The sequence below is a fragment of the Cibotium barometz genome, chromosome 30 (assembly GCF_041138505.1).
Source record: "Cibotium barometz isolate CiBa-2024 chromosome 30, ASM4113850v1, whole genome shotgun sequence".
Taxonomy (NCBI): Eukaryota; Viridiplantae; Streptophyta; class Polypodiopsida; order Cyatheales; family Cibotiaceae; genus Cibotium; species Cibotium barometz.
The window spans coordinates 51,730,028-51,874,206 of record NC_141075.1 but is presented as its reverse complement, the minus strand read 5'-3'; the positions used below and the strand labels follow the sequence as shown (position 1 = coordinate 51,874,206).

At 46.0% G+C, this 144,179-nt stretch overlaps 1 protein-coding gene across 2 annotated transcripts; it reads left to right on the top strand.

Moving 5' to 3' along the window:
• Positions 1-25,103: 25,103 nt before the first annotated feature.
• Positions 25,104-134,356, top strand: LOC147621627 (receptor homology region, transmembrane domain- and RING domain-containing protein 2-like). Of its 2 annotated transcripts, none has more exons than XM_086824418.1 (5): positions 25,104-25,332; positions 65,515-65,742; positions 111,779-112,171; positions 133,734-133,955; positions 134,056-134,356. In XM_086824418.1, the coding sequence occupies exons 1-5, from the start codon at positions 25,119-25,121 to the stop codon at positions 134,067-134,069; spliced, it is 1,071 nt and encodes a 356-aa protein (XP_086680544.1). In that variant the 5' UTR covers positions 25,104-25,118; the 3' UTR covers positions 134,070-134,356. The 2 variants fall into 2 exon arrangements, with proteins under 2 accessions (XP_086680544.1, XP_086680543.1); XM_086824417.1 differs by having other exon boundaries at positions 134,053-134,356.
• The last annotated feature ends 9,823 nt before the right edge of the window (positions 134,357-144,179 follow it).

The following is a 144,179-nucleotide window of genomic DNA, read 5'->3' as shown; positions in this document are numbered from 1 at the left end:
AGGATTAAGTGCAAAAATGGAGGGTAGACTAATTGATGCGACGACTTTCAAACTGAAGCCTCCACAAAGACAATGAATATGTTTGCGATGTAAGTATAACTTTGCATAATGCAATGTAAATGACCTAATGTCTTACTAACTTTAAATTCTTGTAGTTTGATGGTGGAGAACAAGCTACCACAAGATGTTCTCAAGGAAATTTGGTTTGTGGATAGCTTGTGGTATGCATATGTGCCCTCTAGGGTTCACAATCATGTCGTGATGGAGAAATTTTTTGGGCCCATCAACCTGGCACAGCATGTGCTTACCTTCTTTCTTCCTATCTTGCACAGGTAATACTATGAAGACAATCTCTTTACATAATACTTTTTCTTGTAAGTGTATGTGTGACTGAAACAAGTTCCTTTTGCAAAAACCATTGGGTTCTTGTGGCAACTTTCAATGGCCACAAGGTCTGTATCCCAGGTTTGCCAAGAGGGAAAAGTGCTATATTGTTTTTCGATTCCTTGTCCATGTGACCATGATGTGTATTAGTAAGTTTCTCAACAAGATCTTTTTTTCCCTTATGTACAATATTTTATAATAATATACATATAATGACATGTTTCATAGCAGTGTTACGGCATCTTAGTCGGCATTGCTCTAGTCTCACTATGAAGTATGAGTTGGAGAACCCAGAATTGCACTGTGTAAATCATGTGGTGAAGGTATATAGACTTATAATCTTGTGTAAGCATTTACATGTACTGTTGTATAGATATTCATATAAGGTAATTCCTTCAACATTGTAGGTACCCCGTCAACCTAATGAGGTGGACTTTGGCTTTTATGAAATGGCCACAATGTGGTTTTTGATAGAAGGAGCAATAATTGGTAGGTGGAAGTAACATTGGGTAAGTTGCATTTATGTTGAGTTTATGTTTTTAATGTACTTTGGCTTGGTAGAAATGCTTAACCTAATTGTTCTTTTCTTTTTTGTTTTTAATAGTTGAAATCAAATTGGTATACTCATGAAGATGTTGAAAAGATCAAGAACCACCTATTATCTTGGTGTCATGTCACGTTATGCAAAGTATCTTCTTAATATCATGTGTCATGCGACAACATAGAAAATCCCATTTTGTATCAATGATCTTGTATCTCAATTTACATTTTGTATTTGATGATATGTATCTTGTCACATTTTGTATCTCAATTTACATTTTGTATTGATGATAAGTATCTTGTCACATTTTGTATCTCAATTTACATTTTGTATTTTGTATTGATGCTATGTATCTTGTCACATTTGTAGCTCAGTTTGTAATCTTGTCACATTTTGTATCTCAATTAAAATTTTGTATTGATGATATGTCTTGTCACATTTTGTATCTCAATTTATATTTTGTATCGATGATATGTATCTTATCACATTTTGTATCTACGTTTGTAATCTTGTCACATTTTGTATCTCAATTTAAGTTTCGTATTGATGATATGTATCTTGTCACATTTTGTATCGATGATATGTATCTTCTCACATTTTGTATCTCAGTTTGTAATCTTGTCACATTTTGGATCTCAATTTAAGTGTCCGAATTGATGATATGTATCTCAATTCAAGAGCGCGGCCTTCTAAGATGTGAACCACTCTCTCTATGGAGAGCATTAGATCAGAATTCTCCAAAATACATGTCGCATCACATGGGTTTGGTCCTTGCTCATGAGGATAGATAGCCCAAAATCTAAAATATTGTCTACAAAATCTGAAATCTTGGCTACACAGGTTGTTGTCACATGGGTATGGTTCCTACTCATGAGGGTAGACAGCCCAAAATCTAAAATCTTGGCTACATAGGTCGTTATCACATGGGTATGGTTCCTGCTCTCATGAGGGTAGACAGCCCAAAATCTAAAATCTTGGCTACATAGGTCGTTATCACATGGGTTTGGTAGATAGCCCAAAATCTGAAATCTTGACTACACTGTTGAAAACATGGATCAAGCTCTCCTAAATATCTTCCTAATAATAACAAGACATTTATCTAATCATATACTAATCCTACAACTAATAACAACACTAATCTAAGGTGGATAAAAATGAGCAAGACTCATTGTGATGAGTGTGTGCTAATTAAGTTTAGACTCAAGTTTAGTTAGGTTACATGATGGAAACATGTACTCATAAAAAGACTTGAGATGCTATGCTTGTATTCCATTGCTTGAAAAGTCCTCCTTCTATATGAGGAGATTACAACTTAGCTTTTCTCTTGCATGTGGGATAATTCTCACTTGGTGATGTGGCCTCTCACACTCACTCCATATTTTCCTTGTGCTCTTTGCACCACATTTCTCAACACCCCCCCTTGGTACCAAATCTTTGGGCTACTTAAGGTGGTTGGATGTCGATTACAAAGTCTTGTTTGACTTTTTACTTTCTACATTCCCCTGTGTGCTATAAGCAACTTTGGCTCATGTGCTACTTTGGCACTTCCTCCCCTTAATGCTACTTTGGCTCTTAGGTGAGGGATGAATTTCGAGCTTGGGTACGTCATCGGTCCCAGAGGCTAGTTATTACGAGCACTTTTTGTAGGAAGTAGGATTTTTTACCAACACATTTTTTGTAAGAGATGAGTGGTGAGGGCAGCTTCTTTTTTTCTCACCATTGATGTTGATTCAATGCTTTTTGTTTATGCACATGCACACTCGCACACTCATTTGGTTGCGGTGTTTTTACAAAGACGCTTTTTTTTTCTTCAATTTCAGAATTCCTCTTGTGTGCTCATATTGGCCGCTTACACATGCTTAACAGATGCTTGATGTTGATTTTTTTTAATGTCGTTACTACAGAAGCCCATGGAGATCCGCGTAATGCGCAAAAAGGAGTGCATTTTATGTTGGGCTTTACAAAGCGTGTGAACACCTCCTGTAGAGGGTTCATTTACATCACACATTAGTAAATTTAAATTTCTATTTTTTTTTAAGAACCTTATCTACTGTGTTGATGCAGGTCAATGCTCATTTTGCTACTGCGTCTTCTTCCTCCATGCTCATTGCACTAGCTCTTCTTATGTCCAGTCATTGTAGAACGTGTCGTGCTCTTCTGTCTCAGCCGCTACTTCTCTGTCACTGCCAATAGTGCTTCCTTATTTTATTAGGAAGCCGACTGCACAATGTTTATGCAGAAGGAGTCACCTCCTCTTGTTATGGGCTTGTGAGCTTACTACAGATGCGATCACGTTTTTTTTCTCTTTCTTTCTCTGCTGCAACAACTTTGTGAAGGGGTTGAGATGTCCACTCTATAGCTCTTCTTCTTCTCCAAGCTGATGATCGGAGCACCGCTCTGTTTACAGATGATGCCCAAGATTTGTTACTTTTCTACTTCTTGTACTTCAAAGGCTCAAGCTTTCTTCTTTATACATAGTCCATTGAGTTTCTTTGGGATAATCTAGAGCAATCATGATGGCATGCTAGCTGTGATGGGTGAAGAATTGATGGTCTTGTATTTAATTTGTTAAATGCGTACACTACTGGCCGACTTCTATTTTTTACTTGGCTTTGCTTATCTCACATGATCTAGTTGTAGATCTTGAAGCTCTTCTCTTTGTTGGGAATGCACTATAGTTCTAATGAAGCCTAATGGAGCATGGAAAGAGAAGAGAAACAAACCTAAAGAAATTCTAAGTTATTGCTAATCACCTCCTAAACCCTAATTAAATGCTAATGGTCTCAACCTAAGCTAAGAGAGCTAGACCTAAGCTTCGATACCATGTTGAAAACATGGATCAAGCTCTCCTAAACAGCTTCCTAATAACAAGACATTTATCTAATCATATACTAATCCTACAACTAATGACAACACTAATCTAAGGTGGATAAAAATGAACAAGACTCATTGTGATGAGTGTGTGCTAATTAAGTTTAGACTCAAGTTCAGTTAGGTTACATGATGGAAACATGTACTCATAAAAAGACTTGAGATGTTGTGCTTGTATTCCATTGCTTGAAAAGTCCTCCTTTTATATGAGGAGATTACAACTTAGCTTTTCTCTTGCATGTGGGATAATTCTCACTTGGTGATGTGGCTTCTCACACTCACTCCATATTTTCCTTGTGCTCTTTGGCACCACATTTCTCAACACACACAGGTCATTATCACATGGATTTGGTTCCTGCTCATGAGGGTAAATTTTGAAATCGTGGCTTTATCACATGGGTTTGGTCCCTGTTGCAACTGTAAATCTAGAATGGGCTGATGGATGAAGAAACTCAGGGGACTCTTACAGCAGTTGGCTCTCATAGGCTACATATAGAGAACATCTTTATGCTTTGTGAAAATCACAGGGAACATCTTTATACTTTGTGTAAGCTGTACTAATCTGCAAGTTGTGCGTTGGTGGGAAGCCCTATGAAATCCATGGAGCAAGCTGCATTTGCATAGAAACCAATGCAGCACATAATGCTGCTAGTTCCCCTATTATCCAGCAGCCAAAGCATGTTAGTCTCTTCACCATAGAGCCCCTTCAAACGATCATAGATCATACGCATATAATAGCCCAATGCACCTCGTGGTGGGCAGTGGAGAACTTGAAGTGGATCACCACCGACCTCTTCCAGTTCCATCTTCTAAAGGGAAATTGATTATCAACACATACAACAAAGCTTTCTCTTTCTTCTTACTTTTAACCTTGTAATAGAGAGTAGGTTTTTGGTCTTACTCTCAGCCTTCTTAGAAGACAAGGGGTATAAGAAAGTTCAGGGATCCCAAAGACGATCCCCTTGTAAGATTCATTTTCGTGATTGTTAATTTATGCTTTTATATTATTTTCTTGTTTTTCGATGGCCATTAGGGAAAAGCGGAGCTCATTTTGGGGCCTTTATCCAAAAGGAAAAATTGCTCTCCACCAAATCAGAGAAAGGCCAATGTAACGTTGGGAAAATTACGAAAATAAAGTAAAATTCACCAAAAAAAAAGAAATAGGAATCATATTTTATTGAATATACAACTGTTTGCATTCAATGAAGAGATCCTTTTCTATCTTGACAGGATTATTCTATTGTGAGTGCAGATATATCATCAAAGATACAAAAAAAAAAGTTTCCTTCTAAACTGGTTTTGTCGCTTTTGAACAACGTCTTCCTCTAGCTTCTTCAATTTTCTACACTCTACCATCTCTTGTCTCTCATGCTCTCAAGAATGGCAATAGAAAACCATCATCGAGCTTGTGCAAAATGCTATGTAGAGCCAAATGTAGAGGATCAAAGAAGGGAGGTGAGTTTTTTGCCCCATCTACCCACTTCTTCTATTAACTTTATTGAGATTGCCAATAGAATTTTTACAACTGTGTGTTGGCAAAAGCTTATTGTATTGAAAGGGAGTTGGATTTTGATGCAACCAAACATGAGAAAGAAGCAAAGATCAAAGAATCAGTTTTTGCAACATGGAAAGGTAGGGTGAAGGATTTTATAACTGTAGAAGGGAAGAAAAATGTTAGGGAGATTTTACTCCAGCATGTGTACATGCACAAAGAACTTCTGTTTCATGATTATCCCGACTATCTTCAACAACATAGACAAAACTGTAAGTGTTTTTTGTAAACCTTAATGTTTTTTTTATACACCTTAATGTTTTTTGTAAACCTTAAGTGTTTTTTTACCACAGAATTTAATTGTTGCAGATATTTATCCATCATCCTATCAAGAATGGAAGCCTGTAGAGTGCATTTTGGGACTATTCGATGTTCTACATGGTAGCATTGGAGAGTTACAATACCAAAATAGATCTCCACCCAGTTATCCCAATCAGGTATTTTCTTTTACGATCATTTCTACCAATTTCTAGACAAAGGAAACACCTATGGTGCCTTGAGAAGGCTAGATCTTCTAGAATAGCATAGTATGGATTGGCCCATTCCCCATGCCATTATTACAGCGACTTATAGAGCTAAACTCTTCTCGAAAGTGTAGTATTCTCTACGGCCAGGCATTGCAACTAGAATTGTCAAAATAAATATTTGCATGCCCATTACAATTTTTGTGGACTTGTTCAGCAAATATAATGTGAAGGTATGTAGAACAATGCTCAGCTACAAAGCCAATGCTACTGCAGATAATTTTGACCTTCTGGATGATGGCTGGGACATGGTCTCCTCTTCAAAAATTTCCCCTATCTCTAGATTAGATGCCATGCTTTCCTTCTCTTTAATCTACTCACCTAGAGCTCTCCTTTTTTTGGCACAAGCACCTCTTCTCTTGGTGCTCTGTGAGCATGGTCTAGGAGAGAACTTACAGTTTTAGCCCTAAAATTGTCCACAAACTCTGCATTGTAAACTCTGTTCATCGATAGTTACCTTTGATCCCATATTGATCAGTGTACAATGTCATTATAAAAGAATGGGTGTCTGAACTTACAATGTCTGTTCTTTCAAAATAATAATAAGTGTCCAACATTTTGCATGTATCAAGGTCCTTCACCCATAGGAGTACCCATCTTTCTATTGTGGAGTCTGGACATGCATTAAAAAGCATAAGAAATCAGTTACATCATATTGAAAACCAGCATGTGTAACTTGATCCTCTATCTTCCTTGGAGCATGAGTCTATGCCAAGAGTTGAGCCTTTGACCTCCTCTCCCACTGTGCCGAAAGAGCAGCCCTTGCTTGAGGATCAGCCTGTGCCTTTGGCCATGGATCAACCTCTCCCCGAGGATCAACCTTTGCCTATGCCCATGGATCAGCCTCTCCCAAAGGATAAGCCTCTCCTATCATCTACACAAGTTAAGTCACAATCTGATGAGCTTGTCCCCTCACCTACTCTCATGTAACTACTTTTGTAATGATGAGCTTGTCCCATCACCTACTCTCATGTAACTACTTTTGTAATGATGAGCTTGTCCCATCACCTACTCTCATGTAACTACTTTTGTAATGATGTGTAAACAAACCTATAATTGTTGATCTTGGCAAATTTTGACAATCATATTTGGGATATCTTTGCATTGTGTCTTGTTCTCCCTTCGATGCAGTACCTATTGTGATGTTTTAGTTGTATGTATGACAAACTCAGATATTAAGAGGGAAGGGCAGCACTTACAGGCATGAAAAGAGGTTTAACAGAGTCTGGAAGATTGACATTGGGGGGAATGTGATCAAGAGCATTGAACAATATCTTTAAGGATCTACAACAAAGAGGTGTACTTAATAACAATTCCAAAATAACCTTACCAAAATATAACAAAACTTGTAGAAGGGAAACATATAGACTAAGCTCTTGATGGGTCCCATATTATAAGGAGTTGAAGAAAGAGCATTCATGATCCTGGACATCAATGCATACAAAGCTCCAATGCCCACTACAAGAAAGACATGAATTAGCCAATCTTCAAGTAGACATGGTAAAAAGATCAACATGATAGGCAGCATTCACTTACTCTGAGTGATAGGGAAAAAGGATGGTATTGACCGTATGAAAGTTGCAGTGTGTAAACCATTTGGTTAAGCTTGTTATTGGCTCTCTCAAATTTATTGCAGCCTGAGAGAAGTGGGGGTCCATGTCCAAACTATATACCATTGGTTTGAGATCTAGAGGTAACTTGGATCTCATCATGCTATCAAAAAAGGTTTGGTCATAGTAGGCTTTCAAAAATTCATTGCCAACAGTATAACAAATAGTTAAGAACTTACCATAAACAAGCAAAAATAATTGAGTCTAAAACCTCTGCATATTTGTTCCTCAAGATCCTTGTGCATTCTTTTGACAAAAGAATCTCTCTGTCAGCATAAACCTCCTCTATTTTGATAATAACTCTAGACCCCAAGTCTAGCAGATCTCTGCAAGTTCTTCACGTCTTGAATGGCCACAGCATGGGATAGAGCCTAGGGAAGCAGCATCCTTTTGGCTTTCTAGTGACTGCTCTCATAGGCAGCCTTTGCCATTGTGTCTCTATTATGTGTTACCTCCTGAATCTTGATTCCTTCATCTTTTTGCTTCCTTTGCTGGTGGTACCATGAGCCTCATCTTCACATCTACCCAGTTAGTAGGATGAAGGAGCTGGTCATATCTCCAATGTACCCTCTTGAGGGTCTCCATATCTTTGACTGTACGATTGTACTCCTGTGGTGGGCATGGGTGGCAACCAGCATAGTGTCCTAGAAGAACTCATCTTCTATTGCTTCCTGGAGTGTGTAGATAGCATACCTCTTCCACCTCTTTCCCAATGACCAATTATCACAAACCTCTTTCATCATCACAATCCTCTGGAAGGGTGCCTTGGGGATAGCAAACCCAATAGCCTTTTGTGTCTTTCTTATTTCTCTCAGAACTATCACTCTCTAGGTGAATCTCCTTGTCTATGCTTGCTGAAGGATGTGTATGGAATTTCCTTTTCTCAGGGCTCTAGACTTGGATGGTGCTGGTGCCCTTCCGTGTGGCAACCCTTGCAATAGGAGGACCATGTCCCTCTACCCTAGCTGTTTGCTTAGTCCTTGCCATTCAACAGAAAATGGCTCATACCTGCTAGAGCAAATACATACAAGTTTTGGTATTTAACGCGTTGAAGAATGCGATATGCCTAGATAACTTAATTCTAGTTGCCCAAATCGCATTCTGTGGCGGTGTCTTTTTGGAAACACACCAAAGAATGTGATTTGAGTGATTGAAAGACCTTGCAAGTGCTATGTCCTATTCTTTAGCGCTTTTTCATATGTGCATCCTACACCAAACCTAAAAACCAATTGTGCATTCCATCAAACTCTATGCAATGTGTGGCCCCTAATATTGTGTTCTCTGATAGCCTATGCAACCATTCTAATGCACCCAAGAACACCATGACTATCACCAGATCTTGCAAAAACTTGAGGAGGAGCTTACCTGTGTCTCCCTTAATAGACAGATTGAGGTGGATGTCCAGTGTGGTGAGCTCGTTATCCAACTGTGCTGTGATGTAAGAAGATGGTGAATGAGTAGGAGTGGTGGAAGAGCAGCAAAAGGTGTGAGAAAGAATGACCTACATGGGAGAATAACGACGTTTGTTCAATTTGAAATCATGATGATGTAAACGCAAATCGAGGTAGAAAAAGTGGGCGACACTTGCAAGCATTAAATGCACTTTCTATCTGCCGTTGAACTCAAGAAAGATGCCTCATTTGCATGTGCCTTGTTTCCTCAACACTTTTGCATGTGGCTAGTTTCCCCGACACTAGCTAGTTCCCCCACACTCCCTATTGGCTACTATCAAGCAGGCACCCTGTCACTAGTTCAAGGAGCACTTGCAACAAGTAGGTACCCTCTCATAGCTCTAGCTAGCATCCAGCAAGCAAACACCCTATAACCCTGTCACCAATTCAAGGAGCACTTGTAACAATCAGGCACCCTATCACAGTTCTAGCTAGCATCTAGCAAATCAAGCACCCTATCACCCTGTCACCAATTCAAGGAGCACTTGCCAAGCCTGACAATCTTGACATCACCAATAGGGATGGAAAACCAAGAAGGTATGAAACCTCAGCCTTCCTCGCGACTAGTGGGGGTGGTGTCAGTCAAGGTTATAGCTTGTTGTACCTTGGTGTATTAAAAACTGAAACAGTTAGCATTTTTATATGAAGAAGCAACCAAAGAAAGCAATTTGAGGCCCTGGGCCTTCCTCAAGCAACTATATCGCATTGTTTGGCCGCATTGTTTGGCTTCTTTCCTGCAAAAGCGCAATACAACACCATTTAGGATTTTGGGCAATCCTCCCAGTCCTCACATGGCGTTCTTTGGCTCTTTCTGAACAAACTTGTTTTCCCTTATGTTACTGTTGATTTTTTTGCCTACTCAGATCCTAGAGAGAGAAAAAGGCCTCTCAAAAGATCTATAAGCTTTGCTCATGAGGCACTGAAGCAAGAGACTGCTCCAGGTAAGTTGTAACTACTACTACACCTCAAACTAAATTGTCAAGATTCCTAAAAGTATTGTAGCTTATACAAATCAGATACTCTTGTAGAAAAAAGACAAAAGCTCAGGGGAAAGGGAAAAGAGAGAGACCCTGCACAGCCTATGAAAAGGTCCCTCAAACTTGAGGGCACAACACTTGAGGAAGGTAGATCTTGTCATGTTCTTCTTATATTATGTCTCCTTCTCTGTTTATTTAGCTTCTAAAAAGTGGGGATCTATTTCTACCAAAGAAGAAATCATGTGACATGATGCTATTTGAGTTCCTTCATAGAAGCAATGCCCATGAAGATTATCACATATTCTATGAGATGTTCAACAAGGAACTAGACTTTGCAAAAATACTCGATCAACACAAAGACTTCTTGGCTGAGGAGATCAAATTGTTCCAAGGTCTGATAGAGCAAGGAAGGGTTTGTGTTAAGGACAAAGCTTACATCCACATCAAGGATATATTGATAGATCGGAGATACAAGAATGCAGTCAACAAAAGGTATGAACAATTGCCACATACTACCAAGGCAAAGTGTTCCATGCACCCCAGAAAGTGCAGGCTCCTTGATGAAAGTTTGGCTTCTGCAATCTACCTTTGGTATGTGCATGGAGCACCAGAAGAGCTCTCATAGCAATCAAAAGAGGAGGAGTATCTTAAGGAAGTGAGAGAAGAACGGGAATTAGGTGAGGTCAAAAGTCAAGATGAAGAAGCTGAGGAAAAGGATGTAGAGGAAGACATCAACATTGAGAAGGAGAAGGAAGAAGGAGAAGGAGAAGGAAGAAGTTGCTGCTATGGACCTTATTGCTTTAAGGTCATAGACATTGAGACAGCATTTGATGATCAAGCTCTAGACATTGACAACTCTAATCGTGATGTTCCACTGCTCCCAAATTTTAGGATTGGAGATGTGGAGTATGTTTTGCTATATGATATACAATGTATATTGAATTTGAGGGAGGACTATGCACTTGCAATGATTTCCCAATCTTGCACTCTGGATTCTCGGTTCATTGATGAGGATGATCCCTACATCTCTCTAGAGGACAACTTTAACTCACAAGAGTCATTGGCTTTCTATTTTGAGAAGGCCACCAAGTTTGAGAAGAGTTAAGAGATGGATGATGCAACATTTAAGCAAGTGCAAAAGAATCTCAAATATGACATGCTTGGCAAGGACATAAAGACTAAGGAACCAGCAGAGGACTCTTCTGAAAGAAGCATTTTTCTATGGTCAGACAAGCAATTGGAAGTAGATGAGAATATGAAGGTTTGTCTTTTTATATTTGAAGTGTCAGCTCAGTGTCAGGTTGTCATCACTGCTCTGCGTGAAAGGTACTCCATGTCCACCAGGCGGCAAATGGGGAGGTAGTTTAGCGTGATCCTCATTGCGTGTGGCACGTGATAGTATGTCTCCCATATGAAGGGTTGGCCAAGAATGGCTACCGCCAACAGCAGGTCGGCTGCTCGCCCATGAGATCAAACATGATTGGGTGAGCAGCGGCAAGTGGCAAGTGGTAGTTGTTGCCCGCGGGTTCGGGGTGGGTGGTCACGCCGCCATTGCTTATGCTTCGCATATGGGCAAAGGAAGTGGACGTTGAGGCAATCAGTGACATAGGTAAGTGGCTCCTCTTGGAGTTGTCGAACTCCATGCAGTCCAGGGAATCACACTAGTTTAGGGGGTTGAACGGAGGGTCAACTTCCTTGTGCTCAGATGGGGGTAGCGGCAAGCGACAGGATCTCCCCTTCTTCAAGTGGTTGGGTGGAGGGTTACTGAGCCAGCAATGGGGGTGGAGGGGCTGCTGATGATGAGGGTCGTGTGGTAAGGCCGGCGTCGAGCAGTTGTGGTGGTTTGGCGGAGGTGGAGGGTCTATCCCGGAATGCGGTGTGCATTCCTAAGTGAAGGGATAATAAAGGGGGTGATGAGGGTGGAGTGGGAAAATGAAGGGGGGGTGAAGAAGAGTGTGCATGAAAAAGAGGGAGGGTCGAGGTGCCTGAGGGGGGTGGTGAGGGTGGGGGTTGGTTATGGGGAGGTGCAGATGATGAGGGGAGGTGCAGATGATGAGCTAGGTGGGGGTGAAGGTGGGGGTTGGTTATGGGGAGGTGCAGATGATGAGCTAGGTGATGAAGGTGGGGGTGGAGGTGGGGGTGAAGAAGCTCTTAGGGGTGGAGGTGGCAAGCTACCCTACCCATCATGGTCATTGTCATTGTCGTTGTCATCCGAGGCAGGGCCAGCTTCAGCAGCAGCCTGAGGGCCGTGATCATGGAAAAATTTGATAGCAACGGTAGCCTCAGCTTAAGTGTACTCCTAGGGGAAAGGCTACATGCGTATCGTCAAATTGGCAAATGCCAGTGGGGCTGCCATAACTTCAATCTGCATGAAGCATCTGTGGTACAGGATAAGCAATCCACCCGCGGAGTATGGTGGTAGAGGATCATGCAAAAGAGAAATGTAAGCCATTGACCACATGCCATCCAATGGTACGTAAGTACTCCAGCGCCCCTTGGGAGATCTGAGAGGGGTACGGGTAAGGGCAGACACCATTGGGGATAGCTAAATCGAGTAGGTCGACAGGTTGGGCAGTGTCAAAGGGAAACCCATAGTGGAGGAGGAGGCTCCAACCTCTGTCAAGGGATCGCTAGGAGAGGGTGCATGGGGAGCTCAAAAAAATCATGTGGGTGCTAGAATGAAAGGAGGTCCTAGAAGAAAAAGTGTGGGATAAGAGTAAGTGTGTCGATAGGGAGTTTGGTGAGGGCATAGGTGTATTGTTGGTGGGAGAGCGACTCGTCGATGTAGAGGTTATATTGCAAAAGGTTGAGTCGAATGCTGCAGAACTAAAGATCGACCAACTGGTATGGGGTTTGTGAGGGAAAAGCCAAAATGGGGAGCTTAGTTGCTATGTCCATTAAGGCCTCCACATTCCGCTCTAATGTGCTGGAGGAGGGAGTCGAGGGAGTGAATGGAGGCTGGGCTACCCGAGCCTCAACATCTTCAAGCTGCTCTTGCAATGTGCGGATGGTAGCCTCGGTGAGTGCCTGATGCTTTGCAAAGTTTGCGGGCAAGAGCATCCTTTGTAGCCTATGCCAGAGTTTGTCAATCCTAATGTAAGCCTTCGATGACAATGAGCTCGTGATGTGCTCTTTAGGCTGTTGCATGGGCTTGGGTGACTTGCTGGCTAGAGCTCAGTGATGCGTGCAATGGTAGTGCTCAACTGCTCTATTTTGCTGATCAAACTTCTTCCTAGAACTCCATAAACTAGAGGTTCATATGGTATAAGTCCTCAGACATAGTGCGCTCCTGGGTCTTAGCTAACAGCATCTCATGATGGGACATATGGGACACCTCTTGTTGTTTGTAAATACAGTCGGTCATCTAGGTGATGAGCTCACGTGCCATATGTGTGAGGAGCCAAGGGCCAAATTTGGAACATTGCCGTGGGCCGTGTGTATACTCTCGGCACAAGCTTGGCTAGAACTAAAACTGCCTGAGCACGCCCAACAGGGAGTATTGATTGTATTTTGTGTATCACTAGGAGAAGAAGGGCCAGCCTATGAATATGATGGCATTTCGTTGAAGTGTTCAAGAGGGGGTGTTTCGAAGAGGCTCCTGTTCCTCCGTGGCCTTCTTGGTGGCTTCTGCAGTTACTGCAAACTCTTCTTGAGTTGGTCTTGGGCTAGAAGATGGTGGAGCCTGCTCTGTAATAACTGTTGGCTCGTGGTGTGGCCTCTTTGCTGGTGGTGGATTAGGAGAAGTGGATGGAGAGGGTAATAAGGTCACTTTGGCATCTGGGCTGCTCAACTAGATTACACACGGCAACTCCTCCCATCCAACTTCACAGTAGAGTATTCTGGTGAGTAAGGTAGCAGTCAGCCAACTTTTCTTGGGGGTTCAAACAAACTGCATACAATTCTGCCCAGTTGACCATTTGTTCCTTGGTGGACCCGAGCCAAAGTAGACATACTGCAGCGCGGCGGCGGCCGAATCGGTCTATTCACCTGGTGGTAAGTAGATATTGTAAGGCTTGTGTGGGCATAACCACGTCATTGTGTGCTATATTCCCCCACTTAACTCTGTCCTTGTTGGGGCAGACCTCTCGTGAGCTTTGATGTGTTGTTGAGGCGAACGTATGGCTGATCCATAGGTGGTAGTGACAAGGCATCCCTGACGAGCTCAACACTGAGCTGCACTTGTTGGTGTATTTGGTCCTCGATATCTATTACTCTGCCAGTGTGCTGTGATTGGCATTGTAGGTCTATGTGAAGTATAGGGCATTGTGGAGGTCTGGCCCCCAAGGCTCCAAGGTTGGCAACCTACCCAACCCTAGCTGTTCTCCAGCTTCTGCACCACCGTGGGGTCTGCAGCAGCAATAGCTCTAAACCATGGGCCTGTGTAGTAAAAGATCTTATGCTCCACCTTATGATTGTTTTTCATAAGGGAATGGACGGGATGCCCATTGACCTACTTCATCAAGGCCTTGCCTAAGTGGGAGAGTTGGGTTGGGTGCTTTGCATATTCTTCGAAGCGGCCACCCGCAAGTCTCTTCCTCTGGATAGAAGTGTGACAAAAAACTTCATGGGAGGAGTCGGAGGCTTCTAACATTTTGCTAGCTAGCTGGTGAGTGTAAGAGCTTAGGAGAAAAAATTGTAAGAGTTCGGCTAAGGTGAGAGAGGTAAAAGTGAGAAAAGAGAGAGGGACCCATATTTATAGCACTGGGAGAAGGGCACGGCTGTGGCAAGTCCAAGGATCAGATGTGGCACTGGTGGCAAGAAATGGCCGTGGCAAGTAAGACGAACGGTCGTGGCATCCAGAAAGGCAGAGCGAACAGGCGTGGGAACTTCAACAAACGACCGTCGGGAACATGAATGAACAGGCACGTCTTCGAATTGGGTAAGCAAACGAGCGTGGCTTCTCTTCTCTCTCTCTCTCTCTCTTTTTTGTTGTACACCCTGAAGCAAGTTTTGTACATAGCACCCCGTTGTGGGTTTTGTACATAGCACCCCGTTGTGGGTTTTGTACTGACCGCATGCCTAGTTTGCTAAGGTGAGGAGTCCATTCCAGTTGGGTGACAACAAGGTGGTAGGGGTGACTTCCTTAAGGGATTTCGAGGAGGGTGGTAAGGAAGTACCTGAGGCTGAAGGAGTGGACGGTAGCTTCGTAGTACTTTTGAGCCTCACAATGTGAGCGGTGGGGGGGCCAAAGGTATATCTGTAAGGAACTTTGCCAGCACAGCAGCATGGGGGTTGTAGTGTCACCTTGGACTTTCTGCTTTCCTTTGTCTTGGGCAATCTTTACTACGGATGTTGCCTTGGGTACCCATTGAAGTGTAGGAGACTACGAAGTGACACAAGGTGAAGGTTTATGTTGGGGAGGTTGGGGATCCATATGTTAGGATTGCCTTCATAGAAATGTTGGGCATGGAGAAGAGGTTTTGGGATCCACTGCATGGTTGATTTCGCGAGTTGAGGGTTGGAGCTCCTTAGAGAGTGCTTGGGTTTGCGTTGGTCCTATACCATGAAAGCTTGAGGTTGGTGAATGGGTGGCTGACATTGGGGACGAGGCGCTTTGTGTGCCTATGGACGAGAGGGATAGTGGGATCTTTTGGGGATCCACAATTGAGATGTGCCCTCATAGTAGCCTTGTCCTATGAGAAGTTTCTTAGGCACCCAGTGGTGAGAGAACAGACCCTGTGGAGTTGTGTTAATATGGTTAGCAATGTTAGTGTGGTTAGTGGTGTGACTTGGTGGGGCAGCAGCTTGTGATTTGGCAATGTGAGAGTGAGTTGATGTTGTGTGTGGTGGTGGTGTGGGTGTGAGAGGCATTGATGTGGTTGACATGATGAGAGGCCTCTTTTTTGGGGGGACGAACTGATAAGGGTTAGGTGACGGGATGATTGTGGGTGGTGGAATGGGGAGTGCTTGGCACGGGGGAGCAGCGAAAACTGGCTCTTCGTCCATCATTAGAACAATGACTTGGCCAGAAGAAAATTGTAGGGTCATCGTCCATGCATCCCAATCAATGTTGCATCGGTTATGTCCCATCCACCCCCTACCCCCAAAAGGATTTCTTTCACGCATTGTTCCTGCAAGCATCACATAAAACTTCCCTTCCAAGGGATTATTTCCAATGTGGAATAAAAGTGTGGCTGTGCCTATGCAATGAACATGCTGTGAGGTAATTGTTGTGACAGTTGGCATGGGTTTCTTTTAGTGTGGCTTCCCCAAGGGAACGCCAAGTTTCATATGGCATTAAATTATAACTAGCCCCTATATCAACAAGAGCTAATTTTTGGACAAAGCTTGTCAAGGTGGTCATTCCTAACCACACCTAAGCTGGCTTCACCTCCCAATCTTCTTCTTCTAAGTCGACCACTTGGGCCATGTTGACCATGATATGTCTTTGCCTAAGCTTGGCTTGGCTTGCTTTGGCCTCTTCTTATGCAATTTTTTTCATATCCTCTTGGTCCTTCTTTTGTTGTTTTTTTTTATCATGGATGACTTTTAAGGTGGCCTCTATGAGAGGTCTATAGTAACGTTTAAGTTTACTACCATTAAGGTAACCAGCCATCTCAATACCATCAAGTGTTTTAATGTGCACTGCACCTTGTGGTGTTATCTTAGAGACTAAGAAAGGTCTTAAGCCTCTGAGCTTGAGCTTTTTCTTGTGTGTTTTGGTATTGAATAAGAGGACCATATCTTCCTCATTCATCTGTTTATCCTTGAGCTAGTCATCAAACCATTGTTTGCGCTTTAACTTCTCTACAATCATGTTGTAGACTGTAAAAAGGCGTGTTTCATCGAGCTTTTCAAGCTCGAATAGGCGACAGCTCATGGCATTTTTGGTGAGTTTTTCGTGCACTGCTACATGTAGACTAGGGACTAAGAACTTCATGGGCATGACCGCTTCAGTACCGTAGGTTAAACTAAAAGGGATAGCATTGGTTTGCTGCCTTGTATGAAGTTCGATAAGCCCAAAGTGCAGCTGGCAACTTCTATTCCCAATCGTTGTGGCTAGCCTCCATGGTTTTGGTCAGAATGGCATACATCATTTTATTTGTGCTTTCAGCTTGGCCATTCTCTTGTGTGGGTAATATGGGGAGGACTTTTTGTGGGTGACAAGGAACTCTTGTAAGAGTAATTTAATTACCTCGTTGATGAAATGTGTCCCCTTGTCACTGACAAGCTTGATAGGGCAACCAAAGCATGTAATCACTGACACATAAAGAAATTTAGTCGTTGATCGATGCAGGTTACGTGAGGTTCTACCCACTTGGTGCAATAATTTGTGGCAGTAATTATATATTGGGGTTGAGTGTATTTGGCTGTCGGATTGATAGGTCCAACAAAATCTATGCCCCATTTCTCAAATGGTTGTAAAGACATGATGGGGTTCAAGGGCATGTGATCCTTGAAACAAGGAATTGTTGCACGCTGGCATTCATCATATCGTTTGACATACTCAATAGCGTCAGCCATTAGGGTGGGCCACCATAACCTAGCTGTGAGAACCTTGTGGAATAGTGATATCTACTGCAAAGTGCCCCTCAGCACACAGGCAGAGTGAGCATGTTTAAGGAGGAAGACATACTCATCTTCCCAAACACAACGTCGTAGGATTTTATCTTTGCCCTACTTGTAAAGTTGGCCCGCCGATAAGCTAGTAAGGGAATGCTTTTCTGATTAAACGACAAGTACGATCCTTGTTGAGGAGAGGATTAACCGGTAAGCCATTGGCTAAAAAGTGAGCCACTTCTTCGCCCCATTCAGGAATCAAGCAAAGCTGGAATAGGGCGGCATCTAGTAGATCATCATCTACTCCCACTACCTGTTCACCGTTGGGGATCCTTGACATGTGGTCTGCATGAATATACTGAGAGCCTTTCCTTACCATAACAGTGAAGTCAAACTCAAGCAAAATAAGCAGCCACCTGTTGATTCTACCTATCATATACAATAGGGCTTATTTACCAGGTACAAAAGGGCTTGATGGCCTACGAAGAAAACAAACTTGGTTGCCAAAAGATAATGGTGAAACTTCTTAACTCTGTAAACCATCGCGAATCCCTCTCTCTTGGTTGTGGTGTAATTCCTCTCAACTTCGTTGAGTTAGCGGCTGGCAAAACTAATGGGGAAGTCCATCTTGTGTTCGCCTAGTTGGACCAGCACGCATCCTATATAGCAAATGCGAAAGCATCAATGTAGACATGGAATATGAGATCCCAGTTGGGGGATCTGAGGATTGGAGTGCTTGTGCCAAGGATTTTTTGAGTGTGGCACCGTAAGCTTGTTGGCATTCTTCAGTCCACTCAAAAATAATGAGGAGTCCGTACGGGGGTTGAGCAATATCAACATACATGAAAATGAATTACCGATAAAAACCAACATGTCCCATGAAGCGCTAGACACATTTGAAGTTTTTGGATGGGGGCAGCTTGAGAATGAGCCGCACTTTGCTATCATCAGTTGAAATTCCCTGCTTGGAGACAATGTGTCCCAGGATCACACCTTTCTAGCACTTTGCATAGACATGCAAGTGCTTCTTCCAAGAGGAATTGATACAAAGGTCATCCATGAAGACCTCAAGGAATTTTCAAAGATATTCCTTATAAGCCATACACATGAGGTGTTGTAAGGTTCGGGGGGCATTGGTCAACCCAAAGGGCATGACTCCGTATGTAGATATACCCCACTCAGTGGCAAAGGCCATTTTGTGCTAGTCCTTGGGATCAATCAGCACCTAGTTATATCTTGAAAATCTGTCAAGGAAGCTATAAGCTTCCTTTCTCACTACTCTTTCTTGCACATGTTCGGTGAATGGTAGGGGATAGTGGTCCCTAATGGTGGTGGCATTGACCTTTTTGAGGTCAACACACACTCTGACTTTTTTGTTGTTTTTGGGCACTATCACGATTGGTGATACCCACTCCGTATGCTCAATTTCATAGATGAATCCGGCATCAATAAGTCTTAGAGTACTTAGGGTTCATAGGATAAGCTGGTTGTTTGACTAGACTGGCTCCATTGGTGATACCCACTCCGTATGCTCAATTTCATAGATGAATCCGGCATCAATAAGTCTTAGAGTACTTAGGGTTCATAGGATAAGCTGGTTGTTTGACTAGACTGGCTCCATCAACCATTGGAATGGTGTGCTGGACCACTTCTGGAGGTACACCCTTCATATCCATGTACTTCCAAATGAAGCAGTCCTAGAATTTAGTCAGGAGAGTGATGAACTCGGTCTCTTCTTCCTTAGATAGGTCTTCACTAATGAATACGGGCCTCGGGTCTTCACCCGGGCTTGCTAAATTTACTTCCTTGATCTTAGCTAGACCGTCATATGAGGTCCCAGGTTGCCCACTATCAGACCTCGGAGCGAAATCATATTGGACAAATCGGTCAACCAGCTGGAAGGTCTTAAAGTGCTTAGGCATGTGTCTTATTTTTTTTGCTTTAGCACTTTCCTCATCAATTAGCCTTTTGGCTTCTTTTTCACAGCGAGTGCTAACTTTTTATTGCGTGCCTTGCGTGCAGAGCGAAAAAAGCTTTTCTAGGATTGGTTTAGTTTTGGTGGGTTATGCTGGCTGTGGGATGGTAGTGTGGACCAAAAGAGAGCTATTGGCAAACTCCTTTTGCCACATTTCATTGAAATGTTCATGCGCTTCCAGAGCACCCACATATTTCAACCAATGGGTTTTCAAGTTGTCTGGAAAGATGTATCATTATGACCCAGGGAATCCCTCAGGCCTGTGAGCTCTATGGGAACATGTACTCCCTGATGGCTTTGCTCTAATAGCCTGTTCAAGCTCTTGGGTGGTAACATCAGGCAAGTATGTTGAACTGAGCATGTATAATGATGTAATATCTTACCCATCTGCCATAGAAAACCTTGTGCGAGTCCTCTGCAAATGGTTTGCCACTCAAGGAGTGTACCTTCCACGTGCATAGATTGATCTTGAAGGTAAGATATTTTCTTCGAATATAAATGTGGTCAGTGTCCAAGTAATGGATCATCTTCAATTCTCTCACAAAGGGTCTGCCGAGGATGTAGCCATAAGAAACTGGCTGACATCCTTTGATGCACCTTCATGGATTTATCAGGAATGTGTTCCCTTGAAGTTGTCATCAACTTCAAAGCACTCCTGCAACATTGTTCAAAGGAGGTATGGTCTAAGGCAAACAAGGAGTTCTGCTGGGGAATATCGTGAGTCCCTCCAGAAATCTCCCAATTAATCTCTCATCAGAGAACTTATCCCTGGCACTGCATCGTGAGGAGACCCACCTGCTTTGGTATGATGTCTCAGGCCGTTGGAAAGATGGACCTGGTTCTTAGTCCGGTAAGGTTTCTAGAGCTCCACGCGGTATTTACCGATGGGTTCGATCTTACTTGCGAAGTGGTGTCTTGAGAGCTTACTTCGTCGAAGAGGGTTATTTTGCACCAACCTACCCGAGCGTAGGTGCATGGAAATATGAAAGTGCTGTGCAAAACCCTCTAAGAAAAGAGATATATATATATATATATATATATTGCAAAAGGAATGGCCGTATGCTTATGAGCGAACGGGCATACGCTTTGAGAATGTTCACTGCCAAATTAGCACGGGTGTTCGCTTCGAATCAGAAGAGAACAGGCGTTCAAAGTTCAGTGCTGTGTGGAAAGGCCGTTTGCTTCTCAAGGGAAGAGGAACAAGCATTCACTTATAGATTAGCATGGACATGCACTTCATAGTTGAAGGATGGAACGGGCGTTTGCTTCAGATCAGAAGAGAATGGGCATTCAAAATTTTATCCAGAATGGAACGGGCGTGGCAAGTAAACCACAAACGTTCGCTTCCAAAAGTGCAAGAACGGACGTTCGCTCAAGAGGACAAGAGGGAATGGGTGTTCGAAGTTGGGTGTATATTGGAATGGGTGTGGAAATGAAGCCATGGGCATTCGCTTCAAAAAATTGAATGGAATGAGCATTCACTTCGGAACGGAAGAAAATGGGCATGATCTGGGATCAGAGGAGTGATGCGGGCGTGGCAGTTGGCAAATGTGCGCTGGAAACGGGTGTTCGCTTCTCAGGGGAGAAGGAAAAGATGTGGCAAGTTTAGGAACAGACATGACACTTCTGGAACGGGCGTGGCATAGTCATACTGGTGGGAATTTTCAAAATTGATTGGGGCATAATGGCTGCAAGTCTGACAGCCTCCCTAGATATTCTCTGTCAGTATAATATGTTGAAATGAGTGATGCTATAGTGCCAAGTCACCTAGCCAAGTTATCCCACATGAGCTATCATAGCTTTGTTGTACTTTCCTCATATAAAAGGACATTTGAAGCATTGGAATACAAGCAGAACATCTCAAGTCTTTTTATGAGTATAAGTTTCCATCTTGTAACCTAATTGAACTTGAGTCTAAACTTAATTAGCACACACTCATCACCATGAGTATTGTTCATTTTTATCCACCATAGATTAGTGTTGTCATTAGTGTAGGATTAGATTAGGATTAGGATATAATTAGATAGTTGATTATCATTAGGAAGCTTGATCCATGAATTTCATCATGGTATCAGAGCCTAGGTCCAGCTCTCCATTAGCTTAGTTTTAGCCTTCTCAGCTTGATTTCAATCTCATTAACCCTAATTATTATCATTAAGCCTCTAATCCATATCTTATCTCTTCTTCACCATTTGTGGCCAAGCTTTGAGTTGATCATTCTCCTCACTCAAGGAACCATTGCGAGAGATATTTTAGGCATACATTGGCCTCATATAGCTCTCCAATCTCACCATTGCAATTAGGTGAAAATGCACGTAGCTGTCTAAAAATGCACGTAGCTCTCCAATCTCTCCATTGCAATTAGGCGAAAATGCACGTAGCTATCCGAAAATGTTGACGCCATCTAGATTGGTTTTCTTCTCCATTCATGTCGCCTACTCCAAATTGAGTCAAGAACTCTTAGGGAAAGATTAGACATAGCCTAAGCTACCCACAGTCCAAATCTGGGCTCGAATTGACCACGGGTTAAGCCAAATCAAGCAAAAAACCAGTCGAAGGAAAAAGCATAAATCCGCTTGTTTTGTGGGTTTTTTGGTTGGATTTTCCTTGTATTCCTTATCTTCTCATCAAGGGAAAAGAGATCCAGAAAAAATCCCCCTCAATGCTTGCTCCCTCATGCTCAATTTAATGCTCCATCTTTCAGCTCTGTTAATCATAGTGATTAACACTTAATCACTATCATTAGCAGCCATTTAGCAGAAATTGAGCTCAATCAAGGCTAAAATTGAAAAATTAGAGTGATATTCCGCCGTGGGAAATTCTTTGATTAGTGCTAGCATCAAGGATGCCAAGTTAGCATGGCAGGAACTTAACAAGAATTTCGGCACCGACTCAAAGATCTCAAAGATCAACCTTCTCAATGCAGCTCTACAAGCTCGACAAGAAGGAGACAGAGACCATGGCACAACACATCAGTAAATTCAAAGCTATCAAACAACAACTTAGTGCATTAAAGAAAGTCATTGAGGAAGTTGAATCTATTGCTGTATTGATAAAAAGTGTTGAGACAAAGAACCTTATGAATCAATTGTTGCTACACTAAAAAATGTGCCCAACACAAAACTTCAAGATGTAGAATCATCTGTACTTGAACAAGAATCTGATAAAGAATCATTCAAATCACATTCAAGTGAGCAAGCAATGTATACAAAGGGTGGGAGATTTCAAAGGACAAATCAATCAACATCTCAACTTCCAAGATGCTATCATTGTGGAAAACTTGGTCATACCAAGAATGAATGTCACAAATAAAGATAAACCAAAGTTTGTTTGTGACTATTGTGGAAAAATTGGTCACCTAGAAGAAGATTGCTATCAAAAAAAGAAGCAGGCAAACTACATTGAGGCCAAAGCTTTCCCAGTTGAAGACGTGTTCTTCTAGAGAAAGAACCATTGTACTTTTCACCCCTCTTGTCTCTACAAAAAGTGTGATGCAATTAGCCTTTGAGGCCATATGATGTACTCAAGCTGAAATTCATAGCCAAAGTAGCTATAATGCCAAAGTAGCATAAAGGCCAAAGTAGCCTAGCACAAGGGGAGAGAGAGGAAGAGTGAAAGCCTAAAAATTGTACCCAATCTAGCATCAAGGGGGGGGTGTTGAAATGAGTGATGCTAGAGTGCCAAGTCACCTAGCCAAGTTATCCCACATGAGCTATCATAGCTTTGTTGTACTTTCCTCATATAAAAGGAGGACATTTGAAGCATTGGAATACAAGCACAATAGCTCAAGTCTTTTTATGAGTACAAGTTTCCATCTTGTAACCTAACTGAACTTGAGTCTAAACTTAATTAGCACACACTTATTACCATGAGTATTGTTCATTTTTATCCATCGTAGATTAGTGTAGGATTAGATCAGGATTAGGATCTAATTAGATAGTTGATTGTTATTAGGGAGCTTGATCCATGAATTTCATCATAATATCCCTCTAGATTGAATGCCCTTCTTACAAACCAAAGCTCGTGGGGCCTATTTCAACTCGTAGAGTGCCTTCCATAACTTGCAAACTTTGGAATCTTGAACCATAAACCCATGTGGCTGTTCACCTACTCCTCGAGGTTCTTTAACTTGTGCAAAACATTTGGCATCCAATTGTGTCTTGTACTTTTCCAAAAAGTACTGTTAGTTAGTACTAGAGGATTGATGCTTACTTTGTGAGTATTGGTCTCTTACGCAGCCCTTTAGATGTAAATTTGTATGTCTTTTGTGAGCAACAGAAGTATGTGGTCATTGTTCTTATCTATGTAGATGACCTCATCTTGATAGGGGAGGGATTCATGGTCTTGTACTAGCTCTGCACAATAAGGTTCATGATTCAATAGCTATGGAGATATGTTAAACCATGGTTAGCACGCTATCTTCCATGCTCATTGACGATGGCACAACGAGCATCTAAATCCCTTCATCTTCCAAGCTTGGACAAGGTTGACAACATGTGGTACATGATTGCTAACTGCATCCCTTGTTGTTGTTGGTGGTGGCAGGTGAAACATCAACACCAATGACGGTGTCCCAAAGCTCATAGGAGCAAAGAATAGCCTTAAGATTAAACTTTCAGAGAGGATAATCGGTGCCGTTAAGCTTTCAATTAACACTAAATGATGATAGGCGGAGTCTTGCAGAAGATGCCATTTCTCTATGGGACTTCTAGACATCAATTAGAAAAGAAGTTTTGTCCTAAGCCGAGACTGTGATACCATGCAAGAGAATACAACATGTGGTGTATACAAGAGAACACTCACAAGAAGACAAGACAAAACTTTAAAACTCAAATTACAACATAACAGAGATAGAGAAGAATACAATAGATGGCAAATCCCCACACCCGTGTGCTCATGTAAGAGAATACTCACAAGAAGACAGTACAAAACTTTAAAACTCAAATTACACAATAACAGAGATAGAGAAGAATTCAATAGATGGCAAATCCCCACACCCGTGTGCTCATGTGAAGGGAGCTTCGATGGCTAATATGGAACTGCTAAGATGGAGGTTATATGCAAGTAAAATCTAGGGAGTAAACTCAAAATGAAGGAGGCTAATGAACTATGTGGAGAAGAGGCTAGCTATGTATCTATATAGGCCTATATAAACTGCGAGGCCCTGACATGACCATGTAGGTTCGCGGTCATAGTCTGTGTGCCATTGCCCACGATGTATACTCGCCCCATAAAGATAAATTAAAAATTGCATAGTATTTTTCCCAACTCCATGGCAATCCAGGCTTATCTTGGGTTCCATTCGGTCCCTCAGGGGACAAGGTGTCCAAAAGTAAAGTTTACCTATTTCAATGCGTGGACCATTATGAAATTACGGTCCATTGTAGCATGTAGTCTATTTGGCAATGTGCCAAATATAATTCAACTTGCTCTAAACCATCTGGCCTCATAGGTCACCTCCTCGTGTGAATACGGGGATGTCGAGTGCCCAGGGTGCTTAACCATGGCTACTCTTCATAATAGGGCTGTATAAACATGCTACAAACGATCGACACATGGAGCATAGTTGGTGCCCCTATCCACGAAGACTGATTAATTAGTTAATGCCCGATAGGAGTATTAATTAATTAATGGAGAAAAGTGAAGAGTTAGTTTTGACCGAAGGCCAATAGTAAAATAAAGAATGGGATGGACTACAAAGCATGGTGAAGACTACTAATTCAAGTAGTGAAGATGCCGAACGCAAGGGAGAACGAGGCAGGGGGAGAGCGAGGAGGAGGAGAGGGGGTCGCGTGGGCGGGGCTAGTGAGGCGAAGGGAGGTGATGCTGAGCTTGGTGGGCCTAACCATTGTCATCTTCACCCTTCTGGGCCGTGTCAATGCTACGCTCCTTCTCATAACTCCCTCCAACGATTCCATGGCCTTCCCTGACGTGGAAGCCAACTTCGGTAAGCTCTTCACCATTTGTTCAATCTAATCTGCATAATAGGCCATCTGCTGTGAAAAGTTAGGGTAAAGGGGGAAAATGGGGGAAATGTGGAGAAATTAACTGGGAGAAGTTCCAAATCGGAGAATCTGATCGTTTGTAAGGACAATTTTAGTTTTGGGAGAAAGGGAAAAATTGAGAGCGAGAGAGAGAGAGAGGCTTTGCCAGATCGGGCATGCCTTGCAGAAGGGCACGAGCAGCAAGAGACGCACAGTAGAGAAGGGCACGAACTGTCAGCTTCGGCCAAGAACAAGTCGGGTAGCGACACGTACGTATATATATACGTATATGTTCCTGGATTCATCTAGGTATATATATGTGTGTGTGTGTGTGTGTGTGTATTATATATGTGTGTGTGTGTGTGTGTGTGTATATGTGTGTGTGTATATATATATATTATATAGTGAATTAGGCTGCAACCATATGCGTATGAAATGTATGGATTTGTTTGGAATATGTTCTTGGATTCATCTAGGAATAACATTGGTTCGTCCTAGATAGATAGATTCCAATGAGGAAGCCTCGACGAAGGAATTTCGGTAGGGCAGGTGCTTTGATTGTAACCTGTGTATGTCACAACCGAGTGTTAGTGACCAGATATGTGACTTCTTGTAGTTGCTTATTACTTTCCTGAACAATCATTGATCTTGCCTATTGTTTACCTAGAGTAACTTGAAATTATGTATGTGATCCAACACATGTCTTGGATGTAGTGCACAAGATATGGAGAGTGGTTTTATTATCATTCTTGAGAGAGTGTTTCCTGTTTTAGACTTATGAGTTTGACCCATGAGGGAAGCATGGCTTGACTTTTGTCGAGAAAATTACACTGGCGAGGGTGCTACGTGACCATGGATAACTTTATTATTGTTAGCATGGTGAGGATGGGCCGTAATGCCAGGTGTTTTTTCCTTGAGGTGCACTAGGTTTATTGGTGATTATGCTGGTAATTATAGAATGTGTAGATTTTTGGTTCTGTAGAATAGATATCCCCTTTCGAGATTGGATGATAAAGGATAGATCTAAGTCCTGGTTTATCTTATGGAGTTGGATAGGTACTAGGCTTTAGTATTAGAGTGGTTAATCGAGGGGGACATGTTATGTAGATATGTGACATACACAGCATGACAATACGATCTATACTTGATTTTCCAAATGCCTTTGGCTCGTGTATGTCCTCTATCTTGAGAATCACAAGAGAGAGAAAGAAATGAAATGAAATGAAATGTCATATTAACGTCTTCAAAAGGCCCGATGACCTATGAGACAAAAGTTAGAATCAAAGGATATATATATATATATATATATATATATATAGAGAGAGAGAGAGAGAGAGAGAGAGAGAGAGAGAGAGAGAGAGAGAGATTACACAACTTGAATGGTACTCATATGAAAGAATGAAGGACCCAAGTACTTGCTTTTATAGGCATCAAGGCCTTTGTCTTTTGACCCTAAATAAGAGAGTGTTCACACCTAGTGTGTTCACACCACAAAAGACACTAGACTCCAGACTAACTTTGAAATATCCAACAAACTCCCCTATAGAGTTATGGTGGAGTTGCGTGCATTTTCTTCAATAGTCCTGCACACCAACACAAGTAGACACAAGACGTGTTCCCGGCTTAAGTCCCAGAGGCCAGAGGCCAGTAAGCTTGGCTCAGAGGCCACTAAGGGTGGCACAAAAGACTCAGAGGCTCAACAAGCGTGGCTTAGAGGCTTAACAAGCATGGTCTCGGTGAAAGACTTAGAGGTCAGGTCCTGCCTCGGGTGACAAAGACAGCCTGCATTGGCATAGTAAAACAACCTCCTCTCACCTAAAGCAAGGGCAAAAAGGGTATGATGGAGAGGAGCCTTTTATGGAAATAAGGTGTTACATAATCCAAAAAAGGATCCAAAAGATAAATAACTCAGATTTTGGGGGACTACCCATGAGTTATTTTGGGGGACTACCTGGGCATAGAACCCTTGACTCATACAAAATAGGGAACTTAGAAGTAGAGGAAGAAACCCCCCTCGATGCCGATGACGCTCCTTTTCGGCGTCGTTTCTAAGTAATGGATGCTTGGGGCATCCTGTAGGCTCATGGACTAGGGCAGAGCACCCGGAAGTGGATGTGCTCGATGAAGTAGTAAACGTTGATGATGAATGAAACCGATCCTGTCAAGTGGGAGTAGACTCTGTTGGACACCCACACGCGTAATAGCACAACTTAAATATCACAATTTGAAATGGACAACTTAATAACAAATGAAAATTGAAATGAAATGAAATGTTGATAGATGGACACCAGCACTGGGGCCGGAACTGTAACACGCGGAAGCTCTGGGTAGTCTTCTTTCAGCCCTAAACACTCTTGGAAAACCTTATGATGCAAAAACGCACCATCTGATGCAAAAACGCAGGTAGAGAGACAGTAGAGAGAGAGTGAGAATTGCTGGAAATTTAGTATATACTATGGTACAAAAAGGGTACATGTCTGCAGCCCTTGGCTGCCTTCTTGAAAAGGTGATAAGACACCAAAATTCAGTCCCAAACTAGGACTCCTATTGACTCAAACCCCTAGTGGGCTGAATGAATACAATATGGAGCACTTGGCCCTATTTATATGGGTCTTTGGACACTTTTTATGCTGGCCGACTGCTGGTCGGCCAGTTCCATGTCCATACCAATATTCAGCGCTGCCCGACTGGATATACTCTGCCCGACTGGATCTGCTGCTTGTTTATGATGCGCCTGCTGCCCACACTCTGCTGACGTCAGCCAACAGCTCTTCTGGCAGCCAGCATCCTCTGTCCTGCAGCCGACAGCCATCTGATCCATGCTTTGCTCCAAGTCTTGCTCCATGTCCACCTCAGATGCTACACCTGAAGCTCCTACATTCTGGTTCTACCTATCTTCTACTGGTTCATGGTCTTTATCTGTTTGCCTCTTCTGGATCTAGCCCTGAGAATGTCCATGGCATCTGTGATGCACATGACATCCCCCTCTGCTAAACTTGATGACGGGAATCCAACTTGCTCTTGGATGACTGTCATCATCCCAATCCTGTCCCGAAGTCCCTCTGTCATCATCCATCCCTGGCAAAACCTTTTTCTCTGAAAATCCGGTCTGTTCTCCAAACCACTCTGTCTCTAATGAAGATCTATGCATATAGTCTTCCTCTAGTCCACAATCCATTCCTGCCTTGACTCTGAACACGGTCTTGGTCTTCTTTCCTAGGAACTGAGTCTGGCACTCTCACATCACCCTTGGAGGATCAACCTCCCTTGGGACCGTTACCTGAGAACCTATCTGGCTCACGGAACTGCCATCCCCATCTGGCACTGTGGAACACCACCAACAAACCTCCTGGGAGTTCTTCCCGCTTCTGTGCTCCTCGCCTTGGGCTTCGAATCCGTGTACTTTCCTGTACCTTGGACCTGTACACCATCATCTGGGACTGAATCAGTGTTTAGCTTTGCTGAGCCTGATGCTCTGATACCAATGTAACACGCGGAAGCTCTGGGTAGTCTTCTTTCAGCCCTAAACACTCTTGGAAAACCTTATGATGCAAAAACGCACCATTTGATGCAAAAACGCAGGTAGAGAGAGAGTAGAGAGAGAGAGTGAGAATTGCTGGAAATTCAGTATATACTATGGTACAAAAAGGGTACATGTCTGCAGCCCTTGGCTGCCTTCTTGAAAAGGTGATAACACACCAAAATTCAGTCCCAAACTAGGACTCCTACTGACTCAAACCCCTAGTGGGCTGAATGAATACAATATGGAGGACTTGGCCCTATTTATATGGGTCTTTGGACACTTTTTATGCTGGCCGACTGCTGGTCGGCCAGTTCCATGTCCATACCAATATTCAGCTCCCGTACTAACGCCTGGCTCTCCCGATCTCGGCACCTTTGGACCGTGGTTCTCCAAAAGCTTGGACTACCCGGCACCGAACGGGTGTTAGCGGTAGAGAGAATCCTTTATCAGATTTACAACAAAGTTCTTTACTTAAATCTGAATTCACTTACTTGTAGCTCGCAAATGAAAGACAGATACCCGAGGTGGTTCTCCAAAAGCTTGGACTACCCGGCACCTTTGGACCGTGGTTCTCCAAAAGCTTGGACTACCCGGCACCGAACGGGTGTTAGCGGTAGAGAGAATCCTTTATCAGATTTACAACAAAGTTCTTTACTTAAATCTGAATTCACTTACTTGTAGCTCGCAAATGAAAGACAGATACCCGAGGTGTTTGTGTGCAGCTACTAGAAGTGGACACCAGGGCGCAGCAGCCTGTCGACGACGAGGAGGAGCTGCTGCCTGTGTAGAAGGTGTAGCCACCTAGGAGGTGCAGAGCCACCTGCAGCCACCTATGGAAGGAAGGTGCAACCCCACGCAGCTGCCTGTAGAGGGTGAAACAACTGCCTGTTGAAGAGGAGACAGCCACCTTTTGTAGAGAAGTGGCAGCCGCCTGAAAGGGAGGAGGAGCACAGCCTGCTGGAGAGTATGCGCAGCCTGCTGCTGTGGGAGACACTGCCACCTGGAGAGTGCAGAAGAAAACCTAGCTGCAGCTGCGTGTGGGGTGGCGTAGCTGTCTGCAGGGTTAGAGGGCAGCCTGCCGGAGAGCAAGTGCAGCCACCTGCTGGCCGGCTCCCCAAGGTTGCATGGGGGCGGCCAGTTTCATGGTGTGGTGTGGGTAGGTGGCCATGCACCCACCCCCACACACTTAAGGGGCTAAGTGTGGCTCCCCACCTTGGCCCATATGTGGGTGCCCATAATGGGTGCCCACTTAAAAATGAATGTGAACTTACCACCTTATAAAATGAAAGGTTAGAAATAAAGCTATTAAACCAACAAGTGCAATACACTTACCACCTGTTCACACGCAACAAAACTCGTCAGAAGACAGAGCAAACTTCACGACTCACTGGCAGGCGTCCCGCTCATGGAACAAGTACAAAACATCTGTCGGGCACAGAAATGGCGCGACATAAAACATAAATCCTGGTCTTCCTATGGAGTGACAGTCCCATAGGTAAAACACAGTTCCAGGCACGAGCCTCCCTATGGAGTGACAGTCCCATAGGCAAGACACCGCACAAATACTGGCCCTTCCATGGCGTGACAATCCCATGGATAGAACACAGTCTAGGTCATACACGGGTGGCACCAGTCTGGCTCCGGTCCATACGACACCATCCTGCTAACACATGTGGCACCAGTCTGGCTCTCGTTCATGTTAAGCAAAAATACTGGCCTCTTCACATGAGACACCGGCGTGGCCTCAAGTGAACGAGACACAAAACTAGAGATGGACCAAATGGTTGGCCAATTGGTGACATCCCCCAGGGCTTCTAAAGAGTTGTCCTCAACTGAAAAGCCTCAAGATATGCCTGCAACAGCAAGCCTGTATGACACTTCATTGATCTTTTGGATCACCTTGAGGAGTCCATAATAGCGAGGAGAAAGCTTAGGATATGATCCTTCTCGTCTTGGCCTCTTCCGAAGCCTAGCCTTCTCAAATTTCAGCAAAACCCAATCACCTTCTTTGACTTGCATGTCCCTTCTATGCTTGTCAGCAGCCATTTTATGCTTATCTTGTGACCTTGCAATGGCTGTCCAACTGAGTAAAAGCTACATCCAAGTCACGAATATATTCATCAGCTGCAAAAATCTCATCCTTGTTGCCATATATATATATAGGCAGTGATGTGTGTGAACACATTTAGGACCGCCGGGGCACTTTTTCCCTCTTTAGGAGGTTTTTTCCCTCGGCTTGTATATACGCCCATCCTTCTAGGGCTAACTTATCTTTTGTACATTGACACAATCTAATACACTTTGTGTTGTGTGCATTCTTGCTTCTTCTTCTCCAAGCTTTGTGTGCTTTCCTGCAACCCTAATTCCAACAATTGGTATCAGAGCAGGCATCGGCTCCCAGGGCTACACCGCCAGCACTCTCCGACTCACGTTCTCGGATTGAGGTGAGCTTTTACGAGGGCTTCTAGGTCCCTATACTCTGCAAATAAGCCCGTAGGGCTTAGCGTTCTCAGAAATCGCATCTGAGGTCGTTTCGGGCTCCGTTTTTGCATTTCAAGTTCTGCACTGGTGTTTTCGTCATTTTCTGCAGAAATTTCGACAGTGCAGTTTTCTGCAAAACAGCATACGTATTCTATTGTGGACCGTGCTACATAGCACGAGTTGTTCTCTGTTCAGTCTTTGCTTCATTACAGGTAGCTTTTGCATCAGTTTCAGTCAGTGGCCATGGCTGATAACAGCAATGATGTATTTCGCATGTTATCTGCTGATGACAAATTGGATGGAGACAGCAACTACCCACTTTGGGCATACATGATGCAGCATGTTTTGGTTGCAAAAGGAGTGTGAAACATTGTGCAGGGTATGGATGTACGTCCAGGTTCTGTGGATGTAGGATCTGTTTGAGGATGTTGCAGGTTCTAGCAGCTCTACTGTTGCTGCTGTTTTACCCACTGCTGAACAAGCTCGTTGGGATGGTAAAGATGCGCAGGCTCATGCCTTGATTGCACTTTCTGTCAAACGTAACATCACCCCACATATTCATTCAGCTAAAACAGCAAAACAGGCTTGGGATATTCTAGCTGGTTTGTATGCAGGTCGTAACGAGGCAAAAATGGTTTACCTGCGTAAAGAGCTAGAATTGAAGATTATGCAAGAAGATGATGACATGAATGTTTTTCTTGCTGAAATTAAAGATCTCAAAGAACAGTTGATTTTTGTAGGTGAGATTATTCCTGATCATTCTCTTGTGCAGACTGTTCTTGATGCTTTACCTGAGACATATCAGACTTTTGCTTCCACGTGGAGACTTCTTAATGAGGACAGACCTGATGCTGTCAAGTATGATACTTTAGTCAACAAGCTCTTGCAAGAAGCGCAGTCCAGGCAAAACAGGGCCAGGCAGCGTGCAGTTGATCAAGCATTTATTGCTGCCCAGCAACAGAGAAGAAGTGGTAAGGCAGCCCCTTCCACTGTTTCTTCTCCTATTAGTAGGTCTGCAACTTCTTCTCCTTCCACACGTAGCAACAATAAGTCTGAGAAGACTCTTGATAAAGGCAAGAAAAAGACCAGGTGCAACTATTGTAAGGCAAATGATCATGTCATTAAGAATTGCCCTAAGCTAAAGGCTAAAGAGGCAAAGAAGAAAGAGTCAAATGCAGCCACAATAGCGGATGCTTCTACAAATGCAGATTCTGCAAATGTTGTGCAGGATACAGAATGGGCATTTAGCGTGTATTGCCAGTATGACCCATCTGTACATGATGCATGTTTGGCAGTTTCTGTTGACTCTAATGTATGGTATTTTGACAGTGGTGCTACAAAGCACATTACCTCGCATCGTGATATGTTCACTTCTCTTGAGGTTGTCCCTAATGGGAATACTGTCACATGTGCCAATAATGCTTCTTACCCAGTGAAGGGCGTTGGTAAAATTATGCTTACTGCTGCAAATGGCAGCACTTTCACACTTTCAGATGCTTTGTATGTGCCAGGGATAAAGAAGAATCTATTGTCTGTCTCTGCGCTTGCTAGACTTGGACTTGTAGTCAAATTTGTGGATGACAGATGTACTGTTCATGATTTGACTTCTGGTGATACGATTATTATATCTGGCACCTTGTTTCGTGGGCTGTATAGGCTCAATTCTTATGACAAGTGTGTGGAAGATTCAGCAAATGCAGTTTCTGATGAAAAGGCAGTTTCAGATGCAAAACTATGGCATGCTCGTTTTGGTCATCGGAACTTTGCTAGTTTGCTACGTTTGCAGAAATTTGATATGGTTGCTTCATTGTCCCCTCTTGAGGCACCATTGAAACATGTTTGTGAAGGCTGTATTTTGGGCGTTCTGCGTTTCCAAAGGATGGTTCTGTGCGGGCCACTTGCAAATTGCAGCTTGTACATAGTGATGTATGTGGGCATATGCAAACTCCGTCATTTGGTAAACACTTGTACTTCGTGACTTTCATTGATGATTACTCAAGGCATGCATGGGTATATCCATTGAAGGCAAAGTCCGAAGTGTTTTTGTGCTTCAAACAGTTTATGCTTATGGTTGAAAATGTATCCACTTGTACTGTGGGCACCCTCCGTTCTGATCGAGGGGGGGAGTACATGTCTTAAGAGTTTGATGCATTTCTGGCTAGTTGTGGGATAAAACACCAATGTACAGTGCCGTATACCCCTCAGCAAAATGGTGTTGCTGAGAGGAAGAACAGGTCAGTTATGGAGATGGCACGATGTATGGTCAAGAGCCAAGCTTTGCCACATGCGTTTTGGCTTGAGGCTATCATGTGTGCTGCATATGTACTCAACAGGTGTCCCACTAAGGCCTTGCAGTCTATTACTCCATACGAAGCTTGGCATGGCAGGAAGCCTTCTATTGGTCACTTGCGTGTCTTTGGTTGCTTGGCCTATGCTTTAGTGCCTATGCAACAACGTAGAAAATTAGATGATAAGGCTGTCAAATGCATTTTTGTTGGCTACAGTGCTGAGAGCAAGGGTTACAGATTGTATCATCCGCAGTCTAAGTGTATCTTGATTAGTCGAGATCTTGTTTTTGTGGAAGATGCTGTGCAGCCTTTGTTATCATGTACCAAAGAGACAGGTGTGAGCTCACGGGATGTATTTGATACATTGTTGCCTCTGTTTACAGGTGGGAATTCAAATGTAAGTCCTAATGAGGCAAATATTCAGCCTATGCAGATTTCAAACGACATCATAGATCAGCCTATTTTTGATGCAGATTTACAGGATGTAATTTCTGAGGATAGGGCTGAAAATGAGCAGGCTAGAGGTATGCCTAAATGGCTGGTGCAAACCTTGCGTGATAGTAAAATTGATGCACCTATATCTAGTCGTACTCGTTCAGGTTTTCAGCATGCCTCTTATGCATCAGATTGTTATGCTTTGGCTGTGTCTAGTATGTGTGAAGAGGAAGAACCTCTTTCATTTGATGAGGCACAAAAATCAGAAAATTGGTTGGCTGCAATGCAAAGTGAATATGATGCTATAGTGAAGAATGGTACATGGTCTTTGTGTGATTTGCCTATTGGTAAAAAGGCCATTGGATGTAAGTGGGTTTTTAAGTTAAAACGAAAGCCAGATGGCAGTGTTGATCGCTATAAGGCTAGACTTGTTGCAAAGGGTTATGCTCAAGAAAAGGGCATTGATTTTGATGAGACCTTTGCTCCCACTTGTCGTATGACTACCATTCGTAGCATTTGTGCATTGGCAGCTCATAATGGTTGGAATGTACATGAGCTGGATATAAAGACTGCGTTCTTGAATGGAGATTTGCATGAAGAGGTGTATGTATCGCAGCCTCGTGGTTTTGTTCAAAGAGGGCAGGAAAACAAAGTGTGCAGGTTGAAAAAGGCTTTATATGGTTTAAAGCAAGCTCCACGAGCTTGGTATGAAAAGATACATGCATATTTGACTGCACATGGGTTTCAGAATAGTCCAACAGAAAGCACTTTGTATGTTAAACGTGTGGATGGTGTACATCTAATCATCTCTCTATGTCGATGACATGCTGCTCACAGGACCAAATGAGAGTCATATTGCTGATTTTAAGGTTGATTTGAATGCCTCTTTTGAGATGTCAGATTTGGGACATTTGCATCATTATTTGGTATACAATTTAAGGGTGGGGATATATTTCATGCGCTCCCCCTTGTCGTGTAGCGGGGGAGTGCATGAAACACTTTCCACCTGGAGCCCCCTCATGCCAGCTCAGCCCCTGTGCAGATGCTGATCTTTGAAAGCTGGCCGCTTCCATCTCAATGGTTTCTCTATTTTTCGAGTAATCCAAAACATTCTTCGTTTAATATTTCTAAATTCGAGGCGCATACCACAGTATTCTTGATTCTAGACTCCATAGAGTACCCTAACCGTATCATTAGTACGTCAATGAGCTAATTAATCAACCAAATAACAGAAAGATAATTAAAGACCGCCACATTATCGATTGCTTGCATTAGTCTAATACAATCGCAGAATGATCATTATTAGATGCAACAGTATAAACAACTTGCATTAGTAGTACTCGTACTTGATCCAGAATGCAAATTATTAGTATTGAAACGCTCCATAATGACAATCATCACAATGCATGAGGGACTTAATTGAGGGCGTCAGCATCACAATTAATAATAACGATTTTTTAAAGACCACACAATGGATTGATCACTGTATTTGTGCAATTTTCTTGCATCATCCAAAATATACAATAAGAGATATCTGGTTGTCTTCAAATGATGATTAGTGATAATCTCTCTCTCTCTCTCTCTCTCTCTCTCTCTCTTTGATCAAGCAACAGAAAGTGGGCAGAGGGGAGAAAGGTCCCAGGAGTTCCACATAGCAGCCTCTTGTTGGCTTTGGGCATCTGAGTTATTGTTATTATCACCATTAGAGCCCAGATTGGAGAAGGTTATTATGGAAGATATGGGACTAAGCTCCACCAATTATTTCACGCATGTAGAGGGAGTGATTGCTGGGACGTAACAACACAAAACATGACAGAAAAGCAAGCTCTCAACCATCTGCTCGAGGTACATATGGTGAACCCGATTCTTCGAGAACAAAGAGGGATCCCACTGGAACTTGCTGAATATCCCAGCTAGTATATTGTTGATATATCTTGTTTTCAGGCACGTCTAGGAAACTCATAACGTACCCATCCTCTTCACAATGTAGACCATGAGGTATGCTCTCATCTCTCTTATAACGTGTAACAAACTCACAACATAATGTGCATATGCTGAACAAATTCCTCATACTCCATACTATTCTTAACAAGCCTATATTCTCTATGTCATGTCGTTTTACATTGACTTGTTCTTAACAATCCTACATGGGAAACTAGAACAATAGGGATACATTGACTTGTTCTAAACAATCCTTCATGGGCCCCACCACCATAATAAGGGCACACTTTCCTAGGCTCTCTAGGAGATACTCTCCACTTTGCCTCCATATGTTCAATCACTTTATCCACAATTTTCTTACCATCCTTCTTGGAAGGTCTACTTTTAAATTGGTTCAAGAGTATTGAACCATTGTCACACATTCACAATCGGCATAATACACAATCGCCAAGGTGCTTTTTGTAAGAAAGACTTTTCGATCAACATGCATCAATGCTATACATGGTTCAAAAAAGTTCATATCCATTAAAAGGAAGCTACTTGAAAAAAAAGTTCATATCCATTAAAAGGAAGCTACTTGAAAAAAAAGCACTAGCATAAGCATAATGAAGAACAAAATTAAGCCCAAGTGTTTTATGTCACTAGCTACAATGATCACTCTGCATTCCCATCCAAAGCTTTGGCATCCAAAGTTGCTTGCATGGAGCGTTTTTTGGTAGCTGCGGACCGTGGAAAAGGAAGAGCACTATTTTTTGTATATGCTTTTCTCCCAAGAGGACGCTCAATGAATGGTCTTGCTCGTTGTATAGAATTTCCAAAACCATCTTGTACAATCTGAAAATTCTCAGCAGGATGCAATGCTCCATGCTCGTCCCTTGCTTGCACCTCTTGCATTTGAAGCAATAACCTTTGCATTAAGGCATCAAAATGTGCTTGTAAGCTTGGTTTTCCTTCCACCATGTGTACAATGCGCTCATAGCAATCTGTCGCATTAGGCTTCTTCGCATTTGGCTCTTGAGTACCTTGTTGAGAATGTAGACCATTCTCAATGCTATGAGTCTCCTCCATGACAGAAATACAATTTGAGCCAATACATGTGTCATGGCCATTGTCATACAACTCCAAACACTTACCAATGATAGTATTTAAATTAAAACCCTTTAGTAGCATGACCTTTACTTGGTGCTTACACATATTGCCCATCCACAATTACAACAATCCCAATCACAATCGGCATTATACACAATGTAATGGATCTTGGCGCCTGAGGATTGACTTTTTACCTTTGCCATAACCCTTGTGCCTTCATTAAAAAATAGTACATCTCCATCTGGGATGCTCTGAGCTCTTTTCAGTGAATGCTCAATCAATCTTTTTATGGCTTTATTTATGACAAAGCCACCCTTCTTTGCCTCAACTATATACGAAAAATACGATAAACATGCCGTCATAAGTTTGTGCAAAAGCCAATCAATTCTACGTCCCCATATGTACTTCTTGCCACATAAGAAACGAGACTTTAAAGTAGCATGATATGACTCGATAGCTCCATTTGTATCTTGATTTGCACGCGGAAGCATCCTCAAGCTTCTTGCCCACATCTCTACAAAAAGATAAGGCCCAGGTGAGTACTAATGCATAAAAAGTACATTAGGTTCCAATGATGTATTAAAGCTTCAATCAAACTTTTGATGAGGCACAAAAATCAGAAAATTGGTTGGCTGCAATGCAAAGTGAATATGATATTTGACTGCACATGGATTTCAGAATAGTCCAACAGAAAGCACTTTGTATGTTAAACGTGTGGATGGTGTACATCTAATCATTGCTCTCTATGTCGATGACATGCTGCTCACAGGACCAAATGAGAGTCATATTGCTGATTTTAAGGCTGATTTGAATGCCTCTTTTGAGATGTCAGATTTGGGGCATTTGCATCATTATTTGGGGATACAATTTAAGCAGTGTGATGGAGGTATTGCTTTGTGTCAGACAAAGTATATTGAGACATTGTTGCGGAGATTTGGCCTTGAAGACTGCAAGCCTATTGCTACTCCAATGGAGACAGGTTTGAAGTTGAGTCTTCATGATGCTGGAGATCACTTTGATGTCACACTCTATTAGACAGCTGTTGGTTGCCTCATTTATGTATGCATTACGAGGTCGGACATTCCGTTTGCAGTCTCACAGGTGAGCAGGTTTATGCATAGCCCAGGGTCTCAGCATTGGAAGGCAGTTAAACGCATCTTTCGCTACTTGAGTGGCACCATACATCTTGGGTTGTTTTATCCCAAGGGGGGATCGTTGCCGCCAGATTTACATGCTTTTTCGGACTCAGATTGGGCTGGTTGCTATGACACAAGAGTGTCCACAAGTGGTTTTTGTTTCATGCTCGGTAGCTCATGCATATCTTGGTTGAGCAAGAAGCAACCTACTGTGGCCACTTCTAGTTGTGAAGCTGAGTACAGGGCAGCTTTCACAGCTACGGTTGAGTGTGTGGCTCAGACGGCTTATGGCTGACTTGGGTGTTGGACAGGAGTCTGCCACCTTTATCTTCACTGACAGTCAGAGCGCATTGGCAGTTGCGAGAAACCCAGTTTTTCATGCTCGCACAAAGCACATTGAGGTGCATTATCACTATGTCAGGGAGAGACTCTCAGCAGGAGAGATCAGCTTGGCCTATGTGCCAACACAAGACAACCTCGCCGATCTTTTCACAAAGGCGCTTCCTCGTGAGAAGTTCGAAGCTTTCCGCAAAGCTTTGGGCTTGCTCCTCTTTGTGGACTGATCTACTTCGGGCATGGCACTCCCCTATACATGAGTGCCAGCTCTCGTTCACACCATCACTCCCAGGGGGGGATTTGTTGCCATATATATATATATATATAGGCAGTGATGTGTGAACACATTTAGGACCGCCGGGGCACTTTTTTCCTCTTTAGGAGGTTTTTTCCCCCGGCTTGTATATACGCCCATCCTTCTAGGGCTAACTTATCTTTTGTACATTGACACAATCTAATACACTTTGTGTTGTGTGCATTCTTGCTTCTTCTTCTCCAAGCTTTGTGTGCTTTCCTGCAACTCTAATTCCAACAATCCTTTGTACGAAGGATGGGTGGCAATACCATTCTGCCATAAATAATCTCAAACGGGGCCTTTCCCGTGGTGGAGGCATGGATCGTATTATTGTAGGTAAACTCAACAAGTGGAAGATACTTCTCCCATGGAGTCTTTTGATCTGCCACATAACACTTCAACAAATCCAACACGGCTAAATTTGCAGCTTCACTTTGGCCATCCGTTTGGGGATGATAAGCTGATGAAAACTCAAGTTTAGTGCCCATATTATCAAATAAAGCCCTCCAAAAGAGGCTCGTAGTCCTGGGATCTCTATCCCCAACAATGGATTTAGGCATACCATGATGTTTGAAAATGTTAGCAAGAAAAAGCTTTACCATATGATCAACTTTAATGGTTTTCTTGACGGGCAAGAAATGAGCTTGCTTGCTAAACCTGTCCACAATGGTCCAAATAGCATCATTCCCATGCTGGGATCGAGGCAAATCCATAATAAAATCCATAGTAATACTTTCCCAAGGTTGCGAAGGAATAGGCAATGGCTGAAGCAAACTTGGAGGTTTTTGCCTGTCAAATTTCACCTTTTGGCAAGTAATACATGCACGTACATAAGCCTCAATGTCTTTACGCATGCTTGGCCAAAAGAAATATCTCTCAATCATGCGTGTAGTGGGCATGATACCTCTATGACCAGCATAAGGTGGAGCGTGACATTCTTCCATAACCTTTGGACGCAAATCCTTCACCACACATAGGCAATTATCCTTCATAAGATAGCCCTCGTTGATAACATAAGAGGCATGTGAATGACCAGCCATCAAATCAGTCCATATATGGCAAAAATCAGCATCCAAATGATACAAATTTCGCATAGCAGATAAGTCTCCATGAGAGGCCACTGAGACTGCAGCCACATAAGGCCTCTTGGATAACGCATCTGCCACCACATTTTTCTTTCCGGAGTATGTACAATCTGAAAATGAAACATAGAAAGAAAATTTGCCATTCTCATCTGTTTCTCTGAAAGCTTTGTTTGAGATAGAAAATATCTCAAGCTTTGATGATCTGTCTTGACTACAAATTCAGCCCCAAGAAGATAATGTTTCCATATCTTTAAAGAATGAATTACAGCCAAGAGCTCTTTCTCATAGTTATCCATATGAAGCTCAGCATCATGCAAATGACGGCTTTCGTATGCAACTGCATGCCCTTCTTGATTTAGGACAGCACCTATACAATTGCCACAAGCATCACATTCTACTACGAATGACCTTTGCAAGTCAGGAATAATCAATACAGGTCCACATATGATAGCATGCTTGAGCTGCAAGAAAGCATCCTGTTCTTTTGAAGTCCATTTGAAAGTGGTTTTCTTCTTTGTGAGATCATGTAGAGGGGTGGCTATCATAGCAAAATGCCTTATGAAACGCCTATAATATGAACATAATCCCAGAAAACTACGTACTTGATGTACGTTTTGCAATTCCGAATGGTCTCTTACTCCATCCTTGGATACAATGTGACCCAAATAATGTATCTCTGAACATTTACCTGCGTCATGATCTCTTGTTGTGCGGCACTCACACGGTATGCGGGTTTGTTAGGTGGAGAACTACCTGGCACAAGATCTATGCGATGATCTTCGGGCCTTTGGGGAGGTAATTCACCTGGCAATGCATCAGCAAAACAGTGGTTGAATGAATGAAGAAAATTCAGCCTATCATAAGTCATAGCATCCACATTTTGATGACTTGGTTCAATGCTATCACGAACAAAAACCAAGTACGCAGAAAGACTCTTTTTCATTGCTTTATTAATTTGGATGTGAGATACAAGTGGGATGGAATCCCCTTCTTTGCTAGCATCAATGAAATGCATGCGGCCTCTATGCATAAAAGAAATCATGTTGGTCTTGTACTCTTTGCGGGGCTCAAGCCTATGATGCCATGGCTTGCCCAACAATACATCATATCCATTTAGTGGTGCAACTAAGAAATGTTCATTATCAAGGTAGCCCTGGATATGTATGCGCAACTTCTCTATCAATGGGGTAACCTGCACCTCTTTATCAACAAAAGCAGCTTCGGCTTCAATCTGAGGTCCCATGTTCTCAACCTCAATACCCAAGGCAGCTGTCGTTTGTATAGAGATGAAGTTATCGGTTGCACAGTCAAACATGAATAAGGCGGGCTGATCCTTGATTTAACCCCAAGCCTTGCATACCATCTACTCTTTTGCATCATGATTTGTGTTTCCCTGCACATCCGGAACTGCATGTACATTAGCCTTGGTTTGCTTGTCCTCGTGCTTTGGTTTGCGGTCAGGGCATTGTCGAAACATGTGCTCTTTGCTGCCACAAGAAAAACATTTTCCCTCCTTGGCATATTGCTCTCTTTGCTCCGGGGTCAAGCCAAATTTGTTCTTCTTTGGGCCTTGATCTTTAGATGAGGTATTTTCAGCTCTACCTCCCTTGTGGGTCTCCCGGAAGTTCTTTTTAGGTGGCTGTCCACCTTTTTGCAGATTTGGGACAGCCTTGTCTTTCCCCTTTGAACCGCCTTGATCTTGCTTAATTTTGAGCACCAATTGCTCCGTAGCAAGAGCAGAGGCTGTAAGCTGTTGCAAAGTATGTTTCGGGTGCAATTCAATGCTCGAACGATAAGCTGGTTGCAATCCGGAGCGAAACTTCCTCTTTCTTTCATCCTCAGTGATTTGCATAAAAGGAGTTACCTCGAGCAACACTTTCCAAAACTTGTTGACATACTGTTGCACACTTTCATTATCTCTTTGCTCAAGTCTATCCCACTTTTGGGTGAGAGTTTGCTCCGCATTTGGTGGCAAAAACTGAGCATAGAATCTGTCCTTAAACTCCTTCCAGGTGCAAATGAGGTCCTTGGTGATCTTTTCAGTGATCCACCAATGAGCATCGGTCCCCTTCAAAAACATGCTAGCATGGCGTACTTTAGACTTCTTAGTGAAGTCCTCATCGCTAAAAGCAATGTCAAACTGTGCCACAAATGCTAACACTTTGGAAGCATCATGCTCTCCATGAAAAACATCAAACTTAACGGACTTGTCACCTGCTTTAAATTCCTTGAGCTTTCTGGCATGAGGCTCTTAGTCCTCTCTTTTTCTTTTCCCCTTATCCAACGGGGCAGCCCTATCTGCATGGGCTCCATGGGCCATCTTGGAAGTTTCATGAAGCACGGTGGCATGTGCTCCACGAACTTGAGAATCAGATGCATGTGACTTTCCTGCATAAGGCAATGTCTCTCCATGAGACAACTCAGAAGGCAAAGCTCTTTTAGTGGCAGACCTGTCACCCCTACCATGGGATACATGTCTTGAATGCATGTGACCATTATGCCCTCCAACTAGCAGACATATATCTGTCAGGCTTTGTATCTTGTGGAGAAGATGCATGACGAGAGGTGTCTGTCACCTCTTCCTTTTGCATAAAAGACCTCAACCTTTGAGATGCGGGATCTCCATGCTTCAAGCGAGGTGGATTTCTGAATTTCAGCTCTCCATCTTCCCCCTCTTTGATGTCACCTTTGCGGAGGAGGTAAGAAAGTGCCAACTCCCTTGGCTTCTTGCCCACTTCCCGTGCCATGGACTCAAAAGTCACATCTACCATTGCATCGGCTTTCCTTGCTTCAATGGCACTTTGCACATGGGGATCTTCATGCAAAAATTTCAGCTCTTGCTCTTGTGCCTACAAAAGCTTTCTCATATGCTCCATTTCAGCTCTAATTGCATCAGGCTCTTCTTCTTGCATGACTGTCTTTCCTCGAGACAGTTGTCCCTTTGAATCACTATCATTTACCCTTTCAAGGGGCTTGTGCCTTCCTCGTAGAGCATCAGAACCACGCGAGGCACTGGATGGGCCCCTCGAATTAGGCACTTCCAAAGGGTTGCCTTGGCTGTCCATTGTGTTAAGTGTGCTAGAAGCGGGGTGTCCAATACACAGGTTCGTTTCCCCACTAAGAAGAGGGAAACAACCGTGCTCTGATACCAATGAAACCAATCCCGTCAAGTGGGAGTAGACTCCGTTGGACACCCACACGCGTAATAGCACAACTTAAATATCACAATTTGAAATGGACAACTTAATAACAACTGAAAATTGAAATGAAATGAAATGTTGATAGATGGACACCAGCATTGGGGCCGGAACGGGCCGACCCCCCCCTCAATATATGATATATTATTGGGAGTAGTTAACAAATACAATGCTCCATGAGTTCAAAGAACCAGATGATGTCCATGTACAACTGAGATGAATACAGTACCAAACAAGAGGCTCGAAGTAGATGTTCGAAGGAGAGCGACCACTTGAGTGGTCCAGTCTCTACGGTCCTGTGCCTTCACTGGTGTTCTAGTGTCATGTACATCATAGATGCCATGGACATTCTTAGGGCTAGATCCAGAAGAGGCAGCCAGATAAAGAGTAGAACCAGGTAGAACCAGGATGATAGAGCACAGAGCACCTTTGGCAGTGAAGACTAGAGACAGGCGTGGAGAGCAATCTGAAGACCAGATGGCTGTCGGCTGCAGGAAAAGGTGTTGTTGGCTGCACACAAGGCTGTCGGCTGCACACTGAAGAGGTTGGCTGAACCAGAGGACAAGGGCAGCAGCAGCAGGCGCATCAAGATCCAGGAGTAAATCCAGTCGGGGCTGAGTTAAATAGCATTTATGCATTTAATACTGGCCGACCAGCAGTCGGCCAGTTTCCCATGGATTTCCAAGGCTATAAATAGGCCCAAGTGCTCATAGATTCATTCATTCACTCCCTCTAGGGGTGTGAGTCATTAGGGGTCCCATAGGGGACAGATTTTGGTGTGTTACCACCTTTTATGTAAGGCAGCCCATGGCTGCAGATTTAGGTACCTTTTTATACCATAGAATATACTGAATTTCCAGCACCTCTCTCTCTCTCTCTCTCTCTCTCTCTCTCTCTCTCTCTCTACTCTCTCTCTATATCTGCGTTTTTGCATCAGCATGGTTTCCCAGAGTGTTTAGGGCTGAAAGAAGACTCCCAGAGCTTCTGCGTGTTACATTGGTATCAGAGCATCAGGCTGAGCAAAGCTAAACACTGATTCGGTCCCAAATGATGGTGTATAGGTCCAAGGTACAGGAAAGTACACGGATTCGAAGCCCAAGGCGAGGAGCACAGAAGCGGGAAGAACTCCCAGGAGGTTTGTTGGTGGTGTTCCACAGTGCCAGAGGGGATGGCAGTTCCGTGAGCCAGATAGGTTCTCAGGTAACGGTCCCAAGGGAGGTTGATCCTCCAAGGGTGATGTGAGTGCCAGACTCAGTTCCAGGAAAGAAGACCAAGACGGTGTTCAGAGTCAGGGCAGGAATGGATTGTGGACTAGAGGAAAACCAGATGCATAGATCTTCATCAGAGACAGAGTGGTTTGGAGAACAGGCCGGGTTTTCAGAGAAAAAGGGTTGCCAGGGATGGATGATGACAGAGGGACTTCAGGATAGGATTGGGATGATGACAGTCATCCAAGAGCAGGTTGGAATCCCGTCATCAAGTTTAGCAGAGGGGGATGTCATGTGCATCATAGATGCCATGGACATTCTCACGGCTAGATCCAGAAGACGCAGCCAGATAAAGAGTAGAACCAGGTAGAACCAGGATGATAGAGCACAGAGCACCTTTGGCAGTGAAGACTAGAGACAGGCGTGGAGAGCAAACTGAAGACCAGATGGCTGTCGGCTGCAGGAAAAGGTGTTGCTGGCTGCACACAAGGCTGTCGGCTGCACACTGAAGAGGTTGGCTGAACCAGAGGACAAGGGCAGCAGTAGGCGCATCAAGATCCAGGAGTAAATCCAGTCGGGGCTGAGTTAAATAGCATTTATGCATTTAATACTGGCCGACCAGCAGTCGGCCAGTTTCCCATGGATTTCCAAGGCTATAAATAGGCCCAAGTGCTCATAGATTCATTCATTCACTCCCTCTAGGGGTGTGAGTCATTAGGGGTCCCATAGGGGACAGATTTTGGTGTGTTACCACCTTTTATGTAAGGCAGCCCATGGCTGCAGATTTAGGTACCTTTTTGTACCATAGAATATACTGAGTTTCCAGCACCTCTCTCTCTCTCTCTCTCTCTCTCTCTCTCTCTACTCTCTCTATATCTGCGTTTTTGCATCAGCATGGTTTCCCAGAGTGTTTAGGGCTGAAAGAAGACTCCCAGAGCTTCCGCGTGTTACATCTAGGACCACGCACAAACAGGCGCTCCCGTACTAACGCTTGGCTCTCCCGATCTCGGCACCTTTGGACTGTGGTTCTCCAAAAGCTTGGACTACCCGGCACTGAACGAGTGTTAGCAGTAGAGAGAATCCTTTATCAGATTCACAACAAAGTTCTTTACTTAAATCTGAATTCACTTACTTGTAGCTCGCAAATGGAAGACAGATACCCAAGGTGTCTGTGTGCAGCTACTAGAAGTGGACACCAGGGCGTAGCAGCCTGTCGAGGAGGAGGAGGAGCTGCCTGTGTAGAAGGTGTAGCCACCTAGGAGGTGCAGAGCCGTTTGTAGCCACCTATGGAAGGAAGGTGCAACCCCATGCAGCCGCCTGTACAGGGTGAAACAACCGCCTGTTGAAGAGGAGACAGCCGCCTTTTGTAGAGAAGGGGCAGCCGCCTGAAAGGGAGGAGGAGCACAGCCTGTTGTGGGAGACACTGCCACCTGGAGAGTGCAGAAGAAAACCTAGCTGTAGTCGCCTGTGGGGTGGCGCAGTCGTCTGCAGGGTTAGAGGACAGCCTGCTGGAGAGCAAGTGCAGCCACCTTGTAGAAGGCACAACCGCCTGTATGGAGAAGGGATACCTGGCTGCAGCCGCCTGTGGGGAGGAGGCACAGCCGCCTGTAGCAGAGGTGCAGTCGCTTGTATGGGAGGAGGAGAAGTCGCCTGCAGGAGAGGAGGAGGAGCAGTCGCCTGTATGGGAGGAGGAGCAGCCGCCTGCAGGAGAGGAGGAGGAGGTGCAACCTGAGGAGCAGTAACCGCCTGGCTGCAGTAGCCGCCTGGTGATGCAGCCGCCTGAGAAGAATAGAAGCGCAGCAGCCTGATGTGCAGCCGCCTGAGAAGAGCAGTAGCGCAGCCTGAGAGCAATTCGTGCCAGGGATGATTTGCCGGCTGTATATCTTTACGGGTGGGGTGGTCGCTTCCTTTTGTAGAGATTGGAGGGGAAGTAAACGACCACAGCTGGCCGGCTCCCCAAGGTTGCATGGGGGCAGCCAGTTTCATGGTGTGGTGTGGGTAGGTGGCCATGCACCCACCCCACACACTTAAGGGGCTAAGTGTGGCTCCCCACCTTGGCCCATATGTGGGTGCCCATAATGGGTGCCCACTTAAAAATGAATGTGAACTTACCACCTTATAAAATGAAAGGTTAGAAATAAAGCTATTAAACCAACAAGTGCAATACACTTACCACCTGTTCACACGCAACAAAACTCGTCAGAAGACAGAGCAAACTTCACGACTCACTGGCAGGCGTCCCTACTCAGTAAGTGGCACGTCAAACAGGCAAACACAAAATCACAAGTCATGCGAAAACAGTTTCAAACATTCAAAACATGAGTGCATGTGCAGATAGTATCATGGACATATCTCCCGTTCATAGAAATGGCGCGACATAAAACATAAATCTTGGTCTTCCTATGGAGTGACAGTCCCATAGGCAAAACACAGTTCCAGGCACGAGCCTCCCTATGGAGTGACAGTCCCATAGGCAAGACACGGCACAAATACTGGCCCTTCCATGGCACGACAATCCCATGGATAGAACACAGTCCAGGTCATACACGGGTGGCACCTGTCTGGCTCCCGTCCATGTTAAGCAAAAATACTGGCCTCTTCACATGAGACACCGGCCTGGCCTTAAGTGAATGAGACACAAAACTGGAGATGGACCAAATGTTCGGCCAATTGGTGACAATGCACATCTCATCAATGAAGTAGCCAATGCATACCACATCTCATCAATGAAGTGGCCAATGCAAACCACATATGCCCTGACATAGGCATCGATGCTGACTTTGGAAGATCCAATAAAGCATCTAGCTCCAACGGGTGCCAATGACTGGGTGTAGGATGTCATACATCAGGTTAGGGGCAAGATATCTCCCAATCTGTGCTAGATCAATCTGGGGTCTGTCCTCTCTGCTATGCCTCCTTTGAAAGAGTGCACAGAGCGGAAGCAAATAAGCACTAGAGTGTGTTGAGTAGAGAGTGCAAGAGAGAGAGAGAGATATGGAGCAAATATGCTGAATATACTGAAGCAATACAGTCCCAAGCAAAGAGACAGAAGTAGTCTCATAAGTGAGGGAGCAAAAGATAGACTAGGCAAGATCAAAAAGTGGAGGCCAGCCACTGAAGTTGCCGCTTGCGCACTAGCGCTTGCCTGCGCGTGCACACGTACCAGGCCCGTCTGAGCGTACAGATGACCGGTTGTGCTGCTTGCGTATCAATCGGCCTGCGCTCCACTTGACTGTGCGAAAGCAGTCGCCTGCCTGCGTACAGATACCCGCAAACAACCGGTCTGCGTGTAGCTACGTGTGATGAGATTCTTCACGCACAGAACTGCGCAATAACCATACAAGCGCTACTTCTCTCTCTCTCTCTCTCTCTCTCTCTCTCTCTCTCTCTCTCTCTCTCTCTCTCACCATGATGTAACTTTTGGTCTCATAGGTCATTATGGCCTTTTGAAGACGTTAATATAACATTTCATTTCATTTCATTTCATTTCTCTCTCTCTTGCATCCAGCCGATTGGCTTTTTCTTTTTTCTCTCTTCAAACTGTTCAAACAATTGCAACAACACAGTCCTTCTTGCTAAGAAAACCAACCCAACTAGACCACAATCTCCATCATCACGGGCTCCTACGATGAAAAAGCAACATACTTGATCTGAAAAAACAGCAGTATGCACAGAAAAAACAGCAAGCTTCTCGAACTCATACCTTTTCTTTGACCTCATCTTCTCTACCTACCGACTTGCTCGTTCACGAGGCTTGCTTTGATGCCACTGTCAAATCCCCATAGGATCTCCTCGTAGAACTCTCCTGGTACATGACTCAAAACCTGCAAATAGCCCAAACAAACAAGACGGGGGTGCAGGCCAGGGGCCTGATTCACCTCCCAACCATGACAGCCGTGGGCAAGCCCACAAGACTTGGCTGTCTCCACCAAGCCACGAGTTGAGCTAACTAGATGGACGTACCGACCAATCTCTACCTCGTGACGTCCCATACCGCCACGAAGCTACCCTCGTAGGCCTCGAGACTGCTGCCGGCTTCGGCTGCATGAAGCAGGTGCACGTTTGCACTAGATCTAGGCTCCTGACCATAGAGCTCTCACAAAGTCATGCGAGACTCTATATGACTAATGACTAACCTTGGCCATCCTTTTATAGGCTCTTGGCCGATCATCGGGCGTGCACATGTGGGCGCCCGCCCGTCCATACTTGGGTGCCCGCCCGTTAGTCTATCCCTAACTCAGCTCTCCAATCAGCCTGCCTAGCTCCAAGCTTTCCCAAACCTCGAAGCTAGTCTTTTTTTTTTTCCGAGAAAAGATCCTTTCATTAGTTATAGAAAAAACGCCCGTAGGGCTACAAAAGATCTCTCCTGCTCATAAGAGAAACAGAGCAGTGAATACAGCATGGCAGCCCGGGAGACTCTCCCTAGGTGCTGCAAAATACAAACATCAGTACAAAGGACTGAGAGGCTAAATCATACAATAGGGGGGGGGAAGAGCCAAACAGGTGGCCTGTAGTGCCAACGGGGGGATCCCGTGTGTAAGGTGTAGAAGGGGCCACAACGCCAAGTGGTGTGAAAGGCCTGGCGCCGCAAGATCGCCTCATTCGAGTCTCCCCGGATGCGGTCGTACTGTCCTCGCAGGGTGTGGATCAACTCCTGCCAAATCCCACGTACAGTCTCTGCTGGTGGCTCCAATCTCCCCTCAAAGGCCGTAAAGCACCGGGCCCTCCAGGTGAACCAGATGGTGAGGAGCTCCCATCGTAAATCCCGCTCCTGTGTCCAGTTGGTGGACGAGAAATCCGGTGCTGGAACCAGGCGAGGCTGGCCCCTAATAAATTTGATGGCCTGACTGCCCTGCTCCATCTCATAGCCCATAGCAGGCCCTGACGAGGTCGACCAAGCAGCGGCGCCCCACGTAAACATACCCTCTGGAGAGAGGGGAGCCAGAATACGCAGCATCCGCAGCCAAATCTGTTGCGCCTGAGGGCAATCCCAAAGGCAGTGTCTCTGTGTCTCCATAGGGTGGCCGCATCGGACGCAGGCCGTCGGAAGACCGCTGTAAACAAGCCAAGTGCCACCTGCTGAGCCCCTGTGGGGGCGACCAGCCACTGAAAAGTCGAGATCCTGCGGGCCTGTCGACTAGCCCAGAGCCGAGCCCAAAAATCCTCCAGGAACTCCTGTGAGAGTCCCTGTAGCCACCAATGCCCCGCTGCCGCTGGAGAGACCGTCCTCCTCGCCGTCAAAATATGCCGCCCCAGCCGAACAGTATACTGGAAAAAGGTAATCTCTGTGGCCTCAAGGGATGCATAAGGATCGTGCCACTCATACTCCCCGGGGTCCCACTGTAGCCGGGCCAAGGGGCGCGCTGCATATGCCCATATGCGCCAATCCGGGAGCACATCAGCAGGATCGGGGTCTATATGCCACTTCCGAGAAGCGGCGGCCACTACCCGAATCCTCTGAAAGGTGCACTCTGCAACCAAAGGCGACTCCACCTCCACTCGCTGGAGTCTGCCCTCATCCTGAATCTCATAGTAGAGGCAACTGCGATCCTCAGCGCAAGCTCTGACAGCAATCAAGATCTCCAACTGTGTAAAGGCTCCCATCCACCGTGGGGTCACTGGCTCGAGAGGCATGAACCACTCCTCTGTGAGTGCCTCCTGAATATCATCTCTCATAATCAACCCCCCTCTGAAGTGACTCAGCCTCTCCACCTGGATCTCCTCTGGGAGACTGCAGAAGGCCTGCCAGTCTCCAAAACTACGAGCTGGGCCTGCCGCTAAAGGCCCCCAGGCTAAACGAGGCCGAGAACCCAGCATATGACCCTGCTCTGTGCGAACCGCTGGGCTCCAGATGAGCGGCTGTATGGCCCGCTCCTCAACACAAGAAGGAGGTCGCTGAGAGAGCCCCGGTCTCAGCAGCTCCCAAGCTCTCAGGATACTCAAAGCAAATCTGTCCTCCCATCCTCTATTGAGGCCTGTCCTCCTCATCTCTATGAAGATCCAGCGAATCTCTGGTGCCCAAGTGCCCCCTGCTGGGGGCGCCCGAGCCTGCAGCCGCTGCAAGAGGAGCTCTTTCCAAGGCTCACCGCCTGGAAGCAACCCCCGAACAATAAGCTTCCCCAATAAGGCTCTGCTCTGATCGACTGGATCTATAATGCCCAAACCTCCCTGAGCCAGCGGAAGTGTAATAACTGCCCATGCAACCTTTGCCCGAGCTGGCTGACCGTCCCGCCCAGACCACAGAAAGTTCCTGATCAGCCTCTGTACCTGGCTGATGCAAGAGCTCGAGAAGATCCAGCAAGACGTAATGTACCACATGGTCGCTAACAGCACCTGATTTGCCACCACCACCCTCCCAGCCAAGGATAGTCGAGCTGTACTCCAATACAAAAGCTTCTTCCGAATACTCAGAAGAAGCAGGGCAATCTGCTGCTCAGGTGACAAATCTAGGCCAATCTGGCATCCCAAATACCGCACTGCTGTGCCTGGAGGAATCCATCTAAAACCGGGGTCCGGGCTCCATGCCGGAGTGGGAGCACTACTGATCCAAAAGGCCACTGTCTTGCGCCAATTGATCAATGCTCCCGAAGCTGCACTAAAAACCTGGAGCGACTGCTCTGCCCGAAGAAGATTGGCCTCTTGGCCATGCAAAAATAAGCCCGTGTCGTCTGCAAACTCAGCATCAAGCAAGTCCTCCCCCCAGACTGGGAGCTGAAGTCCTCTCAAACCAACCTCCTCTGCCGTCAAATACATGCTCATAGCCTCCGCAAAGAAGAGAAAAAGAAAGGGGGCGAGGGGACACCCCTGACGGACTGATCTGGTCAGCTCAAAACTCGGCCCCCGTCCTCCTGCAATCAACACCTGGCTGCGAGCTGTGGAATACAGAGCCGCCACCCCTCTGATCCATCCTGGCTCAAAGCCCAAGTGAAGCATAGTGCCCTCTAAGAAACCCCAATCAACTCTATCGTATGCCTTCTCAAAATCGAGAAGCATCACGACCAAGTCCTCGCCAAGAAATCTAGCTCTGGCTGTCGCCTCCCAGAAAGTAAAGATGTTGTCAAGGATACTGCGCTCCTTGACAAATCTTGTCTGAGTAGCATGAATCAACTCCCCCAGGAAGGGCTGTATCCTCAAACTCAAGGCCTTTGCTAAGACCTTGTAGACAGTATTGAGGATCGTAATAGGCCTCCAATGCCGAATATCATCTGATACTTCCTCCCCCTTGGGGATAAGATAGATCAAGCCCTCTGAAAAGCTCTGCGGCATCACCCCAGTGTCCAAAACATGCTGAAAGCCCTTGCAGAGGCGTGGCCCCAAAAGGTCCCAATAGCGCATAAAAAAGGCCGGCGTCAGTCCGTCCTCCCCTGGGCAACTATGTCGCGGCAGGACCCTCAAGGCCTCGGCAAGCTCAATCTCTGAAAGAGGCGCACCAAGAACTGAACGCATACGATCTGTGACCCTCCTCTGCACATGGGCCCACACAGTCTGTCTGCAAGCATCTCTGTCCTCAGTGGCTGGCTCCGCTGAAAGCAGGTCTCTATAAAATGCAGTGGCAATGGCTCTGATCTCCCCGGGCTCAGTAGCTACCGAACCATCCGGTCTACCAAGCTGACAGACTCCTGCCCGAGCATGGCGGGGTCCAGTGATCTCAAAAAACTCACCAGTCACTCTATCACCAAGCTACGTCCACTGAGAGGCCTGACGACGATAGTAAAACTCATGTCTCTGCTCCTCTGCCTCTCTAACCTCCTGGCGTGCCTGGCTCAGCTCGGACACCAACCACTCACATGCCGGCTGCTGCTCCTGGAGGCGCTGTAACGAGGCAAGGCTGCGTCTCAGCCGATGCTCCCTCTCGCGAATCTCTCCCAGCCGTGTCAAAGCTGCAGCGTGCAGAAAAGAGCTAAGCTCGATGAGTCCCTGGGCACACTGGCCTGCTGCATCTTGGTCAGAGCACTGACTATCATGCCAGATCCTCTCAATGTCCTCAGCGAGACTGGGATCTGTAAGTACCCTCTCTGGGATCCTCAACTGCAAGCTGGGCTCCTGTGTCCTCTCCTCCCATGTCAGGATAACTGGCGCATGATCTGAAAATGAGGTGCCAGCGAGAATGCCGACGGAGCCCCCTCGCTCCCCTAACCAGTCGCCCACATAAAAGCGATCAATCCGTGATAGATTAGTCCCTCCCTGTCGACGATCCGACGGAGAGAAACTAAGACTGTCCTGAGAACGGGAGAAGGCCCCATGCTGCCATGCATGAGTGATCCTCAGTGTCATGCAAAACCAGTCCCAAGCTGCAAGCTCCGTGCCGTGCACTGTAACATGACTGCCTCCCACCCTATCGGCCGGGTCCTCAAGCATGTTGAAGTCTCCCCCGACACACCAATGTGCGGCCTCTGGCAATGCATCCGTAACCTGGGTCCAGAACTCTGCTCTGGCACTAGCATGATTAGGCGCATAGACGTTGAGCACGCCCAATAGCTCATCATGCATCCTCAGAATGACATACTGTGCTCTACCAGGCACAATGATCCCTCGATCCACAATGGCCTGCCGCCATACATCTGCAATGACCATGCAAACTCCTCCCTGTCCACCCAAAGGACCAAACCCTGCAGACCAAAAGGTATCCCATCTACCAGGCATCACCGAACCATATCTCCGGATACTGCTCTCACCCAAGTGGTGCTCTTGCATCATCAAAATATCAATGCTGCCACCAACCAGGCATCTCTGAAGCTCCTGCCTCAAGCAACCTCGATAGCGTATAAAATGTGCTCCGCCCAGGCCCTGTACATTCCATGAGATGATCCTCATGGATGACCTGCTGAGGTAGATGCTGTCTTAGCCGTGCGGCGGGCCTTCGCAAGGGCCTGGATGGAGAGTAGTCCCCATCCCAGTGGTTGCGAATCTGCCCACCCGGTGTACTGCAAGAATCCCGGATCAGGCGCCAGTGGCTGTGGCCCATGGCGACTGCCTCCCGCTCTGACAGAGCAACCTCGTGTATACATACATATCTAGGGTCGCGTGCTAAGTCTGCCACTATACGCACGACCAAATGACGAATCCCTGAGGCATCCACACTCCCGGGATCCAAGAAAAAATGAGCCAACTCCCAGAGCCGGCCTATCACATCTGTCACCTCCAGGTCGCTCACATGATGAGAAAACTCAACTGCCTGAGTCTTCAAAGTGCTAATAGCGAGCTCTAGAGTCCACTCCCGGTCGCAAGGGCCACAGAGAGGGAACGAGAAGGCCACTGCTGAATCAAGTGCCTCCTCCCCGCGGGCCGGAGGTATCACTACATGAACGTGGATGGGTGCTGGCTCATGGGAGCCCTCTGCTCCAAAAAGCCGAGTGAAGGCGTAACCGAAAGCCTCCGATCGCTGTCTAACACCGAGGCGACTGAGCCGACTGCGGATAGATGATATCCGTGAAGCCCGGATCGGCATGGCAGGTCTCCTCTGTGGTGCTCGAGCGAGGTCGGTGCTCAGCGCCCTCCGGACTGCGGGCGAGCGCCAGGGGACTGCCAGGGTCTCCCGGGAAGGCGAGGCGGGTGGGGGGGGGGAGGAGGGGGGGCGAGGGGGGCGGAGAGGGAGCCGCTGCCGAGACCGGAGCGGGGGCGGGAGGAGGTGAAGGTGGAAGCGAGGCAGTGGGAGGGGATGGGGGTGGGGGTGGGGGTGGGGGGGGTGAAGGAGGGGGTGCTGGCATCTCCTGGTCCTCAGTCGCTGCAGGGGTCTCCTCCTGGAGGGGAGCAAAGTTGTTCCTCACGGGAACCCAGTGAGGCTGAGACTGTGGCTGCTGCTGCAGCGGTCTCTGTGCGTGCTGCTGTGACTGTCTCCCTCGGCGGCGCCCCTGTCCAGGCTGCCACTCCGAGGTCTCTGTGGCCTGAGCAGGTGTCCCGGAGGCAGCCTGCCGTGCCGCATCTGTGGGCGGGCCATCAGGGGCCTGTTGCTGTGGTGAGGGTCGAGGTCTCCTGCGAGGGCAGGCCTTGGCCAGATGGCCGACCTGCCTGCATATGAAGCACTGGTTCGGGAGCCCCGAGAACTCCACTCTCTGATCAATCCATCCCCCCCCTATCCTAGGTAGCTGAATGACCTTAGGAAGGGAGGAGATGTCAGACACCAAAACTCTGATGGAGGGTAGCCCAGCTGCTCTGGCCACCACTGAAGCTGCTGTGGGGCCAGTCTCGAGTACCGAGCCCACCAATGCTCCTAGCCGAGAGAGAAGCGGAAGATACTCCCGGCGGAGTCCAGGGAAGCAAACTGTAACATGAAAAAGGCGCTCTCCCTGCTCAGCCGCTGCTGGATCAAAGCCATGCTGCCAAGGTCTGAAGAAAGCCCGAGCACCCCTGATGTCAAGGGGACTCATGGCAAGGACCTTGGCCACACTCTGGGCGGTCTCGAACTCGATCTGATAATGTCTCCAGCCCAGAAGCTGTACGTCCAGGATCTTGCCCACATCTGCAAGAAGGCGGGCCTGGAGAAGATCCCGGATCTCCCCTCTGCTGGGGCGAGTGCCGACTATACGACAGATGGTGGAATGGGCCTGAAGGCGTTCCACCTCTGCGGTGAGGCTCGCTTCCTCTTCCGGCGAAAGAGAAAGCCTGATGGGGGTGTCCTCGGGGGCGGGCGAGGGGGCTGCGGATGAGTCCCTGTGAGGCGAGGCGGGAGGAGTCTCCATCAGAGTCTGAAGCTCAGGCGTAGGCGAGGCGAAAGCGGAAATCTTGCAAGAAACGGGCTGCACACAGAGAGGCGGAAGACCGGAGGAAAAAAGAAAAGCAAAACCCCCTGGGGGGCGGAAGTCAGCACGAAAAGGGAGGGGGGGTAAAAATGGCGAAGGAGAAGCCCGGGGGGAGGGGGGGGGGCGGTAGCTGCGCGAATGAGGGGCGGGGAGGAGAATGCTGGCGGAGGGGGGGTCGGGGCGATGCAGAGGTGAGATGGGCGCGAGGAGGCGAGGAGGGAGGGGGCGAGGGGGTGAGGAGGGTGCGCAGCAGCGAGGGAGGGGGGGGCGCAGCAGCGAAGCAGGCGAAGGGGTGGAAGAGAGAAGGGCGGCGGGCAGAGCAACGAGGGAGGGGGGGGCAGGAACTACAGCAGGCGGGGGGGGGCAAGAGCAAGCGCAATTGCGGGGGGGCGCTGGTGTGCAGGACGCGCAGGCAGGGACGGGGTGTAGCTTCAGTGAGCGTGTCGAGGTCGTCCTAGTACTACCTCGAAGCTAGTCTTGTGTGCGTGTAGCACACGGTAGATACACAGTGTGCACATGACAAGCCACCCCTGCCCCCACCACCAGGTCCCTGCCCCACCACCTCCACCTTCTTCACAAAGGGCATGGTCCTCAAGGCCATTCGCAGACTACGCAATGGGCGAGGCCAAGATCATGAGGGACTCGCTGCCGAGTACATCTCGCATGCCCATGATACCCTAGCGCCCCTACTAGCCTACATGTTCAATAGAGCCCTTTGTGCAGGATTTCCACCCTCTTGGTCCACCAACACCATCACCCCCATCCTCAAGGCCGGAGATCCACTTGATCCTAATAACTACAGGACGATCATGATTGGCCACACATTGGCCAAACTCTATGGATCAATGCTAGAGGCGGAGCTCATTCATTTGCAGAGAGCCAGAGATGTAGAGCCTCGAGACAGGCTAGCTTTAAAAGGAGCTACTCTACCCTTGACCACATCTTCACCCTCCGTGCCATCATCGAGGCGGGTAGAGCACGACACCAAAGGACTTACTGCTACTTTGTGGATTTCCGCAAAGCTTTTGATACTGTACCCCGAGGCCGCCTCTTACACCGTCTACAAGAGATCGGAGTCCCATCTTACAGGGTTTGGAGCATCATCTCCCTCTATGAGTCCGTCACTAGACGAGTGAGAGCCCCAGGAGGTACATCACAGGAGATTTCCAGCACTATTGGGGTGTATCACTCACTCTTTTTGGCCTCTACATTGATGAGATCTCGAGCTTCATTGATGGATCAGGCGGGGCTGGTCCCACACTGGTGGGCATATTGATCCCCATACTACTTTATGCAGATGACAGCGTCCTCCTCTCAGACTCAGCCGAAGGGCTTCAGAGACACTTGGATGCCTTACATGACTTTTGCACTTAGCGGGACCTCTCTGTTAACCTTGGTAAAACCAAGGTAATGGTTTTCAATACCTGACTTTTGCACTCAGCGGGACCTCTCTGTTAACCTTTGTAAAACCAAGGTAATGGTCTTCAATACCTCTTGCCCCATCACATCCAGATTGAGCTTCACATATAGACGGGATCCTGTGGAGATTGTCTCATTCTATGTCTACCTTGGTGTCACTTTCACTGGCCCACGCTTTACCATGCTTCCCGCAACACATGCCAGAGTGACGCGGGGATATGCAGCCTTGAGCTTACTTGAGCGGTAGTGCTTCCAGGCACATATCCAGGAGCCTAGGACGAAGGGCTGGCTTTTTGACACCCTCGTCACACCAGCTTTCATGTATGGAGCAGCTTTCTGGGGGCTAGATTTATCTGATGAGGATTGGCAACGAGTTGAGAGGCCCCAGGTCATGATGTTCTCCCGTATGATCTGCAGCAAACCATCAATCCCACACTAGATTATCTAGGCAGAGTTTGCTGCAGTCCTGATGGTAGTGGAGGCACTCTTCCAGACAGTCACATACCTCCATCACATCAGTCACATGGATCCCCATAGGTACCCGAGGCTTGCCCTGGAGTTCTCCAGACAGCTAGCACTTGAGGGGCACTCTGGAGTATGGTATGCACTAGTTTCCACTTGGTTCTCAGTATATGGGCTCTGCATGGACCGCCTACCCCCCCTTCAGTACAGTTTGGACTCCCCTTTTCTCTGGCTGTCTCACGAGGATACCAACCGGGTTATCCGGTTAGATCTTCTTAGCCTCTACACACATTGCACATGGATCACACGCCCGGAGCTCCCCATGAAGATGCACTTTTACAGAGACCACTTCTCCACACTCGCTGAGGATGGATTCATCCAGCAGTCGGGCTACTTGAGTGTTCACATGTCCCATGCCATGCGGAGTGCGATTGGTCATATATAGGTTTCTTCCCACCGCCTCAGAGTGAAGACAGGTAGAGCTGAGCACATCTTCAGAGCCGGGAAGCTCATACGGACACCCAGAGAGGAGAGGATCTGCCGACTATGCCACACAGAGGTTGAGATGGAGGAGCATTACATATGCGGCTGCCCAGTGTACTATGAGATCCGCGGGAGGTTTCATTGTCTGTTTCGTGAGGGATTCGGTCCACTTTCCAAGATCATTGACTTCCAGGACTAGCGTTGCCTGGGCCTCTTCCTACTTGAGCTCTGCAGACACAGGGACACCTTCTTGAGATACAGGCCCCAGCCACCCCGCCCCCTTCCTCGACAGCCAACCATCACCAGTTTCTTCTGGACCCAGGAGGTGGAGGACACCGACATAGTGGATCTTGTGGACCCTTCACGAGCTGCTCGGACCTACCTCGCCCGAGAGGAGTTACCTTGGACCGAGCCTCTGCACTCCAGCGTGCCCGACACCCTCGATCCCCTCGTCGGCCACGATCACCTCATTAGCTCCAGATCCAGTACATGCTCCATCGCGATCGAGCTACCTTTCCACGTGACATAGCTGAGGGAGACCTCTCGGCCATACTCGTCAGCCCCATGCTTGACATTTTGGGGAGTGGTATACCATCTAGTCAGAGCTGATGTTGCTCCCATGTTTTTATGTTCTTAGTATTCCATGAGGAGTTTCCATGGACAATTTTTGTAACACGCGGAAGTTCTGATAGTCTTCTTTCAGCCCTAAACACCACTTAGAACATGTTGATGCAAAAACGTAGACATAAGGGAGAGTATATAGAGAGAGAGCTGGAAATTCAGTATATTCATATGGTACAAAAAGGCACCCTAACTATCCACACAATGATCTGGCATCGAGTACCATACCAGATACACAGAATCACTGACATCATCCCAGAGGGAGACTCACAGTGCGGACTGGCACTGTTTCATGTGCAGGACAGTGCACACCTGACCTTGGACTCATGTGCAGGACAATACACACTTGACCTTGGACGACTGGGATGGAACCCTGGCTGACTCGTCCTGGACTGGGCTCACATGGGACCAGTTTGCCATCCCAGGTCCTGCACCTTTTGTATAGATATGTCTATGTGGCATCCAAGTGCGGGAAGCACGTGACATCCCCTTCTGCTTAACTAGACGGAAGCTGCATAGCCTCCAAATAATCCGTTAATAATATCGGATAGTCCTTGAAAAACTCTTTGTCAAGCCATACCGCTTCGTGGGTCCCTCGGTCCCGAAACTTCGTGAGAAACTGTCTTTGCCTTCGGCCTGAGCCATGCTTGAAATGGTGCAAAAGGATCTGTTCTGGAACCATAACTTCTGCTTCATCAACAATATCTGGTTTCGCCTCGTCTTTAACTTCTAAAGGGATTGGACTTGCATATGGCTTTAACCAACTGACGTGAAACACATCGTGCATAGTCTAACTCGGAGGTAGCTTTAATTGCATGGAAACCTCATTGATCTTTTTCTGGATGGAAAAGGGTCCGAAGCTCCTGAAAGACAACTTTGGGCATCGCTTGCCCACCTGCTTCAACCTTTGCTTCATAAGCCAACCTGTCTTTTACTGACTCTAAAATCTCTTGGTACGACTCCGTCACTCTGTTCGCTTCAGGTACTGAAGACGAGGTCCTGGTCAAAAATGAGTGGAAAGGTCTTCCAAACGCTTCCTCATATGGAGTCCTGCCAATAGCTGAAGAAAAAGAATCATTCAAAACAGCTTGAACTAAAGGTAAATATGATTCCCACTTACCTTGCTGATCGTTGACATAACACTTTAGCACATCAAAGGCCAATTAGTTGTATATATTGGTTGTATATCTCCGTCTGGCCGTCCGTCTGTGGGTGGAATGCACTGGAAAAATTCAATTTAGTACCAAAGTTATCAAACAATGCCCTCCAAAAATGACTGGTAAACTTGGCATCTCGGTCTAACACTATGGTCCTAGGAATCCCGCCAATCGGGTACCAATGCCGAATGAACAACTGGGCAACATCCTCGGTGGTCACATTGGCCGTGCAAGATATAAGCATAACAAATTTGCTAAATCTATCAACTATAGTTAAGCACTGAGTATTACGCTTACTCGGACTGGGAGGCAGATTCGTGACAAAGTCCATTGAAATATCTTGAAAAGGTCCCTCAGGAATTGGCAAGGGCTATTACAACGCTATCTTCTTTCCACGAGGAGCTTTCACCTTTTGACAAATATCATAGCGTTGAACATATGTAAACACATCTCGCCTCATCTTTGACCAATAATATTGCCGTTCCAATTTCTCCAGAGTCAAATTCAAGCCCCTATGACCACCAGTAATGGCGTCATGGGCATCATGGAGAAGAGCTGCCCTGAATGACTTCATGACACACAGTCGGCCTTTGTAGAAAAGCCAACCATTGCGTATCAGAAAGTGGCATGGTCCTGTGGCATCCAATGCATGTTCCCACTGTGTACCGAATTCCTCGGAATCCGCGTACGTGTGCTTCATGTCATCTAGTCCCGTACCAACAAGGTCGAGTCTAGTGGTTTGAATCGAAGTCACTTGTCCCTTCCTGCTCAAAGCATCGGCCACTGGATTGGCCTTTCCCGGAAGGTACTCAATCATACCACCGAATTGCTGGAATATCTGGCTCCAACGGTGTTGTCGGTCACTCCACTGTGCACTTGGCATTGTCTGAATCCAGCGTAATGCCTGATGGTCAGTGCGAACCTCAAAGTCATGGCCATACAGAAAATGTTTCGAATGTTTCAAGGTCTGTATAACTGCTAAGAGTTCACGATCGTAGACTAAGTAATTTTTCTGTGCGGGCAGTAACTTACGAGACATGTAAGCTACTGGATGACCATTCTGTTGTAACACACCGCCAATTGCGATGTTACTCGCATCGGTGATCACTTGAAATGGTTCGTCCCACGAGGCAAGTGCTAAACAAGGCGCTTCTGATAAAGCCACCTTGAGGTTCTTGAATGCCTCCAATGCTCGTGGAGTCATTCGAATCCGTTGCCTTCTTGTCTTCACACCCTTAAGCGGATCGGTGAGATCTGCCGAGAGGTCAGAAAACCTGTCTATGTGGGTGGAGTATGCCTGGCATATACCCACAAAGGATCTGATGTTATAGGCTGTCTGAGGTACTTCCCAATTGACAATCTCGGCCACTTTAGCCGGATCAAGTTGAATGCCTTCGGCACTAATTATGTATCCCAAGTAATGCACCTGGAACAGATAAAATTCCGACTTCTTTTCATTGACGTAGAGCTCATTGCTTTCCAGCAACTTAAGGACTTTCTCCACATCAATGTCATGCTGCTCAACCGTAGCTGAAAATACCAGGCTGTCGTCTAGAAATATGAACACACACTTTCCAATCAACTCCCGGAAAACACGCATCATCATGCGGTTAAATGTAGCTGGGGCGTTTGTCAAACCAAATGGCATGACCACAAATTCATAGTGGGCCCATTCCGTACGGAAGGTTGTCTTGGAGATGTCTCCCTCCACAATCCTCACCTGGTGGTACCCACTCTTTAAATCAAGTTTTGAGAACACCTTTGCTCCATTCAGCCTCTCAAGAATATAATCTATTCTAGGCATTGGGAATCTACTCTTGATAGTCAGCTTATTGAGTGTACGATAATCGACACACAATCGATTCCATTGCCTTGGAAAGGCGATGAAACTTGCTCGGGGGTTCCGAGCCTGGGAGGAGGTCAATCTTGTGGTCCTCCGGTCTGGACGGGGGGAGCTGGGGAGGGAGATTATCCCGAAGAAAAATCTTCTGGAACTTTTCATGGAGAGCCAAGTACTTCTCGGAAGCACTGGCCACCGTTTGGGCTGTCTGGATGCATATCATTGCACAATGTGCGCCTTTCCTGAGTGCTGGCTTAGCCTGCAAGTGGCTTATGAGCGGAAAGTTCGGAATTCTTGGTTCACACTTAATGGTCACTTGGGCGACACATTCTGATTGATCTGGAACATGTGCTTGTCCCACTTGACACCAGGAAGAAACTTGTGAAACCACTGAATGCCCAACATTATGTCTGCTTGTACAAGAGGGGCAACCATAAAATCACGCACAAATTCTATGTCCTAAATTACTAATTTAGCACCTAGTGCTTCATATTTGACGCTCGTTGTCATGCCTGTGCTAAAACCCTCAACCTGTTTCTCCACCCAAGTCAGGACAAAACGGGCACGCCTAGTGGCCTGTTCCGTGACCACATTCTCCGTGCTGTTGCTGTCAAACAAGACAACGACTCTCTAGCCACCTATGTAGCCAAAGGACTTGAGCAATTCGTTGCGCTCATACTCCTGGTCATGGGCGTCCTTCTACTTATCTTCGAGTTCTCGGCTAATAATTGCTCCAACTGAAGCACTGGGATTTGAAGAACTAGGGGCAGCCACTGGGGTCTGTGTGGGAGGTGGGCTCACCACGAAAGCTGTGGAGGCAGCGGCGGCGGTCTTTGGAGTCTTCTTAGGACACTCCCGAGAAGTTTGTATGACAAAAGAAACATCTACCCTCCTTCTTGTACTGAGAAAGCTCCTCAGCACTCAACTTGCCACCTGTCTTGCCTGCCTCCGCTTTCTGGTTTGGAGTAGCTTAGACGCATTGTTCGAGTTCTTGGAGCCAGAGGCTCCCGTGCTCTGTCCTGGGGAAGACCCCGTTTGGTTTTGGCCTTCTTCCCCCGAGCCGGTAGCCGGCTGGGAAGTCTTGGGTTTGCCACCATTATGCTTCATTTCTGCACTCCGCGCAAACGAGAGTGCGTCTTCGAAGATGGCTGGCCTAAACATACGCACCTCCCACTGGATTTGCGTGTCAAGGCCATACAAAAATTGCCCTTTCTTGTCCGAATCAGATAAGCCTAATTGCAAACATAAAGTCGAAATTCTATTGGCAAACTGAAGGACTGGTTGCGCGTTCTGACGCGCTCCCCTGAACTCGTCTTCAAGTCACTCAAGGTAGTGGGGCGGTAGAAACCGTTGCTTAAGGTCGCGGACAAACTGGTCCCACACATAAGCTGCCATACCTAATCTGGTGTGGGCATGAGCCCACTGAGTCTACCAAGGAATGGCCTCACCTTCCAAGTACCAATGTAACACGTGGAAATTGCCCTTTCTTGTCCGAATCTGATACCAATGTAACACGCGGAAGCTGTGATAGTCTTCTTTTAGCCCTAAACACCACTTAGAACATGCTAAAGCAAAATGCTAAAGCAAAAACGCAGACAGAAGGGAGAGTAGAGAGAGAGAGCCACCTCTCTCTACCATGTCCCCAAGCAGCCGCCTCTGCCCCATCCACTTGAACCTCGTCCCCCACACTCTTCCTTCTTTCACCTCAGCATGGTGAGAGATGCTATTGACAGGATGCAGACTGGGAGAGCACAGGATCATGATGGACTCCTCATCGAGTATTTCTCCCATGCTAGAGACACGCTAGCCCCTTTACTGGTTCACATGTTTAACAAGGCTTTATGTGAAGCAGGGCTGCCCCTTGTCTCCTACTCTATTTGGTCTATACATTGACGATAGTTCACATGTTTAACAGGGCTTCACCCCGATAGTTCACATGTTTAACATGGCTCGCTAGAGAGGCAATGCTCACAGATACAGTTTCAGGAGCCGAGGACGAAGCTTTGGCTATTTGATACTCTAGTTACACCTGCACTACTGTATGGTGCCCCCATTTGGGGTCCTAGCTTATACCATAGGAGGAGACAGAGGAGAGAGCCGGCCGAGACAGATACAGAGGAGGTATATGATGGGTGGAAGCCGATGGAGAGGCCCCTAGTGGCGATGATCTCACGCATGATTTGGAGTAAACCATCAGTGCCACATGAGATTGTGCGGGCAGAGATGGGGCTGCACCGATAGTGACAGAGGCTCTATTCCAGACAGTGACATACTGGCATAGGCTATGGGAGCTTCCACTTGATAGATACCCCTGGCTAGCCCTGGAGTCCTTGAGACAGTTGACACTTGTGGGAGATACAGAGTGGTGGTATGCACAGGTAGGCACTTGGTTTGGCATGCACGGTATGCAGATGGAGGCACTCCCCCCCCCTTCCAGTACAGCATAGAGGCCCCGACATTTGCTCTCAGCCGCACAGAGCGGAACAGGGTTATCAGGAAGGACATTGTCAGACCTGGATACTCAAGAGGACATGGAGTTCACCTAGTCGTCCACTTGGGACAGATGGCCTTCTACAGAGATCACCTCCTATGCCTAATAGAGGATGGGTTCATCATCCGTCCACGCTACATGGACATACACCTATCCTTTGGGGTGAGATGTGCGATCGGCCAGATCCGCACCTCATCCCACCAACTGAGAGTGGAGACTGCCAGATATGGGCCTAGGGCAGCCGCACCAGAGGACAGGATATGCCAGCTCTATCACACAAAGCCCGAGACAGAGGACCATTACATATGCTGATGCCCCCTACGAGATTCGGGGGAGGTTCCACTGCCTCTTCCGAGCTGGGTTCGGACCACTTTCCAGGATCATGGACTTCTCGGATCAGAGATGCCTGGGACTTTTTCTTCTAGAGCTCCGTAGACACAGGGAGTCCTTAGTGAGATCTAGATCAGTTGTACTTGCTCGAGGACCAGCACACAGAGCTCTCACTGACTTCTTCCATACCAGCACTCCGAGGGCCGATCCACCCATCATACCCAGACCACAGGCTAGTGTACGAGCTCGGCCGAGAGGTGTGACACTCGACAGAGCCACTGAGTTATGCAGGGCTCGACGCCCCAGACCCCATGGCCCTCGCCCACGGCCACGCCACCACAGGAAGATCCGGGCCATCATCTCCCATCATCGTAGGACCTTCTCGCGCTAGCTCAGTTTTACCACCTTGAGCACCACCATGTCACAGCGGCCCATGAGGGATGTATTAGGGTGATATGAGAGCTCTCTGCTCATGTACCTAGATCAGATTTTAAAGGGGCGCGTAGCAACGGGTGCGCAGCGCGAAAAGCCACCGGTGCACAGAAAGAAAGTTTTATTAAATGTCTACAAAAGACCCAACGGGTTTGTGAGACCAAAAGTGATACAATAGTGTCCATGTAATCTCATCATGGTACAAAAGAAATTACAGAGGAGAGCTACGAGTTGAGAATGCCAAATCCGAGAAATATGATACAAAATGGGACCATCATCATCATACAGCCTAAGGAGCTAACCTCGGGGTAGGAGAGAGAGAGGGCATCTACTAAAAAAGACCCAATGGGCCCATGAGACCAAAGTGATACAATAATGTTCATGGTATATCTCATCATGGAATAGAAAATAAAATAGAACAAATCAAAACTATCTCATTGGAGTGATACAAAAATGTCCATGGAAATCTCATCATGGAATACAAGAAACATGAAACATCAAAGGACCATCAGCCCCCAGTAAATGGTATACCACTCTCCAACATAGTTCATAACATACGTTTAGCAAACGCATACGCATTTGGGTATGTAAGACTGTTTCGAGTATGTTTCCGGCCCGGGCCAAGTAACATACGTGACCAATATAATACCTTATAGAAAGGACGAGATTTAGACAAATAGATACAAATATACATTGTAAACTCAAGCTCTCCAAGTTCCATTATAAAAACTTACAAAGTTACAACTTACAAGTCACATAAATGCTCATTGCATGGACCGATTTTCGATTAAAAAAAACGTAGTAACTTTCAAAAAATGTAAAACCTTAGAAAAACATAAAAAAAAAGCACGAAGCACGAGTTTCAAACGCGTATGTTGCAAATGTTTGCTTCATGCAGCAAATGCGAATGTTATGAACTATGCTCTCCAATATATCAAGCATGGGGCTAATGACTATGGTCGGTTCCCTATCACATATAAATTTGATGTACAACCATGCATGATGCATCAATGAAGCTATCCATTGCATATCCTATAACTGCATTCAAGGTTTTATCTCTTGGGATGATTTGAACCTTTGTATTGTGTAAAGCTACTGGCTTAATCTGAATAATCTTTAACACATTGTTTTCGATGCTGATTTTAGTTCTTTGGCAGCACGCAGAATCTCTGGTGCTGGTATCGTAGGATTACTGTCTGCAGCAAACCCATCAAATGCTTGTGTACCTCCTCAAGTGGCTGTTGCCAAACAGACCAATCTTCCTGCTTTTCTTCTCATAGAACGTGGTGATTGCACATTTGTGACAAAGGTGCAGCATGCCCAAGCTGCAGGCTATGCAGCCGCAATCGTCTATAACAACGAGGATGACCATGATTTAGTCATAAGTAAGTATTTCCAAGCTCAAGTATGCCTTGTACTTGTTCTTCCTTTCTCAGCTTTTTAATCTCCCTTTCCACATTTGATGTGCGTATCTTCACTTTGGTCCAAGAAACCCAGCATGGAGGCTCCAGTGGTTGAAGAGTGTTCAGAAGTTATGGTAGCTAGGCCGAGAAGACCAAACCCTTCATGCTTCACAGACTATCTTTTGGAACCATTATTGAATGCTTTCTTGAAAGCAACAATAACAGCTCATTGCTGTTGGGTCCATTGTCTTCTATAAGCACCCTGAGGTTTACCAAACGGTGAATGGTGCAGTGTATATTTGAAAGCCTGTTTGCTTGTCTGTTTCATCTGCCCATGTATTAATTTGTTGGGTGGTTGCCCAATTGGTTCTACCCCTTTGAGTGGAGATGCTGTGTCCAGTTTGTTGTCCACTTAGCCGGCTTTCCTTGTTGCATTGCAATGTCCCGTGTCCACCAGTTGGTCGTTCTTCCCCCCCCGCCCCCGGGGGTAGTAGTTATTTTTCTTTCTGCGCGTGCATCATGTGTGCCTGTCGGAAGGCGATTTTTCGTGGGTGCTCAAGCCACATGGAGTTCCATAGGTGGGAGTACCAGCAGCGACTTGAACCCAGGACCTCTCGTGTTGATTATGATGTTTGGATAGCTAGAAGTGTTGCTTAGGCATGATGTTTATGCATGACAAGCACACTAAACATTGTGAGCTACACTGGTGTGAACTGATTAATACTAATGACTCAAAAGATTAACATAAGGAGGGCAAGATGATGATACGCTTGGATCTCCATTGATTAGAGGCCTTTAAATAGGCATGAGTACATGCCTTTAGCTCAAAGCATTGCCACCTAATAGTGGATTAATGAATTTGGGCTCTCTTTATGCTGATTGGAATCCTCCTAGCCCTACTTGAGCTAGGCGACTTGTTCTAGTTAGATTCTAGGGCTTTTGACTTCTTATATTGCTCAGTTACAATACCTAGGTTCACTCTAAGGCTTTAGGCTTTACAACATTAGGCTTAAATGGATTCTGAATTGTGAAGTTCTTTCCAAAATTTGCCCTAAACACAACTGAAAACACGGTTAGTACTAAACTAAATCATGGTTAGTACAAACACCCCTAGTGGGAGCGGGTGTCTGGAGGAGTCTCTCTCGAGAACTATGAAGCTCTAGTAGTAGTCTGCCAAGCTGTCGCTGGTCCGAGGCCTCCATCGACTGATGTAGTGAAGAGTGCTCCTCAAACAATCCTGCATATCTATCTTTGACCCCTTGGTGGGCTCTACATCTACATACAAAGTGATCCTCAGTCTCGACCTCCTCGTGGCACGTAGCTGTCCAATAGCAACGCGAGAGCGGTGTGGCATGTATACATCCATATACCGCGGTCGGTGTATAAACCCATCCCCTGAGATGCTCATAAAGTGGTCTCTGTAATACAGCATCTTTAGTGGTAGTGGGCTCTCTGGTGCTGTCCATGTCTCTTGTATGTAGCGCTGCCATATGTCCTGTCTCATCACTCTGTTCCTCTCATTGAGAGAGAGGTAACCTCGTGGAGCAGACTGATCATACTGAAAAGGTGGCAACCGCTCAATGTCTATCCCATGATGTGAGAACCACTGTAGCATCTGTGCATACCAAGATCCAGTGTGTCCAGCCTCAGCCAGCTGTCTGGATGCCTCAAAAGCTCGGCGGGATAATCTCTCCGTGGGCATCTCCCTCATCCTGTATATAAAGGAGATTGTCTGGAACAACGCCTCCACTGCCATAGGTGGTGCAGCAAACTCAGCTCGAACAATGTCGTGCGGGACGGATGGTTTGCTGTGTATCATCCTCGAGAGCATCAAGATCTGTGGTCTCTCCAGCTGTACCCATGTGGAGGCTGCAAGCCCTGGTGCCCAAACCGCTGCTGAATACATCAAGGCTGGTGTCACTAATGTATCAAAGAGCCACCCCTTCGTGCGGGGTTCCTGAAAATGTACCTGATGACATTGACGCTCAAGGCCAGCAAGAGCTGCATACCCCCAGGTCACTTTGTCTCGGACTGCCTGAGCCATGGAGAAGCGTCCAGCTGAGCTAGTAAATGTGATGCCAAGGTAAACATAAGAGCTCACCACCTCGACCCGCCCTCCTGCTAATGTGAGAGTAGTGTGGCTCCTGACTGCGGGTGAGGTGTGGAAGATCATAACCTTGGTTTTCCCAAGGTTCACTGTGAGACCGTGCTGTGCGCAGAAGTCATCAAGAGCCACAAGGTGTCTTTGAAGCCCAACCTGCGTGTCGGATACCAAGATGATGTCATCAGCATAAAGCATAACATGGACAGTAATACCTGATAGCTCAACCCCAGAGCCTCCTCCTTGTGTGATGTAGTCGACCACCTCATCAATATAGAGCCCAAAGAGCGTGGGGGAGAGTGGGCACCCCTGCTTCACACCAATGGTGCTAGCAACTGTGTGTCGGACAAGCCTCCTGGGCATCGGACTCTCCCAAAGACCTGCTCATATAGCCTGTATATGCCCCACATCATGTCTGAGGGTATGCCTAGTGTCTGTAGTCGTCGAAAGAGGCGCTCTATGGGCACGGTATCAAATGCCTTGCGGAAATCCACAAAGCAACAATAGAGCCGTTGCCTCCGTGCCTTGGCCTGATCAATCAGGCACCTCAATGTAAAAATGTGGTCGATGGTCGAGAAGGCTCGTCGGAAGCCTGCCTGGCCTGCTGCTCTCAATCCCCCATCCTTTGCATGAGTGCTCAGCTCTGCCTCCAAAACGGCCCCGTATAGTTTGGCCAATATATGGCCAATCATGGTCCTGTAGTTCCCGGGGTCTAGTACATCTCCTGCTTTATGGATCGGCACAATAGTGTGCATCGTCCACTCAGCCGGAAACCCCTCTGACAGAGCTCTGTTGAAGAGATGAGCAAGAAATGGTGCCAATGTATCAATAGCATAGATGAGATGCTCTCCCTGTAATCCTGTATGATCTGTCGCCCGTCCATGTTGGAGTCGACATATGGCCCTCCTAACCATAGGTGGGGTGAAGAAGGTGGAGACTGTGGGGCATGGCTCTGTGGGCTGTGGTATACGGGGCTGTGAAGGCACATCATAGAGTCTCTTTGCATATGTCTGCCAAGTCTGAGGATTGGTAATATGTGTGGGAGGACGGGGCTCTCTGAGTCTCCTCCAAGCAGCAGCAGCTCACCCACATAGCCCACACAGGCATCGCATACAACTTTCTACTTCACTCATGACTTGGTAGACATATACGAGCATCATGTATATGACGGGCTGTTTCAGATGGATCCCCTGTGACCTCTAGACACACTCACCACCCAGCTGTCATCTCTTCGACATACGGCCGCCACCCACAACCTCCCCCATCATACACACATTGCACACACAGATAGATCTAGGAGCATGCCCTAGAATCGGTGGTATGATGATGAGTGGAGAGGCTATATAGACACCTCCGTTGCCCAGAGAGCACTGGGGACCATTACATAGAGACAGGCGAGCCCATAGATGAGGATCCTCACACATCGTAAGAGGCGTGCTTATGAGGAGGCACAATATTGGGATATATACCACCTACTCATGAGCAGAGATGGAGCCACTGCATGGCGCAGGATGAGAGAGCCTCGCCCTTGTACCCCGATTGAGGATCCACACACATGGCTCACATATGCAAAGAGCCTCTACCCTCAGCAGCTGCCCATACCACAGCCACAGGAATCCCGCCCTACCACCTCTACTTTCTTTACCGCCTCGATGGTAGAGAGAGCTATCCGCCGGTTATAGCATGGGAGATCGGCTGACCACACAGGTATACAGAGTGAGCATCTTAATTATGCAGCTGACACACTAGGACCCTTTGTTGCTCACCTCTTTAATAGGGCACTAGTGGAGGGCCTACCAGCTGAGTGGACTATGCACACCATCGTGCCTCTCCACAAAGCGGGAGACATGCTAGATCCCAGCAACTACAGGACTTTCATGATTGGTCATACATTGGCCAAACTTTATGGCGCAGTGCTCAAGGCAGAGTTGAGCTCATATGCAGAGAAGGAGGGACTGCGAGCACCAAGGCAGGCTAGATTCCGACGAGCTTTCTCCACTATTGACCATATATTCACTCTGAGATGTTTGATTGACCAAGCTAGGGCGCGGGAGAAGAGATTATACTGCTGCTTTGTGGATTTCCGCAAAGCATTTGACACGGTGCCACGAGAGAGACTCTTCCAGTGCCTACAGTCATTGGGGATCCCATCAGAGATGGTTTGGGGCATCTATGCTTTATATGAGTAGGTCTTCGGGCGCATACGATGCCCCGGGGGGCTATCTGATGTTATTGCTAGCACCATAGGTGTGAGGCAAGGATGCCCACTCTCTCCTACACTATTCGGGCTATACATCGATGAGGTGGCTGACTTCATTGGTCACGGCGGTGGGGACGGGGTAGACATCTCAGGTACCACAGTCCACATTATGCTATATGTAGATGATATTATTCTGGTCCTTGAGTCGTGGATGGGACTACAGCACCATCTCCATGCACTCGATGACTTCTGCACATAGAGGGGGCTTACAGTGAACCTTGGGAAAACCAAGTCCATGATTTTCCACACCTCAGGGCCGGTTCGACGACAGGCCATATTCACACTAGCAGGAGGACAGGTAGAGGTGGTAGACTCATATGTGTACCTGGGGATTACATTTACGACTCCGCCAGGAAGATTTACTATGGCACAGGCAGCCAGGGATAGACTCACACGAGGGTATGTAGCTATGGCCATGCTAGAGAGATAGTGTCACCAGGGACACTTCTAGGAGCCCCGCACGAAGGGGTGGTTGTTCGACACACTAGTCATCTCTGCTTTGATGTATGCTGCAGCAGTATGGGCACCTGGGGCTCGCCACCTCCACATGGTCTCAGATAGAGAGGCCTCAGATTCTCATGCTCTCACGGATGATCCGCTGCAAACCCACCGTCCCACATGACATTGTCCGGAGGGAGTTTGCTGCACCTCCTATGCTAGTAGAGGCCCTCTTCCAGACGATCTGCTTCATACAGAGGATCAGAGATATGCCATGAGATCGACTCTCACATAGAGCTTTTGAGGTGTCCAAGTAGCTCGCAGAGATTGGAGATAGGAGATCATGGTATTCACAGATGATACAGTGGCTCACTCAACATAGTCTTGACATAGATCACCTGCCACCTTTCCAGTATGATTTACATGCACCACACATCCAGCTCTCTGACAGTGAGAGGAACAGAGTCCTTCGGCAGGATGATTTATGGCAACGATACACTCAAGAGACTTGGATTACACCCAGTTAGCCTCTACCGTCGAAGATGCTATACTACAGAGATCAGTTTATGCGTATCTGAGCGGATGGATTCATACAAAGACCTGGATACATGGATGTGTACATGCCTCACAGTGCCCGAGTGGTGATTGGCCAGCTTAGAGTGTCATCACACCAGCTTGAGATTGAGGCAGGTAGGGCAGCACGGATTCAGAGCAGAGAGGATATGCAGACTATGGAGGAGATTGAGAGTGAGGAACATTATGTATGTAGATGCAGAGCATATAGTGTCGTTAAAGAGATACACCACCATCTTCAATGGACATCCCTCACTCCGCCAGATCATGGAGTCCGCAGACCAGCGCAGATTTGGCCAGTTTTTGCTAGAGACACAGTGCCACAGAGAGACACTGCTACGGACTCATACCATAGGGAGAGGTGGGCGACAGCTCCAGCTCACTGATTTCTTCCAGAGATCTATCCCAGTGCCTATCCTGACACAGGAGGGGGTTACACTTCAGCTCGTTTTGCGGACCTCTGAGCCAGACGGAGACCGAGAGCACCAGGCTACCAGACTCCCAGACTACATCAGAGGGAGATACGGGCTCGACATCAGCACCATATTCAGGAGCGGCTAGCTCACTTACACTCACACCCGGAGATCATGCTCTGAGGTATTTTTGCCTCGCCATCGTCTATGTATCACATATTACACCCCCATTATGGTACTGGTTGGAGCTAGACAGATCTGCATTGCATTCTTGTATACCCTGCGCATATAGGTTTCATACTGAGCCTCTAGCACATAGTCACAAGGAACAGGGGACGGGGACGGGGACGGGACGGGGGACGGCCATAATTAGGGAACGGTGACGGGGGAGGGAACGACACTCAAAAAATATTTTTTTTATAAAGTTTTTCTACTCTACACTTATTCTACTTTGGAAGTACACCAAAATGAGCACAAATTTACATAAAATGGTAAGCTTTTGAGTCATATTAACACCGGATGGTGGCCGATTGTGGCCAGATAGCATGAGACGATTCTGGAGAAGGTTGGCACACTGCCAACCAGGCTACATGCATATGCGGTGAGTTATTACACACCTACTGCATATGGGCTGTAAATTTTGGATCCGTTGCGGTGCGCAGTTTCACACCAGCCTACTTGGGGGAAGGTGCGGAGGGGGGCGTGAGTCCCTCTCTGAAGGGCCGTTTACGCTAAAGCCTAAACTCCATGCTTGTAGCCTTGTAGCTTTGTTCTTATATAGATATTAGATAGGCCAGAGAGAGGCAAGGGCAAGTGAGAGAGAGAGAGAGGCAAGGGCCAAGCCTCAAGGGCCAAGGGCCAAGGCCCCAAGGCTCAAGCCTAAAGGCCAAACCTCAAGGCACGAGAGAGGCAAGGCCCAAGGCCCAAGGCCCAAGCCTCGAAGGCTCAAGGCCTCCCCAAACGGCCAAGACAAACGGCTAGAAACAGGCAAAAGAAACCACAGAATGGCTCCCTGTCGTCCCCCCACAGTGCCGTCCCCCACAGCCGTCCCCGTTCCTACTGCCGTCCCCTTCACTGTCCCTTGTGAGGGCCGCCTCCAGGGGGACGTCCAACCGTCCCCTGCCGTCCCCGTTCTTGAACCATCCCGACTCGGCGTCCCTCCGTTCCAGCAGCCCGTCCCTTCTGTCCCATGTGACTATGCTCTAGCAGTAGTGCTCCATCCATCACCCCCCCCCACTAGCTCAGTACTTTCATAGTTTATTTCATGTTAATTTTGTCCTTTTTTTTTGGACATCCAGAAGGCATTGACAAATGTACATTGATTTGTCTCATAGGTCGAGTTCGGCCTCTAGTAGACGTTAATATAGCTTGCTTTCTTTCTTTTTTCTCTGTCTCTCTCGGAGATCCGGCGGGCTGGACTGAAAGTGAAGAGGTGCACAAGTGGGGAGAGCCGCCCTCTATTCTCTCTCTCTCTCTCCACAGGCTAGTGGGCGGTGTCAGACGCACACAGGCGAAAGTTCCTCTTTCTTCTGGCTTGTGGGCTGTTCGGGAGTGCTACTTTTGGTCCCTTGTGAGAGGAAGGATTTGCAGCCTAAGAGCAGAAATAGGAGCAATTCTAATGTGTTTTTGGAAAGGTTCATGGGCTGTTTTATGGCAATGTGCATGGGCCAATTGGGTGTGTTTTCAGGGCCTGGTGGATGTACCTTCCTGGCAGATGAGAGGTGAAGAACAATGTGGTGTTTTTAGCACAGGGCTGTGTGAAGCCTCTTTGCTGAGAGGACGAGAGGACTGGTAGTTTGGACATGCATATGTATAAGCCATGTTTGGCCATGATGTACTCAGTTGAACTCTTCTTTGAATGTGAGTAAAGAAATACCGAAAGGGGCACGAAGCTTTGGGACCAACAGGTGTCGTTGTTTCCTTGTAGGAGTGCTCTAGCTCCCTTTTGTTTGTTTATTTTATTGATTTACAGCCGTGTTAGGGCGACAATTTGTCCACCGCACTTTGGTTTCTACGAAAGGTTGGTTTCAAGGGGTTGATTTGTGGAGTCACACATCTACCACCTTTGTGTGAACCTCTTGGAAATCGTCTTTGTCCGAATTGAGTAAAATAACCTTGTGGATATCCAATTTGATTCAGACATTGGATTACGATACTAGCTAGGTATAAATCTCTTGTGGGTCATCTTCGTGGTGAGCTCGGCATCAGTTATCTTGTGCCTTGACATCGACCTTGGCCTGATGTCGACTTCGACACTTCGGTTTGATATTGTATTCATTTGTGTATTGGTCGTGGCTTGGAAATGCCCGTGGATTGTTCGCGAAATAAATTCTTGAAGAGGGGGCGAGGAACGTGGTGTACTGTGAGAAACCCCTACTCCGATCTTTCTCTCCCCCTTCTCTCTCTCAGCGCGCTGCAGACCTCCGAGCTAGACGGAGACCGAGAGCACCAGGCTACCAGACTCCCAGACTACATCAGAGGGAGATCACAGAGATACGGGCTCGACATCAGCACCATATCGAGGAGCGGCTAGCTCACTTACACTCACACCCGGAGATCATGCTCCGACGTATTTTTGCCTCGCCATCGCCTATGTATCACATATTACACCCCCATTATGGTACTGGTTGGAGCTAGACAGATCTGCATTGCATTCTTGTATACCGTACGCATATAGGTTGCATACTGAGCCTCTAGCAGTAGTGCTCCATCCATCCATCACCCCCCCCACTAGCTCAGTACTTTCATAGTTTATTTCATGTTCATTTTGTCCTTTTTTTTCTGGACATCCAGAAGACATTGACAGTTGTACATTGATTTGTCTCATAGGTCGAGTTCGGCCTCTAGTAGACGTTAATACAGCTTTCTTTCTTTCTTTCTTTCTTTCTTTCTTTCTCTATCTTTATCTCACGTACACGTGGTTGTATCTATCATTGCACGCTCCGTTGGGCTAACTCTGGTATCAAAGCAGGATTTCTCTTGAAGAAATCTTTTTTGGGGTGATAGAACCTTGTCGAGAGTTGAGGGAGACCAAGGGCCTCAAGAAGGGAACAAATACGAAGCCAATACAGAACTTCTGGAAGGGAACCAAGGTCGTCAATCCGTCTCTCATGAGACCATAGTCATGATATCAACGGAATATCGAGATTTTCAAAAGTTTCAAAAGTATCTGCAAGATGAAGAGTTCCTAGCTTGGAGAGCCAAGAACAAACAAGAGTACAGGAGAGCTCAAATGTTCGAAGATTTTATGAAAGACCCTACTACCGAAGCCGAAGGTGTGGAAGCCGCCAAAGCATACTTACGAGGAAAAGGGATTTCCTTTAGAGAAGAATCGAGAGCCACTGGATCTATCACTCATAGAGGATAGAGAGAAGCTACCCCCAGACTCGCTTTATCAGATGCAGCCTCTTGTGGCGGAGCAAAAGAGAAGGCGGCAAAGGAGCCTTCGATTGGCAAGGCAGACTTCAAGCTAGGAGAGAAAAGCGTAAAGTTTGATACCTTTTGTGAAAAAGCGGGACACTCAAAAAGCTCTATCCTTCATCAAATAGTTTGACGCCGCCTTTGGAGGCGAGGACTTCTTTGAAAAGTCCAAACTCTGCACAGTCCGTATGCATTTGAAAGATGCCGCCTTGAATGGGTGGCTAAAGGTGGTCCAAGAAAGGACCAAACCTACTTCATGAGCTGATTTCAAAACCATGTTCAACAAAAAGTTCCTTCCCGCTACCTTTGAGGGAGATGTACATAAGGAATGGGATGAGATAAAACAAAAAGCGGGAGAAAACGTGGCAACATATCTTAATAAATTTTCAGCCTTGTCATTGAAGTTTACCTCATATACTCCTATCCCACCATTGATGGAAATGCGAAATTTTGTAAATGGATTGCAACCAAAGCTTTATCAAGCAGTCTATATGATGGGACCTAAAACCTTGGAGGAAGCCCGAGATAAAGCCTTGCAAGCCGAAGCCTTATATATGCCTTGGATGGTAGGCAAAGCAAAGAATGAGAATCGAGACTCGTCCCAAAAGAAGAAGTTTAAAGGGGGATCTCAAGCAAGGAATGAGCCATGGGAAAAGAAGAACAAAATTGAGGATAAATCCCCATTGTACCAAAAGAACCTATCCCGCAAGTAACTCGAGGACTATGTCAAAGAAGGTAAATGTTTCCAATGTGGATATGGCTGCCTAATGTCTTGATAAATTTAACCAAGAAGCCAAATCGCCCCAAAGTAATGCATTATGTAAAGAACTTCAACATCAAGATGATACTCCACTAGAGAAGAGGCAACTCTTCAAAGCTTGGGAAAGTGGCAAACCAACCAGTACTTATCCACTTCGATAGTGAAGCTACCCACCACTACATCCACTACATCCATCCACGAGTGGTTGAAGCCATGAACCTCCCTACGGATAGGTTCGGAACTCCTTTTAGGTGCCGCTTGTGAAGGAATGTCAGCCGAGGTGACTCCTATTTTGGAAAAGCTCCGTTTACAAATTGGAGACTATGTGGATCATGAGAACTTTGTGGTTGGCAAAGTTGGACATTATGATGTGATTTTGGGTATGCCTTGGCATAAGAAGATAGATCCGGCCATTGAGTGGGTTGGAAATAAGATTAGGTTTCCTTTTAAAGACAAGAATGTAACTTTTGATGTAGGAGTTGAGGGGAATTCCATTCCACTCATTAGTCATGTACAAGTTCCTAAAGCAATAAAGCAATCTATTTCCTCGTACTTGATATATGTAAGAGATCCAAAGGAATTTGAGGGTAATGAGTCACTCTCAACTCTTGATCATGAAAGGAAAGATTTCTTAAAGAAGTATGAGAATTGTTTTGCAGATACTCTTCCGGGAGAGCTACCTCCAAAGTGACCGGAAGATCATAAGATTGACATCATGCCAGGAAGTTCACAACCTAATAGACCTCCTTATTGAGTGAGTCAAGCTCAACAAGAGGAGATTATGAAGCAAGTTACAGAGCTTTTGGAAAAGGGTTTGATTCGACCTGGCTCATCATCTTTTTGCTTCCTAGTCTTATTGGTTCAAAAAAAGAATGGTTCTTGGCGTATGTGTATTGATTAAAGGGCTGTTAATAAGATCACTGTAAAGAACAGGTTTTCTATTCCTAGGATTTTTATTTTTATTTTCCATGAAAAGATCCTTTCATTAGTTATAAACAAAAAAAATCCCAATGGGCTACAAACCCTCTCCTGCTCATAGGAAGGCAGAGCAGAGATCCAATCAAGGCAGCTAGGGAGACTCCCCAGGTGCAAAAAAGTACAAATAACTGAGAGGCTATATCATACAATAGGAGGGGGGGAAAATCCAAACAGGTGGCCTGTAGTGCCAGCGGGGGGTACCCGCGTGTAGAGTATAGAAAGGGCCGTTGTGCCAAGTGGTGTGGAAGGCCTGGCGTCGCAAGATCGCTGGATCCGAGTCGCCCCGGATGCGATCATACTGGCCTCGCAGGGTGTGAATCAACTCCTGCCAGATAGCCCGAACAGTCTTTGCTAGTGGCTCCAGTCTCCCCTCAAAGGCCATGAAACAACGGGCTCTCCAGGTGAACCATATGGTTGTTGGGTGTTGGACTCACACACTCACACACACAAACCTGCACATTAGGGTTAGGTGCAGGGTAGAGAAGCTCACACAAAGAAATGAGTATTATATGTTAAAGAGTGTCCTTTCACACTTGATGTCCAAGGGGAAAAACCACATGGGAAAAAGTGCCCTTGGTTAAGCCCTGTTCACACATAGCACTACCATAAGTGAGCACATGCCTACAAATCCCCCCTGTAGTGGAAGTGTGAACCTGTACAAGGTAGCGGATCACTCTCTGTATGAGAGTAAGCCCAAAGCTTTGCGGAAAGCTTCAAACTTTTCTCGAGGTAAAGCCTTTGTGAATAGATTTGCAACATTATCCTGTGTAGGGCAATAAGATAAACTGATTTCCCCTGCATGTAGCTTCTCTCTGACATAGTGATAATGAATCTCTATGTGCTTGGTACGTGCATGAAATACTGGATTTCGTGCCACGGCCATAGCACTCTGGCTATCAGTGAGAATGGTGGTGGGTGTCTGCTGACACTCACGAAGATCAGCCAATAGTCTCCTCAACCATACACAATCTACTGTAGCTGTAAAGACTGCCCTGTACTCAGCCTCACAAGTAGATGTAGCAACAGTGGGTTGCTTTTTACTCAACCAAGATATGCATGAGTTGCCAAGAAAAAAACAATTCCCACTGGTGGATTGCCTGGTATCATAATCATCAGCCCAATCTGAATCACTGTATGCATAAAGCTGCAAGCTGCCCCCCCTGGGATAGAACAAACCAAGATCCAGGGTACCCTTAAGATATCGAAAAATGCATTTGACTGCTTGCCAATGCTTTGTGCCTGGGCTGTGCATGAATTTGCTCAACAAAGATACCCCAAAAGATATGTCTAGCCTCGTGTTACACAAGTAAATGAGGCATCCCACTGCCTGGCTGTAAATGCCGGCCTCAAAAGGCTCTCCAATATCATGCATAGTAAGCCGTACACCTGGTTCTACCGGAGTAGAAATGGGCTTACATTTATCCATGTGAAACCTTTTTAGCAAACTTTTTATGTACTTAGTTTGCTGCATAACAATGCCATCATCTGTATGCATAAACTGTATGCCGAGATAGTAGTGTAAAGGCCCCAAATCTGACATATCAAATTCAGCTTTCAAATCAGCTTTGAAATCTGAAATTTGTGCTTTGCTTGTACCTGTAATGAGCATGTCATCTACATACAAGATGACTATGAGAATATCGGCATCGGTTTTCTTCACATACAATGTGCTTTTAGCTGGACTATTCTCATAACCTTGGCTGGTTAGATGAGCATGTATCTTATCATACCAAGCTCTTGGAGCTTGCTTTAACCCATACAATGCTTTGTGCAACCTGCATACTTTATGTTCCTCACCAGGAACTACAAAACCAATGGGCTGATTTACATATACTTCCTCCTGTAAATCCCCATTTAAGAATGCAGTTTTGATATCCAATTGATGCACTTTCCATCCTTTATGGACAGCCAATGCAATCACTGATCTTATTGTGGTCATTCTCGAAGTAGGAGCAAAAGTCTCTTCATAATCTATTCCCTTTTTCTGGGAGTAGCCTTTAGCCACAAGTCTTGCTTTGTACCTGTCAGTAGTACCATCAGACTTTCTTTTGACTTTGTACACCCACTTTGTTCCAATTACATGCTTGCCTTTAGGCAATTCCACAAGATCCCATGTATTATTCTTCATGATAGAAGAAATTTCAGCTTGCATAGCTTGCAACCAATGCTTATTCTCATGTGCTTCTTCATAAGAAGAAGGCTCTTCTGAATCAAAGAGACCACCCATTGCGAATGCAGACTCCCCACGATGTACATTCAAAGCATGGCTGGAACTAGCCTTTGTTCTACCTGTGAGTGGAGCTGCAAGTTTGCTTTCTTGCAAAGTTTTCAGCAACCATCTTGGCACTGACTTGGCTGTGTCTATGGCTGTTTGCTCTTCCTTGATAAGATCTTCCACTTCTTCCATAGAAGGGGGCTGAATGGCTGGCTGGTCCACATGTTCTACATGTGGATTTTCTTGTGTAGGGGCTGGCTGATCTGAATCCCCCCTACTTGCAATGGGTAAAAGTCCATCAAACATGTCCTGTATGCCTGTATCATTGCTTTTATACAAGCTGACCATAGGCTGTTCTGAATTTTCAGCAAATACCACATCTCTACTCACAAAAATCCTTCGTGTAGTTGGATTATAAAGACGGTATCCTTTGCTTTCATTGCTGTAGCCCACAAAAATGCATTTAATTGCTTTGTCATTAAGCTTTGTTCGGAGTTGTTCTGGCACATGTGCATACGCCAAACACCCAAATGTACGCATATAATCCACTGTTGGCTTTCGGCTATACCAAGCCTCAAATGGTGTTATGGTTTTCAAAGCTTTTGTTGGACACCTGTTCAACACATGAGTTGCACACATTATAGCTTCCATCCAAAATTTGTGAGGCAACTTTTGTGCTTTCACCATGCATCTTGCCATTTCCATGAGAGATCTATTTTTCCTATCAGCTACACCATTCTGCTGCGGTGTATAAGGCACAGTACATTGGTGTTTGATGCCTTTTTGAAGCATATAATCCTTGAATGCATTTGACATGTATTCTCCACCTCTATCTGAGCGGAGTGTTTGGACTTTACATGCACACATATTTTCAGCCATTGCTACAAAGTGTCGAAAGCATGTAAACACATCTTCTTTCGTTTTCAAAGGGTAAGCCCAAGCAAATCTGGAGTAGTCATCAATTAATGTGACAAAGTAAAGATGCCCCCCTATGGATGGTGTCCGCATTGGACCACATACATCACTATGTATGAGCTGTAATTTCTTTCAGCTCTAACAGCTCCATCTTTGGGGAATGGTTTCCGTTGCATCTTTCCCAAAATACACCCCTCACATACATGTCTTGGCGGAGACTCAAGAGGCGGCATATTATCAACCATATGATGCTTCTGCAAAAGCATCAAACTCTGAATATTTACATGCCCAAAACGAGCATGCCATAGCTCTGCATCATGCATAGCAGGAGTGTGGGCAGCCACTGTATTTGCATCATAAGTGCGCTTGTCATAGCTGTCCAGCTTATACAAGCCTTTGTATCGTGTTCCAGAAGTGACTATTTCATAACCCTTTGATGGGTCTTTTACCAAACACATCCCATCTTCAAATTCAACCTTTAAACCTTGGTCGTTTATGGCTGAGACGGAGAGCAGATTTTTCTTTATTCCTGGAACATACAATACATTTTTCATACATATATTGGCACCATTGGTTGCAATAAGTATGACATTACCAATTCCCTTTACTGGATATGTGGTATGATCTGCACATGATACAGTGCGGCCGTTTGAAGCATAAACCAAGTGCTGAAATACATCTTTGCATGAAGTGATGTGGCTCGAAGCACCACTATCAAAATACCATGATGCATTCTGTCTGTCAGATGCAATGCAAGACATATCAGTGTCCGAAGCACTTGGTGTGTCACTAGTGCATGTGACCAAAAAAGTGTACTCTTCCTGGATTACATTAGCTGATTGCTGTGCTTTGTCATCCGAAGAGTCTGCTCTACTGCATTGCCTGCTTCTTTCTTTTTCTCTTTTGCAATCCGCTTCCTACATTCATTGATGTAGTGTCCAGGCTTATGGCAGTAGTGACATTTGCCCTTCTTTTTAGGCTTGTTTGCATCCCCTTTGTCAGACTTTTCACCACTAGAAGAGGGCTGTCCATGACCAGCCTTGCTAGACTGTTGTCCCCCATGCTTAAAGCTCTTTGCTTTACCCTTATCCTTGGCTGTAAATGCCTTTTCTCCACCACGGTTGCTCGATAAGTTTGCTCTTGTTTGCTCTTCCTGCAAGAGTAAACCCACGAGCTCTTCAAAAGTGACGGGATCACCACCTCCTCTCATTGAGAGGTTGAGAGAGGTGTGAAAGCCCAAGTAGGAAGGCGGTAAAGAATGAAGAGTGTTGGTGACCATCTGTCTGTCTGGGATAACCTCATCAATGTTGAGCAATTGTTCCTGCAAATCTTTCACTTTGGTGAGATGATCTGCCATGGAGTCACCCTCATCCATAGAAAGAAGATCCAATTGCCTCTTCAAGTAGGCAACTCTTGCCTCGTTGCGTACTTGATACATTGCTTCCAATGTGTCCCATGCAAGCTTCGATGTCTTGCATGAACGAATGTGCGGAATAATAGTCCTTTTCACTGAAAGGGCTATCAATGACATGGCCTGTGCATCTCTAGAGTCCCATCTCTTGTGCTCTTGTTTGGGAGCAGGATCTACATCAGAAGCTCTTTGAGCACCTCCCCTTTGAGGCGTGGCTGGCTGAATGGTATGTGGGCGTGTGTTATCACCACACACGATGCCCCAAAGCCCTTTGGCTACCAGCAAATTACGGATCATGAAACTCCAGAGGGAGTAGTTAGATCCATCCAGCTTGTCCTCCTGGGTGAGCATACCAAATACATCTGTAGCATTCTGTGCCATGTCAACAAAATATAACTGCAAGCAAACCAAGCACCAATGTGCACTGCCAGGCAACCAAATGTCCTGTGCAAATGTATGCCTGCAAACCAAAGCAAGTGTAAACCTGCACCAAATTGTCCAATTACACACAATGTGTATACATACGCGACAAATCGCAGCTGTAATGCCCAATTACATGCTCCAATCAGAAAATCCCCAATTTTTATGCACTCCAATCGCTTCAATGTGCATCTAATTGGCCAATTTTCAGACAAGCCCCAAATTTCTGCAAATGTAAGAGGTTCAATTTGCCAATTTTGACCTCAATTTTGAAAACCCCCAAATTTCTGCAAATGAGAGAGGTTCAATTTGCTGATTTTGACCTCAATTTTGAAAACCCCCAAATTTTTGCATATTAGAGAGGTTCAATTTGCTGATTTTGACCTCAATTTCAAAAACCCCCAAATTTCATCTGCAATTTTCCTTTCAATCTGACTTGCACAGCAGTGTCTGCAAAATCTGCATATGGCCTGCACTGGAATGGCTGCAGATTTTGTATTTGGGTTTGATAAAAAATTTTGACAGAGAAATACCTTCAGGCAAGGGCAACAGGCTTGGAGCAGACAAATTGAAAAAGAACTTGGGCAATGGACCAAGTCGTTGCAGGTGGCCAGTCGTTGTAGGTGGAGACGTTGGAGGGAGTCGTTGCAGGTGGAGAAGGCGGATGGCTGTGGGCAGCCGACGGGGAGCTGGGGCTGAAGCTTACGAAGCTGATGGGCGTTGGTGTCGGGCGAGCCAGAAGCGGACTGCTGAGCGCTGGAGTTGGCTAGGCGAGCAAGCGTGCTGGAGTCGGCTAGGCGAGCTGGAGTCGCTAGCAATGGCGGACCAGCAGAGGCACTTTAGCTGCAGGTGTGGAAGAGGCGCACGCAATTGCCAAGCCAGGCGCAGGCGAGGTGGCGCTGGAGGCCCGGCGGCAGCGGAACGGACAACGTGCGGGCTCTGGGCGGAATGGAGTCGACGGAGGCAGTCTGGCCGGAGCGTAAGGTCGAAGGGTGCACACGACAGTCGACGGTCGGACCAGCCGACGGGGACGGAACGGGTCGACGGTGGGCGACGGCTACACGAAGGCCGAGCAGAACGGACACGGACGGAAACACAGCGGCGACGGAATTCGACGGACGGAACCACAATGGCGACGGAATTTTGCAGGAATTTTTCCAGCAGCAGAATATCAGGGCCAGCTCCCAGCTCTGATACCAAATGTTGGGTGTTGGACTTACACACTCACACACACAAACTTGCACATTAGGGTTAGGTGCAGGGTTGAGAAGCTCACACAAAGAAATGAGAGAGAGAGAGAGAGAGCCAAAAGTGTGGTATCCACAAAATGCAAGTCAACCCTTGCATGTGTGCCACATCCATATAATATAGAAGTACAAAATATTATATGTTAAGAGTGTCCTTTCACACTTGATGTCCAAAGGGAAAAACCACATGGGAAAAAGTGCCCTTGGTTAAGCCCTGTTCACACATAGCACTACCATAAGTGAGCATATGCCTACAATGGTGAGGCTGCTGAGGAGCTCCCATCGTAAATCCCTCTCCTGTGTCCAGTCGACTGTCGAGAAATCCGGTGAAGGAACAAGGCGAGGCTGGCTCCCAATGAATCTGATGGCATGGCTGGCCTGCTCCGTCTCATATCCCAGAGCTAGCCCTGACGAAGTCGACCAAGCAGCGGCTCCCCACGTATACATTCCCTCTAGAGAGAGGGGGGCCAAAATGCGTAGAATCCTCAGCCAAATCTGCTGCGCCTGTGGACAGTCCCATAGGCAATGTCGTTGTGTCTCCAATGGGTGGCCGCATCGGACGCAGGCCGGTGGAAGGCCACTGTAGACAAGCCAGGTGCCAACTGTTGAGCCCTTGTGGGCAACCAGCCACTGGAAAGCCGAGATCCTGCGTGCCTGTCTGCTAGCCCAGAGCCTGGTCCAAAAATCCTCCAGGAACTCCTGTGAGAGTCCCTGTAGCCGCCAATGCTCCGATGCAGCTGGAGAGACCGTCCTCCTCGCAGTCAAAATATGCCTCCCCAACCGAACAGTGTACTGGAAAAAGGTGATCTCTGTGGCCTCAGGGAACGCATAAGGATCATGCCACTCGTACTCGCTAGGGTCCCACTGGAGCCGGGCCAAGGGACGCGCAGCATATGCCCATATGCACCAATCAGAGTCCACATCTACAGGGTTTGGATCAATATGCCACCTCCGAGAAGCGGCGGCCACTACCCGTATCCTCTGAAAGATGCACTCTGCAACCAAAGGCGACTCCGCCTCCACTCTCCGAAGTCTGTCCTCATCCTGTATCTCATAGTACAGGCATCTACCATCCTCAGTGCAAGCTCTGACAGCAATCAAGATCTCCAACTGTGTAAAGGCTCCCATCCACCGTGGGGCCGCTGGCTCAAAAGGCGTGAACCACACCTCAGTGAGAGCCTCCTGAATGTCATCCCTCATAATCAGCCCCCCTCTGAAATGACTCAGCCTGTCCGCCTGGATCTCCTCCGGGAGACTGCAAAAGACCTGCCAATCTCCAAAACTGCGTGCTGGGCCTGCCGCCAATGGTCCCCAGGCTAGACGAGGCCGAGAACCCAGCATATGACCCTGCTCTGTGCGTACCGCGGGGCTCCAGATGAGCGGCTGTCTGGCCTTCTCCTCCTCACAAGTGGGAGGTCTCTGAGAAAGCCCCGGTCTCAGCAACTCCCAAGCTCGCAGGATACTCAAGGCAAATCTGTCCTCCCATCCTCTTCTGAGGCCTGTCCTCCTCATCTCTGTGAAGATCCACCGTATCTCTGGTGCCCAAGTGCCCCCTGTTGGGGGAGCTCTAGCCTGCAGCCGCTGAAAAAGAAGCTCCTTCCAAGGCTCAGCGCCTAGAAGCAGCCCCCAAACAATAAACTTCCCCAACAAGGCTCTACTCTGATCAGCTGGATCGATAATGCCCAAGCCCCCCTGGGCCAGCGGAAGAGTAATAACTGCCCAAGCAACCTTAGCCCGGGCCGGCTGACCATCCCGCCTAGACCAAAGAAAGTTCCTAATCAGCCTCTGTCCGTGGCTGATGCAAGAGCTCGAGAAAATCCAACAAGACGTGATATACCACATAGTCGCTAAAAGCACCTGATTTGTCACCACCACCCTCCCAGCCAAGGAAAGCCGAGCTGTACTCCAATATAAAAGCTTCTTCCGAATGCTCAGAAGAAGCGGGGCGATCTGCTGCTCAGGTGACAAATCAAGTCCAATCTGGCATCCCAGATACCGCACTGCTGTGCCAGGAGGAATCCATCTAAAACCCGGGTCTGGGGTCCATGCCGGAGCGGAGACGCTACTGATCCAAAAAAACACTGTCTTGCGCCAATTGATCAATGCTCCTGAAGCCACACCAAAAACCTGTAGAGATTGCTCTGCCCTCTGTAGATTGGCCTCCTGGCCATGCAAAAACAATCCCGTGTCATCAGCAAACTCAGAATCAATCAAGTCCTCACCCTGGACTGGAAGTTGGAGTCCTCTCAAACCAACCTCCTCTGCTGTCAGATACATGCTCATAGCCTCTGCAAAGAAAAGAAAAAGGAACGGAGCGAGAGGGCATCCTTGACGGACTGATCTGGTCAGCTCAAAACTCGGCCCCTATCCTCCTGCCATCAACACCTGGCTACGAGCTGTGGAATATAGAGCCGCCACCCCTCGACTCCAGTCTGGCTCAAAACCTAGGCAAAGCATAGTGCCCTCCAGAAAACCCAGTCGACTCTATCGTACGCCTTCTCAAAATCGAGAAGCAGAACGACCAAGTCCTCGCCGAGAAATCTAGCTCGGGCCATCGCCTCCCAGAAGGTGAAAATGTTGTCAAGGATACTGCGCTTCTTGACAAATCCTGTCTGGGTAGCATGAATCAAATCCCCAAGGAAGGGCTGGATCCTCAAACTCAAGGCCATGGCTAGGACCTTGTAGACAGTATTGAGGATCGTAATAGGCCTCCACTGCCGAATATCATCTGACACTCCCTCCCCCTTGGGGATAAGAAAGATCAAGCCCTCTGAAAAACTCTGTGGCATCACCCTAGTGTCCAAAACATGCTGAAAACCCCTGCGGAGGCCTGGCCCCGAAAGGTCCCAATAGCGCATAAAAAAGGCAAGCGTCAATCCATCCTCCCTAGGGCAACTATGACGCGGGAGGGCCCTCAAAGCCTCACCAAGCTCATCCTCTGAAAGGGGCTCACCCAAAGCTGTGCGCATACGATCTGTGACCCTCCTCTGCACATGGGCCCACCCAGTCTGTCTACAAGCATCACGTCCCTCCGTGGCTGGCTCCGCTGAAAGCAGGTCTCTGTAGAACTCAGTGGCAATAGCTCTAATCTCCTCGGGCTCAGTGGCTAACGATCCGTCCTGCCTCCTGAGCTGGCGTACTTCTGCTCGAGCATGGCGGGGTCCGGTGATCTCAAAAAACCCCCCAGTCACTCTATCACCAAGCTGAGTCCACTAAGAGGCCTGACGATGATAGTAAAACTCATGTCTCTGCTCCTCTGCCTCTCTAACTTCCTGGCGTGCCTGGCTCAGCTGGGACGCCACCCACTCACATGTAGGCTGCTGCTCTTGAAGGCGTTGGAGCGAAGCAAGGCTACGTCTCAAGCAACGCTCCCGCTCTCGTGTCTCTCCCAGCCGTGTCAAGGCTGTAGCGTGCAAAAAAGAGCTGAGCTCGATGAGCCCCTAGGCACACTGGCCTGCTGCATCCAGGTCAGAGCTCTCGCTATCCTGCCATATCCTCTCAATGTCCTCAAAAAGATTGGGGTCTGTAAGTATCCTCTCTGGGATCCTCAACTGCAAGCTGGTCTCCCGTGTCCTCTCCTCAAGAGTCAAAATAACTTGCGCATGGCCTGAGAAAGAGGTGCCAGTGAGAATGCCAACGGAGCCACCACGCTCCCCGAACCTTTCGCCCACATAGAAGCGATCAATCCGTGATACATTAGTCCCTCCCGGCCGGCGATCCGATCGAGAAAAACTAAGACTGTCCTGAGAATGGGAGAGAGCCTCATGTTGCCATGCATCGGTGATCCGCAGTGTCATACAAAATCGCTCCCAAGCTGCAAGCTCCGTGCCGTGCACTGTAACATGACTGCTTCCCACCCTATCGGCCGGGTCCTCAAGCATGTTGAAGTCTCCCCCAACACACCAATGTGCGGCCTCGGGCAATGCATCTGTAACAAGGGTCCAAAACTCTGCTCTGGCACTAGCATGATTGGGCGCATAGCCGCAAAGCGGGAAGGAGAAGGCCACCGCTAAATCAAGTGCCTCCTCCCCTCTGGCCGGAAGTATCACCACATGAAAGGAGTGTGCAGGAGAGTGATTAGCATCCAAGTGCTGGCTCATGGGGGCCCTCCGCTCCAAATAGGCATGTAAAGGAGTAGTCGAAAGCCTCCGAGCGCTGTCTAGTGTCGAGACTACTCAGCCGACTGCGGATAGAGGATATCCGTGAAGCACGAATCGGCATGGTGGGTCTCCTCTGCGGTACACGAGCAAGGTCGGTGCTCAGTGCCCGCCGGACTGCAGGTGAGCGCCAGGGCACTGCCAGTGCCTCCCGGGGAGCTGAGACGAGCGGAGGGGGAGAAGGGGGTGGGGAAGGAGACGCTGAAAATGCGGGAGCGGGAACGGGAGGAGGCGTGGGTGGAAGCGAGGCGGGAGGGGGGGTGGAGGTGAAGGGGGGGGCGCTGGCATCTCCTGATCCTCAGTCTGTGCTGGGCTCTCCTCCTGAAGGGGAGAAAAGCTGTTCCTCATTGGAACCCAATGATGCTGAGGCTGTGTCTGCTATTGCGTTGGTCTCTGGGCATGCCGCTGTGGCTGTCTCCCTCTACGGTGCCCCTGTCCAGGCTGCCAATTAGAGGTCTTTGTGGGCTGAGCAGGTGTCCCGGAGGCTGCCTGTCGAGCCGCATCTGTGGACGGGCCATCGGAGGTCTGCTGCTACGGTGAAGGTCGGAGTCTCCTGTGAAGGCAGGCCTTGAGGTGGTCGACCTGCTTGCATATAAAACACTGGTTCAAGAGCCCGGAAAACTCCTCTCTCTTATCGATCCATCCCCCCCCTATCCTAGGTAGCTGAATGACCTTCGGAAGGGAGGAGATGTCAGGAACCAAAACTCTGACTGAAGGAAGGCCAGCTGCTCTAGCCACCACTAAAGCTGCTGTGGGGCCAGTCTCAAGCATCGAGCCCACCAATGATCATATCCTGGAAAGGAGCGGAAGGTACTCGCGGCGAAGTCCAGGAAAGCAAACTGTGACATGGAATAGGTGCTCTCCCTGCTCGGCCGCTGCTGGGTCGAAACCATGCTGCCAATGTCTGGAAGAAAGCCCGAGCGCCCCTGATGTCAAGGGGACTCATGGCTAGGACCTGGGCCACGCTCTGGGGCTGTCTCGAACTCAATGTGGTAGTGTCCACGGCCCAGTAACTGAACGTCCAGGATCTTGCCCACATCTGCAAGAAGGCGGGCCTGGAGAAGATCTTGGATCTCCCCTCTGCTAGGGCGGGTGCCAACTATACGGCAGATGGTGGAATGTACCTGGAGGCGTTCCACCTCTGCGGCGAGGCTCGCTTCCTCTTCTGGCGAAAGAGAAAGCTTGATGGGGGTATCCTCAGGGGCGGGTGAGGAGGGGGTTGCGGAAGAGTCCTCTGAGGTGAGGCGGGAGGGGCCTCCATCAGAGTCTGAAATGAGTCGAGGGCGAAGCGGAGATGGAGGGTCCTGCAAGAACCAAGCTGTACTACGAAAACGGGGGGAAGCACGGAGCGGGGAGGGAAAGACTGAAAGCGAGGGGGGGAGGGGCGGATGACAGAGGAGAGAGAAGGGGGGGGGAGGCGAGGGGAAGCGGGGAGGGAGCGGGAGCGGGCAGCGGAAGGGCGCGAAAGGGGGGGGGGGGGGGGGCAAAAAGGGGGGAGAAGGGTGTGAAAGGGGGGCGGGGGGGGGCGCGAAAAGAAGAGGGGGCAGGTGGGCAAGGCGGACGTGGAGGGGGGGGGGGGCGAGCAGGCGGGGACGAAGGAGAGGGCGAAGGGAGAGGGCGAAGGCAGGCAAACGGGGGGCGAGGGACGAAGGCGATGGCGAAGGCGGGCAGCAGGCTCGAGCGGGGGGGGGGGGGGGGGGGGGGGGGGGGGGGAGCTTCAGCGAGCAGATTTCCGGATTCTATTCCTAGGATTGATGATATCCTGGATAGATTGGATGGAGCCACTATTTTCAGTAGGATTGACTTGAAGAGTGGATACTATCAAGTCAGGATTGTCCCAGAGGATATTCACAAGACTGCATTCAGGACTTCTTTTGGACTCTTTGAGTATTTGGTGATGCCTTTTGGTCGTACCAATGCTCCCGCTACCTTCAACCGAATGATGTAAAGAAATATTTCGAGCACATAGAAATTGTGGAGCTACTTTCTTTGATGACATTATTGTGCATTCAAAGAATGAAGAAGAGCCATATCGAAAGCACTTGGATATGGTATTTTAGGAATTGTGGAAGCACAAGTTGTATGTGAATGGCAAGAAGAGTGAGTTCTTATTGTTAGAGATTCACTACTTGGGCCATATAGTGTCCAAGGAAGGGGTCAGATGGACCCAGAAAAGGTCAAGGCTATGTGGAATGGCCAGAGTTGACTAGTGTGCATGCAGTTCGAAGTTTCCTTGGCTTATGCTCTTATTACAGGAAGTTCATCAAGTAGTTTGCTGTGGTAGCAAGTTCAGTACATGATGTGGGATTTTGTGGACCAAAGCTGAAAGAATCTTTGAAGCACTGAAATTTTATGCTAGCAAAGGACCAGTATTGATTATTCCAGATTTGTCGAAGCCATTCGTGCTAGAGTGTAGATTGCATTGGAGCAGTCTTGAACAAAGAAGGCCATGCCATGGCCTATGAGAGTCGAAGACTCCAAGGAGCCGAAAAGACCGCACCCACTTACGAGAAAGAATTGAGAGCTATCATTCATGCCTTGAAGATTTGGAAGCACTATCTTATGGGTGTTGAGTTTGTTATCAAGACCGATCATCAAAGTCTTAGGTATTTTATGTCTCAACCTAAGATATTAGAAAAGCATATAAGATGGGCTAGCTATTTGGCCCAATTTCATTTTCAGATTACGCATACTTATGGGAAAGATAACAAAGTAGTAGATGCTCTATCTCGAAGTCCCATGACTCATGCAATTTCCATGGGATATCATTTGGACTTCACTATGATGAAAGATCTTTATTCTATAGATGAAGATTTCAAGGACATTTGGGATAGGTTGTAGAATGGAGACTTGGTGACTTCTTATGTCATCAGGGAAGGATTTCTTATGATGCAAACCCGTTTATAGGCATGACCAAGGATTTGAGACCAAAAGTAATGGAAGAATGCCATGCCCCATCTTAAATGGGACATAGAAGTATCATGACAACAACTGAGGCTTTGGAAAGTTATTTCTTATGTCATCAGGGAAGGATTTCTTATGATGCAAACCCGTTTATAGGCATGACCAAGGATTTGAGACCAAAAGTAATGGAAGAATGCCATGCCCCATCTTAAATGGGACATAGAAGTATCATGACAACAACTCAGGCTTTGGAAAGTTATTTCTTTTGGCCTAGCATGAGAAGGGATATTGAGCAATATGTTTGAGAATGTTTGGTTTGTCAGAAGGTCAAGTTTGATCAACAAAAACCTGTGAGATTGTTACAACCTTTGTCAATTCCTAATATTCCATGGAAAAGTATTGCTATGGACTTCATGTTCGGATTGCCAAAGTCAAGATTTGGGAATGATGGAATATGGACTATTATTGACAGGTTTAGTAAGCAAGCCCACTTCTTTTGAGTCCTAATATTCCTTGGAAAAGTATTGCTATGGACTTCATGTTCGGATTGCCAAAGTCAAGATTTGGGAATGATGGAATATGGACTATTATTGACAGGTTTAGTAAGCAAGCCCACTTCATTCGAGTGTAGAAGACCATCCGTGCAGATCATATGGCAAGATTGTTTATTCAGCAGATCTTTAAGCATCATGGATTACCCAAATCCATTGTAGGGGATAGAGATCCTCGGACTACCAGCTTCTTTTGGAGAGCACTTTTTGATAACATGGAGACAAAGCTGAATTTTTCTTCGGCTTATCATCCTCAAACACATGGGCAAAGTGAGATTACCAACCTCACTATTTTGGAATGCTTTGCTTTTGTCTTTGTCCTTCTTCACTATTATTTCTTTCTCAAATCTCTCAATTCGTAAGTTCAGATTTTTTTTTTGACCTTATGAATGTATATATATATATATATATATATATATATATATATATATATATATATATATATATATATAAAGTGTTATGCTCTTGAAGCAAAGGATCAATGGGAGAAGTACTTGCCATTGGTTGAGTTTGCTTATAACAACATTGTTCACTATTCGAGAGGCAAAGCTCCTTTTGAGATTATTTATGGCAAACCATTGTTGTTTCCTATTTTAAAGACCAAGGAAGAGATCTTGAACGCGGACGAGTTTGTTCGAGATTTGGATACGGCCTTTGCAGAGGTTCGGAAGGCTATTGAGACATCTCAAGCCAAGCAAAAGAAAGCTACAAACAAGCATAGGAAGGAAGGTTACTTTTGAAGAAGGGGATTGGGTGTTATTGCGATTTGAAAAAGCAAGACTTAGAAAGTCAAAGGCTAAGGAGCTCAAGGAACCCAGATATGCTCTCTTTATTGTATATATTTATATTGAAATGGAATTGATCATTATCTTGCTTATGTAATGGTCTTGAGTGGACATGCTCTAGGTTGGGTGGCAGCGATGCCAGAAAACCCAAGGAGCAAGCTTTGTATATGGGAGACAATGATGCCAGAAGACCCGTTGGACGGCAACGATGCCAGATATATTGGACATTCGCAGTCGGGCGGTCATTGCAACTAGATGGCCCAGATGATTGTATTGGATTTCGTAGTCGCGCAGTCATTTCGACTAGATGGCTGAGAGGACTGTATTGGATTTGGCCCAAATGATTGTATTGGATTTCGCAGTCAAGCAATCATTGCGACCAGATGGCCCAGATGATCGTATTGGATATCATAGTCGAGTGGTCGATGCGACCAGATGGCCCAGATGACTATTCATGAACTCTCGGGTGGTCCTAGAGATGAGAGGCCTTGGGAAGACTGAGCCGTCCTAGTGACCAGATGACTCAGCACGGTTTCGATGAAACTAGACAGGACAATTCATGAAAAGGAGGATCATTACTTGTACATTGCATACTGATATATTTCTGAATTTCTTTGACTTTGTGTGCTGTTTTTGATGCGTGGACAATGCTTGGATCAATGGCATGTGATAGTCTACTGGGCTCTAGTACCTAGAATACCCAGTAGATGCGAATGATGCATACTTGTTTGTTGACTAGCTTGTGTCTAGTTTTTGTAGAAGGTGAGTATGCATTTATTATATCTAACCCCTGTTACAGGTGATTATGAACATGTACCATCAAGAACAAGGACATCGGTCAAAGAAAGGCATAAAATGAGGAAAGACCAAATGCACAAGAGCACTGGATGGGGCTAGTACCAGGATCATGTGCATATCACAGTTGAGGACAACTGTGATGTAAGAGGGAGGGAATGTAACCATTTGGTCCTCCATGCTCTTTTCACATGATAGAACTCATGCCCGGACAAATAACACTACCAAGAAGCGTCCCTTCAAACTGAGAGACTATGGTCTCACTACGGAGAAGAAAAAGCAATATATGAGCGAGGGAAAATTCTTTACTTGTGGTAGCACTCACCATATTGCAAATGCATGTCCAAACAAGAAGAAGTATGATAATGTAAATGCATTAAAGCTCAATGTGCATATGGTTCTTGATGTGCAGGGTAACACTTCACATGATAGCAAAGACAGGGTTGTATGTAAAGCTTGGGGACAGCTCAAGGATCAGTCCGCTTTGTTCATGTTTGATGATTGTGCATTTGAGAATTTCATATTCACACAGATGGTAGTTGCTTTGGGTATTGACGTCGAGGACATGGGTCCTCAAATTGAAGCAGGGGCTGCCTTTGTTGGTAGAGAAGTGCAAGTCATGCCTATTTTTGGTAAGTTGGGCATACACATTCAAGGCTATGTGGATCATGAGGTTTGTCTTGTGGCGTCTTTGAATGGCTGTGATATATTGCTTTGAAAGCCATAACATACACATATTGATCTGTGCAAGACTTACAAGACCAACAGGATCACCTTCATGCATAAAGGCCGAGAGCATGTAATTGATGCTGGTGAAGAGGGTGATATCATTTCGCTTGTATCTCATGTACAAATTAAGAAAGTAATCTAAAAGAGTGTTTTTGTGTACTTGATTTTTGTATGAGATCATGTTGAGGAAAATAATGTACTTGTAAACACTCTTAGTAATGTTAGGCTAAAATTTTTGCAAAAGCACAATGATTGTTTTGCTGATGAGTTACCAAATGAGTTGCCACCTGTACGACCGGAAGATCATCGCATTGATCTTGTGCCGGGTAGCTCACCACCTAATAGGCTAGTCTATCGTGTAAGTGCATCCTAAAAGGAGGAGATCATGAAGCAGGTGAATGACCTTCTTGAGAAGGGTTTGGTTCAGCCAAGCTCTTCCCCATATTATTCACTCGTCCTCTTGGTTCAAAAGAAGGATGGATCCTTTTGTATGTGTGTGGATTAGAGAGCTTTGAATAAGCTTACCATCAAAAATCGGTTTCCGATTCCACGCATAGACGACATCCTAGACAAGTTGGATGGATCGGCATGCTCTAGCCGAATTGATCTCAAGAGTGGGTATCATCAAGTGCGTGTAGTACCTGAGAATGTACACAAAACTGCTTTCAGGACAGTATTTGGGCTTTATGAGTATCTTGTTATGCCTTTTGGTCTTACGAATGCTGCGGCTACATTCAATAGAATGATGGATCGCATATTCCATGGATACAGAAAATTTACAGGTGTCTTCTTTGATGACATCCTAGTGTTCTCGAAGACCGAAGAAGAGCATAGAGCTCATTTGGCCATTGTTTTTGAAGAACTCCGTATGCATAAACTCTTCAATGCAAAGAAGAGTGAGTTCTTCTTGTCAGAGATACATTATCTTGGGCATATTGTGTCCAAAGATGGAGTGCGGATGGATCCTGCAAAAATTGATGCAATTCGGAATTGGCCCGAATTGAGTTTGGTGCATGAAATCCATAGTTTTCTTGGATTATGCTCTTACTACCGCAAGTTCATTTGGCACTTTGCATGGATTGCTTCTCCTTTGCATGATTTGACAAAGAAGAAGGCCACATTCAAATGGACTAATGTAGAGAGGGATGCATAATTCAAATTGAAAGATGCAACTACTCATCGTCTAGTGTTGATTATTTCGGATTTGCAAAAGCCTTTGTGTGTGGAATGTGATGCATCTGGAAATTGCATAGGAGTCGTCCTTAATCAAGAGGGATATGCCGTGGCTTATGAGAGCCGTAGATTGCATGATGTAGAGCTATCTCTTGGCATTTATGAGAAAGAGCTCTTGGCTGTAATTCATGCACTTACTATATAGAAACATTACCTTCTTGGGGCTATTTCACTGTGAAGACAGATCACCAGAGTTTGAGGTATTTTCTTACCCAAACTAAGTTGTCAGAGAAGCATATGAGGATGGCCAATTTCCTCTCTATGTTTCATTTTCAGATCTTGCACACCCCATGAAAGAAGAATGTAGTGGCCGATGCATTGTCACGGAAGCCGTATGTAGCAGCTATCTCGGTCGCCTCTCATGGGGACTTGCCTGCCATCCGTGATTTGTATCATACGGATACTGATTTTGCCGCTAGTTGGGCTGATTTGATGGCTGGTCATGCACATCTCGCATATGTGATCAAAGAGAGTTATCTCAGGACAGATAATTGCCTATATGTGGTATCTGACATGAGGCAAAAGGTTTTGGATGAGTGCCATGCTCCACCATATGCTGGTCATAGACGCATAATGCCTACTATGCACATGATTGAGCGGTATTTCTTTTGGCCATGTATGCGGAAGGACATAGAGGCACATGTACGTGCATGTATCACTGGCAAAAGGGTAAATTTGATAGGCAAAAGGCACCAGGTTTGCTTCAGCCATTGTCTATTCCCTTGCAGCCATGGGAAAGTATTACAATGGATTTCATTATGGACTTGCCACGGACCCACCAGGATAATGATGCAATTTGGACAATTGTGGACAGGTGTAGAAGCGAGCTCACTTCTTGCCGGTCAAAAGACCGTCAAAGCTGAGCATATGGTTAAAATTATATCCTGCACAAGTGTTCAAGCATCATGGAATGCCGAAGTCCATTGTGGGGGATAGAGATCCCAGGACTACAAGTCTCTTTTGGCGGGCCTTATTTGATAATATGGGCACCAAATTAGACTTCTCATCAGCTTATCACCTTCAAACGGATGGGCAAAGTGAGGCTGTAAATTCAGCCATGTTGAATCTCTTGAAATGCTATGTGGCGGATCAAAAGTCTTCTTGGGAGAAATACTTACCGCTTGTGAAATTTGCATACAACAACACGGTGCATGCATCTATGGGAAAGGCCCCGTTTGAGAGTGTTTATGGTAAGGTGGTTTTGCAACCCATCCTTCGCACAAAGGATGAGATAGTTGCAGCTGATGAGTATGTAAGAGACTTGGATATTACTTTTTCTTAGGTGTGGACAGCCATTGCAAGGTCACAAGACAAGCATAAAAAGGCTGTTGACAAGCATAGAAGGCAATTGGATGTTAAAGAGAATGATTGGGTATTGCTGAAATTTAAGAAAGCAAGACTTGCAAACAGGCATGGCAAAGAGGGTGCATATCTTAAGCTTGCAACGAGGTACTATGAACCTTTTCGAGTAATCGAGAAGATCAATGAAGTGGCTTTTAGATTGGCATTACCTAGTCATTGGCACATACACAATGCTTTTCATGTGAGTCTCCTTCGCAAGTATGTAGGGCCGGAAGTGGATTAGCTTGAGGAGATCTTGCAGCCAGAGCAGATTGTGTATCACAAGGAACGCAAGCTTGCTTCTGCAGGCAAATTTGTGAGGTGTTACCTTGTGAAGTTTAAGAACTATCTTCCCATTGATGCTAAATGGGTAGATGAAGAGTTCTTCAGAGATTGCCCGCATGTGCTTTAGACATATTTGGATGCTTTTTAGTTGCGGACAACTATTTAGAAGCCGGGGGAATGTCACCATTTGGCCACCCAATCGGTCCACCCGTGCTTTCTTATCATGTATGTACATTGGACTGGTGTCCGGGTATTGATGCCACTCATGTGATACTGTGGACTTGGCTTTCTGTTGGGACTTGTGCCTGTGTGTACATGCACGGAAATACCTGGTGGATTGGTGTTCCATTGGGTCTGGTACTTCGTGTACTTGCCTGGAGCACGTCTATTTTGGTAGTCTCATGAACGGGGATTGTCCATACGAATGTTGCATTGCATAGCATCTTTGTTGCTGTTTTCTTGCTTGCTTGACCAATGTGTAGTTCCGGGTAAGGGGACACCCATCCGCGAATCGTGCGTGTGAAACTGTCTGTTGACATGGTTATGTGGCATGTGAAGGGTGGTAAGTATTGGTCATAAACCTAGCCTTAGGAGTTAGCACTAATTTATAAGTGAGTGTGTACACACTTCATTAAGTTTTGGGCGACCAAAACTCACTTATAAATTATGACCAGCCCGGTGTTCACACACACTGATGTCCCGAGGTGGACATAACCCAATGTCCACCGCCCAGATCTTATCCCCTTTGTACAAAGGGAGTAACTAGCCATGTGGTTCACTCTAGCTTGCTCCACAAAGCACCTGCCTGCCACCTACACTGGACAACTCACCAACTCACTCCTCCTCTCTCTAGAGATTGGTGTGAGGCAGCTCAAGAACACAAGAAGGCCACTATAGCTCGCCGACTCACCACCTTCAGAACACTCACAAGCACAAGGGGCACCACCAGCTTCTCTAGCTGGAAAGAAAATCAGCAACAACAGACCACACCTTTCCTCATATCCTTACTCCTTTACCCTCATCCATTCACCACTATCACACACCACAGGCTCAAATTGGAAAAACAAGACACCTCTATTGCTTAATCTGCAATTCAATCAGCGGAGTACAGAGGGAAACTTACAATTGTCCAAACACAAACACAGAAAATAGTGATAGAAGCTTGTCAGCTCCAGCCTGACCACATCAGCAGGCGAGCAATCACACAAAGACAAGATGACAACTGCCACCACTTCCGTTATTAAACACATCACACACTCCCTCTCATAGCTCACACAGCCTCACCGACCTTGCTCTTGTATGCAGTCCAAGCCACATCAAACTTCACCTCAACTCTGCAGAATTACCAGAGAGTCTCTGTAGCTGCCAGTCTCTGCTACTAGGAGGTCTCCTTTCACAAGGCCACCTTCTTACAAGGCCTGCGCCTCTCAAGCGCCTCCACTGCTTATAGGCGGCAACCTCACGCTAAACAGCCACGGTTGACAACTTGCCTGTCTCTCGCTCTTCACAAGGTGGCCCACTGGCCCTTTACACCCCTTTACACCTGCGGGCTGCACTCCAGCGCTCCTCTTCTCTAGCTCCCTCTCTCTTCAGCAAGGCGGTCCACTGGTCCCCAGCGCCTCTGCACTTCATTCGCTCCAGGCCTTCATCTCACAAGGCGGCTCCTTCGCTTGCCTCTCCCTTGGTTCGATCACCTCGGCGCTTCCAGCTTCGTGTGACCTCCAGCACCAACTCTGCCCTCTCACAAGGCGGCGCCTTACCTCTCCCTTTGCAGCAACTCCACCAGGCGTCCCTTCTAACTCCGACGAAGCGGCCAACTCTTCTAACCGCTAGCCTCTGGCTCCCCTCGCCTCTGTTCTGCAGCGTCTCACACACCAGCTCTTCTCACCTACGGCTGCGTAGCCTTCTCTTCGATCATCTCCAGTCCCTTCATGATTCCCAGCAGCCGGCCCTGCCCAAGGCGGCCTTCTTTTGTCTTCCGCACCTGCAGCTGCCACTAGCGCCTTCGCCACACTTTGAAACTGGCTCTTCGCACTACTCCACGCTGGCTCTTTCTCTTTCTCTGCGTCTGCAGAGCACCCCTACTCCCTTAGCACAATCACTCTCCGTCTGTAGCTCTCCAATGCCTTCAAGTACCACCTGGTTCGCCTGCCCACGCCTCTGCAAGGGCGACTTCTTTTTTTATTTGGCGACCCCCCCTTCTCTACCTTCGAAGCGGCCCCTTCTCTCCAGCCTTCTAGACATTGAGGTGGCGGCCCATAAAGACTTCCAAGTGGCCATTTGTTTTATTGGCCACTTAGACTATGTATTTTTTTTAAAAAAAAAAAAGCTTCATAATAACCACACCCCTTTACATCATCATTCGTCTCAACTTCACGTGTAGTACTCATAACCTTCCAGAACTGATAAGAGCTGCCCATAGCTTTAAATCATCGGCATCATCATTACCAAGACAGCCATTCCAAACCTGAAAGATTCTCAAAACTCAAGCATAAAAGCAATTTATATTTTGCTGGCGTCCTTTGTAAATTTCAATAATTACAGTCTGAATTGAGCTCTCTCCACATAAACCAGCATATCTACATTATTTCCACCAGAGGCTCATCAAAACCCATCACTGACATCCTCATGCTCTTCCACCTCTTATTTACACACATCCTAGACACCTTCTTGGCAATTAGAAAGCTCATACAAATAAAAACTTCAAGTCTCCAGCAGCTGTTCCGAAGAAAAATGCATTCACTAACTCACTCCAAAGCCATTCCGTCTGTACACTTGCCAGGGCATTCAGGGCAAAGTTTTATTTCACACCACGCATCCCATATGTACACGGACTCAAAACATCTTTACAGAAAAACACCTGACATACTTTGCCCAACCCCCAGCCTGCTGAATCATTCATGATCAGCAGTAAAAAGCATTTCAAGACCTAAATCCATATCTAAAAACTGCCTTTCATCTGGAATCACATCTTCAGACACTGCATCCTGCACAATCACCATCAAGCGTGCATAATACTTCTTCAGCCTGTATCCATTTACCCTGGAAGCATGTAAAGTCCCATCTAAATCTGCCATTTGCAAATCCTTGCATCACCAAGAAGGGTCCTTCCCATTTAATTTGGAACTTCTTATGAAAGGCATTATCCAGCCTGCTATTATAACGTAATACCAAATCATCCTTCATAATTCCCTTGCTTTTTATTTTCTTGTTGAACTTCTCCAGCGTCCTTGCCTGCATATCTTCATAATGCTTCAAAGCATTATCCCTGTTCAGCTGTGCTTCTTGTAAATGTAATAGCCGCTCTTTAAGGGCATCTTTAGGTTCTTCCAAAAGCTTTTCCAACATTTTAACAGCTGGTATCTCCACCTCAATAGACAATAAGGCTTCCTTCCCATAAACAAGATGAAATGGAGTGAAACCGTACTAGTCTTAATTGCTGTTCTGTATGCCCACAAGGCAGCAGGCAACTCCAGATTCCAATTCTTGCCTTGTTGTTTTGTCACCTTAGATAAAATCTTGATCAATTCACCATTGAAACGCTCATTCAGGCCATTACACTGTGGATAGTAAGGTGTGGTAAAATTGCGACTGATCTTCATCTTTGTACACAAATAGTCCATAAGCTCTGCTCTGAAAGCTGGACCCTGATCAGAAAGCAATTCCAATGGCACACCAAATTTACAACAAATATCCTGATATATAAACTTTGCTACCTCCTTAGCAGTAATTTGTTTCACTGCTTTTGCTTCCGTCCATCTAGAAAGGTAATCAACTGCAGTCAAGATGTAGCACTTCCCTCGGCTAGTAATAGGCAATGGTCCCACAGCATCAATTCCCCATTTTTCAAAAACATCATAAGCAAGAATTGTCTTTCTCATCTCAGGCTTTAATATCCGTCTACTGTGAGCTTGGCATTGTTTGCATGACCTGCACCAATGATTAACGTCCTTATGTACACTTGGCCATACATAACCTTCCTGCAATACCTTATGCAAGGTAATCTTTGAGGCAAAATGTCCACCGCATGCTCCTTCATGGTTTTCCTTAAGAATTTTGTAGATTTCTCCCTTCCAAGGTACCCGTCGCATTATCAAATCAATTCCCTTCAAATACAAAGCATCACCAACCATCATATACCTTGCAGCTTTCCTGATGAAACCATATTTTTTTGATCTTTCAATACCATTAGGAATCATTCCTGTCAACAAAAACTCCTCAACATCCTGTAAATTCTCCCTGCCACAATAAAATAATGCATGAGCTTTTAGAACAAAAACTTCACCAATCATTCCTTGGGCTGCTTCATGAGCCTCCTCATTATGACCTCGATCCACATCCTTAAGACTCCAAGCTTCAAATTCCTTCAACAGACCTTTAATCTTGAAACACATTTCCTTGAGTAACATATTCTTTGACTTCCAAACTCCCAATACCTGTTTTACCACAAGCAATGCATCTCCTCGAATGCGAATCCTGTGTACACCATGCTTCAAGCATATTTGCAATCCAACTTCCAGAGTCAGATACTCCGCTTCATTGTTGCTATGTGCATCCACCTTAACACCCTTCTTAAAAACAAGGCAACCCTGCGGATCATAAAGCACCAAACCTCCTGAGGCTGCATCATGGCTTTTCCTGTAGGAACCATCAAAATATAATAAGTGTGCATACACCAATTCAGCTGCATCCTCAACTGGCTTCTTGATGGTCTCCTCTTTTATAAGAAGAGGACTCTCCTTATATGTCAGTAGATCAGCTAAGGTAGCCCTGGTACTCTCTTCCACCAAGAATGAGAAAGTAAATTCCTGCAACTCAATCACCCACTTCATCATAGCCTTAGATAAATTTGTGCCATTTATCAACTGAGGCAAAAAAGTGTAGCTTGTCAAAAACACAAAGGGGCAAGGCAACAAGTAATGGCGGAACCGACTACATGCATATAATGTGATTCTTTTCCCTTCTGTAACAACATAGGTCCAATAGCATCTTCACCTACTGAAGGATTGACATAAAATACCTGTTCCCAATTAGGCGCCTGCATTGTAGGAATAGCTCCCAACACCTCTTTCACTTTTTGGAAAACTACCTCACACTCCTCCGTCCAATGCAAAGGATCATGCTTTGCTGCTTGCTGCAAAGGATATAACAACTGTGAAGATAGAGAGATGAATCGAGTCATATACTTCACCTTTTGCACAAAAGTAGCTAGTTGCCTTGTATTCTTTGGTGTAGGAAGAAGAAGAAGAGACTTGACTTTATCAGGATCCGGATCAATACCATTCTCTGAAATAACATGGCCCAAGAGCTTCACCCTCGGTTGAGCCAAAAAACACTTTTTTGGATTTAATTGACCACCACACTCATCATAACGCTGAAAAACTGTAGCCAGCTTATCACAATGCTCTTGCCTGGAGCTGCATATACAAAAATCATCAATAAAATCCTTCACAAACTTGTTTAAAGAAGGAGATAATACCCAATTCGCCCCTTCTTTGATAGTAGGCTGGTCCATTCACCAATCCAAAAGGAAGAACTTTGTAGCAGAAACACCCCCACGGTGTAATGAAAGTCGTCTTGCACTGATCTTCTTCTGCAATCTTTAACTGGAAATAACCTGAATACCCATCACAAACCACTATACCTTTCATATCCAGCTACAGCATCCAAGATCTCATCCAAAAAAGGTAGGGGGTAAGAATCCTTCTTTGTAGCAGCATTCAAAGGCTTGAAATCCACACATATACGCCACCTGCCATCTTTCTTTGGACTCACCACTGTAGGACTTACCCACTCAGCTGTATCCACTGGTGTAATGAAACCTGCACTCAACAGCTTATCAACTTCCTCTCTCAGGGCCTGCATTTGTTCTCGTCCCATCCTGCGAAACTTTTGCCTAACTGTTTTTACACCTTCTTTCAATTCAATCCTCAAATCTGGCCCTTTAAATCCTCGAATCTCCCTATAAGAAGTGATGAACAATTCTGGAAAATGAGACAGCATATTAACATATCTAACCTTTTCTCCACTCGAGAGATCCGGACTCAGCATTCCTTCAATCAGCTCCTGCTTCTTCTTCACTTCTATCTTTGGCTGCATTAATTCCTCGATTACTTCATACGACCCCATAGTATCTTCTCCCTCAGCACCCACTTTTTGTACTTCTTTATCTTCATCACCTTGTTGCTCTAATATTAGGAAAGCCACATCTGCCTCTTCTCCGCTAGAAGCAGTGGTCGATGAATCCATCTCTGATTCAGAAGTACTGGTGGTAGTTTCCTCTTCACTCGAATCCTGTGGCCTCTCCCACACATCATTCAAAGATCTCCCACTATGCATCTCAAAAGATTTTTTATTACCCTGCTTATTATGCAAAGAAATGGTCCCATACCTCCAGTCCTGTACTGCACCCACCACTTGCAACCAGGGTCGTCCAAGAATAATTGGAAAAGCACCAAGACCCGCAGGCATCACATGAAAATCTACAGTAGCTTTGACATTAAAAGCTTCAATTTCCAATTCCTTTATCATACCAAGACATTTTACCTTTTGATGATTAGCCATCCTGATTCGAAAACCAGAAACCCCAGACACCCTCAAGCCTGACTGCTCCACACATGATTGGGTAATCACACAGATTTGAGCTCCTCCATCTATATAGGCCTGACCAAGATTCCTGCCTTTACTCCACACCTCCACAATAGGGCAAATATCTGGAAGCTCTTCTGAAGATAGTACTTTGACTGACTTCTTCTTTGACTCCTTTTCCATTGGATTCACAAGTCTCTTCCATTGTCTTCTCAATTTTGGCACCATCTCTACCAACTGCCCAAAGGTGATGTTTGCCTTCCTGTTCACCAAATCAGATTTCAAGTCATAGCTGGTTTGCCCATCCCCCAGTGGGAAGTCTGACACCTGGAACCTTCTACGAGGCTTCCGCTTCCTTTTGGCTTTTACATCTTCTCCTTCCTGTTGCTTCCCCTTCTTACGGCTGGGTCCAGCCACCCCTTTTCCTTCTCTTTCATCCGTTGTGCGCTTGCCAACGGGCATCACATCCCCTTCTTCTCTCACCTGAACATTCTCCAGAGTAACAACATTCATGACCTTTGCCTTCCCCTTCTCCTCAGCTGTGATTCCACTGGGGCCTGCTTGATCCCTGATATCAATACCATAATCATTTGACCTATCAGGTAGCTGTGAAGGTAGTGGGTACATATCACCACCCATACGCTGAGGCTTATCACAATCTGTACTCAGATGACCAAGTTCACCACAGTTCCAGCATGTAGGGATGAAACGACAGCCCCTACCGCGACCACGTCCATATCCTGCTTGTCCATCTCCCCCTTCATGATTATTGCCTCGGCCTCTACCACGTCCACCACCTGTACTTCCCATTAAATTTAAGCTCAAATTCTTCATAAGATCAACCATCTGTTTCATATCCTGTCGCAATCCCTCATCAGAACCTGCAGGAACCATAGGTACTCCTTGACTAGCTTGTGGCACCATCTGCACAGCTTGGGCTTCAGTGGGCTTCATCCTCTCTATCACTGCATTCATGGGTGTAGCCTCCACTCTACGAATCTCCGGCTGTGCTACAACTGGAATCATCCCCAGCTGATTCATCCGCTGCAGCTTCCAATCTTTTGATTTAGCAATTTCTACCGCATCCTCATAAGAGCTGGGCTTCTTCAATTCCACTTCCCAGCGAATACTCCTCTTAAGCCCGGCTACAAACTTGTTTTTCTTCATCATGTCAGGGGGTACCTGGTCTTCCCCTAAAGCCCTGCATAAAGTTTCCCATAGCAAAGAAAATTTCTTCATATAATCATCTAATGATTCAAACTCACCTTGTGTCAGAGCTTGCACCTCATGCCAAACCTTGTCGGGGTCTTCTACCTTCTTGAACCTGTTGCTAAGTGCTGTCTTTAATCCATTCTCAGTCATATCAAGATGTGGAACAGCAACCCTCAATGACTCCTCATAAGCTCTGTACCAGGTCCCTTGCATCCCCTTTCAAACAGATGCTCAGTAGCCGCAACACCAGTACCGACTCATTAATATGGTTGCTTATGCATGCAACCTCCATCCTTTCCAAGAAATCTGCCACATCCTCATTAGGGCTACCATAAAACTCTGGATAAGACATCATTTTAACCCCCAAATTTCACCTCGAAACCCAAGGAAACACCTCCCCTAAAACTCTCAACTCCTAGGGCACACACCCTGATAAACTGAAGAAAAATAGCAGAGCAATCCTCAGTGGGGGCACCAGAAAGATGTGAGGCAGCTCAAGAACACAAGAAGGCCACTATAGCTCGCCGACTCACCACCTTCAGACACTCACAAGCACAAGGAGCACCACCAGCTTCTCTAGCTGGAAAGAAAATCAGCAACAGACCACACCTTTCCTCATATCCTTACTCCTTTACCCTCATCCATTCACCACTATCACACACCACAGGCTCAAATTGGAAAAACAAGACACCTCTATTGCTTAATCTGCAATTCAATCAGCGGAGTACAGAGGGAAACTTACAATTGTCCAAACACAAACACAGAAAATAGTGATAGAAGCTGGTCAGCTCCAGCCTGACCACATCAGCAGGCGAGCAATCACACAAAGACAAGATGACAACTGCCACCACTTCCGTTATTAACACATCACACACTCCCTCTCATAGCTCACATAGCCTCACCGACCTTGCTCTTGTATGCAGTCCAAGCCACATCAAACTTCACCTCAACTCTGCAGAATTACCAGAGTCCTCTGTAGCTGCCAGTCTCTGCTACTAGAAGGTCTCCTTTCACAAGGCCACCTTCTTACAAGCCTGCGCCTCTTAAGCGCCTCCACTGCTTATAGGCGGCAACCTCACGCTAAACAGCCACGGTTGACAACTTGCCTGCCTCTCGCTCTTCACAAGGTGGCCCACTGGCCCTTTACACCCCTTTACACCTGCGGGCTGCACTCCAGCGCTCCTCTTCTCTAGCTCCCTCTCTCTTCAGCAAGGCGGTCCACTGGTCCCCAGCGCCTTTGCACTTCATTCGCTCCAGGTTTTCATCTCACAAGGCGGCACCTTTGCTTGCCTCTCCCTTGGTTCGATCACCTGGGCGCTTCCAGCTTCGTGTGACGTCTAGCACCAACTCTGCCCTCTCACAAGGCGGCACCTTACCTCTCCCTTTGCAGCAACTCCACCAGGCGTCCCTTCTAACTCCGACGAAGCGGCCAACTCTTCTAACCGCCAGCCTGTGGCTCCCCTCGCCTCTGTTCTGCAGCGTCTCACACACCAGCCCTTCTCACCTACGGCTGCGTAGCCTTCTCTTCGATCATCTCCAGTCCCTTAATGATTCCCAGCAGCCGGCCCTGCCCAAGGCGGCCTTCTTTTGTCCTCCGCACCTGCAGCTGCCACTAGCGCCTTCGCCACCCTTTGAAACTGGCTCTTCGCACTACTCGACGCTGGCTCTTTCTCCTTCTCTGCGTCTGCAGAACACCCCTACTCCCTTAGCACAATCACCCTCCGTCTGTAGCTCTCCAATGCCTTCAAGTACCACCTGGTTCGCCTGCCCACGCCTCTGCAAGGGCGACTTCTTTTTTTATTCGGCGACCCCCCCTTCTCTACCTTCGAAGCGGCCCCTTCTCTCCAGCCTTCTAGACATTGAGGTGGCGGCCCATAAAGACTTCCAAGTGGCCATTTGTTTTATTGGCCACTTAGACTATGTATTTTTTTTTTTTTTTTTATAAAGCTTCATAATAACCACACCCCTTTACATCATCATTCGTCTCAACTTCACGTGTAGTACTCATAACCTTCCAGAACTGATAAGAGCTGCCCACAACTTTAAATCATCGGCATCATCATTACCAAGACAGCCATTCCAAACCTGAAAGATTCTCAAAACTCAAGCATAAAAGCAATTTATATTTTGCTGGCGTCCTTTGTAAATTTCAATAATTACAGTCTGAATTGAGCTCTCTCCACATAAACCAGCATATCTACATTATTTCCACCAGAGGCTCATCAAAACCCATCATTTACATCCTCATGCTCTTCCACCTCTTATTTACACACATCCTAGACACCTTCTTGGCAACTAGAAAGCTCATACAAATAAAAACTTCAAGTCTCCAGCAGCTGTTCCGAAGAAAAATGCATTCACTAACTCACTCCAAAGCCATTCCGTCTGTACACTTGCCAGGGCATTCAGGGCAAAGTTTTATTGCACACCACGCATCCCATATGTACACGGACTCAAAACATCTTTATAGAAAAACACCTGACAATTGGCGCCTCCTTCATGAGGGCTGTTGGGCTATATTTTCTGCACTTTCTCCTCCCCAACTCCATTTCCAAGCTTGCTAACATGTTTCTCAAGCTTCCGAGAGTGTTTCTGGATGCTAATCACTCTCCTACACACTCCCAATGATTGAAATTCAACAAAACAACTCTCTTCATTGCTGTAATTTTTGGTCTTTTGCTGAAAACCCTAATTGCAGTCCTCCTTTCTCAAGTTGAACCATAGGGAAAGCTTTCCCAAGGTTCCCTTCATCCTCTTGAATACTTTTGTCGTCGCGAAGAAATGTGACAAATCGAAGATCTCATCACTCCAAGGGACTTCCATCGCGAAGACTTCCACTGTCTTCGACTCTACTTGCAATTGGTAGGCTTTTTATGCTTAAATATGGAAGCAAGTAGCATGAGGGAGGAACCGGATTGCAAGATCACATACCCTGTGTAGTGTTTTGTTGTCCTACGTGCTCTCTTGCAGATTGTTGCTACCATGTGTTGGCTGAACTATAGAGAGCAGATGGGGAACATGGGCACATGAGAGGGTAGTGTGGATTGCAAGTCTACATCGACAACCACTTGTTTGCAATACTGTATTCATATGCATTGGTATGGAAATCTGGTCAGAAATGCCCATGACACTATGTACTTGATTCTCCAAAGATCAATATACTTTATTTAAGGGAGGGGTCGGCCGTTCTAGCTCATTGTGTGTCTTATGTCAATTCAGCAAATTACTTCTTGTAATTGAGCAAGTGTCCATGAAATCTTAGTGTATTTAAGTGTATTGATTAGCATTGTGTTCAACCAAGTTACATGGATCATAGAAGAACTCTTGGAGAACTTTGAGAAGAAATCATCATCATCATCATCATCATCATCTTCTTCATCACCTTACTTCCTTGTCTCCACCGGTAGCTACCTCTGTAGTGCCCGTATCCGCCGTTGCTCCACCAGTTGCGCCACCCTTTATCCCCTGCTTCGCCTCTTGCCGCCCTGTGCACAGAATCCAGCGGCTTGCGCCGCCACCTCGCCTCCTGCCTTCTCTACCTGCTGCTACAGTGCGCCGCCTGCGCCTCTAGCTTCGCCACTAGTTGCTTAACGCCGCTTTACACCGCTAGCCTGTCTAAGTGTTGCCTAGAGCACTTGTGCGCCCCTTTTGCCTATGCGCCACAGCCGCCGCCCAATACGCTGCCTACGACTCCTTTGCCTTGTAAAGCATTGTGCTGCCTCTGCCTTGTGCGCCAGAGCTACTACACCTCCTCAGTACCACCTCTGAAGAGCTGCCCCAGCCTGCAGTGCCAGCACCCCCTAGGAGTGCCAATTTCTTCAACCTCTAGAAAGGAGGGGCTGCTTTGTGGAGTCACACATCTATCACCTCGACATCGACCTCGGCTGGATCTCGACTTCGACACTTATGTTTGGTATTGTAATCATTTGTGTATTGGTCCTTGCTTGGAAAAGCCTGTGCATTGTTCCTGAAATAAATTCCTGAAGAGGGAGCGGGGAACGTGGTGTACTATGAGAAACCCCTACTCCCATCTATCTCTTCCCCCCCCCCCCCCCCCCCCCCCTCTCTCTCTCTCTCTCTCTCTATCTCTATCTCTATCTTTATCTCTCATACATGTGGTTGTATCTGTCACTGCACCCTCCGTTGGGCTTACACCTCAAACAATCTTCGACTCTGCCCCAAAACAGCCCACTGTTGCATTAGAGTAGCCAACAAGGAAGGTGTCTTGCAACTGTACGGCCAAATCACAGCACTACAGTTGTACTGCTCCAAAACAAGGGAAGAGAGAGAATACACCCTGTTGTACTAGCTTGGAAGCGGCCAACAAGGAAGAAGCGCACCAGGCAACCAGTTTTTCAAAGCTACTATTGGAGAGCTGTTGTCCGGGGTGGCCAGATACGAGGGCGGGACGAGTAGAGAGAAGAGAGAGAACATTGCTGTACGGGTAGATTCACCTGTGCGCATTCCCCATAAGAGAACAGCCTCATGCTTTTTTTTTAATGATTCAGCCATGCTCTTTTTTAGATGTAGTCAACCAGCCTAAAAACATGTGATAAGCTTTTCCTTTTTTGCGAAAAGTGGTCCTCCTTGCTAAAGATGTCCAAGCCTTTTGCTTTGTTTAGCCAACCTTTCTATAAATAACAAAAGTTGGTCTCTTTTGGCACAAACTGTACCACGTCCATGGATCCACGCCCAAAACAATACAATGTCTGCCCAAACTTTAATGATGTCTGAACACGTTGACTTATAAACCATATAAGTCACATAGCTCATTAAATCTCATGGAGCTCATGCTTTGTGGCCATCTTTCAGGCCAATCACCAGTGAATGCTTCAGCTTTCTTCTGTGGAAAAATCCCCATTCACACCTTGGCTCTGCTTAGTGTGTGAAACACTAGTCAAGACTGGTGAAGGGACCAAATGGTGACATTGGCCCCAGGCGACCATCACTCAGTTCTTCCAACCACGAGAGGACGCCCCACTAGCCATGGATGACATACCCATAGCCTCATCGAGTGACATATTCTCGAGTGTGTGCCGTCCCGCTAGACCCCACTCTGGTGTGACTCTAGACCCCACTCTGGTGTGACTCTAGACTAGGCCACGACTATAGCAAGCCCGGTGCTTGAGGAGATCTTGGAGAGGCACAGAGTCACCTTCCCACGCCTGACGGATCTGCAAAGCCTTCTACAAGCTAACCCCATGCTTGATATCCTTGATGGCCCCCTCTCCCTACGAGGGGGTTAGCTCCTTAGGTTGTATGATGATGATGGTCCCACTTTGTATCATATGGATCGGATTTGACATTCCCAGCTCATAGCTCTAGTCTTTGTTTTTTGTTGTACCATGATGAAATTACATGTACACTATTGTATCACTTTTGGTCTCATAGACCCATTGGGTCTTTTGAAGACGTTTAATAGAACTTTATTTCTTTCTTTCTTTCTCTCGCTTTGAAGCACCATGTAATCTCAGCAAGCCCCTCACTAATATCTCAACACTTTTGTAAATACTCACTAGACTAAGTTGGTGAAACCAAAGTAAAAGAGAACTTGGTAAATCCAACCATATCTAGATTAAGGTGGTAAAACGAAAGCCAATAGGAGCTTTGTAAATCCACACGTCTTAAATGATGGATAATCATGGGTGGGGGAGTATTAGAAATAGCAAATAATCATCCATCAACAATGTCTTTTGTGTTAAGTATCATTAGCTTAATCTTATATTTAAGCACCATGCTTAATCCACACTTCTCTCCACGCTAATCTATGCAAACTCTATTTTACCAATAGGAAATGGTACATGAAATCTTCTATGAGTATCTAGCCACGGACATGAGAGTCTTCGTGGATGATTTGAGTGTGTTTAGGGCAAGATGATGATAGTGGCACACGCTTATACCTCTATTGATTAGAGGTCTTTAAATATGCACGAGTACATGTGTTAAGCTCAAGGCATTACCAGCTAATGGTGGATTAATCATCCGTAATCTTTATCCCATGATTCTAGGCACCTCTCCTACAATTTGGGCTCTTTATGTGATTGGAATCCCCCTAACCCCACTTGAGCTAGGTGCTTGTTCTAGGTAGATTCTAGGGTTTTTGACTTCCTATATTGCTGAGTTACAATATCCTGATTTACTCTAAGGCTTTAGGCTTTACATCATTAGGCTTAAATGGTTCCCCAATGGATTGATAATGCGTGATATTTCCAACATCTTAGTCTTGAGTAAGTGCACCTAACTGCTGGGCTACAACTCCCTTGGTATGCGTTGGTTGTTCAGAGTATGGATCCTTGCAATTCTTCTGTTTTACCACTGCACAATCATTAAAGGAATGTTCTGTGGTGAAGATGGAAAAGGTATGTATGAGCTTATTTAGCCTCAATGTTCGTATACATTTCAAGTGTGAAGTCTTCTGGCATTTCTGGTTTTCCTTCCCTAGACATTTTTCTAAAAGCTGGGGGTGTGGGTGTGTTTCTAGCCCTCATGTGGTAGTCCTTGCTCTTAGACATGGGCTATTTGTTTTGTCAAATTTTCATTTTCTCATGATGATTGCCTGGTAGTCTTGCCAAAGTTGTTAACATAGATTGTGAATCGCATTAGACAGCAAGTAAATAATAAACATTCATCCATATCATAGTGGCATTGGGTTCCACTGTCGAGGATCTCCACCTCTCCCCTCTCCTTTCCTTGTAGGTACTTTACTGAAGATGAAAGTCCTGAAGATCCTCCTTGCTTGCTACTGATTTTATGGCTGGTTTGGGTGCTAGATTAGGGCTGCTTCTAATTCTCAAGGGCTGGACATTCTTTCAGAGTCAAAAGCTGGAAAATAGTAAGGCTGAATGATGACATAATAGTCATAGCTTTAATATATGTCGATGACCTCATTATTACAAGCAATGATGAGGCCCTCGTAGCAAAAACAAAGGCAACACTATGCAGTTAATTTGACATGACAGATACAAATTTTCCTGGCATTGAGGTAATGCAGACCAAAAATGGATTTTATCTCAATCAGTTTAAGTATGCTAGACAAGTACTTGAAGAAATCAAGATGCAAGATCGTAAGCCCATTTCAACCACTATGGAAAAAGGGGTGAGATTGGAACTCAATGAGAAAGATCCAGATGTTGATGGCAAATTATATAGGACATTAGTGGGCAAGCTCATCTATTTGCTTACAACAAGGCATGATTTATGTTTTGCAGTCAGTGCAATGAGACAATTCATGGATCATCTTAGATAGGTCCATTGGAATTCAGCTAAGAGAATTTTGAGGTACTTGAAATATTCCCTGAACATGGGTCACTTTGGAGATGCAGATTAGCTCCAATTTGAGGGCAGTTGTGATAGTAATTGAGGAGCACTTGTAACAGAAAGAGCACGACCGATTATTTATTTACCTTGGCTGAATGGTCCTATCAGTTGGGTCAGAAGAAAGCAGCCAACTGTTGGCTTACCCATCACGGAAGCTGAGTATCTGGCTGCTACATCATCATTTGGCGTAGTGCATGCACGACCCACAGAGATTGGTTGGGATAACCGATATGCATTCCATTGGCCAACAAACTAGTTCACTACTACCAGAGAACAAAGCACATTGACATTGGTTATCACTCTGTGAAAAGGTAACATCTGACAAGATCTTAATGGTGTTTTACCCTTCTGAAGGTAACCCTGCAGATATATCTGCAAAGGCACTTATGAGAGAGAAATTCATAAAGTATCTTTCCTTATTTGTTGCTCATGACAACGTAATTATGAAGAGGGGGATCTAGCAGCTGCAGCATTAGTTTCTCTGGATTAGTCTTTTTTATTTCTTTCATTTCTTCATGACAGTCATCTTTGGTTTATTGGCGGAATGAAGGGTTAAACCCTCATGGTTGTAATGTATGTCAAACACTAGGTTACTTTGGTCACTAGGACCGAGACTTGTGTTACCAGTGAGGGTCCCGTCTCTCATTCCTCCCATGCTTAATGTATTGCCTTCCATTGCTAAATTTGCATGGTTGTAGGTCTCATTTGTGTAAATAATTTCCCCTTTCCATGCTGCCCTTTTTTGGATGTTGTCTTGCCATTGCATATGAGGCGTTGCATATGAGAATGAATGGAAGTGAATGTGTCGATGGGATTACCTGATTAAAGGTCGTAAATTCGAAGCAACTGCAGCTGTAACAACAATTAAACTTGTATAAAAATGGGCATATATATTAGTTTTTTGACAGCTTAAAGTAGCAAATTGTGGAGACTGAATTTTTTACGTGTTTTGTTTGGGATTTGATTGCAGTGTCTGGGAATGGATCTGGCATTGAGATACCTGCTGTTTTCATAACAAAAGAAGCTGGTCTTGTCATGTCAGAGTTTGTAGATGATAAGGATGCTAGACTTTTTATGCTTCCTGCACTTGAAACTAGTGCTTGGTCAGTTTTGGCCATCTCATCGATCTCATTGCTCACTCTTTCGGCTGTGATATCTACATTCTTCTTTGTGCGAAGACAGCGCCTTAGACGGGCCAGTGTGCACCTGCTGCAGGAACCTACAGGCTTAAGTAGTGATGAAATCAAAGCTCTCCCAGTTGCCAATTTCAGTCAAAAAGAAAGCGCAAGCCCTGAGACTTGTGCTATTTGTCTTGAAGAGTATGTACATGGAGACAAACTCCGAATATTGCCATGCAAACATGGTAAGTCAATTTGAAACATCTTATTTTCAGCTAACAAATTTGGTGTCCATTTAGAGTGTGTGCTCTGTTTTTCCCCAAATACATGTTTAATGTTCCTTATAGTAGACATATCTTTAGAATGGATGCAAGACACCTATTACACCTTTCAATTCTGGCAGAATGGAGAAGATCAAGTCCTTACCAAACATTTGGGAATTGTCTCTGTTTCAATTATTGATTCCCAGCTGGTTTTCTTACGTATGCTATCAAACAAGCTACAGAAGAGGCTTTTCTTGCAAAGATGCTTCTCAATAGCCAATTGCTCCGCCATGTCGCTGTAAGATCCCTCCAAGGTCTCCCTAAATGTAAGCAACAAGATTAGTACCAAAAAGAAGGGGTGCAGGCTAGCTCACCTCCCAACTGTAGGTTTGCGTCTGCAAACCATCCCCAAGCTAGGGGCTAAGGCTCACTCCTATCTGCCACGTCCATGGCGGTAGTCTCTGATCTAGGCTCAGACCCACTGTCAACAACTGTCAACAATAATAATAAACCCACAAGTCACTTATATAGTGATTACTGCTGCTATAAATAACCAACTAGCCATTAACTATGGGTTTTTATTAATAATCCACCTTAGCCACCCATATTAGCTTGCTTTCCCTAATCCTAGGGCTCCTCTAACCATGTCTGATTAGGCCACTAATCCCAAGGATTAGCGTTAGGTACATTACAGTTACACCCTAAACGACCCATAAAGTTCAGACCTGCCCCTTGGCCCCTTGGCCATTCTACAGTAGGCTTGTAACTGACCATGTCACATGCATCAGCCTCAGATCGGATGAGTGTTCCATGTCTATGGGGGCACACTATGGTTAGGGTTTAGTAGAGTGTTCAGACCACCCTGAGCTCTGTTGGAAAGGGACAAGCCATAAGTGTTGTGAGGCTAGGTATGTATAGGGACTAGACTAGGTGCACGCTTTAGGAGAACTCCAAGGCTCTCAGGCATTTGACTTATTAGAGTGCTGGACAGGGAACGCATGGAGTTGACTCGTGGATTTAAGTTTCTGGTAAGTTGGGGAAATAACCTGAACTTTCCATCAGTATATAACATGTGGCAAAGATCACACAACCCAAATGAGGAGGAAATTAGTGCTGTCAAGATCTTACAGATGGGAAGCCGATTTGGAGGTGCCAAACCAGCTCCTGGCCAGGTGCCCAAATGTCCGTTAGTGCCGGGCCCTGGCCAGGTTTAGCAGTTCGAAATGGGTAAAAAGGTATAGCATTTTGGGCTGGCTACTAACTAGAGGTTGATCAACCAAAGAGGGGGAAATGTCTACCCAAAAACTGGGTATTTACCTCCCTCCTTCAGCATCCTTTTGCCTCCCCCTAAACCCTAAACCCTTTAAACTAGCCTGAGGCCCAAGATCCTTCGTTTTTATCTGCCCGTAGGTGCCCGCTCGTAGGCGCTTTTTATCTACTCGTAGGCGATGCTACCGAGGAAGCATCTTGTGGGGTTTTGAACCCAGTACTTCTTGGTCATAGGCAAACACCTTCACCACTTGACCTATCTCCGCGTTGGCAATTTTTATTTGGCTTTATCATACCATAAAGATAAACACACACCATTTTTTTTTTGGGTGGAATATTTTTCATTGTTTTGGGTGTTTGTATTGGGGCCGTGTGATGGGCAGGCGGGGGAGGGGGGGTGGGGAGAGAATGCGGGGGAGAGGGAGAGCTTGGGTTCCTTGCAAGCAAACACACACACGCGCAAGAGAGAGAGCAAGATACAAGAGAGATAGATGGTTGAATTTTCTTCTATCTTCTCTTTTCTACGACCATAAACTAAAGAGATAAGAGTACATACTATAAGGGAAAGTACTCTCTTACTATAACATACAATGGTCGGTGCATAGTGTGAACCCGATTATATATGAGCTGGTACTAAAACTGTGTTGTAACTCTAGTACTCCAAAGTGGCTGTCACACAGCCTGTCGTCCAACCACTGGTGGCATATCAACCATAATCTCACCGACTGTACGAGTGGCATAAGTATGAAAGCTTTCACCCAGACGGGTCATCAATGTCCGTAGCACTAGTTGAGCTTGATATCTCAACACTCCCCCTCGAGCTCGACTTTACACATTGCACTTCAAGTAAGCTCCTAAATCTATGGAGCTTCTCTGTGCCAAGTGCCTTCATGAAGATGTCGGCCACCTAATTGTTTGTGCTGATATATACCAGATCTACATCACTTGCTAGAATCTTCTCCCTCAAAAGTGAGAATGCATCTCAATGTGCTTTGTCTTAGCATGATATACTAGGTTATTGGCGAGTTGTATGCTTCTCATGTTGTCACAATAAATGACGACAACCCTATCCACGGCTCACCCATATCACCAAGTAGCCTTCGAAACCAAGCTATCTCACAGGCTGCCATAACAGCACCCTTGCACTTTGCTCAACAAGACAACTGTCGGCTGTTTCTCGCTGCTCCGACTCACAGCATCACTCCCAAAAGAAAACATAAAGCTGCTCGTAGATCTCCTGTCTGCGACTCTACCAGTCCAATCAGCATCTTTGTATTCATGTAGCTGTATCTTTGTACCAGTCCCATAGAAAAGTTCTAATCTGTGGACTTTATGTACCTGAGAATCCGTCTATCCACATCCCAAGTGTGGCTTCCTGGGAGCTTGCATAAGCTGACTCACAAGTCCACCAGCATAGCTCAAGTTTGGCCTAGCAATGGTCATATACATCAAGCTATCCACTATGCGCCTGTATGTAGTGGGATCCTCCAAAAGCTAACGTGTGTTTGTGGAAAGCTTTGTGTTCTATTCCAATGGCACTAAAATAGGCTTATAGCTTCTCATACCATACTTGGACAACATGTCCAAGCCATACTGTCTCTGTAACAACAAAATGCCATGAGGTGATATTACCACCCCTATGTCCAAGAAATATTATAGCTCAACTAAATCCTTCATCTCAAACTTTTGCTTCAAAAGTCTCATGACATCATGTATGTTAGCATCACTATTACTAGTGATAATCAAGTCATCCAGCATAGCTCAAGTTTGGCCTAGCAATGGTCATATAGATCAAGCTATCCACTATGCGTCTGTATATAGTGGGATCCTCCAAAAGCTCACGTGTATTTGTGGAAAGCTTTGTGTTCTATTCCAATGGCACTGAAATAGCCTTATAGCTTCTCATAACATACTTGGACAACATGTCCAAGACATACTGTCTCTGTAACAACAAAATGCCATGAGGTGATATTACCACTCCTATGTCCAAGAAATATTATAGCTCACCTAAATCCTTCATCTCAAACTTTTGCTTCAAAAGTCTCATGACATCATGTATGTTAGCATCACTATTACTAGTGATAATCAAGTCATCTACATAAATGACGAGCAGAGGTCCATTGGCTGTGGGAAGTACTGCAAAAAGTCATGGCCAAGACCAGAGTTAAAGAAGAGCTCGTGAAGGTTGAGGACAAGCTCATCACAATTATCAAAGAAAACAAGAAGATGGTCAACTCTTCCGTCACCGCAATCGTAAACCGTCTCTCCAAACTCGAGAAGGGATTTGACAAAATCCAAGAGCTCGAAGAGAGAACATCCAGGCAAGAGGCTGAGATTTCAGCCCTAAAGGAGGAACTAGTGGAGGCCAAATTGCATGCTAAAAGTCAAGCGGCTGAAATGTCAGCCCTCAAAAAGGAGTTGGAAGCCACTTCACAGAGCAAGCTTGAGGATGGAAAATTTCAGCCCTCCTTGATTGAAGAGCTGAATACCATCAAGGAGAGAGAAGGTAGTGGCGAATCTTCTAAGGAGAGAGCACTTATCATTCGTTTCCCATCCATGGAAGCGAAGAAAGACTTCTTGAAGAGACGTCCTACACTCAAGAAGATGGGAATATTTCTTGGAGATGACCTCACTCTCTCACAGCTTGCCCACATGAAAGAAGTTATGCCCGGAAGAAGGGCAGTCCGAGAGAAAGGGAAAGTGGCCTTCTATAGAGATGGTAGAGTGGTGATTATGGAGAGGCGCTCTTTATGACGGCGCGAGACCTATGTTACTACACTCAAAGTTGCTACTTGGTGTTGTAATGGATCTGTATGCCTTGATGTAGGGGCTTTTGAGGATAGTTTCACTGGGAGGGACATCATCTTCTACTCTGAGACGCATCAGGCTCCTGGACAGTCCATGCCACATGTTAGTGGATACCGATGGTAGACAGCTTGTAGACAGGAGACTCGTTCAGAGTATAGAGAACGGGGCTCAGGAGGAGTGGTAGTATTGTTTAGAGAGGAGCTGCAGCCACTGATACATATAGTCCGCAGAGATGAGTAGGCTAGGTACATGTGGGTTAGACAAAGGGCAGAGACGGGAAGATATCTCTACATTGCTATATGCTATTTTGCTCCTAGTACATCAGTGTATGCATCACCTAGAGGGCAGTCTCCCTTTTCTATTTTGGATGATGACATTTGGGAGTTCTCCAGGGATGGTGACATCATTCTCGTGGGAGACTTCAATGCCAAGACCCCCCATAACCAGACAGTATTTTGTGATACCTCAGAGGAGATGTTGAGGGAGCTTGATGTTAGGGATATGGGCCTATCTAGACTCTCACAGGATGAGGAACACACTGAGTATGGGCAGTATTTGATAGACTTGGGACTGCACATGGATTGGCCATCCTGAATGGCCTATAGAGATTCCCGGCAGCGGGCGGTTTCACTTGCTTTCCACATCGGCATGGTGCTAGTACAGTGGACTATGTTATGGCTCAGCCCAGTCTCATTCCCCTTTTCAGGATTTTATGGTAGGCACTAGGCCGGTTGGAGTAGCAGTGGATCATGCTATCTTGTCCTTCACTCTCACATTCGGTTCAGCATAGCTCCATTGCGACAGGTCTCCACACACACTCGTTATACCTTTACGAGAGAGACTGACATTGTGTACACGGATAAGATATACAGACGCTTATGTGCCGAGGAGCCGGGACGGCCATTAGATGAGCTCACTCAGATATTGATAGAGACGCTTTATGCTTCAGCATCAGAGGCATATCCCCATAGTTAGCGTACACGGAGAAGATCTGGGAACATGCCCCAGAACAGCTGGTATGATGAGTGGAGAGAGATGAGGATCAGATTACAGAGAGAGGTGCTCATGGGTGTTACCACTCACAGACAGTCACGGATTACCTTCCGGCGCCTAGTGCGACGGAAGAAGAGGGCTTATCTTGCTCAGTTAGAGAAGGATTTGTATCAGTTATTTATGAGTTAGGACTCAGGCGAGGCATGGAGACTATTCCATGAGCATTCACCATCACCAGCCATTACCTCCACAGAGATTTGGGGTGAGTATGCAGCATCCCTGTACACAGCACCAGGACAGCCACCCTTGCCAGACCCATCGGAGCCATGCCCAGAGACATGTGCTTTCTTTACTGCTGAGATGGTAAGGAAAGCTATTGACAGGATGAGGACTGGGAGAGCATATGATCATGATGGTTTGGCAGGAGAGCACTTTATTCATGCCAGAGATATGCTTGCAGAGCTTATTGCTATGATGTTTAACCGAGCCATGTGTGAGGGTTTTCCTGAGACTTGGAATATGTCCACGATTGTGGCTATCTTCAAGTCAGGGGATATCCCATGCTTCTTGGGAATTATCGTACCATCATGATTGGTCACACATTGGCTAGATTATATGCATCTATTCTTGAGCAGGAGTTGAGTAGATGGGCAGAGAGAGAGGGCATACGTGCATCACGGCAGGCAGGGTTCAAGAGAGGTTTCTCCACTCTTGACCATATCTTGACACTCAGAGCTATTATTGAGGGGGGCAGATTATATGGCAGGAGGATTTATTGTTGCTTTGTGGATTTCCGCAAAGCTTTTGACACAGTACCGAGAGCCAGACTGATCCGCAGACTACAAGAGATGGGAGTGCCCAGAGAGCTGATTTGGGGAATCATGGCTTTATACAGGACAGTTGTGGGGCAGGTACGTACTACTCAGGGTATATCTGAGATGGTTCACTCCACTATTGGGGTGAAACAGGGCTGTCCCACTTTCTCCCACCTTATTTGGGATGTATGTGGATGAGGTTTCGGACTATGTAGAGCGGGAGGGTGACAGAGGAGCACATCTAGCAGGGACATGGATTCCGCTGTGATTGTATGCTGATGATATTGTGCTGATCTCAGATCCTCCAGAGGGGATGTAGTGTCATTTAGATGCATTGCACACGTTTGCACGGGACAGTGGATTGTGTGTTAACCTTGGTAAAACCAAGGTGATGGTGTTGTAACACCACAGCACAGTGGGTTAGGAGGTCAGTACCCACCTTTACATATGGTCAGGAGATAGTGGAGTATACAGATGCATATACTTACCTTGGTGTGGTTTTTAGTGGCCCACTATTTTCCTTGAGGAGAGCAGCGGAGACGAGATTGACCAGAGCTTATGCAGCATTGGGGAGACTAGAGAGGATGTGTTCGCAGGTTCAGTTTCAAGAACCTCGAACAAAGCTCTGGCTCTTTGACACTTTGGTCACTTCAGCCATGCCGTATGGAGTGGAGATATGGGGACCCTCAGTGGATCACTACAGCCGAGCTGGTAGCACTGATGGATGGAGACGTATGGAGAGGCCCTTGGTTTCTATGATTTCCCGGATGATTAGGACCAAGGCCTCCGTACCACATGATATTATCCATGCCGAGATGGCTGCCCCCCCATTGGTAGTAGAGGCACTCACTCGATCAGTCTCCTTTATACATAGCACTTGGGCTCTCCCTAGAGACAGATATGCTCGCTTAGCCCTGGAGTCTTCAGGACAGTTGGCATCAAAGGGAGACGGATCACGTTGGTATGCACAGATGACAGCTTGGTTCCAACTGCATGGCTTTAGTATGGATAGGCTACCTCCATTTCAGTACTCCGTGGATGCACCCTCCCTCTCTCACACGGGCAGAGATTACCAGACTTATCAGGCAGGACTTGACTCAGCTGGGCACTAGGAGGACATGGATACAGCCGCCGACACACGAGCTTGGTACAAAGATGGCTTTCTATAGAGATCATGTTTTCTAGCTCACAGAGGATGGGTTTGTGATTAGACCCAGCTACATGGATACTCATGTTTCTCATGGGTTACGGTGTGTTATTGGTCAGATGCGCACATCCTCACACCAGCTAGAGATTGAGACTGGCAGATTCAGAGGAGTACCAGCTGAGGCCAGGATTTGTCAGTTGTGCCAGATGGAGCCTGAGACAGAGTAACATTACACATGTCATTGTCCAGTATATTATGAGATACGAGGCCGTTTTCACTCCCTGTTCAGAGAGAGTTTCGAACCACTTTCCAGAGTCATGAGATATTAGGATGAGAGATGCCTCGGATTATACTTGTTGGAGTTGCGTAGACATAGAGAGGGTCTCTTGAGAGGGAGGGGATCAGAGAGGGAGAGACACCTACAGAGGCAGATTACAGACTTCTTTCGACCAGAGATTGAGCAGTCAGGCCAGCGGGCATTGCAGCTAGCCTCAGAGTATAGCCACACCAGAGGTACACTGATTGATCGGGCTATAGAGTTGGGGCGGTCCAGGCATCCCAAGATGAGAGGCTTATCTCGACACCGGCGGAGACTACAACAGAGGATCAGGACCATACTAGCACGGCATGGGAGACGTCCAGTCAGAGTACTCACCATGGAGGACATTGAGGATATCCGCCATCGACCGATGAGAGCATCTTTCGATAGTGATGTATATGATGCTTACCTTTGTTGCTGGAGTTTTCCTCCCTAGATATTAGCCATTAGGAGCTCCTAGTACCTTACTTTTCCTCATAGTTGTTGTTTCAGTTTCAGTTAGTTGTTTAGTTGTTTTAGCTTTTCTTACACAAACATTGTATTAGATCCACCAATTGTTGTAACCTTTTTGGTCTCATAGGTCATTTTGGCCTTTTGAAGACGTTAATATATCATTTCATTTCATTTCTCTCTATCTTTTTCACATAAAGTGAAAAATTTGCATTGGATATTTGAAATCCAATGGTGACAAGATACTCCCCGATCTTGTTTGACTATACTCTGGGTGCCTTCTTCAACCTATAAAAGCCTTTGCGTAACTTGCACAGAGAATTGGGGTGTGCATCACTCTCATAACCTAGTGCTGCATCATGTATACTTCTTCTTGCAAATCATCATGCAAGAAAGCATTCTTTATATCCATCACCAACCCTTTGTTGCAACCATAGCAATGACAGCTCTCACGATTGCCATGAAAATCGGATTGAATGTCTCCTCATAGTCAATGCCATAGGTTGGTGGATAACCCTTGGTAACCAATCTTACCGTATACCTACTCATTGATCCTTTTGCATCATGCTTGACCTTATACACCCACTTACATCCAATTGCCTTCTTTTCCTTAAGCAAAAGCACTAACTCTTACATTGCATTTGCATCCAATACTAACATCTTCTAATTTAAATTTTGGATGGATTCAATCATGTGTGCTACATATGTTTTGAACATATTCCCTACAAAAGCATTGAAAACCATTGCTCCATATGAGGCATGGTATGATAAAAAGCCTAGATTTAATTACTTCAGAGTTTTTGGTTGTCTTGCATATGCGCATGTGCCTCAACAAATGAGAAGCAAGCTAGGGTACAAGAGTGGTAGCAAACACTACCGTTTCTATAACAAAGGATTTTTGAGAGTAGAGATGTTGTGTTTGCTGAAAATGTAAATTAGCCTATGGCTGAATTTGGTACATAGCTGCAAGGGGGTCAACAAGACATGTTTGGAGGACTACTTCCACTTGCGATTGATGTACAATAGTACAACCCCATCCATGTGGATGTTGAACTTTAGCAAAATGAACATGTTATGCATGATGATGTAGAAGAGGTTGTGAGAGAAGAGTGGACAGCTCTACAAGAGGCGCCAGATCAGTCCCTAGATGTCTCATCTGAACTTTGCAAGAGAGCAAACTCCTAGCTCCTCTCGGTTGTAGGACACGAGTTGGTTCTAGGAATGAACCACATCATGCGGATGTTGTTTCTTTGAGTAGCTTGTGTGATGTTGATGAGCCAGGCTCATTTGACAAAGCTTAAGAACATGAGCATTGGATGGGAGCTATGGAGGATGAGATGAATGCCATACCTAAAAATGGTACTTGGAATTTGGTGGATTTGCCTTTGGCAAGAAGACAATTGGTAGTAACTGGGTGTACGAAGTGAAGAGGAAAGCTGATGGTATTGTTGATAAGGCTTGTGGCCAAAGGATATGCACAACAAAAGGGCATAGACTATGATGAATTTTTTGCATTGACTTCAAGAATGACCACCATTAGATGCGTGATTGCATTGCCTACCCATCTGGCATCATGGTTGGGAAGTACATCACTTGGATATTAAGACGGCCTTCCTTAATGGGGATTTGCAGGAAGAAGTGTATGCATCTCAGCCCATTGGATTTGAGGCAAAAGGCCAGAAAAAAAAAAGGCATTGTATGGCCTTAACCAAGCTTCCTGAGCTTGGTATGAAAAGATACATGCTTATTTGACGAGCCAAGGCTATCAAAATAGTCCGATTGAAAGTATCCTCTATGACAAGGTGGGCGAAGAGGATTTGATTGTGGTCATCCTCTATGTGAATGACACGATACTCATTGGGAGTGGAACAAATGATATACTGTTTATGCATACAGATGAGGACATTGTGCTACTATAGTCCAAGTACATAAAGGGACCGTCGAAAAGGTTTAAGTACTTTGGCGGAACCCGGACTTAGGCTAAGCTTGTATGATGCAAGAGAGCCTTTTGACAGCACATATTACAACCAGTTACCAAGCTGTGGGATGCCTCGTATATTTGTGTAATACAAGGCCATATATACACATTGAGGTGTCTTGGTTGAGTAAGTTTATGTATAGCCAAGGGTCAAAGCATTGGTAAGATGTGAAGCGAGTGTTTCGGTACCTACAAGGCACCGAGGATCTTAAGTTGTTTTATCCCACCAGGGGGAGGGGGGGGATTTACTTGCTTACACTGATTTAGGTTGGGCTGATGATTATGACACCAGAGTGTTTACAAATGGGAATCACTTTTTCCTTGGCAACTCATGTATATCTTGGTTAGCAAAAAGCAACCAACTATGGCCGCATCATCTTGTGAATCCGAGTACAAGGCAACTGTCACTACCACAGTTGAGTGTGTATGGTTGAGGAGATTGATGGCATATCTTTGTGGGTATCAGCAAACACCCATATTCCCATACTGATGGTCAGAGGGCTAGGCTATGGCAAGGAATTTAGTTTTCCATTCTCGCACCAAGCATATAGAGATTCATTGTCACTATGGTAGAGAGAGCTTACATGTAGGGGAAATCAGCTTAATCTATTGTCTTACACATGACAACATGATCTGTTTTACGAAGGCGTTGACCCGAGAAAAGTTTGAGCTTTCCGCAAAGCTTTAGGTTTACTCCCATTTGGAGAGTGATCTTCAACCCTGTACATGTTCATAGTATCACATTTGTAGGATTATACATGTGGTAGTGACCGTGTGAATGGGGGCTTACCAACGGCACTCTTTTCCTCTACACATTATAGAGGTTTTTTTCCCCTGGACATTTGGTGTGTTTGGATACCTATACGGCTACATTTTGGGTTTGTACTTAGGATACTTGTGGTTGTACACTTCTTATCACTTCATTGTAGTATATCCACACTTCCAAGCTCTCTATTGCTTGCTACTTTGTGTTCTTGTTGTTTTTGTGTATTTCTGTTAAACATTAGGGTTTGTGTATTTCTGTTGAACCCAACACATTCTTGTTCAGCAGTTAAGCAAATGCATACACGTTCAAAGGTGGTATCAGATACACAAAAAATTGACGCTTGTACAACTTGCAATTTTTGGGCTTTTCTCAAACATGGAGAATTTCAGCAAATTGGAGATCTAGCACCCACAAATATTTGGGGCTTTCTCGGAATTTAGCCTCTAGCATCATATTGGAGCCTCTGCATGAACGAGAAATTGGGGTTTTCTCTCTACAACTGTCACTAGTTGGGCATTCTCTATGCTTTTGGACATGACACCTCGTGGTAGGGGACTTACGTCTACACGAAGGGTCTTGTGGATTGGCACCTCATGGTAGGGGATTGATGTCTACACCAGATGCCAGTAGGCTTCATATGAGAGGCTAGGGATTTTGGTTTGTGCCCATATCGAGATTACGGTCTTACGGTTGGCTTGGGGATGTAATATCTATGCCCGGAATGACCACCTGCTACAAGCTAACTGAAAGGGAGATTAACCAATACATTCTTATGCATGGCATACTTAGGCGTGAAATGTTTTACTGCCTGCAAGATCTGTGTGTCTAGTTTATAGGCAGGGCGCTCGTGAATATGTATTCTGACCTTGCTTGTGGGCTGTAGATAGGTGGCAAAAGTGTGACCCTAAACTCTTTGTTTAAGCTTATTTGTATTTTAGTCTATTGTGTTGCTTTGCAAGTCCACACTCCATTTAAGTACGGCTGGACACCTTATAAGTGAGTTTGGGCATCCACACTTCATTAAAGATTGGGCAGACAGGTTATAAGTGAGTTTGGGCACTTAATGGATGGCGGACGACCAAACTCTCATAAAGTAGGCAGTCTTTTGTGTAAAAGAGTGTGGACAGCTTATTGGGTACCCTCTCCATTTATGGTAGAGGTGTGGCTCTTATTGAGGTGGCCCAATGGCCACCCATTATTCATTTGGAAAGGCTTATCTTCTCCCTCCCTTCAAGAAAAAAGAGGCGCCTACTTCATGAGGAGATTAGAGAAGGCAATTTTCAGCATAACCAGTCCATACACATACTTTTTGGCATGGTTCCTTGCTTCTCCAAATCTTGCAAATGAGTGCTACACTATTGTGCAGCCCTTAGGATTCCTTTTTAGCTACTTTCTCTTGGATATGTACATGCTGAAAATGCTTTGGAGCATTTCTAGCACTGACAATTTGATCAAAAGTTGATTTCTTCTCTCAAAACCAGAAAAATGCAGTGTCAAGAGCTTTCGCAAATTCTCTCTACCTACTCTACATCCGTATGCTTGACCATTAAGGTCTTCTATAGCTCGGCCTGGCACACACATTCTTGTGTATGGACTAGAGTATAGCTGCTTGTGGCAAGACACTGGGGATTGGGGAGTGAGGTTCTTCACGACAGAAGCTGTGGAATCAACCTTTACTTCGACAAAACATGTTTGTAAAGGTTTTCATTGCATGGATGTTATTGGAAATCTGGCATGTGATGCCCATGAAGCTACATATTACAAGGGGGGCCGGTCCTTTCCGGCCCTATTTCAATGTCATTTAAATTTCAGCCTTGCTATCTCATTTGGTTTTGTGCCATTTGATCTTGTTTAATAGTATTAATAGTTTAAGTGTGTGACAAGATTGTGCCCAAACCCCTTTTGGGGCAATTACAACAACTTCCAATTTATGTAATCATAGGTCCTTTGCCTTGGAATCAACCTTTACTTCGACAAAACATGTTTGTAAAGGTTTTCATTGCATGGATGTTATTGGAAATCTGGCATGTGATGCCCATGAAGCTACATATTACAAGGGGGGCCGGTCCTTTCCGGCCCTATTTCAATGTCATTTAAATTTCAGCCTTGCTATCTCATTTGGTTTTGTGCCATTTGATCTTGTTTAATAGTATTAATAGTTTAAGTGTGTGACAAGATTGTGCCCAAACCCCTTTTGGGGCAATTACAACAACTTCCAATTTATGTAATCATAGGTCCTTTGCCTTGGAATCAACCTTTACTTCGACAAAACATGTTTGTAAAGGTTTTCATTGCATGGATGTTATTGGAAATCTGGCATGTGATGCCCATGAAGCTACATATTACAAGGGGGGCCGGTCCTTTCCGGCCCTATTTCAATGTCATTTAAATTTCAGCCTTGCTATCTCATTTGGTTTTGTGCCATTTGATCTTGTTTAATAGTATTAATAGTTTAAGTGTGTGACAAGATTGTGCCCAAACCCCTTTTGGGGCAATTACAACAACTTCCAATTTATGTAATCATAGGTCCTTTGCCTTGGCCTTCCCCCCCCCGGCGCGAGCCTAAATGGATAGCCCAAGTGTCAACCACTTGGCAACGGTGTTAAAAGAAGATCTTCATCAACATTGCACTTGCGTGGGGAGTTTTTCAAACTTTCAAAATCATCTTCTAATTATGTATTAGTCAAGGTTTCTTTGCTCGGGATGTCTCCCAAAATACGAATATTTTGCAGTCATGGGTTCTATGTCCAGGAAGTCCCCCAAAATCTGAATTTTTGGATGTGTTTTTTGTAAAGCCTTGTTTCTATAAAAGGTTCGGCTCGGTGTTAAAAGTGTCAACCACTTGGCAACGGTGTTAAAAGAAGATCTTCATCGACATTGCACTTGCATGGGGAGTTTTTCAAACTTTCAAAATCATCTTCTAATTATGTATTAGTCAAGGTTTCTTTGCTCGGGATGTCCCCCAAAATACAAATATTTTGCAGTCATGGGTTCTATGTCCAGGAAGTCCCCCAAAACCTGAATTTTTGGATGTCTTTTTTGTAAAGCCTTGTTTCTATAAAAGATTCGGCTCCTTTATATTTTACTTTATCTACTTAGTGCCAGGGGGGTTTGTCTATAGATAGGTTGATGTAGGCATAATGTATGGCCAAGATCTTGTATCAGGCCTGACATGAGAGTTTCAGGTGTTGGCATCATTGTGTTCTTTTGTATCACATGATTGCAGTCTAAGAGCCCAAATCATCATATTGAAGGTCTCTTGCTTAGATGACACCTCCTTCACTCCGAAGTGGGGTTTTGTTGAATATTTCAGAGTCTAGTAAGTGTCGAGTAGTGTGTGAACACTTTAGATGTGAACATCCTCTTATTAGGAGAACATAAGATAGAGCCTTGGTGCCTATATGAAGCATTGTACATCGTGGAAGTATTATTATAATACTGTCCTTATTGTGTTGTGCAACAACTCTCTCTCTCATTGGCTGTGGGAAGTTTTGCAAAAAGTCATGGCCAAGACCGGGTTTAAAGAGGAGCTCGTGAAGGTGGAGGACAAGCTCGGCACAATTATCAAAGAAAACAAGAAGATGGTCGACTCTTCCGTTACCGCAATCATAAACCGCCTCTCCAAACTCGAGAAGGGATTTGACAAAATCCAAGAGCTCGAAGAGAACATCCAAGCAAGAGGCTGAGATTTCAGCCTTAAAGGAGGAACTAGTGGAGGCCAAATTGCATGCTAAAAGTCAAGCGGCTGAAATCTCAGCCCTCAAAAAGGAGTTGGAAGCCACCTCAAAAAGCAAGCTTGAGGATGGAAAATTTCAGCCCTCCTTTATTGAAGAGCTGAATACCATCAAGGAACAAATGAGGATCATTCGAGAGGAGGAGGTGCAACATAAAGAGAAACATCTTCATGGGTGGAGGTGATCACAAAGACACAAAAGAAGATGGGTGAGGCGGAGAAATGGATCGAGGTCGCCAAGAAAGGGACCACTCCCACCATCATTGACATGACCTTGAAGAGGAGCAAAGGAGGAAGACCCGGGCCTTACATGTACGAGTATCCGGTCTAAAAGACCATGATGATGCGGAAGGGAAAACCAAGGGGTCTTCATGAGGAAGACGAAGGTAATAAGTGGGTGTGGGGGGGGAGATGGAATTTCCCCAACTACCATGATTAGAGATAACTTTACATATGCCTTCCTTAATCTTCCTCTTACTCCTCAACTAATGAAGCATAGAAAGGCTTAAATAACATCTAATTACATGATGATATTTCTAACCCTAAATTCTAAACTTTACATATGACTTCCTTAATCTTCCTCTTAAACCTCAACTAATTAAGGATAGCAAGTCTTAAATAACATCTAATTACATGATGATCTCTCTAATCAATGATCTCCCTAGTCCATGGTGGCTAATCAATTATAAACAAGCGATGAAAAAAGCTAATTCATAAACTAATAATGCTAATCAAGATTGAATAAGAGACAAAAATTAATCAAATGCTAAACATGAAGAGCCAAATGTGAAGGCCAGGTAAGTGATTCTCATTCTATTGCAAACCGTAGCTCTTCTCTATGATGGGCATTGAAGCCACGCACACAAAGGCATAGAGAGTGGGAAAGAAGAGACAAGGTAGTGGCGAATCTTCTAAGGAGAGAGCACTTATCATTCGTTTCCCCTCCATGGAAGCGAAGAACGACTTCTTGAAGAGACGTCCTACACTCAAGAAGACGGGAATATTTCTTGGAGATGACCTCACACTCTCGCAACTTGCCCACATGAAAGAAGTTATGCCCAAGATAAGGGCAGCCCGAGAGAAAGGGAAGTGGCCTTCTATAGAGATGGTAGAGTGGTGATTATGGAGAGGCGCTCTTCATGACGGCGCGAGACCTATGGAACTACACTCAAAGTTGCTACTTGGAATTGTAATGGATCTCTACGCGTTGAATGTAGGGGCTTTTGAGGATAGTTTCACTAGGAGGGACATCATCTTCTACTGTGAGACGCATCAGGCTCCTGGACAGTCCATGCCACATGTTAGTGGATACCGACGGGAGACAGCTTGTATACAGGAGACTCGTTCAGAGCATAGAGGACGGGGCTCAGGAGGAGTGGCAGTATTGTTTAGAGAGGAGCTATAGCCACTGATACATATAGTCCGCAGAGATGAGCAGGCTAGGTACATGTGGGTTAGACTGAGGGCAGAGACGGGCAGATATCTCTACATTGCTATATGCATGTGGAGCTACAGCCACTGATACATATAGTCCGCAGAGATGAGCAAGCTAGGTACATGTGGGTTAGACTGAGGACAGAGACCGGCAGATATCTCTACATCAGTGTATGCATCACCTAGCGGGCAGTCTCCCTTTTCTATTTTGGATGATGACATTTGGGAGTTCTCCAGGGATGGTGACATCATTCTCCTAGGGAACTTCAATGCCACGACCGCCCATAACCAGACAGTATTTTATGATACCTCAGAGGAGATGTTGAGGGAGCTTGATGTTAGCGATATGGGCCTATCTAGACTCTCACAGGATGAGGAACATACAGTGTATGGGCAGTATTTGATAGACATGGGGACTGCACATGGATTGGCCATCCTGAATGGCCTACAGAGATTCCCGACATCGGGCGGTTTCACTAGCTTTCCACTTTGGCATGGTGCTAGTACAGTGGACTATGTTATGGCTCAGCCCAGTCTCATTCCCTCTTTTTAGGATTTTATGGTAGGCACTAGGCCGGTTGGAATAGTAGTGGATCATGCTATCTTGTCCTTCACTCTCACATTTCAGTTCAGCACCGCTCCATTGGGACAGGTCTCCACACACACTCGTTATACCTTTACGAGGGAGACTGACACTGTGTACACGGATGAGATATACAGACGCTTATGTGCCGAGGAGCCGGTACGGCCATTAGATGAGCTCACTCAGATATTGATTGAGACACTTCATGCTGCAGCATCAGAGGCATATCCCCATAGTCAGCCTACACGGAGACGATCTGGGAACATGCCTTAAAACAATTGGTATGATGAGGAGTGCAGAGAAATGAGGATCAGATTACAGAGAGAGGGCTCATGGGTGTTACCACTCACAGACAGTCACGGATTACCTTCCGGCACCTAGTGCGACGGAAGAAGACGGCTTATCTTGCTCAGTTAGAGAGGGATTTGTATCAGTTATTTATGAGTCAGGACTCAGGCGAGGCATGGAGACTATTCCATGAGCATTCACCATCACCAGGCATTACCTCTACACAGATTTGGGGTGAGTATGCAGTATCCCTGTACACAGCACCAAGACAGCCGCCCCTGCCAAACCCATCAGAGCCATGCCCAGAGACATGTGCTTTCTTTACTGCTGAGATGGTAAGGAAAGCTATTGACAGGATGAGGAGTGGGAGAGCATATGATCATGATGGTTTGGTAGGAGAGCACTTTATTCATGCCAGAGATATGCTTGCAGAGCTTATTGCTATGATGTTTAAACGAGCCATGTGTGAGGGTTTTCCTGAGACTTGGAATATGTCCACGATTGTGCCTATCTTCAAGTCAGGGGATCTCATGCTTCCTGGGAATTATCGTACCATCATGATTGGTCACTCATTGGCTAGATTATATGCATCTATTCTTGAGCAGGAGTTGAGTAGATGGGAAGAGAGAGAGGGCATACGTGCATCAGGGTAGCCAGGGTTCAGGAGAGGTTTCTCCACTCTTGACCATATCTTGACACTCAGAGCTATTATTGAGGGGGGCAGATTATATGGTAGGAGGATTTATTGTTGCTTTGTGGATTTCCGCAAAGCTTTTGACACAGTATCGAGAGCCAGACTGATGCGCACACTACAAGAGATGGGAGTGCCCACAGAGCTGATTTGGGGAATCATGGCTTTATACAGGACAGTTGTGGGGCAGGTACGTACTACTTAGGGTATATCTGGGATGGTTCACTCCACTATTGGGGTGAAACAGGGCTGCCCCCCTTTCTCCCACCTTATTTGGGATGTATGTGGATGAGGTTTCGGACTATGTAGAGCGGGAGGGTGACAGAGGAGCACAGCTAGCAGGGACATGGGTTCCACTGTTATTGTATGCTGATGATATTGTGCTGATCTTAGATTCTCTAGAGGGGATGCATCGTCATTTAGATGCATTGCACACGTTTGCACAGGACAGTGGATTGTGTGTTAACCTTGGTAAAACCAAGGTGATGGTGTTTAACACCACAGCACAGTGGGTTAGGAGGTCAGTACCCACCTTTACATATGGTTAGGAGATAGTGGAGTATACAGATGCATATACTTACCTTGGTGTGGTTTTTAGTGGCCCACTATTTTCCTTGAGGAGAGCAGCGGAGACCAGATTGACCAGAGCTTATGCAACATTGGGGAGACTAGAGAGGATGTGTTCGCAGGTTCAGTTTCAGGAACCTCGAACAAAGCTCTGGCTCTTTGACACTTTGGTCACTTCAGCCATGCTGTATGGAGTGGAGATATGGGGACCCTCAATGGATCACCACAGCCGAGCTGGTAGCACTGATGGATGGAGACGTATGGAGAGGCCCTTGGTTTCTATGATTTCCCGGATGATTAGGGCCAAGGCTCTGTACCTCATGATATTATCCGTGCCGAGTGGCTGCCCCCCCATTGGTAGTAGAGGCACTCACTCGATCAGTCTCCTTTATACATAGCACTTGGGCTCTCCCTAGAGACAAATATGCTCACTTAGCCCTGGAGTCTTCACGACAGTTGGCATCACAGGGAGATGGATCACGTTGGTATGCACAGATGACAGCCTGGTTCCAACAGCATGGCTTTAGTATGGACAGGCTACCTCCATTTCAGTACTCCCTGGATGCACCCTCCCTCTCTCTCACACGGGCAGAGATTACCAGACTTATCAGGCAGGACTTGACTCAGTTGGACACTAGGAGGACATGGATACAGCCGACACACGAGCTTGGTACGAAGATGGCTTTCTATAGAGATCATCTTCTCCAGCTCACGGAGGATGGGTTTGTGATTAGACCCAACTACATGGATACTCATCTTTCTCATGGGGTATGGTGTGCTATTGGTCAGATGCGCACATCCTCACACCAGCTAGAGATTGAGACTGGCAGATTCACAGGAGTACCAACTGAGGCCAGGATTTGTCAGCTGTGCCAGAAGGAGCCAGAGACAGAGTTACATTACACGTCACTGTCCAGTATATTATGAGATACGAGGCCGTTTTCACTGCCTGTTTAGAGAGGGTTTCGGACCACTTTCTAGAGTCATGAGATACCAGGATCAGAGATGCCTCGGGTTATACTTGCTGGAGCTACGTAGACATAGAGAGGGTCTCTTGAGAGGGAGGGGATCAGAGAGGGAGAGACACCTACAGAGGCAGATTACAGACTTCTTTCGACCAGAGATTGAGCAGTCAGGCTAGCAGACATTGCAGCTAGCCCCAGAGTATAGCCGCACCAGAGGTACACTGATTGATCGGGCTATAGAGCTGGTGCGGTCCAGGCGCCCCAAGATGAGAGGCCCATCTCGACACCGGCGGAGACTACAACAGAGGATCAGGACCATACTAGCACGGCATGGGAGACGTCCAATCAGAGTACTCACCATGGAGGACATTGACGATATCCGCCATCGACCGATGAGAGACATCTTTGGATAGTGATGTGTATGATGCTTATCTTTGTTGTTGGAGTTTTCCTCCCAGATGTTATCCATTAGGAGCTCCTAGTACCGTACTTTTCCTCATAGTTGTTTCAGTTTCAGTTAGTTGTTTAGTTGTTTTTAGCTTTTCTTACACAGACATTGTATCAGATGCACCAATTGTTGTAACCTTTTTGGTCTCATAGGTCATTTTGGCCTTTTGAAGACGTTAATATATCATTTCATTTCTCTCTCTTGTGTGTGTGTGTGTGTGTGTGTGTGTGTTTTCACATCTCTCTCTCTCTCTCTCTCTCTCTCTCTCTCTCTCTCTCTCCCACCCATCCGTGTCTATGCACCAAGTCATCGTAGCTTGATCTCTCGATCTCTCCTTTCATTCACACACTCTCATGGCTAGAACCATGTTCACCCACAAGGGGTGCACGAAGAGGCAGATGGTACAATAGGAAAAGGCAAGCAAAGTTGAGGATGAAGTGGTGCGCAAAGAGGTAGGGCAAGGAGAAGGGGGTGGGGGGGGGGGTTCTCAACTCTCGATATCTTGGGGGGTGTCCTATTAGGCTTGAGTTGTCAAGGGAGTAGATGAGTTTGGTATGTTGAGCAGACTCTTTGACTTAGTGATAATGTTTGGTTCGACACTGTGGAGAAGCTCCATGTAGAAACCACGTGTGGATTCTTTGGTCGTAGGCTATCTAGTGTTTAGTATATGAGGATCATAGTAACATGAAACGTTTCGTCCATTTCGTCATTTCATCGTTTTGATGGTTTCGTTTCATCTATTTTGGGCGAAATGCAAAGGTTTCGAAATGACACTTTTTATATACACATACCAAATTTATAACATAGCCAACAGAAAGATGAAGATGCATGTTTTGGAACTAGTGGGTATGAAATTCATGATTTTGGGAGTAGGTTTCTTGGTATTTTCAGAAATTGGGCAAGAAAAGGAGAGAAAGAGAGGAGGAAAGAAACAAGTTGGAAGGGAAGAGGGAGGTGAGAAGAAAAGGAAAGGAGGTGAGAAGAAAAGGAGAGAAAGTTTGAAGACAAGAAAAGGAGAGAAAGAGGAGGCGGAAAGAGGAGGGAAGAGGAGGGGTGGACCGTGGAGGAGAAGAGAGAAAGAGGAAAAGGGAAGAGGAAGAGGAAGAGGAGGCATGGAGGAGATGGAGCAAAAAGGAGGAGTGGACAAGGAGAAGAGGCAGAGCAACAGGTTGCAGCCAAGAAGAAGTGTCGGATGCGTCAAGTGGCAAATGGGCAGCAAACAAGGACGGAACTGAAGGCAAAAATCGCATTTGCAAAAAAAAAACTCCCACTCGTTCTTTGACCTCACTTTACATTTGGGCGAAACACCGTTTCGATGAGCAAGTTTAGTTTTGTACTGAAACGTTTCGTGCTAGAAACGTTTCATGCCGTTTCGAGAGGGCAAAACGGGTTTTTATGTTACTATGATGAGGATATGAGGGAGACTATTTTTAGACTATTGTTAGCATGACTGTCTCGAAGATTTCCCTCTGAGTACCAAGATTGAATTTGAATGTAGGGATAAACCTCCGTTAAACCCTGGAAAGGATGTCCATAACCTTATAAGATACCAATCCGAGAACCATCGACGAAGAAGCTTGTGAGGATTAATGGTTTAAAAGCAATAAAAGTTGTATCACAGTCAGTTTTACCCTTTGGTGAGGACCATAGTAACATGAAATGTTTCATCCGTTTCATCATTTCGTCGTTTTGAAGGTTTTGTTTCGTTTCGTTTCGTCTGTTTTGGACGAAACGCAAAGGTTTCGAAATGACACTTCTTATATACACATACCAAATTTATAGCATAGCCAATAGAAAGATGAAGATGCATTTTTTGGGACTAGTGGGTGTGAAATTCATGATTTTGGGAGTAGGTTTTTTGGTATTTTCAAAATTTGGGCGAGAAAAGGAGAGAAAGAGAGGAGGAAAGAAACAAGTTGGAAGGGAAGAGGGAGGTGGGAAGAAAAGGGGAGAAATTTGGAAGACAAGAAAAGGAGAGAAAGAGGAGGAGGAAAGAGGTGGGGGGAAGAGGAGGGGTGGACTTTTACATTACACTATATAAGTTACTCTTTGAGTCGTGGCTTCTTCTTCCTTGTCTTCTCCTTCCACAAACTGTAAAGGGGCCTAAGGTGTTCACATGGTCTTGGTTTTAAGTTGGTCAAAAGACTAAGGTGAAGAGACCCTTTTAATAAAAGACGAGCAGTCTGTAGATGTGTTTCTTCAGTGCCACTGAATAGAAAACTGTAATTAAAAAGATAGGTGTGAAATGAAACACTAGTTTATTGTTATGGTTGATTTTCTTTTTGTGCAGGCTTCCATGTCCCCTGCATTGATCAGTGGCTAATTCGTAGAACTTTCTGTCCAATTTGCAAAAGAGAGGTGTATGGCAAGGATGTTGAAGTAGATCCTACTGAACACACTCCCTTGTTGAACTCAATTGTGTGGCATATGGGCTCTACGATGACATCGTTAGTCTCGTCTGTTGCAACTGCATCTGTAATATCTGCAGCTGAAAATGCACCTGGCTCACCAGGTATGTCTCCTAGTTTGTCAAGAACCTCATCTAGCTTCACATTTTTAAAGCATATGCTATACGCTTAAGCTTTAGAACCTAATGTTTCTATTGACAGCAGGTGATATTTGCTGAATGATGGCGGATTGCCGGTCTATAATCATAGTTCCCATGTGAACAGCTATGAGCAAATCAATCAGTTTGAAGGAGCTACCTTCTTGTGCAGAAGTGACGTGTGCAGCAGCACCATGCTGCTTATATTTATACACTAAAAACTAAGTCATGTGCAGCAGCACCATGCTACTCTGATCGTATTTGTACACTCAAAAAACTAAGTCTGGGAAACCAACAACCAACATTTCCTGTCATTATTTTCAAGCATTTCATATTATTATTCAAATAAAATTGATCTTGTTGTGTGATTTCAATGCTTCAAATCTGCCTTCAACCGATTAGGGTTAACATAAAGGGCCAATACGAGGAGATCATTGAATGTAACAGGTCTCTCATGATGCAGAACCATGATTCTACTACTGTTTGTCCTCGATTAATATTTCAATTCTAACCAATCTATTTTAGACTAATTGCTGATTATCAGTGACAAACTGTGGTGTAGTGGAACACCTTAAGAATTTCTTTCTATATTGTAGTCCATTTATGAGTCCCTCCAACATTTCCAAGGTTTGTGTAAGATGGCATTTAACTTTTTAGCAAGTCTGGGCCAAAATAGAAAGGGCCAATATGATAACTCTTCAATGATTCGTGCGTGTGGGCCTGGAGCTCCCCCCCCCACCCTGCCGCTCGTTCTTCCTGGTTCCCTGCCCCCCTCCCCGTGCTTGCTTTGCTCTCCCTCTTCCCGCAGGAAGTTTCTTCAGTTTCTTTGGGGTGTTTTTTTCAACAAGCCTCGGCATTTTCGGTCTCATCCCTCAGGAGGACTCCATGGCAGCTGCTCTGTCAACCCCGACCGAGGCCGCCGTTGCTTGTTTATCTTTTTCCTAAGCGGATCTTCAGATCCTCGCCACGACTGTTGCAGCAGCATTGAAGGCCTCCACCGTGGTTTGCAAAATCGTTGGTAGTCGCCCCGCACACGGACAACTCAGGGATCTTTTACAGGCGCGCCGAGTGAGGCAGGTTCTCAGGCACCGGAGCACCAGGTTCTGGCCGCGGATGACACAGTTGCCGGAGAGTGGCGGACGGTTGGAGCGCTGTCGATGTGCATGCCAGGCTGGCAGTGCACATGAGGATTTGCTTGTCAGAGAACCGGTATGAGCATTTATCGCAGCACCCAGCAGTTGGCGACGGGCGGCCTCTGGACACTGAGTGGGCCCATCCCATCCAGCCTCTCCGATTTGGCAACCCATTCCCTGTCTCGCGAGCCCTCCCCCGACTCTCATTGCCCAGTGAGGCCGATAGACCCCACTGAGCCCCCGATGAGCCTCTCCCAGCAGCCTTCCTCTCCGATGGATCTCTCCCAGCAACATCCCTCTCTGGCCTCTCCGCCTCCCTACTCCCCCCCCCCCCCCCCCTCCTTCCTCGCCCCCGTCTTTATCCACAACAGTTCCTTCAGCTCCGCCCTCTGCATCGGAGCCTGCCCTCCCCCTCCTTTCGCCCCGTAGCAGCCCCCGACCCAGAGCGAAGGCAGCCAGCGATTTCTGTTCGCCGATTGATTCACCGTTTCTCTGAGCCGGTTGTGATGACAATCGCCGCCTCCCCGGTGAGGCCTCTCCCACCAGAGTCCCCAGGTGGGCCCCCTAGGATCTTAGGGTAGCCGATGGATTATAGTTCTGTCTTCTGGCGGAAGGGACAGATATGTTTAAGGAGACAGCAGTGCCTCTTTGGATAGTTGCCGGAGAGTGGCGGACGGTTGGCCCACACCCGGGTCATCAGCCAACCCACAGGGTTAAGCGCTGTCAACGTGCATGCCAGGCTGGCAGTGCACATGAGGATTTGCTTCTGTCAGAGAACCGGTATGAGCATTTATCTCAGCACCCACCAGTTGGCGACGGGCAGCCTCCAGTCACTGAGTGGGCCCATCCCATCCAGCCTCTCCGATTTGGCAACCGATTCTGTCTCGCGAGCCCTCCCCCGACTCTCAGTGCCCAGTAAGGCCGATAGACCCCACTGAGCCCCCGATGAGCCTCTCCCAGCAGCCTTCCTCTCCGATGGATCTCTCCCAGCAACATCCCTCTCTGGCCTCTCCGCCTCCCTGCTCCCCCTCCCCTCCCCCCCCTCCTTCCTCGCCCCGGTCTTTATCCACAACAGTTTCTTCAGCTCCGCCCTCCGCATCGGAGCCTGCCCTCCCCCTCCTTTCGCCCTGTAGCAGCCCCCGACCCGGAGCGAAGGCAGCCAGCGATTTCTGTTTGCCGATTGATTCACCGTTTCTCTGAGCCAATTGTGATGACAATCGCCGCCTCCCCGGTGAGGCCTCTCACACTAGAGTCCCCAGGTGGGCCCCCTAGGATCTTAGGGTAGCCGATGGATTATAGTTTCTTCCGTTGTCTTCTGGAGGAAGGGACAGATATGTTTAAGGAGACAGTAGTGCCTCTTTGGATGTGTGGTTTTCCACCACTCCAAGCCCTCTACACCAAAGAATGGCGCAATTATTTTCTCTTTCTTTTGAGTGCAGCCCCAAGGACGGAGTGGGACTCAGAATCGGTGACTGTCGCCATGCAGGGTCATGTAGTTGAGCTATCTCATCACCTTCACGATCCTCACATCACCGACATACTCACCCATCTATGGCCATTGGCTAGGATGGAGCTTGCAGGCTCAGCCCATAGAGACCAGGACGGGGAGATGGTGGCCTCCAGCCTGGAGGTGCTACTATTTGTGTTCATGCATACTTTTGTTGCAGTACCTCTCTCCCCTTCTTATACAGGTACCTCAATGTGATTGATGGAGTCCGGAGTACGCATACTCTCGTGCTCGGAAAGATTGGTGTCACATGGAGGACAGGATCCGCGCCCACTTGGCACACCTTCGCCCCAGGCTGGATTGTGATTATTCCCCGTCTAAACCCTCACCCAAGACTCTTTGAGTGGAGGGCAGTTCCGCTAGTTCTGCCTCGCACAGAGATTGATATGTGGAAAGTCTCATGGAACATATAGCGTTTTGGGGGGCCTTAGTGCTTTCACAGATGAGGCATCCTCATAGGAGAGTTTTAGAGAGCCTAGTGGGGGGACCTATTGACATTCTTTTTCTTCAGCAGTAGCACCTCTCAAAGGGACGTACGCGTCAATGCGGGGAGATTTTACCAAGTAGGAGTCATACTTTTTGGTTTCCATCCTTCGGCCTTTTAGGGGTGCAGGGAGGAGTTTGCATCTATGTCAGTGAGCAGCTTTTGCCGACCGTGACAGGCTCAGGCGTCATTATCTCGGGGCGAGCACAGGGGGTCATCATTTTGATTGGAGAGAATAGCGTCGGCTTCCTCAATGTTTATGCCGCGAATGCCATTGCAGGTATAGCCCTCTTTTGGAGCACAGTTTGGCAGGCCCTTCCCCAGGTTGATTTTTGGTGCATGGGGGGTGACTTCAACATGATAGAGGCAGCAAAGGATAGACTTGGAGAAGGTACGGCCCAATCTCAAGAGCAGAGTGCTCTGCCTGGGAGAAGTTGATATTGGTACTTAGGAGACAGGACCCTTGGCATCTTTGAGAGTTTGGGTGCAGCGTTGGGAGCCTTAGTTTCTCGAGATCGGATAGGAGTACCGGCCCCAACCTCTCTAGACTTGACAGGTTTTACATTGATGAGTGGGCTTGCAGCCGTGGGGGCATGATTGGTATGTTGGCAGGCACTTCTTTTTCAGATCACGCCCCGGTTATTCTTTCCCTAGAGGAACCCCTAGAAGCACGACATGCATGTGAGCTCTAGGATTCCAGACAACTTGATTCAAGACTCTGAGATCTGCACAGGATAGAGCAGATTTGGGCGGGATTGGATTTTACCTCAAGCTCTGTTGCTGGCACATAGGATGTTGACCTAGGGGAGATCAAAGTTTTCTTGCAAGAGGCAGCTAAGAGCAGATTGGAGGGATTTCGGGAGTAGGAGCGGAGTATGAGGGGGGGCCTGGCCTCTTTACAACGGCTCCAGGAGCATTCCTTAGATAGTCCATGGATTGAGAGTCAGTCAGCTACCGCCTGCACAAAGATTAGATCCATTGAGGAGAGGAGGGTGGAGTACAGATACCATGCTAGATCTTCATTGTCGACCCAAGCTGGGCACAGAGTCACAGGACATTTCTTCGACATAGCAGGCCCCCCACAAGAGGAGAGATGGTACTCGCAGACTACATGGCCAGGATGGAGCTATTGTTTCTGACCCCCCCATGTGAGAGCCATCACCATTGATTTCTTTCGTTCTCTTCTCACAGGTAATGGATGTGCGCGAGAGGCTCTGGCGACACACGAGAGGTGTGGTTCTCCCCTCACTTAGGTCCTTACCGACTCCATTCACGATGGAGGAGTTGGCAGAGGCGTTGACGACACTACCCATGGGCAAATGCCCGGGGGCAGACGGGCTTCCAGTCTCTTTCTTTCTTCATCACTGGGACCTCATGGAAGGTGGCCTTTGAGCTGCCTTCAATGAGATTATGATCACAGGTGCTATGCTAGAGAGGCTTTCAAAGGGTCTGATACACTTGATTCCTAAAGAAGGTGATGACAGATTGGAGATCCGGCAGTGGAGACCCATCACTCTTCTTGGGACCGCCTACAAAATCTTGGCCAACGCCATCTTCAGCCCTTTCTCCAAGACTTGATTCATGACACTCAAACCGGCTTTGTTCAGGATCGGAGCATTCTGGACAACATTTTCACCTTCTGGGAGGCAACAACTAGAGACAGTTGAGCCATAAGTTTTCAAGACTTTGGCTCTGTTAGAACCACTGTTATCAGACAAAGGTCTTTTCTTTGAGTCGTTAGAGTTTTTTCTCGGCCATGATGCGGCAACAGACCTTATGGTGCTACTCCTTGACTTTGAGAAAGCTTATGACAGGGTGGATTGGAGCTTTCAAGAGGGCACGATGAGCCAGATGGGATTCCCCTTGGAGTGGATTCGTGGAGTCTCAGGACTTTCCTTAGCCTCCCACGACCAGATTCTCATTCAGGGAGCCCATGGCAACAGATTCCCCCTTTCCCGCTCGGTTCGGTAGGGCTGTCCTTTGGCACCTTACCTCTTCCTACTCGTTGCCGAGGCTATGAGTAGTTTTCTCTTAGCCCAGGAGACCGGCTTCAGGGATTGCATCTTTCCCTCCGCATGCAAGAGGAGCAAACTCTTGACTCAGAGTTTGCAGATGACACAACAGCTTTCTTTTCTGGAGATGTGGCAAATCTCCAGAGATTCGCAGAGGCGATTGAGATTTTCTGCTGTGCATCAGGAGCACGGATCAACTGGCACAAGTCGTGTGGTTTTTGGGTAGGCTCAGCACCCGCCCCAACTTGGCGCCGAGTTGAGACTTTCCAGTGGATCTCGAGGGACACTCTAGTTCGTTATCTTGGTTCCCAGGTGGGCATTGATATTTATCCCGAGCAGCAGCTCGCCCCGCTTCTTCCAAGTATTCGGAAGAAAATTTTATACTGGAGTTCTGCGAGGCTCTCCCTAGCAGGTAGAGTGGTGGCGGCGAACCAAGTACTTCTTGCCACACTGTGGTACATCACTTCGTGTTGGACCTTCTCTTGGGCATTATTGGCCAGGTACAACAATTGATCCCGAACTTCTTATGGGCCAGTAGTGACGGGAGGCCAGCCAGGGCCAAAGTGGCATGGAGAGTGATCATTCAGCCACGTCGTAGAGGCATTGACCCTACTATTCAGAGCCGTGCCCTGCTGGGCAAGCTGATTGTTAGAGGACTCCTTCCTGGTGGTGAGCCCTGGAAGGATTTCCTATTGGCCCAGATTTCAGCCCGCACCCTGAGTCTTGGGAGCCCTTGGTCACAGAGTACCAGATGGATTTTTCACAAAGACGCGGCCCGCGGTTTTATTCCAGCTTTTGAGGACAGATTTGCAGCCAGTTTACTTCGGGCTTGGGATCATCTCAGGCTGGCCGTTAGACAGACAGCTCCAGCAGCCTCAGAGTAGCAGCTTCGGTAGCCTTTGGTTTGGAACCCCGTGATCCATTTACCCAGTGGCCACATGTTGGGGGCCTGACTGCATGTATCATGGGGCACCTTGAGCATAGGACGAGCCAGGTCTCTTGGAGATTGGATCGCACATAGGCAGTTACCCCTGGAGGTGCATGACAAAGGGCTAACGGGTAGAGACAGTCTCATCATCGACATCGACTCAGCTATCCCTCAGGAGTGGCTGACTCATATCCCAGACCCGACCCCCCAGTGGGGCTAGGTGTGTTTACCAGACATGATATTCTTGAGGCGGTGTTATTTGCTGAATGATGGCGGATTGCCGGTCTATAATCATAGTTCCCATGTGAACAGCTATGAGCAAATCAATCAGTTTGAAGGAGCTGCCTTCTTGTGCAGAAGTGACGTGTGCAGCACCACCATGCTGCTTTGAACATATTTATACACTAAAAACTAAGTCATGTGCAGCAGCAGTAGCATGCTGCTCTGATCGTGTTTGTACACTCAAAAAACCAAGTCTGGGAAACCACCAACCAACATTTCCTGTGATTATTTTCAAGCATTTCATATTATTATTCAAATAAAATTGATCTTCTTGTGTGATTTCATTGCTTCAAATCTGCCTTCAACTGATCAAGGCTAACATAAAGGGCCAATATGAGGAGGTCATTGAATGCAACAGGTCTCTCATGGTGCAGAACCATGATTCTACTACTGTTTGTCCTTGATTAATATATTTTAATTCTAACCAATCTATTTTAGACTAATTGCGGATGATCAGTGACAAAACTGTGGCACCTTAAGAATTTCTTTCTATATTGTAGTCCATTTATGATTCCCTCCAACATTTCCAAGGTTTGTGTAAGATGCCATTTAAATGATTTGATTATTTTCAAGCATTTCATATTATTATTCAAATAAAATTGATCTTCTTGTGCGATTCAAATAAAATTGATCTTCTTGTGCCATTCGATGCTTCAAATCCGCCTTCATCCAGTCTCTCATGATGAAAAACCATGATTCTACTACTCTTTTAGTCCTTGATTAATATTTCAATTATTACTGATCTATTTTAGCCTATAAAGCTACTAATTGCTGATGATCAGTGACAAAGCTGTGCTGTAGTGGAACACCTTTAGAACTTCTTTCTATCTTAATGATTTCGTCCAAGATTTCCAAGGTTTGTGTAAGATGTCATTTAACTGATTAGCAAGTTTCGTATATACCAAATGCCTTTTTATTTCTAAACGCATTCCAATGACATACAATCAACCTTCCAATAAGGCTACACGCACATGCGCAGGCGTGCGTGCACACATAAGGGTCTCCAAGGACATGTAACCCTTCAAAGATTGAAAGTTGGGCTATGGAAAGAAATAGCTTGCATTTAATCTTAACAAGAAATTTGAGTAGTTAGCAAATTGGGTTGAGTACTTTGTAATCTTAGATTTTGCAATTTTCAAGAGGGGTTCCATTTTCACGCGCGCACAATCAACATATACGTATATTCAACCTTTCTTCGAGGAAAACTTCTGATCTTTCTTCGAGGAAAACTTCTGATTATGTAGACATAGTACCACAATTGGACTCTCATAGTATGCTGTATTTCAATGCAGAATTTTGTTTACTTAGATTCTCCTTACAAGATCTACTGTGAGTTGCCACAGCAAGCCCTGTTTTGGAGTCATGGATTTTACCTGTCCATTTGGCCCCAAGGTCCTTGCTTCAGTCCTTTGCGTTGCCTCTTCTTGTCCGGTGGCTCTGTGGTCGATAAACGATTGCCGCCGCCGCCTCCTCCTCCACATCCACTATTTTGTCCAACTCGCTCCGCAAATAGTCACCACCTCTTCTTTAAATCTCTCTCATGCAAGGAACCAAACACAATACAACTTTTAAAAACATCCTCAAGCTCTCATGAATTCAGCACCACACGAATCATTGTCGCGCAAAAAATGCACCTCACATTTATCCTTAGCTTTTTTAAAAAAAAGTAAAAATAAATAAGCCCCAAGTGGCAACAGGACCAAATGGAGAACCTGCTCTTTGGGGTCTTTATTTCCCCATGGTAGAGCACGGGAGCATAGATGATCCAAAATCTGAACCAGGGAGGGAGAGATGATCCAAAATCTTTAACACTTTGATATACTGTACATCAATAGCTGGTGCTTAATGCTGGTGTTCTCCTTCACGTTTGAAGATCCTCCAAAAGAAGATAAGGAACCGTGAAGAGGAGCGTTGAAGAACTAGGCCGGTGGATAACGACGGAGAGAAGGTGGACTTTATGAGAAAGGTCGTTTGCTACACCTTGTGTTAGATGGAAGGATACACAGCGTGTGTGTGTGTGTGTGTGTGTGAGAGAGAGAGAGAGAGAGAGAGATACGGAAGAAGAAGCTCCACGGCCAATCTCGATCAAACCACATTGACCATCGTGAACTTGGGTAATGAGCGATCTGCAGAAGGGAGTCAATTAGCAGCACCAGTTTCGTGGCAAACAAACACCTATCTGGGTGAGCAAGCGCAGACAAATCTACATCAGCAGGGTAGCAGCGAGTAACCCATCCAGCTCTAGCAGAGCTCGAAATCAGCAGGAGAAGGAAAAGTAGTAGTAGCAGGTGTTGCCTTCATTATTCGAAGCATGGCACCGCCGATTCTTCATCTTCGACAAAGAAAAGGAGTGGGCGAATTCTGCAGAGTTTTTTAAAAAAAAAACGGTTGTACCTTAGTAGTTTTTGAAAAAGGTAAAACCCCATCACAACGGCAATTCTACCACATCCATGGTGTGCTTTAGAAGGCCATTCTCTCAAAGCACATTGTGCATTTTTCAAGAGTTGTTGCCTTTATCCCAACCTACTATGCCATCCTACTCGCATGGAAAAAAAATCTCTACTTTTGTAAGGATAGCATTGGACTTTATAAGGCGGCCTTACCATGAGCTTAATACGAATTAATGTACATACTTGTTTAGGACTAGAACTAGTGCCAATGGACTCATGAGGGAAAATTGAAGCTTATTTTGGGACCCTCTAAAAAATTCTTTTATTTGATCTCAAAAATGTGTAAAAGTAAAAAAACAAGATCCAAAAGAAACATTATAATATCTCCAAGTACTTAAAAGGTGAATCTATTTAGGAATAAAGAGATCCTCGTGCATTAAAGATGAAATATTTGACACTAACTACTCTACACAACGTACTAACAAACACTAACTACTGTACACATCATACTGAAGGTATTTTCTATTTAATATCAAACATTGAATTCATTAAAATTTTAAATTTTGGAAGGTAACAAATAAGTTTTACACCATTAGTCCTAATTTGGTATGGTGAAAGGTCTCGTTTGTAGCAACAACAGGTAACTAAAAAAATAAGAAGAGGTAAACATTCAAATCGAAAGAGACTTTTTTATCTTCATATAAATCTTGCAGATGTTTAGTTCAGAAAAGGAGAAAAGGTCCACGCATTGGTGCTATGGAGAGAGAATATGAGGACATCAGGATTGCACCATATTGATCTATGGTGTGATGGCTCAATTTATCCCAAATGCCTAATCACAAACTCCACTCGTTTGCTCGAATCCATATCAGGTCACTCAGCAAGTGCAGATATGTACAAACACTTATATCAACAAGAAGCAACAGACAAATTAGAAAAGATTGCTGAGTATTCAAAGTTGAAGGAACTATTTGTTGCAAGTGAGACTAAAAATTTGCAAAAGACAAAATAGAAACTTAAAAAAGCAAGAAGCAAAGAAACTCTATTAGGTGAAAGACAAAGAAAGAAGAAAGTTTGCAATTTTGCAAAATTGAAAGTAGACAGTGGAGGATGCAAGCGTAGAGTGCGACATGCAAGGTAAGCATTATTACTAAAAAAATTTAATTGTTATTAAATGCAATTTTGAATGAGTAATAGATTAGTAAGATACTGTTTTGTTAGATATTGAGAACACAATTTATTCTTTAGGCAAATATTGAAACCAAACAAAGAAAACATGAATCCTAATAACCTTTCAATCGAATGGATGAAAGGATTGGTATTTTCTAGTATTGTAAAGGACATAAAGTATAAAAAAGTGAAAAGGAATGTTGTGAAATAATTTGTTGATACCAACAAAGTTGATGTTTATACAATGAAGCAGCGGGGTTAGCAGAAAAGGGTATACTTCTATTT

Excerpts from the sequence above, each read along its gene's own strand:
- LOC147621627 (XM_086824417.1), top strand. The coding sequence starts at position 25,119 with ATGCCGAACGCAAGGGAGAACGAGGCAGGGGGAGAGCGAGGAGGAGGA. Across the intron at positions 25,333-65,514 it reads TGACGTGGAAGCCAACTTCG|CACGCAGAATCTCTGGTGCT; the intron begins GTAAGCTCTTCA and ends GTTCTTTGGCAG. Across the intron at positions 112,172-133,733 it reads AATATTGCCATGCAAACATG|GCTTCCATGTCCCCTGCATT; the intron begins GTAAGTCAATTT and ends CTTTTTGTGCAG.